Source organism: Marmota monax, unplaced genomic scaffold (genome assembly GCF_021218885.2).
Source record: "Marmota monax isolate L192 unplaced genomic scaffold, Marmota_monax_Labrador192_F-V1.1 WCK01_AAM20220418_F8-fsc00144, whole genome shotgun sequence".
In the NCBI taxonomy this organism is placed as follows: domain Eukaryota; kingdom Metazoa; phylum Chordata; class Mammalia; order Rodentia; family Sciuridae; genus Marmota; species Marmota monax.
In genome coordinates this window covers 3,334,472-3,478,650 of record NW_026694618.1, presented here as the reverse complement: position 1 = coordinate 3,478,650, position 144,179 = coordinate 3,334,472, and the positions used below count along the sequence as shown (strand labels likewise).

Sequence of the window (144,179 nt, the reverse complement as noted above, 5' to 3'; positions counted from 1 at the left end):
ATGTCTGTAATGCCAGCAGCTCAGAAGGCTGAGACAGGAGGATCGAGAGTTCAAAGCCAGCCTCAAAAGCGAGGTGCTAAGAAACTCAGTAAGACCCTGTTCTCTAAATAAAATACAAAAATGGGCTGGGGATGTGGCTCAGTGACCGAGTGCCCCTTAGTTCAATCCCCAGGAACCAAAAAAAAAAAAAAAAAGAAGAAGAAGGGAAAAGGGAAAGTGAGGAAGAGGAGGAAGAAGAAGAAGAAAAAAAGGAGGAGGAGGAAGAAGAAATACATTGCTGCACCTTGAGCCTCCCACCATAAAGAATATGCTACAACACCAGGTGGGTCTTCTTGGATTCTGAAAGCCAATAGGTACATGAACGCTGTTCTGACATCTCAGTAGCACTCAAGAACATACCTGAGAGAAAAGTGCACAAGTCATTCAAAAGGGTGATGATTCATAATTTTACGAATTTTAACTCATTTATAGGACCGATGATGACCACAAAAATTGCTGTATATGCCTTTGGTCGGTCAGCATTAACACATTTGTGAATAGCTAGCAGGATGAATTTAAACTATGTATACCTATGTGCCTGAGTCAGAGAGGGACAGAGAGACATAGAGACACTGAGATACACACACACACACACACACACACACACCGGATGAGAGAATGTATTTTAAGTAAATGATTCAAAACACTGAAACTTTCAGGAAATTGATTAGCCTTAGGCTATGCCAGCTTCCTTGAAGCTAAAGAGGTTGCCTACCCAGGCTTCCCCAACCTCAGATCCATCTTGACTGATCACCCTGAAGTGGGTCTTCCTTCCATACTTTGAGATGTTATTATTTGGAGCAGAGTCCTTGAACTACAACAATTAGCATCACTTGGAAACTTAAAGTGGGAACTCTCATGACCACACAGACCTGCTGAATTGAATCCATATTTTAGCAATGTTCCCAGGTGATTTTTCTGCACATTACTCTATAATATGTGATTATGTTAGAAGATACCTCTAAGGGTGGGGAAACCTGGGTGACAGCCTTATTAGCATCAAGAAACAGGTTTAACCTAAGAAATTTCCCATTACTCTGAGCAAAGCCTCGGATCTCCACCTGAGTGCTCTGCTTGGGAACCCTCGGGGCTTTTACAGGAAAGGTGAATGAGAACCTCCTCAGATTCATAATTTTATCATCTCTGCATTTTGTCTCCAAAGATTCTAGTTCCAAACAAAACTCCACATCCTGCATTGTCTAAAAACAAATATATATGGGGCTGAAAGTCTGCTCCAAAGTCTTTGCAGATCATGTGCCTCTGATCTCACTTATGGGTCATCTGCCTAAGGCAGTCTTTCATGCTCACCCTCACTAGCTAACTTCTACATGAGCCTGGCCCTGGTCCTAACAGTTCCTGGAGTAATTCCTCAACTCTACCCCTACCTTGTTTCACCCTCAGTGCTGTTAGGGCCTCCTCCTGAGATCCCCATGTCCTGCTGCACTTCTGCTATCCTGGAACCAAACATGTTGAAGTGAAATTGCCTGAAATTTCTGTGAGAGTGGCTGTGAGCTACTAACCTCTGTGTAACTATAACACATATGCAGAGCCTGCCACTTCCCAGGTACCTACAGCTACCGAATAAGTGAATGAACAAATAAATAAAGGGAATAACTTACCCAAGACCATGTAGCTGTGGTGGTAGCCCAGCTCTGACTCAACCTCCTACGACTTTGGGCTCCCCACTACCTCATGCTGCTTCTAGGTTCCCTGCTAAATAACCCTCAGTGGAAAGATTATAAAAACAGAGGTTGTGCCATGACTGCCAAGTATATATATATATATATATATTTTTTTTTTTTTGCAGAAAATGCAGCTTTTAAAAACATATTTTGCATGTAAATTTTTTCTTATGTATAATTTAGCATCACTGTGTAGAGAGTTCCAGGACCTTGGGGATAAAGAATAGGGAGAGATACATCAAAAAGAAAACATGTCCTTAAAATAAAATAGTCACAAAGAAATAGTAGTTCAACACAATCAGTATCTCATTCTTCCCTTGCTGTAAAATAGCATTAGTCTTCTTTCCACTTTCTTTAATCACTATGTTATATTCAAAGATTTGTGTTTAGAAATGAGTGCTCAGGTAGTTGAGAGTTACCACATGATCACTCTTGGTTCAGGTAAATATTTCTTCCATTTTATGTTTGAACTTGCTAATTGTGGTAGCCTGAAGGCTGAGGAACATAATAATTATTTCTTATATTCTGGCACACCTAATAACCTCATTTAATTACTTATATTTGTTTTTCTTCTTTTTCTGAAGCATAAATGAAATTCTAGCCTGGTTAATTTTTCTTGGTCTGATTGCCAGACTTTTCAGTAACCACATCTGAGTTTTTTTTGACATATGGGTAATTTTCATTATTTCAGTCCAGCAGTGACCTTTGAAATTCCAGGATCATTTTCCCTCCCCTTCCTGGTGCCCTCACAAGACCAGAAGCACATACATCTGAAGGACCTCTTGGCATCTTCACATCTGTTGGCATAGAAGATGAAGGCCACTGTGTGGTCAATTTTCAGCAACAGGTGTTGAACTTGAGAAAGGGTTTGCTGGTTTTGAGGGATGGGCAGAAGTGATGCTTAATTCTTACTTTCCAGGCTCTTTGGAAACACTTAGAAAACAAAGTTAATTTGTTTATACAAAGCTCATATTGAGAAACCACAGTAAGCAATTGCTAAGTAAAAGACAGGTTTTTGGTTTCAAAGTCTCATACATCTTATATCAATTTTCCATTCAGAGCAACTCAGTCTGAGGTTATGCCTCCTTGATGCATCTAGAATCCAGGAAATTCTACTCATTGAAGGGGTGGCTCACTTTTTTGTATGCCTAGTTTTCAACACCCCACACAGTTCTTAACCCTAGTACACAGAGTTGAAATTCTTTCCAAGACTAATTAGCCCAGTGGAGGTTACTCACCAGGAACAATGCACCAGTGTGAAATACCATCTGTGTGATCTGCCTTACAAAAATCTCTGAAATCATTGCTCCTCTTTGCTCACTGGTAGTAAAGACTCTAAATTACAGAAACAAAAGAAGCACTGTGTTTAACCCAAAATATCACTGAAATCCCATTTTAGGAAAATCTGTTTCTTTCAAATTTCTCAGAGAAGTACAAAGTGTTGCTTGGTGTGCAGTTATCTGCCGGTATAAATGGTATAAATGGATGATTACTTAAATACGGCTTCTTTTAGAAGAGAGTTAGAGGACTTTACAAAAGCTTCACGCTGTGCTTGCTATACAGGTGAGGTTCTTGCAAGTAAATAATTTGACTTAAAGGATTGTTAGAAACTTTCCTTATCTCTTTATCTGGGCAATAATTGCTATATTTCTAATCTGCTTTTTAAAAAAATCAGCTGGGGTTTGATTCCTTTCCAGCATCTTCAAAATCAGGAATATTTGATGGGAAGGGAAGAATAGATGAAAGGGTTAAAGAGAAATGGTCCTTTTCATCTAAGTTCCAAGAAATGTTATCTTTCTTACCCTTATAGCATGGAAGTGTACAATACCAAAACCTGCCTAGGAGGCCTTACAATCACCATACTTTAAATGTCCCATATATCTAGAATTTTGGAACAAATTCATCTCAGAAGATCACTTTCAGAAAGGCTTCAGTTTGCCAGTCCTACTAATCTTGAAGATGAGACTCCAACTCAAATGCCCTGTGGTATTAGGTAGTCGGTGGGCTGACTTTTTACCAGGCACCCAGGAAACCCTTTTGCAGAGATTGAGCTCTGGCTGTGAAACAATCTTTGTCCTCTTGGGCTCCTTTTTCCATGCGAAATCTCAATGCCTGTGAGCTAAAAACTCTGCTGCTTATACCATCCCATTTTCACTTCTGTTTTCAAGCATAGAGTGCAGATTCTTGCAGGTTATTGCAGAGTCGCAAAAATTTACATCAGATTTCCATAAGCATTTGTGTAAGAGATTTTGTAGACTTTATGATCCGACTTTTCTCACTTGCTTATAATTTGCTTTTAATGGGCCAAAGTACTACAAAAGTTAGTGCATTTTATTCCTCTATGTGGAGGTTAGGCTGCCCCTGCCCTGCCAGCCAGCCACCAAGAAAAGGTTTTTCTACTGTTGGAGAGGAGAACCTATAAGAATGTGGGAGAGTCGGCAGAAATACTTCCCCACTAGAGAGGAAAAGCATCACCACTTCTCAGTTCTCTTCACATACTAGATTTTCACAATCAAAAAAGAAACCTATCTTAACTAAAGAATTTCTTGCAGGCTGAAGAGATAACAAAGTCCTACTGATGATTTGGGAAATTACTAGAATTTCCATGAAGTGTAGTTATCAGTGACAAATAAGATATCTTATTTCAAGGAGTCAAGAGTCTACCATATTTCTTTTCTTATTTTATATTTTTACCGTGATATTTTATCCCAAGTCATCTATTAACAAAGTACTATTTTTACTCAAAATATCATTGCCAATTTGACAAAGATAACCATTTCAAGTAAGACACTGAGGCCACAGTTTTCAAAGATGACCATCTGCCAATATCTTGGGTTCGGCAAGATCTTCTAAACCTTGCCACTCACATTTTAAAAAGAGGAGTCTAATGCTCTTCTTTTCTTACAAGCAACAAAATGTGGTAGAAGTCCATGTAACTTAAGTCAACAAAAATGTCATATCTTCATATCTTCTATCTTGCTTGATGGATTATTCATGATGGAGTCCTGAGCAGCCATATAAGAAGTTAGACTTATTTGAGGCCATCTTGCTCTAAGAAGGCCCAGAGCTGTCCACCAGGAGAGATCATATGGCGAAGTCCTGAGACTATATGTAGATGACAGATCAGAGAAAAAGAAAGAAGGACCAGATCAGCCCTCAGCTGCCCCAGACAGACCACTGTTTCAGCAGCAGCTATTATTTAAATTACAATCATGTAAATGACTCCAAATGAGAGCTACCAAACTGAGTCTGTCCCGAATTCATGAGCCATAGAAACTATGAGATAATAGGATGATTATTGTTGTGTTAAGCCAGTAATTTGGGGGGTGATTTGTTTTGCTGCAATGTCCAGAACAGACAATATTCCACCATGACATAGAAGAAACAGTCTATGAGTTTGTTGGTCTGAGACTTCTGTGTTCAATGGGAACCAAGATACCTCCTTTCACTCCTTTACTTTGAATTTGCCTCATAGAAAGAATCAGAAAATAACATGGCTTACTAACCTCCACATGCATCTTACAGCACCATTTTTTTTTTTTGGCAATTTATTCTCACCTAACAGCATCATCTGCAGGGTATGAATTTCCTTTCAATGCTGGATCTATAACTTGTTTAAATTATACTATGTGTGTTCCTTCCAACCCTAGACATACTGTCACTTTTTGGATATAAGAACAAAGCAGAACCACATCATCTCCTTTTTAGTTAGCAATAAGCTTTGCAAAATATATTTTCCTTGTTTCCCAGGTCTAACTTATTTAGAAATGTATTTACTTTTGTGAGAAGCTGAATGTACTGACACATGCTGTACTTTTCCCTTAGGAAAAGCACATCCGTGGATATTCAGCCGACATGTTCTACCGGGGCACAATGGATCGTTCCAAACTTCACAGATCCTGCCTTCTTACTAGTTTGACAAAGGGGGTATTTAGTTGCTTTTGTTTTATTTTGTTTTGTTTGAGGGTTTTTCGTGTTTTTGTTCATTTGTTGTTTGTTTGCACTTTGGAAGGCTTGGGTATAGAGAGAAAGAATAAGCAACACAAAGTCAATTTTGAAGAAACAACAAATCTGCAAGGATTTCTTCAAAGAATCTGTTATTAGATATTTTGCTGTGCTGGAATGATGGTGCTTATTAAATATTGCATGGCGGCTACATCCAGGTTGGTAGCAACTAAAATCACAGTCAATAAATTTTACTTTTGTAGTTTCCATTAAGGTCATGAGAAATTACTCTACCATGTTCACAATCAGGAGTGTCCTTAACAAAGGGGGGTTGAGAGTGAGCGTTAGCTATTTGAATATCACATTCGTTTTTAAAATCAAGTAGGCAACACCAAGGTTAAGTCTAATGTTTTTATAACTCAAATGAAAACCCTCATTGTAACCAAAGAGCTCAGGGAGAAGGAAGAAATTTATTTTGCAATTGAAATTCTAAACACTGTTCACCTGCTTTAAAATCTGACAAGATTTTTTGGATATTTGGTCACTTGTTATTATGGGCTTTCTGTAGGTTTATTATTATTATTATTATTATTCACAGTTCTTAAATATATGTCCGTGGTTCCTGAGCTTTTCCCCATTTTTGTTGAGTTGTTTGTGTCCTTTCAAAGCGGCTCAGTAATTCGCGTGTACTTACTACTCTTTCTTGGGTAATGAATGCATAGCTTCTACATCTCGCAGGGCCTTATTCATTTCCTCTTTTGGAAACTCTATCAGTAAAAACTACCCACATTCAATCGCCTACGGTTTTGGCAGAGCTTGAAAATGTTATGATTCCAAGATACACCATTAGCTTAATATCTGATCTCATTAAGTTATGATGCTTTCTAAGCATAATGTAAACAAAGTAGAATTATTAGCAACTTCCCTGAGTCATACGGTATAATTTATTTTTATAGCAACTGGTTGTCAAATGAGGATGTCTGTCTTTACACACTGCCTCTATTTCACTGTGTCCTATGCTTTGCTATTTGTTATAAAACAATTCTGCTTTCAAGGATGTAAAACCTTACTTTTACTCTCACATTTTCAATGATATGAAAAGGTGTTTTTTTTTTTTTTTTTTGTTATGAACAGATTTTTTTTTCTTAAATCCATAGGGATGTTTTTTCAAAAGGTGCTATCCATTAATTGCTTTCTTATTTGGCATTAAACAGAAAAATGATTCAAAATTAGATTTAAACCATACAAAATATATTGTAACTATGTTATCTATTTATTGTAAACATTTATGTAGGTATTTAATATTTATATGATGTCATCATTAATAGCAATTGAGCTTACATTTTACATTAAATCTTTCTCCTTCCTTAACAAAACAAAATGAAAATCAACTTCTTTTCTGGATGTACCCAGTTTTGACTTGGATTTTCCATAGTCAGCTACTCCTAAGATTGCTTTTTACACTGGTCTTTTCTTAACTAAACCTCAACTGGAGCAGGGCAGGTGGGGGACAGGGAGCAGAATTCTGTGATATGCAAAATAAAATGAGGCTCATTATGGACAGACAATGTGCCCTGATCTATTTAGTTTTATTACTTTCATTTAGAGAGTGACTAAAAGTAAACAAAGTCTTTTTGAAAGACACATTAAAGTGCCCTTCATTTGGATACGATGCTTTGCTGGAGACCAAGAAAGGTTCTTTAAAATATGTTATATAATTTGATTAGGTTTATTTATAATATGTAGATGTCTAAAACTCTCTGCAGACTGATTTCAAACTACATATGGACTCTCAAATTACTAAACTTAGATTCCCTAGGATAGCTTCAGATAGGGAAAACCTGTTCAGACCCCAGTGTGAGAGCTAGCAAAGTTTACTCACATGGGGACCATGGAGCATTTCGTAAGGGACATGTGGCTCACTTTACATCATATAATAAAAAAGAAATGGAATATTCACAAAGCCAACAATTTTGCCACCACCCAGTAAAAACTCCACTGAATGCCTTCTCAATTTGCACATGGAAAGTCAGAGTCCTTAACAATCCAAACTTTCTATATTGTTGTAGGGCAGCTGCATTAATTTTGTTTCTGATATTATAACAAATGAGGCATGCTTCTCGTCTAACAAGATGAAAATCTCGAATCTCCACATGTTTCCATGAACATGTAACTAGCTTTGGTATTTTTCTAAAATAGGGAATAATTTATACTGAAATTTTATGCAAAATTCTTTCAGAAATTGTTTTTCCCCCATAAGAGTTTCCCTAAGTTGCTGCCTTCTGCCCATTTTAAATGCTGAGTTTGGCACAGAAAACATTTAAGAAAATGACAGAAAAATGAGCGTCATCAGCAACTTCAAAGTAAGGCCATACAATTCAGAATTTGTTACTAAAAGTCTTTCAGGACTAAACCACACATGGAGGTATTTTTCCCCTCATTTCTCAAAGCAGAAAAGGCTGCATTGAAGAACACCCCAGTTTATTAATTTTGCAATTGATTATACTGATTGCATGAAGATTTCCATTGCAAAAACAGACTTTTAAGGACTAAAAATATGACAATTATGCAGGTTACTCATTTAAGTGAATAAACAACTGCAGGTTTTTAAAGTAGCAGACACTTAAAAACGCAGGGAGTCATTTGCCCCCTTCTTTCACCTGCCTGAAATTTCTATTCATGTTTTAAAAATAAAAGAGGGGCAATGCATGTTAAATGATAGCAATCAAGACCCTTCATGCAACAGTTCAAAAATCTGAAATGAATGATCTGTAGGAGCATTACAGAAAATTAAAATACGACATTGTCTTGATAAAGTATCTCCATGCAATTAAATACAGCCTGATCCTCAGAAAAAGAATCAAGAAATCCTCTCCAGGGGCTGAACAGCCCTCAAGTGGTGGAGCTGAGGCTCAGCCTGAGTATCTTCCTACCTCCACATTCCAACTTCAGTCCTTCAGCCATTCTTAACAGGGAAAGGGCAAAGAGAGAGTAGCTGGGGCACTGTCATTTGTCACAACAAGGGTGATTGAGTGCTGATGACATTTAGTGCCAGGGACTGGGAATGCCAAACAAACCCACAAAATGAAAAATTTCCCACCTCGAAAGCCCTGGCTCCTTCTTAAAAGAGGACCTCTTGAAATTGTTTGCATCTGCCCATGATGCTTTTCCTTCTCATGACAAATTCAAGTAAAAGGGATGAATAAAATCACCCTGGGATCCTAATTTGAACTTAATAAAGAACTCAGAATCATCACAGTTTATTGCAGGGCTTCTCAAACTGGCCAGATATCTCAGTAACAAGAATTTTTGTCTGTTTTGTTTGCTGAGGGCAGATAACTGGGTTCAGCCTAGACCTGCTGAATGAGAAACTCCAGGGATCTGGAGGAGCCAAGGGACCTGTATTTCTAACAAAGACTTCAGGTGCCATCTTAGGATTGAGTCATTTATTTGGTTTAGAAGCCAAGTAAATCTGGGACGATGCCTAACTCTGCCCCTTAGTTGGGTGTGACCTTAAGTGAGACACAGCATCTGAGTCTGATTCATTCACTTAACATATAGTTTAGGATGCCTACTTTCTTTGTGCTACTGCTGAAGTTATATCACAAGCAAAACAATACAGGTTTTGCCTTCCTGGATCCTTAACTTTCAAATGAGAATAAGTAATGTCACTACCTAGGGTGGATGTGCAAGTCAAATGAGATAAAGATATAAATTCAAAATTTAATACCAAAGCCTTTGCATGCATGGAATTTGTTTCTTTAATGAGTCTCATGTAAGTGGCAGCAAGGGAGAATTGCTCCTACCCAACACACAGTAAAGCTTTCTGAAAACCATCTTTAACATCTGTCTCCCCGGTACCAGAGGCAGGGTAAATTTACATTCTAAAATGCCACTCAGCTCTCTTTTTGGTCAAGAAATCAGACCAAAAAGATTTTGTGTTCTAAAAGCTTTTGTCTTTTTCCCACTTAAAATTCCTATTACTTGAGACTCCACATTTCAACTCAAATGTGAAATTAGTAATTATCATTATCAATCTTAATCATGATGTTTTTTTTTTTTATTTCTAGAGTGCTCTCACACACATCTCATGTGATCTGAACAATGCATTTAAGAGAGGTGGAGTATAGATCGAGGAGAGGGATAGCTGGGTCAAATAGTGGTTCCAAATAGTGGTTCCGTTGCTTTCCATATGGGCTACACCAATTTACAGTCCCACCAACAGTGTATGAGCGTACCTTTTCCCCCACATCCTTGCCAACATTTATTGTTGTTTGTATGTATTTATTGTAGCTGCCATTCTGACTGGAGTGAGAGGAAATCTTAGAGTGGTTTTGACTTGCATTTCTCTAATTGCTAGTGATGATGAACATTTTTTCATGTATTTGTTAATTGATTGTACATCATCTTCTGAGAAGTGTCCCTTCAGGTCCTTGGCCCATTTACCCCTCACACATCAGATAGAGCACTAAGCTAAACACCATAAAAACAAATAACCCAATTTATTATTTGTTTTTATGGTGTTTAGATTTTTGAGTTCTTTATATACCCTAGAGATTAGTGTTCTATCTGATGTGTGAGGGGTAAAGATTTGCTCCCAAGATGTAGGCTTTCTATTCACCTCACAGATTATTCCTTTTGCTGAGAAGAAACTTTTTAGTTTGAGTCCACCCCATTTATTGATTCTTGATTTTAAAGGACTTAAAAACAGCATACTACAGGGACACAGCCACATCAATGTTTATAGAAGCACAATTCACAATAGCTAAACTGTGGAACCAACCTAGAAGCCCTTCAATAGATGAATGGATAAAAAAATTGTGGCATATATACACAATGGAATATTACTCAGCAATAAAAGAGAATAAAATCGTGGATTTGCAGGTAAATGGATAGAGTTAGAGAATATAATGCTAAGCGAAGTTAGCCAATCCCCCAAAAAAACAAATGCCGAATGTTTTTTCTGATATAAGGAGACTGATTCATATTGGGATAGGGAGAGGAAGCATGGGAGGAATAGATGAACTCTAGATAGGGCAGAAAGGTTGGAGGGGAAAGGAGGGCAGATGGGGTAGTTAATGATGGTGGAATGTGATGATCATTATTATCCAAAGTACAGGTATGAAGACACGAATTGGTGTGACTGTACTGTGTATACAACCAGAGATATGAAAAATTGTCCTCTATATGTGTAATAAGAATTGTAATGCATTCTGCTGTCATATATAAATTTAAAAAAAATAAGAGAGGTGGAGTTGGTATTATAATCCCACTTTAAAGATGCTCAAATGTTGAAACTTCTTTGCTCAAGACATTATCCTGGGAAGGAAGACCTAGACTGTGACAAGTCTTTCCATTAGATCTGACCTTTTAAGCAATCACTTAGAAAAAAACAAGATATTCTGAGGCCCTCTATCAAAGAAGTCTGGTTCAAGGACAAGCGGGATGAGTATCACCTGTGTTGTGGTTTGGAAATGAGATATGAGGTATCTTCCAAAAGGTCCTGTGTTAACGCCGAGATGTTCAGAGATAAAATGAGTGAATTATGAGAGCATTAACCTAATCAGTTCATCCTAGTTTGAGTGGACTCACTGTAGGCAGGTTGGGTATAGCTGGAGGAGATAGAATTCTTGGGGTGTGCCCTGGAAGGGTTTATTTTCCCTATGCCTCCCCCGCACTTCTTGGCTGCCATAAGGGAAACAGCTTCCTCCTCCCCACACCTTTCCCTAATGGAGTCAGACAATTATGGACTGAGACCTCTCAAACTATGAGCTCCAAATAAACTTTCCCTCCTCTAGTTGTTTGTGTCAAGTATTTAGGTTACAGCAATGTAAAATTGACTAAAACACCCTGGGAGTTTGTCAGACATAGATTCTGTTCTCATCTCAACAGAATTGGAATCTGCATTATAATGAGACCACCCAGATAATGTGTATGTAGGCATATTAAAATTCAAAAGTATCATTGTAAGAAAAAAAACTGGCACATGCAGCACAAGGTGAATCATTTAATTATTCATATTTCTTGTAAGTGCTAAACTAACAAACTGCATAATAAGCAACTATTTTTTCATGAGTGAATGAATGACTGCATATGTACCACAATAAATTTTATAGTATCTTGACTTTTTCTTGCAAAAATTCCAACAAAGCATCAGGGTTAATATTTATTTTCCTACAATCAGTCATCATCTTGAATCCTCCAAGATCATCCCTGATTGAAGAATTTGAAAATATAAAATTTCATTTCCATGGTATACATTTAAACACCTAATTATATCCTTAAAACCTTGAAGGAGGGGACTATCTTATTAAAGCCACAAGTAAGGCTTATGGATCACAGCTAAAGGCACTATGGGATATAAGCATCATTTACTGAGCAATTATTTTTTGCATTTCTAGTCACATGAGATACAGACTAGGCCTAGAGAAGAGTTGGAGAATTTTAGCTCCTTCTTTTGTAGGACTATGTATAAATCAAAGATTAAAAATTGTCATGAAGGAACTGAGATTCTGAAATGTAAGTGGTTATGATATAAAGTATTATGTGATGGAATCACCATTTGACTCAGCTATCCCACTCCTTGGTCTATACCCAAAGGACTTAAAAACAGCATCCTTCTGTGACACAGCCACATCAATGTTTATAGCGGCACAATTCACAATAGCTAAATTGTGGAACCAACCTATATGCCCTTCAATAAATGAATGGATAAAGAAACATTGGTATATATACACAATGGAATATTACTCTGCATTAAAAGAGAATAAAATCATAGAATTTGCAGGTAAAAGGACGGAGTTGGAGAATATCATGCTAAGTGAAGTAAGCCAATCCTCAAAAACCAAAGGCTGAATATTTTCTCTGTGGATGCTGATCCATAATCGGGGTGGGAGGGGGGAGCATGGGAGAAATGGAGGAACTTTGGACAGGGCAAAGGGGAGGGAAAGGAAGGGAGGGGATATGGGGGTAGGAAAGATGGTGGAATGAGATGGACATCATTATCCTAGGTACATGTATGAAGACATGAATGGTGTGACTCTACTTTGTGTACAACCAGAGAAATGAAAAATTGTGCTCCATATGTGTACTATGAATTGAAATGCATTCTGCTGTCATGTATAACAAATTAGAATAAATATTTTTTTTAAAAAAAGATTTAAAAAACTAAAGTATTATGTGATAAATTTCGTGAGAAAGGAAAAAACAAGTGTCCTGATTATTAAGAAAGGGGGAAGTTTCTCTGTGGTCAGGAGAACAGAAACATTTCAACAGGTGATATATTCTTGAGTAGTATATCTTCAAAATGAGATTGAATTTAGATGAGGCCCCAGGCCTAAGGGGACATCATCTACATCTAATCACCAAGAAGGAAGCTCATTGACCACAATCTGCATGAGTTTGGGGTTCAAGGGGGACAGGGAGCTTGGTTGATAACAAGTAAGTCTAAGTCTGAACCACAAGATCCTATGGCAACTGAATTTTACAAAACCTCTTTTCCCCCCCACTACAAAACTGCTGTGGCCATCCCTACCCTCAGTGAAGACTGGTTTAAAAACTGAAGGAGTGTGGGGACAATAGACACTGATGGGAATATGGTGGAGAAAGCAATGACAGAAGGAAGGAGAATTGGGCTGAAATTACATTCCTAGTGAATGTGCATTTTCTAGAATGTAAATTCTTAAACTCCCTTGCACCACACACACACACACTCACACACACACGTCTCTAGAAGATTGACTCTTCCAGAGTTACAGTAGAGACTGTACAAAAACCATTATCAATTGATGATGGTTGGCCATGTCAAATGATTGGCTCTCCTACACTCCTTCTCTGCCGAGGGAATAAAAATCCTTGTATAACAGACTAGAGGAACTTTCCTTTTGTGATGTGAGTCATCATTTCAGTTTGGCTGCAGGAGTCTCAGAAAAGATACTCCTCTTTGTAGTGGAAGCCAGCACAGGCACACAAGATAAATAAGAGAATCTGTAATTCCTATGGGTTCCCTGTGTAATTTACTTCTAATTTATTCTTTAGAATAGTTTTATGGGGTTTTCATGTTTGTTGTTTTAATACCATCAAGCTGGCTGACTTCTTGTTTCACATTATTTTCACATACATTAAAAATAATAATGAATACTTCAAACTGAATGTTTGTGTATATTATTTTGGGTTCAGTTAGGTTTTTCTGCTAAGCTCATCTCTCACTATTTCTATCCAAATGACTATTTCACAACACTCAAGAAGGATCAGAAGGATGTACCTAATAATTTCCCTGCACTTCCTTACCCCTCACCCAATTCCATGCTGAGCAACCGATAGTTGAGAAACTGATACATTTTATCAAAGGAATCAGTACTAAAAGGAGCATCTTTAAATTTGTTCTTCTCAGGTTTGATTTTTTGTTGTTGTTGTTGTTTTTTGAGAGAGAGAAAATGGAAAAGTTAACACTAAAGACCTCAGGTGACTGAGATATCTGGAGGCCACAGGAACAAATTCAATTACTCTCTGCTGTCTCTCCTGACCAAGACCTATTGCTACATTGCACCAGCTATTTTCCACAATTGCTTCATCTGAGCTTTGATGTTTTGGTGAAACCAGTGTCTGCAAAGATGAGCAGTGGGATTTCACAGAAATTATGTCCATGTCTCCCACCCACTTACATGGGAAGTTATTGTGTGTACTACAATAAACATGTAAAACATCATCAGGCATTCTGAGTCGTGGCTTTTATCACTTTATTCAAATCAGAGACATTGTCATGATACATATCTAGTCTAAGAGGATTCAAATACCCAAATTGCAAGTTTAAAATCCAACTCAAAGCTAGGCATGGCTGTACATGCCTATCATCTCAGCTACTCAGAAGACTGAAGCAGGAGGATCACAAGTTTTAGGCCATCCTATGCAACTTAGCAAGACCCTGTCTCAAAATTAAAAATGACTGGAGATGTAGTGCATCTGGGTAGAGCACCCTGGGTTCAATCCCAGTACCAGGGAAAAAAAATTGGAATTTAGATGATATGACATGTCATGCTCTGCTGGGAAAGCAACGTATTCCCAGTATAATCCTTGAAGGCTCTGAATACTTGGCATAATCCTAATTGTTATCAGTCCTGTACTACCGCTTCTATCTTCGCAAAGTCAGTATGTGGACTGTGGACATTTTATTCTAAATTGACTGTTTCCTCTTCAAGATATGGGACCTAAAAGATCACTATCAATCATATTTGTTTTCATTTGAATATTGTATTTTCTATAGATTGTCATTCATGGGTGGAAGGACGTAGAGGGGCCAGTCTACCCACATGGCCTCCAAACCCAGTTCAGTTCCCCATAGTAAAAAGAAGAGAGCCAACTGGATATTTCTGGGTTAATGTGGTTAACACTTTTGCCATAGTCAATTCAGAACCTTCCTAATGATATTTATCTATAACTTTCCACTGGAAAATATAATCTGCATCTCATTTATGAAAATATTTATTGGTTTAATAATTGTCCTGTCACCTGATAATCTATCTCAAATTGATTGCACAGATGACCTGGCTGTGCATTAGCTCTTGGCCCATTACTGAAGTTCCAATGTAGCGATTTCAACTTTTAAATTCATAAATGCCACCCAAAAAATCAATACATATCTCATGAAAAAAACTAAGATCAATTAATGTCAATGACTGTTGTTTCTATAGTTATCTCAAAAGAATTACATAAAGGTATTAGTTACTTCTATTTAAGTTTTTTGCTCACAGAGAAATGGAAAATACCCTGTCCTACTATAAAGATGTTTGGGATTTCCCCACCTCTGTGAAATTTCACTGACTCCTTGTCTATTACTTGACTATTGTGTTTAAAAGTAAACCTAAATTGTGTTCATCCACATGCACTCATAGAATCTGCATCTAAAATACCACTAACAATAATATGCTTTCAGTTCAAGTTACACCCATCTGAATGGGGAGATGAACAGATCAGTATTGTACATAAGCTGATGCTTAAGCCTCACCACACAGGTAATTAATCTTGAGTAGTACAAGAACTTTCGTGTTTCTTTCCTTGATTTTGCCTCAGGTATTAACCAACCAAAAAGTAACAGGCAGCATTAAACATCTCCAGCAAATAGCTGGATATCCTTTCACATGACATAACAAGAACTTTACTAGCATGACTTCCAAAAAAATTAAAAGCTAGTTTGGATTACTGTTGTTTGTTGGCTGCTTGAGGCCATTTGGAGTGGAAAGAATTCTGTAGCTAATTAGAAATACACAGGATTAAAAAGTGGAGTCTAGCCTTCTTACCCCTCAGGTGTTAGGTGGGAGCTTGTCCTAAAGAGAGACTACCTGACAGTTTATAAGAGACTACCTGACAGCTGGCCTCCTTAGTTTGACTATCTTAGCTTCAACAGAGAGAATTATAAATCTTCACTGAAATCAGACACAACCCCATGGAAACAAAGTGCTTTCAGCCTGTCTTTAAAATAATGCAAGTGTGCAAATCATAATCCTAATCTCAGTCCTGAATATGCACATCTAATATAATTAATGGAGGAGGCCATTGAAGTATTAATAACAACTGATTGGCATTCCTTAATGGCGCTGGAATAAAGTATCTTATAATAAAAGGTCTTTCATATTACTTTTCCCTTTGTGGGTACCCTTAGGTGACAGATGATCTGAAAGGGCTCTGCTCAGTAGAAAGATGGTAATTAGCTTAGTCAATTAATTTATATTAGCTTCTTTCTGAATGCTAAATAAACCTTATCGGAAGATACTATGGGCTGAATGTCTCTCCAAATTTAAATCCTTATTGAGGTGGCATCAAAATGTAGGGCCTTTGGAGAAGTAATTAGTCATAACAGCTCTTGTACATTGATGAATTTGTGCTTTCTAAATGGGGAGGGAACTATCTTAGGCTCTTTATGACCTCCAGTCCCCTCCATCATGTGAGGAACCAGCGTTTATCCCCTTTAGAGAATGCAGCAACCAAGTATCATCTTAGAACAGGAGACAGGACTCTCACCAGACACCAAACCTGATGGCACCTTAATCTGGAAATTCCATGCCACCAGAACTGAGAGCAATACATTTTTGTTCTTCATACATTACTCAGTCCTAGGGCATTTTGCTATGGTAAAATAAATGAACTGTCAGCCAGTCAGTAGTGACAAGAGCAGGGTACAGATGTGCAGACAGAACCAGAAACACCATAAAAGAGCCACTGAAAGAGGGTAGAAGAGTTAATTCCTAAAGCTGTCTCAGTACCTCATATTTAATGAGCTTTTGGTGTGTACCAGACCTTGGGTGAAATACTTTACATGCATCACTTTATTTAATCCTCAAAGTCACATGAGGATATTGATGTTTAGAGATTTGAAGTAGCCAGAACTCCACTCAAGCTCTTGCTGATTGCAGTACAAAGCCTGGGTTATGTCAGTGAAGAGCACAACCCAAAGGAGCTTCCGGTCACAGTCCTGAACATCATTTCCTTCTGGTCCCAAAGAAGTAGGACAGTGTTTTCAGAAGAAGCAAGCCTTCTGTGAACTAGTGTTGTCTCTACCTATCAGGGAATTTAGAGGTACCCTGCTAAGTATTCGTCATTAATAGAACTCACCTTTGATTTTCAGGACACCAAAGTGAGAAAATGAATACAAATACTCTGTGGCCCTTCTCCAGCATCCTGGAAATCACTAATTATTTCCTCCCTCCTTCAAGACCACCATGGTCCAACTAGTGTGACCACTAATAAGCTATTAGCAGTGGCTTGCACGTATTGAGACAGTAGGTATAAAGACAAAATCACATGAGACTTATGAACCCCTTTGCTTACTTGTCCCCAGATAACAGGACACTGGGACTCGTAGGCAGCATCATTCTCAAGAAGAAAAAAAGGGCAAGAGACAATGTGTTCCTCATTGCTCCTGATTTCCCCATTAGGATCATTCAATCCTTGTGACTCAGCAGCAAGGAAACTTGAGGTTGATGTTGAATCCCTCCAAGAAGTCTCCAGTGCTTGTGTTACATCTCCTAGAGATCTATAGATCTGCAGTGCATAAAGAAAAGGTCACCAAAGGGCAAGGCACATATTGCTGACTGCATGAAAATTACTTTATAATCTCAAATAGTGTGTATATGAGTTTATGTGTACATGTGTGTATGTATGTATATATACATGTGTGGATGTGTGTATGTGTATGTGTGTATATGTATGTGTGTGTATGTGTGTGTGTGTGTGTGTATATATTATAGAGAGAATTTCACAAAACACCCAAGTTTATAGTTCAATTCCCCACTCAGACTGTCAGTGTTCCCACCAGCATGACAGAAGAGATCTTTCTGCTTCTTTATCAATATGACAAGAAGAGAATTTGCTTGTATTGGTATCTTTACTTTGTAGTGAAGTGAAACCCCACCGCTTTTATTTTGTTGGTAAAAATCCTTAAGAACCCTCCTATCTTTGACCCCATATGGAGTCCTATAATCTAGTCTCACTTGGGGCACCAGAACCTTTTAGGCCATCACTGCTGAAATTGGTACTGGAAAGGAAAATAATATCTCTCAGAAAAGTCAGAGAGACTAACAGGAAATTTTGTGAGGAGAATATTAGAAAGAAAAATGCAGAGAGGGATTTTCATGTTTTGTTTTTTACACGCACTTTGAAAGTTAACTCTTTGCTGTTTACAATATTCTTGTTTGCTTCCCTTTAGCACACTCATTTTTGTGAATCAGCTTTAAGACTATTGCATTGAGAAAATAACTGTTTTGAGAAAGAGATTTTTTGGAGCTCTTATTTTATGTATAAGACACAACATTCAAGAAGTTTCTCATCCATGTCTATGAAATATAAAAATTAGAGATGTCAGAACATACATAAAGAACAGCACAGTCTAATAGCCGTTTTTGACACAAAGTGGGGAGGAAATGGCTCCATTTTCATTTCTATATTGTACACCTATACCTTATTTTAAAGTAAATTCTGTAGGCATTTCCTAATTAACATAATAATTAGAAATAAATTGTCAGAAACTTCATGGAAGATGCTACAATTAACTTCTAATTTGACATTAAACTTCTGAGGACCAGAACAAAAAGAGGGAAAGGAAATGTATTCTATTTTTCATATTATTGACATTACCAAGGCAAACTAATGTTTTTCTGACAATAAACACTAAATGGAACTGGTCACTTAGATTCTTATTTAAGGGTCATTTGAATGACCCTATGTAACTTTCAATAACTCCAGTTGAAAATACATTGCAGGACTAGAGCCTAAGTCATATAGAGGAAGAAGGAGTTGACATATCTTTCTCAGGTATCTATTTTGTTCATTGGCTTTTAATAGGTGCTAGAGAATATGCACCCATGTATTAACTTCCTAATGAGGACCTGACATGGCAGAATCGACAATTTGCTCTGTAAATTAATGGACTTGTACTTGTGACCAAAGAGAGAGCCACTCTAACCTACAGAGATGACTTTCAGGGTTATCTATACATAGGGTCAAATATATCTCTCTGTATTTAATAGAAGAAACAGCAACCACTCCAGGGATTTCCAGCAGAAAGAGATTTAATACAGTAAACTAGGTTGTTGCTCAATAACTGGAATGACTAGAAAGGTATAAGTCAGGGGATTGCCACAGGAGTTTTGGCTTCAAGGTATGCTGTGAACCAGATTTTAAGATAACACTGCTGCTATAAACACAGCCGTCTCCCAGTCATGAAGCTGCTGACTAAATAGAGAAATGGAGAGTCCAGAGCCTCATCGTCAGTTGCCACTGCTACAAAAAAAAAAAAAAAAAAAAAAAAACAAAAAAAAAAAACAGCTTCCACTTTCCAAATCCCTTCCACTTTCCAAATCTCTTCCAAGTGCATATCAAAAAACTGTCCAAGAGCTGGGGATGTAGCTCAGCAGTAGAGTGCTTGCTTAGCACAGTGTGAGGCTGGGTTTGATCCCCAGCACCATAGAAAGAAAGAAAGAAACAACAACAACAACAACAAAAACCCACAAAACACCAAGTATCCAGAATCCTAGCTGCAAAGGAATTTGAGAAATGCAACTGTCATCCTCCCAGTCTTTAGGATAGGAAAGGGAAACAGAAAGCAATGAACAGGTAGATTCCAAATGCCCACAGACAGTATATAGCATGCTTCTCCAAAGAGCTTCCATCTGCTCACATACTTGGGACAAATCTTCAATTGTGACTTTCAAGTTCTATGTTATAGAACCTGGAAAATGGTATTCTGTCTAGAAAATATTATGGGTACGTATTACCCCTTCTTCAGTTCCTAAATCAATCCTAAGTGAAGTTGAAGGTGCTTGACCTATTATAACCCTTCCCATCTTCTCAATTGAGAAGGAGAAATGTGGACCACAGTGGACTACACCCAGACACAATAGGCAAGGATGGCTCAGGGTAGGTAAGAATTCTAGGGAGTCCCTATGGTTCTTACAGGACTTCCCTGTCTCCTCAATCCAGAATTCAGGGTACCTGAATGGACCCAGTTCCAACCTCTCATCAATTCTGTGTTCCTGCAAAGCTGTTGCCAGACTTTGGGAGTAAACTGTAATATACAGAAGCAAGTACTTACATGAATTAATTTATTAGTTCAAAAGTAATATAGCTACTAAAGAAAAGTAATTTATTTTAATGGAGCAAATATTAAACTACTGTTTTCTAAAATAAAAGGTCAATAAGTTTCATGTCTTCTTAAAGCTATTTCTGAGATCCTGAGATGGCATAAATCTCTGTCTTATGTTTGTTGTGGTAGACAAGAATCAGTTCTTCTAAACTGAGTCAAGTTATTGAAAAATGCTTAAAGAAGTGACTTATAGACCAGACCATCTTTTCTACCACATTCAGTTGATATTTGATTAGTCAATGTGGCAAGGAAAGTTAATGTCTAGTAAGAAATTAGACCTGGCAATGAAAATAACCCTCTGGTGAGTAACAGGGATTAGTACACCTGGGGTGTGGTCAAGTTGGACATCTGTTGCTCAATAGTTTTTAACAGTCTAGTAGGTGAGATGTGGGGAGATTTTTGTTATTGTCATGGGTTTTCTTCATGTGAATGAAGGTACTTCTGCTAATTTCACTTTGTAAAAGATTTGTTTTCCAAATGTTCACTGTTAAAAATGCTGCTCAGAATAGATTGTCTTTTTGAAAAACAAGGGATGACCATATTTTATTAATTCTATTTATTTCCTTATTTAACAAGTTTAGATTTTAGGGAGATTTTCTTATCACATAAAATAATTGGTCATTTGGAAAAGTTATTACCACACTATGTCATTAATATAACGTAGCAAAAATTTTTCTCAAAATGGTCTCCAAAGTGGGATACTCCTCTGTAAAGGTGCTTTAGAGTTTTTTTCTTATACTTTTCCATTTTTTCTTATATGTGTGTTCATTTTATAATGCATATATAAATCAGATGGTATATGCATATAAGCAAATATGGATATGTTAGAAGTTAATGCTCAATTTTTAATAACAGAAGTACAAAGCAAGAATTTTGATAACTACGATTTTATACAAATATTTGCCTGAAAAACTTGAAGTAGTTTTTTCTAGTCTCAAATTTAAATAAATCAAGAGTTCATCTAGCATTTTATCTTCAGTTTTTAAATATTTTATTGGATATAGGAGTATAAATCTTAGAGTCAAAGAATCATAGAACTTTACTCCAGGAAGGAGATAAGAGATTATATCACGTATCCCCCTCATTCTTCTGATGAGGGGAAAAATAAGACCTGGAGAGGTTAAGTGACCATGTGACTTCCCTTTGCCTCTTAAGGAAGGGTACCTTTTTGTAGCCATCAATTTTTTGCCTATGTTCATTAGAATCAAAATATAAATGCATCTGATGTTGGTACCTAACATCAGACTTGCATATTACAGTGATATAGACTTCTTATCAACTGCTACTGTGTGAGGCTGCTTCAGTCCATGGCAGCTACAGATCACTGACAGTATTAGTATAGAAAAGGCCAAGAAATGCATCTCAGGCTAAGAGCACTTAGTTTTTGTTCATCATAAACATTTGTATTCACCATCCTTTCAAACTGAGATTGTCACACCTATTCTTTCTGGATCTGGATCCCCATCAATGTTGTTTAATTACTTTTGCTAAGTCTTATAAATGTGATATTAACTGGATAAAAATAAACGCTAAATTTACAACAATAAATGTGCATGGTTAACTTTATAATACAAAACACTGTAATTTCCCTTTTGACTTCCAAATATTGTGTTCTTTATCTTGTTTAGATACTAACCTCAGAATTGAAGGCTTTCCATTTCAAGGATGGCAATGTTTTGCTAACTCTCTTCACCTTCATTCTCCATGGCCATGCAAGTTAGTCTCCATATTAGTCTCCTGTAATAGCATTCCAAGATCTTATCCTCCCACTACCCCTTACAAGAGCAAATTCCTTCTCCAGGGTACCAATTAAACTAGGCAGGCCCTCTCCAAAGAGTGCTCTCCCTAGCTGATCAGCCCTTTCCTCATCAGTGGATACAATGGTTCCCCTCCAACTCAAGTTTTCAGCAGTTCTTGGCTCTTGAGTAGCTATCTACTTTGTCTTGACTTTTGATTGTCTTACAAAGCCCTCACTGGGTTCTCTTCTTTCATGTCTCACAAGTTTAGCTGTTTTCTTCATGGACTCCTGACCTTTTCTGTTCTGTGATGTGAACATAAGATTTGTGCTGCTCCATCATGACCAACAAGAGAGAATATAATATCTAAGCGCTTACTTGCTGCAGGATGGCGGAAGATGAACCTGACACAAGAGGAAGACCTGGGTCAGCTGCTTAAGGTCAATCATGAGATGACAAAACAGAGTCCCGGCAATCAAGGGGCCTTAATGAACCATGCCAGGGGAAATCAAAAGGACACTTCAATTCCAAACAGCCTAGAATGTCAAAGCCCTAAAAGAAAATTTGTGAGTGGAAGTCCAACCCAAAGCCACGTAAATTTATAGGAAGCAAGGTACAGTAATTAAAACCAAAGGACAAATGGCAAGTCAACGTGTACAGCTCTTGCCATGAAAGAAGACTTGTGAAGCTCAGAAGTCCTGGCCCATGTTCAAAAGATCTTCTGAAAGGCACATCTGACATTTTTCTCTTTTATCTCTAAGCATCATCTCAGAATGGCCTCTTAATTCTTTCTTCTGACTTAGTTCTCTCTTTCTATTTCTCCCAACTACCTTTTCTGGACAATCAAATATTTTAGGTGACTTCTTCTCTCTGTTAGAAGTTATTTTTGTCTCTTCAAGACATAGGCTTATTTCTAAACCCTCTTCCATTTGCTCTGGATTCTTAAACCTATAAACCTCCAAACCTGCTTTCCTAAAAAATTCTTCCTGTCCAAAATACAGTTGATTTCATTCTTCTGTAACTTAATTTAACATCTTTAAAAGCTACTTTGAGTAGTTATTACCAAAAAAATCATTAGATAATTATTAATTAATCATTAAACAATAAATAAATTGTGTAACTAGACAATTTATTTATTCTAGGTTTGTTAGTTTAAGTTGGTTTGAACAGGTTTTAGCAAAATCAAAATCGAAAGACACTGCTTTTAAGAAATATTTGTAAAATGTCAATGAGCTATATAGAATCAGCCAATTAATCAGGCCCAAGTATAGGAGTATCCACTTAAATAATTTTTAAGAAGTACAGAGTCAATAGTTACCTAACCTATGGGAAAATTATGAAAAAAAATATTATACGAAGTATTCCTAGTACACATCTCTTGAAAAACCTCTCAGGAACAAAGCAGGTGTTGCACTTTATTCCCAAGAATTATCAACTGACAGAATACTGAAGTATAATCTCTTTCACTCAAGAATAAGCTCTTGAGCCAGGTGCAAGGATGCATGCCTATAATCTCAGCGACTTGGGAGGACTGCAGGTTCAAGGTCAGCCTCAGCAATTTAGTGAGGTCCTAAACAACTTGTGAGACTCTGTATCAAATAAAAAGTAAAAAAACAAACAAACAAACAAACAAAAAAACTGGGGATGTGGCTCAATGGTAAAGTGCCTCTGGGATTCAACCCCCAGTACCAAAAAAAAAAAAAGACTAAGCAAAAAAGACTAAGCTTTTGGAGGTCGGTCAATGTGTTATTCATATCCTTAAATCTGTGCAGAAGATGCACGCGTACAGTCGATGGAACATATTCAAAACCGGCTGTCCCTGGGTTCAATCCACAACATCTAGAGAGAAATGGAGAGAGAGAGGGCAGGGGGTAGGAGAAGAAAAGAATAAAAAGCTTGGCTCCAGACTTCATTAGCTCTGTTATTTTAAGTGAGTTACTATCTTGATTTCTCCATCTGTAATATTAGGAAGATAATCACTATCCTCTAAAGTTACTGAGATTATTGAATAAGGTTCAGTGTGTGAAGTATCTGGCTTGGCATCTGGCCCATGATATATGTATTGACTTCATTCTCTCCATCAATCTCTGTGCCTGGTGCTGAGGTTACATCTATGAAGTAGACAGCCATGGGCACAGTATGCAGCCTGGGGGCATTTCTGCTTCTACGAACAAGGGACATAGTGTTGCTGGAAAACCAAGTGTTATCTGATGTGAACCTGAAAGCTGCAGGAATCCTCCAGAGACTGCAAAGATGGGAAAGAGTAGGCCACTTGAGGGAGGTGGTATGCATGTGTGCATGGTTATGATTTGAGTAATCTTCTCTAGTTGTGCATGTGCAATTGATACTGTTCACTAGGAAGTTTTAATTCCTCTGAGAATGATAAATGTTTTATAGCAACTTAAACATTCAAACGTGGCATAAACAAATAGCTCTTTCCCAAAATATTTGTCTAATCTAGCTCCTCCCACATTGTCCAGGGCTCCTCCTACTCAAAACAACTTGACAAACTGAGAATCAGCAGAAGTACCTTGTTTTATTAAAGAACATTTATTGATTCCTGAAGGAAATAAACATGTTTATTATTGATTGACATTTAACTCTGATAACCCCAAGCCTTTATTCCTATGAGGAAAAGCATGCTACTCCCCACCCCACACCAGTCTTGTCACATCCACAAAAACATTTGAAGTAATAGTAGCTGTTGCTGTTTTTAGGTTTGGAAATTTGCCTTAATGATAGATTTTGGTTATTATTTTATCATTATTTAATATGCTAATCAATAACCTTTTCATATTTGGTTAAACACAAAATATCTTAAAATGTCTAAATGCAAAGGCAAGTTGAAAATTAACCAGTCAAGTGTGCTGGGGTCTCCTGCTGTCTGCAGCCCCTGGTTCCCATCAGCACAGTTGGCTGGGTCCCTTCACTGAGACAGAAAAGAGTGAGCCCCGTCACCAGCCTGTCCTCTGGGGGTTTGTCAGAAGCCACTTTCCCACCCAGCGAGACTTTCTGACAGATCTTTCTTCTACCCATCACAGTGACCTTGACACCTCACAGGACAAAAACAATAAAAGGTTATTTCTTCTCATACATTTTCAGCTTCTCTTTTTAAAAATACTTAACAGAGGTATAATTGACATACAAAAAACTGAAGATATTTAATATACACTATTTGATGAGTTTGGAAACAAATATATGCCGATGAAACAATCTATAGCATAAACATATCCATTACCTCCATACGTTTCTTCTCATCTTCTTTTCTCATTATTGTCAATTTTTGTGATAACAACCCTTAACCTAATAAGACCCTTTTAGTAAAATTTGGGGAATTTAATATGGTATTGTTAACTGCAGGCTCTGTGCTGTACAGTAGATCTTTAGATATTTTTATCTTGTGTAACTGAAACTTTATACCCTCTGACTAATGCTTGCCTATTTCCCCGCTCCTCCCAGCCTTGGGCCACTGCTATCCTACTCTCTGCCTTTGTGAGTTTTACTATTTAAGATTCCTCACAGAACTTGTTCAATAACAGAATAAAGGATAAAAAGTCATATGATCATCTCAATAGACATAGAAACAAGTGCTTTACAAAATTCAACCCCCTTTCAAGACAAATTAGGTATAGATAGAACTTACTTCAAAACAATAAAGCCCATAAAAATAAATTTTAAAAAAATAAAGCCCACACCTAGCATTATACTCATTGGTAAAAAACTAAAAGCTTTTCCTTTAAAATCTAGAAAAAGACAAGGACACCCACTCTTATTACTTCTATTTAACATGATACTGTAAGTCCTGGCAATTGGCAGGGGGTGGGGAAAGGCATCCAAACCAGAAAAAAAAAAAGAAGTAAAATTACCTCTGAAGTTGACATTATCTTACCTGTAGCAACCCACCCCTGCACTTCCCCCACAAAAAGACCCTGTTAGAATTAATAAATGAATTCAGCAAAGTTACAGATACAAAAGCAACATATAAAAATCAGTTATGTTTCTGTACACTAACAACAGAATTAAGAAAACAATCTTGCTTACAATAACATTAAAAAGAATAAAGTACTTAGGAATAAACTTAATCCAAACAAATAAACTTAACCAACATTTATATACTGAAAACCATAAAATGCTGATGTGTAACTTTCAACTTCTTAAGTTTAAAGCTATACAAATAAAGGCCCTGGGAAGTTAGCAAAGCACAACTACAAGGAGTGGAACAATCAGGTCTACAATGCTTCTTGAATTCAGATCCCAGATGGCCTGTCATATCACTAGTCTTTTTTCCAGGCTGAGTCTGAAAGGGAACAGCCCTGGACAGCCCTGGAGAGGTCAGACTTGGATACCAATTGTATTTGAGAAAGTCTGTATAGTATTTCTTGGGAAATTATTGTGTTTTTCTAAATCCTAAGGAAAATCTGGCAAGAAATTTTAAAAAACTGGAAATTTTTTCTAATTCACCTTCAACAATTATAACATGGTAATCAATACAGAGATGTTGATGATTTGAAAGGCTCCGCCCACAACAGGTTGAAAGCAAGAGCAAGAAATACAAACACATGGAGTCAAAGTCAAAGTCAAAATCAGCATCTCTGGGACTAGGGAGAAAAGCACAGAAGAGAGAAGTGGTCACTATCTAAGAGGTCAGTCTTGCTTGTAGCTGTTGCTATTGAGTGTTCACAGATCTGAGTAGTGCTAACAGTGAGTCAGGTTTGCAAACATAATAAATATTAGTATGTTTATTATATAGAATACTTTAAACAAACATGTAAGTATTGTTCCAAGAAATAACAAGCTTGGCAAGCAATATAAATTTTTAAATTGGCAATTTTGACACATGAATCTGTGTAGTGCTGAGAGATCTGAATTTACATCATTGAATATTAACCAATAATGTTTGCTTGAGATATTAGAAAATTTAAATACTTGTTGTGGATAAAAAAAAATTACTTATAAATACTATTAATCATAATACTTATTTGTTGAACAAGATTTTTAGATGTCCATAAAATATATATAAAGAATATGAACAACATTGGAAGTATTTTGAAGACAAAAAACAACTTATGATTTCAGTAATTCCTGAGACTTCCTGGGGATTTTGATCTCTCATTCCCGAATACCAAAAATTATGAACTAATAGGTATTTAGGAACACTAGGTTTAAGTCATGGATGGGACATAAACCCAATCTGCATGAATTCATGTTCTAACTTTAAAAAACTTTATAAAGAGGAAAAAGGTAAAAGTCTCTGTATTACACTCACTATAACCCTACTAACTTGAAATTTTGTAATAATATTATTTAATAATAATAACAATGTTTATAGAAATAGTTTGAAGAATCAAAAGCAGACTTCATCAAGAATAACAAAACTTTTGCAGAAAAATAGCTAAGTATTATCCCTACACCCAGCCATTCCATAGTTACCTTTTTTACAAGATTTTATGGGCAGTCTATATCTAAACTGCAGTACATACACTACCAGCTCTTCTACCAAGCTGAAGAAACAAAACCACGTTTCCTTTGTGGATTTCTTTAGGACTTCAGGTGTTGCTCAGATACAGAAGAGCTTCCCCAAGCGTATTTCTACTCCAAAGGTGAATAATGGGCAAGTTTAGCTTTTCAGAACATGCAACACATACTTCTTAAAATTCTATCCCTATTGCATTTATGCTCAATATGTTAATAACTCGATTAAACTGAGAGATTATCCCTGTCTATGAAACTAAGAACTGGAAATGGAGGAGAATATTTATTAATTTAAACAAATTATTGAGATGAGAAGATAATATCCCATTTGGATTAAAAGTAATTTCAAAAATCCACTTATATTTTATGGCCTTTTAGGGGAAACCTTTGCTTCAGAGTCATCTCTCCTTCATGTGCAAAAGAATCCATTGATCTACCTAAACTATAGTACCACTTGGTTTCACATTCCTAGTCCAGAGCTACAAAGAAACCTTCCTTTACAAACCTATCAATTGTTTATCACCATGTCTTATTTCTTAAAAATACAACAACCTGTAGAACTGCAAGAATAGTCCCTTGGTGTATAGACACTTATTTTGATTAAAAAAAAAATCTTTATGTGTAAGGGAGAATATGCTGTATTTGTCTTGTGTGCCTGACTTATTTAACATAATGTCCTGTCATTTTATGCATTCTGCTGCAAATGATATGCTATCAATCAGAACCCTTCAGAAAGAAAGACAAATCAACATTACAAGCAAGATTATGACTTTCCCCTTCTAAATAAAAAATAAAAGAAGCCTGACACAGTGGCACACGCCTGTAATCCCAGTGGCTCGGGAGGATGAGGCAGGAGGATCACTGAGTTTAAAGCCAGTCTCAGCAAAAGCAAGGCACTAAGCAACTCAGTGAGACCCTGTCTCTAAATAAAATACAAAATAGGGTTGGGAATGTGGCTCAGTTGGTGAGCGCCCCTGAGCTCAATTCCTGATACCCCCTAATATAAATAAATAGATAGATAGATAAAAGAAGTAAAAATAGTATACAAAAGGAAAAGCAAATATCTTTGCTATATAGTGGGATCAATGTCTTTAATGTGATAGGAAATTTCTTAATTGCGCCAATTTTAAAATAGGGCATATATATATATATATATATATATATATATATATATATACACACATATATAGATATAGATAAATATATATATATATATATATATATATATATATATATATATATATATATATCCAGGCATTTCATGAAGAAACTCAAATGAACAACAAATATAGACATATTTGATATAACTTATAAGTCACTAATAAATAAAACAATATATCAAGTTTTACATATCAGATTAGCAAAAGTTCTAAAGAATGATGATAATCCAAATTGGTAAAGGTATAGGAAAATAGGTACTCTCCAGAGTGCTATGTTAGCTGAATACTCCAAGCCCTTTAAAAATGGCATGCTTTTTTTTTTTCAACCAAAATTCTTTCATTTAAAAATTTGCCTAAGGAAATAATTGGATGGCCACATAAAGAAATATTTAGATGTTCCTTGCAATCTTGTTTAATAATAGCAAAACATCACAGTTCCCCCAAAGCACTGGAAAATAGTGAATTGCTTAAATAAATTGTAGTAATTCATACAAATGAATAACCTACAGAGAAATAGTAAATAAAATGTAAATAAAAATGTATGAATGTGGGTATATAGATGCTATTTTAAAATCTCCCAAAACAGATTTATACACAAATATTTGTTGAATTAAATAGTTGATAAATAAGTTAGCAGTAATTATCTACAGGTATTGGTATTATAGGTGATTGCATGTGTATGTGTGTGTGTGTGTGTGTGTTTTATTTGCAGGAAACATGATAATTATATGGCTTTGCTTTGTTGTTTTTTTTAATTTTAAGGATATATCTTTAAAATGCAAGAGAAGCTAGATGAATTCAGAGTCCTAGTTTTCTTCTCTTGTACCTAAAAGACTACAGAGAGAGAAATGTGCCTGGAAACAAGAAAACTAGTGATTAGCTTAATAAATGGATTTTAAAAATCACACAAAAATACCCACCTTTGAAACTAAGGTCAGTCAAAACTCTGAATTCTGAATATAAACAGGTTATATAAATGAAACCTGCCTGAAGGCATCTTTGGTTCACACACCCAATTTTAAGAAACATAGTATTGCACAGAAGATAACAGTTTGATTCCATTCTTTATTTTTTTCAGACTACACTGGCTTTCTTGGTCTTCTCTGAACCCATCTAGCCCTTCACCTACATGGCAAAATGCCAGAAGTCTTTTTTTCTACTCAACTTTGAATACAACTTTTTTTTTTAAGCCATGTCTTTGCCTCCCTTAGATTATATGGAAACAGGAAAGATTGCATGGAAATGTTAAAATCAGATCTTATCATTAACAAACATCTTTGTAACTAATAAAGGAACAACTAAAAATTTTTTCCAGCCTATGGCTAGCAAAAAGGTAACTTTGTACTTATTAAGGTGCAGAATCTAAGGATCTGGAAATAAGAGAAATAGTCCCTACATAAGACAGTCACAAACCTATGAGGTAAGAAATAAGCCAGTGCTAGCTGGAATTTAAACAAATCCCCTCAGGAGCAACCAGCTCTGCCTGGGGCACAGAAAAAGTAGAGAAGACCTTTGAGATGGAATTTAGAAAGTGAATATGCATTTCCCAGGTGTGAAAAGACCAGAAGGGCAGGCTGAAAGGCAAAAAAGCAGAAAAGTGCTTGTCTTAGTAGGTGTGGCAAAGTTCTGGCTCAGAAGAAGAACTTTGAAATGATGGTAGGAAGGGCATTTGGCCTAAATAATAAATTAACAGTTACCTAGGTAATTCAGTCTATGCATGACTGAGTTTCACAGACCCAAAGACCCCTATATTCAAGTGATTCATTGGTATCTCAAACTAGCTCTTTGTTCAGCTATAGTGGTAATTGACTTCATTCTAAAATGGAATCTCTTTTTTTTTCTTGCCAGGAAAGGAGTGATTTCACTTTTGCTTCTCTTTTCCTTTTGGTGCTTTCCATTCATGTTTTTGCAGACACATAGACACACCCTTTAAGCCAAGGTTTCAATGAAAAAAACTAGCCAATCCAGTTTTAGCATTGTCATTGGTGATATTAATATAGAGACAGTTGCCTTCTTGTTGCTCAATAGGGTGAGACTTTGAAAAAGGCTTGGGCATGTGTGTGGAGCCAATGTGTCTGGCTTCAGCCACCTCCTTCTCTCACATTGCCAAAGAAGCCGAAGCCAAGGAACCATCTCCTTATTGTTCTCTTGCATAAACGGGCCTGCTGCCCATGGGGGGAGGGTAGTGCCTAGGCATTTTTCATGACCTCCTATGAAAGGGTGGGGTTACTGCCTCAAAGTCCTTGCTCTTGAAAACTGGGGTATGGAACCCTACTAGCTAACTAAAGGAAAAGGAAAAGAACTGACCTGCAAGCCTGCTGGATGCTGTTTGTAGGGAAGAATGCTAGAACACTTTCTAGCTGGCAAGAACAATTGTTGAAAATGCAGTGCAGACCACCATTGGAAACTTAAAGATTGTCAGCTTCTCACCATGTTGTCGAGCATCAAAAGGCCAACTCACTTTTCTTTTGACCAGATACACATAATTAGGCTCATTTGAATCTGGCATCATAGACCTTGAGACATTTCTGCAAAGCAGTTTATGATGACATTTATGAGCTATGCCTCATAGTAATCTCTCAAGGTGAGTGAAGGTGATCCAACAGATGGGGAAACTAAAGTGTTGGGAACCCTGGAGCAGGCCCCAGCAAGTCAAAGCCCATAGACTGAAGTGACAAACCAACAAACTGTTCAAACTAACAAATTCAGCTCCTGAATGGGTTTGGAATGTCACAAATGGACAATAGCCCAGTCCATGAGTGAGGAAGCTGCATCCACCACATCTGAGGCAAAAATAGGTTCAAAGTTGTTAGACACATGGACTGCATTCAATTTCAGCCAATGAAACAACAGAATCTCAAGGTCAGAGTCCACCATGAAACAGCCAAATGTGTACCGATGGCTGCAGGGGTGACCTATGTTGACCATGTAGGTTTGAGTAGTGAAATCTCTGCCCACAGTCTGAGATCATGAGATCAAAGGGTCTATATGACCCTTTGTCTTAGAGAGCTTAGATACTCAATGTACTCTCTTTTCTAGTCTCATGTCACATTGCTGCCATATACGATTCTGAGTAAAAGATCTATTTTTCCACTAAATCTTTAAAATTTTTATTAAACTACTCCAGACATGGGATTGTTATGAAAAAATTACTCCTGGAGGCAGTATAAACAAGTCTCTGAAACAAAGGTTAAGGCATTTCATTTTACTTTTTTTTTTTTTTGGTAAGGTCATTTTTAAGTCATTTTTCCCCTTCAAAAATCTTGGTTCAATCCTGCTTGCCACTGGTGAAATATAAAAAGGCTGCACAGCCCAGGAAAGAAACCACCAACTACCTTGTCAAAAAGGAGGTCATATCTCACCATGCTAACTGCAGTCAAGAATAAATTTCAAGTGCTGGGATTCTACTTTTCAGATCTTAGCTCATGTTGTTCCTATTGTAAATGTAGCCTACTCAGAGGCATATTCTTCCTCTTTAGACTTATTAGGTTTTGCATTTGCCTGGAGAATTGCCTGGAAGCACAGATCCAGACCTCAGGTTGACCTTCATTTGACCTTCATTTGGATCTCAGCTCCCAACTTACAAGCTGATGAGCCAATCCCACCAATCTCTTCCTCTCCACTCTCATGCCCACTGTTCTGTCTCAGGCCACCAGGCTCCCATTCCCCAACTCACCTCTTTCCTAAGGCATTCTCTATGCTGCCACCATATTTTGCTTTCTCAACTACACATGTGATCCTGTTGTTGCCTGCTATCACCACCCCCCAGTCCTCTGCTGCACCTGGGGAAATGTAAAGGCAACTCCTTACCAGGCTGCAGCATGCCTTCCTCTCTAGGCTCATCTCTGACTCTCTCTCTTCCTACTTCAATCCCTTGCATTCTCTTCCTGAACTTGCTCTGCCCCAACCATACTGCACTATTTGCTTTAGTAAATATTAGGATCAGAACTATTTCAAATTTAGGTTAAGTGCCAACACTTAGAAAATATTTAGAACCCTCCCAAAGTCTCCCAAGGCATCCCTCAACTAGCACATGTTTTTCAGGTAGTAATTATCTGAAGTTTCCCTAAGGACAAGGGTTGTCTTTTTTGCCTTTGTAACCCCAACAATCTAGCACAGTGCTTGACATGTAGGACGTGCTTCATTATTGTGAGTGGAGGAATGAATGAATGAATGAACCCATATACCTACCATAATGTCCTCAAATATATAGAAGGCAATTGATGGTTAGTTTTGTTTCCATTTCTTCTTTTTCAGGTCAAGTTCAGAATCAAGGGGTTCTTGAAGTGGTAATTGTTCTGTAGGAAATACTGTGATGTTTTATGTTTTATATCTCAAGATAATAACTATTTATTTTCCAACTGTCTTCCTCCCCACCTCTACACACACACACACACACACACACACACACACACACCACATCTCATGAAGTATCTCTAGCATCTCAGTGAGGTCTCTTGAACCCACCCGCCCTTCTGTTGACCCTCTAGATGTTTGGACCTTGAATTCCCCAAGAGTCACTTGGGGAGCTTGGTAAAATACAGATGTCTGTGTCCAATCTTCCCAGCAAGTCTGGGGTAGAACCCAATGATTATAGTTTTCCAAAGCCATCCCCAAAGTAATCCAGCAGATCTGCCAAGGTTGCAAGCTACTGCCCACAGGTTAAATTTATAGTTCCAAAGAACAAAAGGAAATACCATTCAGTCTGTGACTCCTTCCAGAGGGCACTCCGCTGTAAGCCAGGCATGCTGCTATTGCCAGGGAAGGAAACAAACAAACAACAAAACATATTTGTATTTTTATTTACATTCTTATTTATACCTCACATTGCTCCAGAGTAATTCAGGATGCCCTAGGACAGTAGCAATCTGCAAACAAATGGAAAAATATGGAAAATCACCAAGTCCATGTCTATCAGATGACCAGTACTTCCTAATTTTAAAAAATTATCTTCTGTGACTCTAAAGCAAGTCTTGTTGCAGCATCACATCTCGTCTCCCTGACACTCTGCAAGAAGTTGTCTGATTTTGGGAAGCATGAGGCTCCTGAGGAAACTCAGCAGTTTCTAGTACTGTCAGTTTGCATTTCTGAGATGTCACTTGCACTGATAGGATATTAGTCAGACAAAAGGATTGTGCCAGGAAGAGTGAAAAGTCCTAAAACCAATAAGGACTAGCAGGAATTGTTTTTAAATGTCAGATTTGGTCCTTGGTTGTCCTTTCATAATTATAGCAGCACAAAATAAAATGGTACTTGTTTTTTTAAAAAATAACTAGACTAGTTTGGGTTCTCTATCCATGGCCCAGAAGTCAATTTTAATTCGCTACACAAGCACTCAAGAAAGAGTTAAATTTCCAATGTGTTCCCCACTAGCCCCAGGGTCCTTCCTCAAGGGAATAAAGGGAAAGTGAAGTTTTACTTGTATTACTCTATGAAATCCCCAAAAGTTTTGATTGCTGTCTCATTACTTCCTTTTTTATTTTCTGCAGAGGTAACAAAAGCACCAAACTTAAAGGAAAAGATAAGGAATCCCAGAGAAATGGGTCTTCTTAGTTTCTTTCTCTTTCTTTTGGTGCCATCAGCCTTATTTGCAAATTACAATTTCCAAAGTTCAATAGGAAGGTCCCGACTACAGCACCTTGAACCCAGTGTAGATACAACTAGCCCAGGAAATCCAGTAGACCTAGCATGATCATGGACTTCATCCCTGATTCCTCCCCCAAATTCCCAAGTACTTTGGGATTTTGGATTATTGTTCTTGCAATGTGACCAGGAATTCTAGCCATACCCTCAGAGAGAGAGAGCTCATTTCCTTCACTGATATATAGGGAAGCTGGGACTATGCAGGGTAGTGCCTGGAAAAGGTTAGAAATTCTTTATTGAAAGTGACTCCAGGACTCTCATTTTCCCCCCATGCTGACAGTGACTACCAGCAATAAGAGTGACCTCCACCAGTCTTGGTGTAGCAAAGTGATAGCAATATAAATCACATACCAGTTCTGAGACTGTCCTCCAAATCTGCTACTTTAAGCAGTGGCCTCCTGACCCAGCAATATGGCACAGAGAAAAATCTTTATGCGATTGCACTAATCACCTGCAGTTCTCCATAAGATCCAGCTACCAGAAGATACTCTTGGAGAAACTGCTCTGCTATTTTTCTATGAGGCCATTTTTCCTTGACATACCAATAGTTCCCAACTGATGTGGGTGTGTAGAGAAATATCCTCCCTCCCGCAGCATCACACCCTACTATTAGGTCACAAAACAGAGCAGCCTTGTGACTTAGCTTTTTATTAGCCCCACTATTTTTCCAGTCCTATCTCCTAAGACTCTGGCTCTAATCCAAAAGGAGAGGGGTCAGAAGCAATTAAGAGTGCCAGCTTCCTTTGATGCACTTTTTTTGGAAACTTCTTCCCAGGATGAGTTACTTCCTTATTTAGAACACTGTAGCAGGTTTTGAGGTTTATCCTAACTTCCAGCAATCTAAGAATAGAGACTAAGGATCAATTGTGCAGCTCTGTTCAGCAGTTTTTCCTTCCAATAGGCCTTTTCTTGGTCCTTAGGAATACAGTTCATGGGATTATGTATCTGAATATGTATTGGACATACAGCTTAAGTCTTCATCCTGAGGTTTCTTTCATGACTTTCCCTTCAGCTCATCCACTGAATATTCACTGAGTGCCAAGTATGTGCCAAGCACATACTAGGTCATTGATCTATACCAGAGAGCAAAATAGATTGAAAATATTTGCCCCTGTGAAGCTCCATCTTAGTGAGACAAATAGTAAGCAAAAAAAATGCACAAATTATGTAGTAGTTTAGAGTCTGTGATGTAAAATGTATAGAACTGGGATCAGGAAGCAGGGATTAGAATTAGGGTTAGAAAACAGGGTGCAAATTCAAATACAGTGGTCAGGGTAGGACTCACTAATAGAGCAAAATTTGAATAAGACATAAAGTCAGTGAACTAGCCTTTTGGCATATCAGAGAAGAGGAAAAATACTTGAGCCAGTGCAAAATACTTAAGGAGGCATATCCTAGAAATAGCTATGAAACCAAAGTCAACAGTAAGGAAGTGTGAAAGGAAAGTCAGAGAGAGAATGAGAGCCAGATTACATGGATCCTTGCAGGCCATAACCTGGCCTAGGACATCTGTTATTTGCAAAATTCATTCTCATCATTCAATAATCTCAGTCTTATAAAATAAGAGCTGCAGTAGAAATAATACATTCATGGATAAACCCAACCCTCTTTTATGCTCAAAAAAAGTGATTTGACTTTCATCCCTTTTCATCACTTCCCAAACCTTCTTTTAGGGTCCTGGTAGAATGCACACCCCATGGATCTAGTGATTCATTTTAAATGTAGCGAATTGGCTTCAGCTTTGAAGCCATGCTAAAATGAAATTTCAAGGTAAAATTTATTGGTTGTTTTTTTGTAGTACAGGGATTGAACATGCTAAGTAAGTGTTCTACAACTGAGCTACATCCCCAGCCCCTTGGGAAAATTTGATCATTTAAAAAATATAGTTTTGTATCTGTCACCTTTAAGTTTGCTGCATAAGAATAATGCCTCCAGGAAAACAGGAGACTTAACCTAGGAGTACCCATTAACAACCCTTGTCAACTTGGAGAAGCTAAGGAGTTATAAAGCCAGAGCCTACAGCCAATCCATCACCAAGATCTGTCAGCGTTTTCCTTAAATACATCCCCAGTATAACCACTTTGCCCCTCCCAAATACTACCACTCAAGCCTTCTACTCTTTCTACATCAGCTACAGCAGCCCCTAACTGGCATCTTAACATGTTCATATCACTGCCTCCCATAAAGGAGTAACCTATCAGAGCATGGTAGCAAGGGCCAGAAAATACTGAGCGGCTCTTAAAAGGCATAGAGGATTCTGGACTTTTTCCTAGGTGAAATAGGAAAACACTATAGAGTTGTGATCTAAAAAAGAACACAATCTAGGTTTTTTTTTTTTTTTTTAAAGAACTCTGGTTGCTGTTTGGAGCAAGAGACAAAACAAAGAGATCAGTTAGGAGTCTGCCATAGTAATAAAGGTGAGCTCGGTGTGGTGGTGCAGTCCTATAATCCCAGCAGCTTGGGAGCCTGAGGCAGGAGGATCACAAGTTCAAAGCAAGTCTCAGCAACTTAGTGAGGTCCTCAGCAACTTGGAGAGATCCTATCTCAAAATAAAATATAAAAAGGTCAGGGGGAAATGGAGCTGTAGCTCATTGGTAAAGAGCTTGCCTTGAATGCATGAGGCACTGTGTTCAATCCTCAGCACCATATAAAAATAAAGATACTGTGTGTTCATCTACAACTAAAATATATATACATTTAAAACAATAATAAATAAAAAAGGCTTGGGGATGTGGCTCAGTGATTAAGCACCCCTGGGTTCACTCCCCAGTACAAAACAAACAAAACACACACACACTCAGCAAAAGAGGTAAACAAAGACCCTCTGATTCTCTTTGTTTTTACTTGAAACCCAAAGTCCCTTTCCACCTCAAGACTTTGCAGTTACTGTATCTTGGTCTTGAACACTTTTCTCAGGTCATCTGTTGCCTCATTTCCTCACTGATTCCAATCTTTACTTAAATGTCACCACCCTTACAGAGGCTTGCGTTACCCATCCAACCAGAAGCAACCCCCATCTCTACCAGTTAGTCTCTATCCTCTTATTTTTTCCCTCTGATCAATTGTTATTACCAGATATTTCACATATATTTATTGTTCAGTTTATCTCGTCTGCAATAGCATACACTGATAGGAGCAAAAATTTGGTCCAGCACCTTTGCTACTGTGGCTCCATCGCCTGGATCTGTACCTTGCACAAAATGAACATAATAGAGATTCAATAAATATTCATTGCCTGGATAGATGGATGAATATAGTTATCTGTTTATAGTGAAACAAGTTTAATATCTTAGAAAGCATCTATATTTAAAAAAAAAAAGAGGAGATGATGATAGAAAGTATCAAATTTCCCTGGTATATAATAATCACTTATTTTTATTGAGGTTTCACTATATTCAAGGCTGTATTATGGGTCTTACTCAGCTGAGTTACACCTTCAGCAACCTTAAGAAGCATTTATCATTACTGGGCAAGGTGGCACACACCTGTAATCCCAGCAGTTTAGGAGGCTGAGGCAGGAGGATCTTGAGTTCAAAGCTAGCCTCACCAATAGCGAGGTGCCAAGCAACTCAGTGAAACTCAGTCTCTAAATAAAATACAAAATAGAACTGGGGATGTGGCTTGGTGGTCAAGTGCCCTGGAGTTAAATCCCTGGAACTAAAAAAAAAAAAAAAAAAAAAAAAAAAAAGGAATAGATATTGTTATCCTGATTTTACAGACAAGGAAACTGAATCTTGGATTACCCACCCAATGTGGAGTTTTAGAAAAACTTGTGAGTTTGTTGCCTTCCAACTCTGAGAAGCCCTTGAAAAGAAGGATTTAGCCTTGAAAAAGGAAAAGTTGCTGATAGAGCTTGTTTAAAAGCCAAGACGTTGTTATAGTTTTAAAGTCTAAATTGGACCTGGTGTCAGCTGATCGGATGACCTTCCCTTTTTTTTATCTCAGGTAATCCGGTAATCTCCCAGTGATGAACAAAGCATGTATACACTATTAGATACTGGGTGCAGTTGAAGTGCCCGGCAGGGAGCCATAATTGACAATCCAGAGCTGAATGGGGCAGCCTGGTCACAGCCCCAGTCACCTTCCCCATCTGCCCCTCCTCATGGAGCTGCTGCACTGACTTCCTGCTCAGCTCCTCTCTGACCAAGGACTGGTGCCCTGATCTGGACCTTCCAATTCTGGTCTAATTCTGTCCCTAAAGCAGGTGATTGTTCAGGTGAGTCATAAACACTTCACTAAATCTCACCTGAGAAGTCAAACGGAATTCCCGCTCTATTCTTCACTCCAGGATGTGTAAAATATCCCCAAATATGTGAATTCCCTTAAAGGAAGGACATTCAAAGAATTATTGTGAGTTTCAAACTCAGAATTTAAAAAGGCACTGGGAGATATAAATACTTGTAGAGAACCTAACTAAATAATCACAGTACAATACATTTAATTTTCATCAAAAAGTATTTTATGTTTATAAGCAGAGAGGCATGAAATTCCATCTTCCTAAAAATGTTTGATCATTTTTAGGAAGATGGTAATTTATGTAATTTAGTTATATTTTTAAATTGCCCACAGTTGGAACTGGGTGTTTATAATTTATCATTTTGAGTATTTATGAGTGTGTATTTGTCTCAAGTATTTTGATAATATAGCCTGCATGACCTCCCTTGCAGGAATTGGAGAGATCAGATGATTCAATTTATCTCATCTTTAAGGCTTATTTTCTCAAGATTTTATTATCCTCAGTACCAAAAAAAATTATTATGAAGGAGTTACTTTTTATAAATATTTCTCATGTCTTTTATTTTATTTTTGCTCCTCTTTCATTAGGAAAAAGGAAAACAGCAGAAGGTTCTCTTCTGAGACATACAATGGCTTGCAGGAAGGCAGTCCACAAGCAATTTGTTCAACAGCAGATATTGTGGTCTGTGTGGTAAAAGGGACAAGCATCTCTTTGCAGGGTAAGTTGTGGAGGATACGTAGATCTCATGCTGCATAGTCTAACGGGTACAAACCCTGTATTTACTTCAGAGTCTGAGGCTGTTTACAAATAAACACAGACCAAAATGACATTTTGCCAAAGATAGTACTGTGAAGGGAATTCTGGAGTCTTTTGGTTAATGGTCTATCTGTAATAATATACCACCCTTCTTCCAGGGGCAGAATTTCCACTGATGCAGTGCCAAGTTGGGTGGCCAGTACTGAATGCTATGATGAAAGCCCTTCACAATGATTTCCAAAGAATGAGAGCCAGAAACAAAGTCATACTTTAATAGATCAGCAGAGAAAGCACTTCCAGTGGTGCATCCCCATGGAAAAAGTCGGCTCTGACTCCATGGCCCCAAGGATAGCCCTGGGAACCATCAGAAAGGGGCTCTAGCAGATCTCAACTGACATACAAGCAAGCAGGACAAGGCAAGGAAAGAAACTGGGGCTCAACCCAAGTCAGACTTCAGCGATACAAGAGTGTTATGTATATATGTGCATGCATCACACACACACACACACACACAGAGTAATTGTTATTAGAAATGTACATTTCATATATTAATGATATGCAAATATTGTAACAGCAAATTGCCTCCTTTTGCCTTAGAGATGGGATTACAGGTGTGCGCCACCTTCTAAAGAGATGAAATCTCATTAGAAGCAACAAGAGCAGAGACCCTGGATTCTCAAATGTGACAGTGGTCTATGAACGATCAGGTGATAGCCACAATCAGTTTTCTGTTTTACCTATTTGTTATGCTTTAGGAAGTTTTGAACATAATACGTAGCCTACCTCTGCAGGGAGGATACCAGTACCTTAAAATCACCCCCTCTCCATGAACCTCCTTCCAACCCCTAATCTCACTGCCATCCCCCCAGCATTAGTAATTCTGGGTCATCTCTCACAACATAGGTCAGGCTCAGTCATCTGTGGTTTCATCAGCCTACCCCTTCACACAGGTGGTTTGGCAGCCAGCAGTGTCCTTCTCTGAGATGCCCTTATGGATGGATCTTTCCTTTCATTCACTGGATATAAACTGTCACCTAGAAATAAAAACCCTCCTTGGAAACACTGTCTACGGTATTTCCTGCCTCTTTTTATTCTCTGTGAATTTTTTTTTTATTTCCCTCATTGCCTTTTTCTAATCTGCAATTCTTTTTCAGTTGTTTATTGCCTCTTTTCCCTGTTTGAACACAAGCTTGTTTAGATTAGAGACAATATCTTCTTTATCCCCATCTTCCACTTTGCTCAGTGACTGATACGTACAGGAGATATTCTATAAATATTTTTTTAATATATGAAAACTTTGCTGAAGTCCCACTATCTCCATTTCAGCCCATAGTGATTGTTACCTTTTCTGGCTTGCTAAAGCACTTAGAGGTCTACATTCACATTGTGCAGCACTTCATTGTGTGGCCCTGATGCTCTGTTGAATCATGTCCTCTTACCTCATTGGTATGCTACTGAGATTAAGGATACGATTTTCTACTTAATGCTTTACCTAAACTCCCAGAATAGATTTGGATTCACCTGTGCTAAAAGTAAGGCAACAAAAATGTTAGCTTTGGGGAAAGCAGCTCTTTTTCCTACAGTGGTCCTTTCCCCATAAGCCCTCCAGAGAGCTGTAGACCTACTGCCCAGACACTGCACTTCAAACATAATGTGAAACCCCAGGCCTTATTTTCTGAATGACAGGAGCAAGCCAGCACCTTCAGAAACACAGATTTGCTTGCAGAAGTCTTGAACTTCATATCAACATCACTCTTTTCAGTCACATTATGAAAAATCTAAACAGCTTTAAATTAAGAGCTGATTGTGAATTATCACAGATTTCCTCCTGCTGCTTTCATATTATTTGTTTTAAAGGATCTGGTAAATACCAGATCTTTACTATTATGACTAATGTTCTGACAAAAAAAAAAAAAAAAAAAGGAGAGGGGAAAAAAAAAAAAAAAAACCCTTTCAAAATTATTCTCCAGGGAAATGCAGATGGCTCTGTCCAGCAGTACAATCCCTCCCTACCACCCCCACCCCCAAGCAGACTGTCATTTCTAAGCCTTGGAAAGAGCTCTTTTAAGATTGGGACTTACTTTGAAAATTGCTTCATCTAAGAAGCCCAAGCCTCTCATCTTGCTAACATTTGCTCTATGTTGTCAATCTTTGGTGGTCAGCAAAATGACCCCCAAATGCCAGAATCAAATGAATAATTCAGGCATTGAACTTTAGAATAGATGCTTGATTCTTCAAGATAGAAACTCCTACCACCTGTCAGATGCTTGGAATGGGATGAGGCAGAAAGTAGATGGTAGTGCACAAAATGGAAAAAAAATGCACTTAGCTGAGCATTGACTTCAGATTTCCAATTCAGTCAAAATGGGCACTCACAGTCCTGGATTCATTTTAATTAGAGGGAAAATGGTGAAAGGAGAAGAAAGAAACATTAGTTTTTTCATAAAAGCCTAATCATGCAAGATGTCTCAATATTTTCATTCTAGTAAGCCAATATTCTCAAGACATAAGCCATTTCTATTTGCAGAGTACTCTCTGGATAGCATTTGCCCACCCAGCTAAACAGACCACCAACACCACCATATGTCTCCAGAGATCAAATTAATCTCTCCCACTACCAGTAACTGCATTCAATATCTAAATTACTTTTGTTGTGGAGATTCACTCAAGAAATATAATTTGAACTTAACTTTAAAAACACTTGTAAATTTCATATCCATGTAAGAAAAAACTGTATACTGAGAGGATAATTAATTTAAAATAATGGAAAAAATTATACTGTTTTTGAGCAGTAGTATGAACTGAATTGTGTCCCCACAAAACTCATGTGTTAAAGCCTAAACCACAATGAAACTTTATTTAGAGATAAGACCTGTAAGGAAATAATAAAGGTTAAGTGAGATCATAAACATAATCTACTAGGAATGGTGTTGGTTTTAGTCAGCTTTTTCATCCCTGTGACCAAAAGTCCCAACAAGAACAACATAGAGAAGCAAAAGTTAATTTTGGTTCATGATTACAGTGGTTCAGTTCTCAGTGGACTGACTCCAAAGCTCTGGGCCTGACGTGAGGCAGAACATCATGGCAGAAGGGCATGACAGAGGAAAACAGCTCAGAACATGGAAACCAGGAAGCAGAGAGAGCTCTGATCACCAGAGACAAAATATAAACCCCAAAGATATACTCCCAGGGACCTAACTTCTCCAGCCACACCCTACCTGTCTCCAGTTACTTCCCAGTTTGTTCATATCAATGCATTAATTCACTGATCAGACTACACCTTTATAATCTAATCATTTCACCTCTGAACATTCTTGCATTGTTTCATGCATGAGCTTTGGGGGGACACCACATATCCAAACCATGGCAGTGTCCTGTAAGAAAAAGAAGAGATATTAAAAACTAGAAACTCTCTCTTTCTCTAGACACACGTACACACACACGCGAAGAAAAACCATGTGAGAACACAGCAAGAAAACAACCACTTGTAAACCAGTAAGAGAGGCCTCACCAGAAGCTGACTGCACCTTGATCTTGGACTTCCAATTGCAGAACTGAGAAAATTAACGAAGCTAGATGGTATGTAATATTCTATATGGTAGCCCAAGCTGACTAATCCAAGCACTTACTGTTGCATGGTAAGCCACAAGTGCTTTATGTACACAATCTCATTTAATCCTCATGATTAGAGGTCTACATTCACATCGGGCAGCACTTCATTGTGATAACCCTGTGATGTAGGCATTATTATTATCCCCATTTTATGTATGAATAAGCTGAGGCTTAGAAGGGATATGCAACATGCCCAAAGTCATGCACAGTGTCAGTCCGCTCAAAATCCAGGTGGATATTATAATAAATCAGTGAGAATAAGCCAAAAATATCTTTAACATATATCAAGGCTTAAAATTTTATTATGGCTAGTATGTGTCACTTATTCTTCCCATTCAGATTTCAGCAGTACCAAATTAAACATAATTTGAGTTAACCATACCAATCAAAATTAACCAATGTAATGAAATCAAAATGTTCACATTTAATCAATATACACCAGGTAACAGTTACATTATGATTTTTATCATACTATTTTGCCTTTAAAGGATGCTGTAATCTGTTCTTGAGTATAAAGTTGTAGGTGGATTTAAATCTTTTTATTAAGCAATGCTGTCAAGTGCTGCAGTTGAAGCTCCAAATCTTGGCTCATCTGGTGGGAAATGTGCTGGATTCTAAGAAGCATGTTCCTTCCTCAGTGCATGTAATTTAATGGGAGGAACAAAACGATCAAGAAAAAATATCTTGAAATGTCTATTTTTATTTAGTGTACCATTTATTTGCCAAGAGTACTAATGGTATATGTAGATTTTATAATATGGAGGATCCATGGAAAACAAGAATTTGGGGAAGGCAATCCATGGGCAAGACTCTTAAATGGTAGGGATTTGGTGAGCATTTAATTGCTGTTACCAATATATCTGACAAAAAAAAAAAAAAAAAACCTAGAGTGGGGAAAAAGTCTATTTTGGTTCACAGTTTCAGAGGTTGTCCCTGGTTGGCTAACTCCATTGTTCTGGGCCCAAAGTGAGGGGGTCACATCATCACAAGGAGAGGGTGTAGCAGAGGAAAGCTGCTCCGTTCATGACAGCCAGGAAGCAGAAAGAGTTTCACTCACTAGGGACAAAAATATAAGTCCCAAAGGCATGCCCCCAGTGATCTGTCTCCTCCACCCACGATCTGCCTACCACAGTTACCAGCCAGTTAATCCATTCAAGTGGATTAATTCACTGATTAGATTACTCATGATCTGATCATCTTGCCTCTGAGCATTCTTGCATTGTTTCACACATGAGCTTTGGAGGGACATCACATATCCAAACCATAACAGGTGGCAAATACAGACCTGGAGTCACACAAATATTGGTTCCATTTATAGTACTACCATATTACTGGGGCAGCCTAGACCTGATACTTAACAATCTGTATCTCAATTTTACCATGTATAAAAACGGGAATAATATGGTCTGGAGGCATAGCTCAGTTGGTAGAGTGCTTGCCTCGTATGCACAAGGTCCTGGGTTCAATCCCCAGCACCACGCACACACACACACACACACACACACACGGAATAATATATTGACCTACAAAAGTGATCAATAGAAATTAAATGAAATGATGTCTGTAAGAAAGTTTGGCATTTTGTCTCATGTGTCAGGAATCACTAAAAATAAAACCAATAGGATATGCACATATGAAGAAAGACGGAAAAAGAAATATTGCGAGGAACTGGCTCATGTGATTATGGAGGCTGAGCAGTCCCATGATTTGCTGTCTGCAAGCTGGAGCCCCCAGCTTGTGGTGGTACAATTGAGTGAGGATTCAAAGGACTGGAAACCAAGGGAGCCAATCATGTGAGTCCCAGTGCATGAGACCAAGCAGTGGGGCAAAAACTATAGGGGGTGAATTTTTCCTTTCTCCAACTTTTGTTCCATTCAGGCCCTCAATGCCTTGGATGATGTACACATACATTGGGGGTGGGGGCAGTCAATCTACTTTACTAGGCCACAGATTCAAATGCTAATCTCATCCAGAAACAGACACACCCAGAAATAATGTTTAATCTGAGCACTTCAGAGGCCCAGTCAAATTGATAAATAAGATCAACCATCACCACTGGCAAGTACTAGATGTTCAGTATATGCTAACCATTTTTACTGACAACTAAATCAGAGCTTTTTCTTCATATATAAATATATATACACACATATATATGTGTGTATATATATGTATATAGTAGGAGAGAGGGATAAAGCCTAGCCAGAAGTAGGAAAAAAAAATCACTTTTCTAAATGAAGAACTGTTATTTTCCAGCTCCCAAAAGACTTTATAAAATAAACAGCAAGTAGGTGATTATACTTTACATAAAAGACAGCTGTTTATAAAAGAGTTTAAATGATGCACGGCACCATCCAGTCCAACACCACAATATAGACGGAAATGCAAGCCAGACTGGAGTTGATGGCGACACCTTAGGAATAACAGAGTCACCAGAGTCAACTTAACTCTTAACTATGTAACCCAGTTACATAGACCCAGGCATCAAATTAGCACCAGCTTAAATTGAGAAGCTCAGACTTAAATAATTGAAATTGATTCAGTAGCAAGCACATGCAGACCATGGTACTCAGTGTGTGCTGCTGCTGTTCTGACATCAAATCATCACCTTGATGACCCCAATAGGAGACAACAAGAAGGACAGGTAAAAAGCTTGTAAAAGATTAAAGCAGAAAAGTCTATCTAGGTCCTATGGCAATGACAGTCATCTATTCCCAAAGCTGTGTGCTTCACCTTCCTTGGTACAGACTTGTGGGAAAATAGGCTATTTACTTAAGAATATAATTCCTAAGCCTTCCTCTGCATTTCAGCACTGCTGTATACCTGGTCTGGTCAATGGAATAGAAGCAGAAGTGATGGGTGCCCAGCTTGTAAAACCTCCTAAACTTTCTTCACTACACTATCCTTCTCTAGCTACCAGACAGACAATCGCAGTGACCTTGGAATCTACATGCTGCAAATTGCAAGGCAAAACCAACTGGGAACATCCCTTCTTCTCACTCCACTTACCTTAAATGACTCAGGACATTTTACAGGCAAGAAATAGACTGTTGTATGTGAGCTCTTATACTTTTTATTTTCTTATGGTTACAGCAGTCAGCATTATCCTAATGAATATGAATAGCATTATCCTAACTTGTACAAGTTAAAAATATTTGATACATGAATATTGCTAAAGAAAGCACAGGCACTTTAAATACTTTTTTGTTTTCTTTTTCTACCTTTTTCTATTCTGATATTGACTGGGCACATATAAAATATGGTTTTTAAATACTAAATGAATTAAAGCCTGACTTGATTGACCTAGCAAAAGTAATCTAATTTATCTTCAACTTCAATTCTTAAAAATCCACAATATCACAACATTTGCTTCTTTATTTAAATATAACCATGATTAAAAAGATGTTATCTGACATGCCATTCTGAGCTTCTTGGGGTAAAAAATATATTAGGTACAGGATAAATACAATCAGATTTCATTAAACACAAATTTAGTAGAGGAAGACTCGCCTAAAATAGGTTACCACTGATGGGGTCTCTAGCTTTCCGTGCTGATTTTGAAAACCAAAAGTACATTTTTTAATACGTTTAACCAATCTGATTTTCTATTAATATCTGTTAAGAGTGACCTCACATTATACTTAATCCAGATTCCATAAAGGAAGACAAGCATGTAATATCTACCTGTCTGAAGGTTTAAGTTAGCCCAAACTAGCAGATAAATTAGTTTTCTCCTAATGATCTGGACCTAAGGAATTCCCCAACAATAGAATTGTGGTTAAGCTTAGCATCATGTCATTCAAGATATGTCCTTTAGTGTCTGCTATAATTCATTCATTCACAAAATATTTACTGAACCTGGCTAGAAACAAACTGAAAAATGACAGAGATACAGTCCTTGTTCTCATAGATAGCCTAATAAAGAACAGAGCCATATAAGTATGTGACCAAAGTAACACACACACACACACACACACACAATACAGAGTACAGCTGTGTACAACATCTAAATGCACACCAAGCTTCATCATTATGTCATAGAGTAATATGAGATAAGAACTAAGAAGAAATGTTCTGTTTCATCTTATCTGCCACAAATACAATCTAAGGCTCTAAAAGTTTTATTGGTTTACCTCAGCTGCTCATTTTCTACTTAAATCAGACCAGCCAGCATAACACCAGCAGTCTTTTTTAATAATGTAGGAATTTTGGATGTTCAAATTAATCATTTATCATCTTGGAGCTGAAGACGTAGTTCAGTGGTAGAGCACATGCTTAGCATGAATGAGGTTCTGCATTCAATTCCCAGCACACACACAAAAAAGAGAATCCGCCATCTTGAATTGTCCAAAACTTATGTCATTCTCATAAATGGAGAATCTGTCTAAATGGCTTTGGCCTTTGACCTGACCACCCTACCACAGTGATAAAAGCCCAATGTCCCCTTTTGTTTTTCTTTTACATATTTCTGCTTGATCCAGAAAATGTTAAAGGCAATGAAATAAGTGGTAGCCATTTGGCCAAACTTCTAGAAAAATAATTATGTAGAAAATAAGGCCTTTTTTTTGGATGACACCTGTGCCCCAGGGACACATTATTATGAGAAGGAAAAGAATGTCATCCTACCACATGGGAGTAATTGTTAGCAGGCAAGTGATCATGTAATACACAGCAATTGTGGATTTTAAGGGCAAGATTCCAGACCATGATATAAGCTCAGTTGTCTGCCCAAGGTTAATAGGGTAATATCCTTGCTTACTCCAGTTTGGAGTTAAATTAACTTCATAAACTTTGAGTGTAGGTTCTGTCTTTTGTCTGTAGGTGTCAAGATTTCATGTTCTGAAGGGGAACTGAGGATTTAATGTTTCATGGAGTATTTGTTCCTCTTTGTGTCCGACTGAAAACCCATCCTCCTTACCAAGACACCACTATGGGGGCAGTGTTTGTGTGTGTGTGTAGAGGGGACAGAGATGTAAGATTCTTGGCTGACAGCCTATTTTACTTTGTTTAGAGAAATTTGTGTAGGAGATGAGCTGGCCTGGCTGCAGCTCTGCTTCACCCAGGACCACAGCAGCACAACGTTTAAATCCAAAAGTGCTCCACTCCCCTCTCCACAGAGGCTGTCAACAAACTGCCAGAATGGCTGCCTGTTCTGTAGGAGAGACTATTCAAATGAGTTTGGTCTTATAGTGTGGGGATGAGGGTATCCATTGTATATCCAAAAAGTGAATTGATAAACTGCATTTTCACTCTTCAATAATTGTTTTGGCAGCCTAAAGGAGAGGGTCAGACCACCAGTCCCCAGTTAGAAGCTACTGTCATCAGAGAGATGCATACCAGCTTCAACAACTGCAATGCCATATTCAACATCTGGTTACTTGGAAGCACAATGATCATTGTGTGGGAGTAGCAATTTTGAACTACTGCTTTTATGTGATATTTACCTAGTATTCCTTGTTCTGTGAAGATACCACCCGAGCAAAAGTAGAGCTCCAGGGTAAGTCCCTGGACAGAAATGGCTAAGTAAGCAAAGTTAAGTGCAGCCCTTTTAAAATTTACATTTAACAAAAACACTTGTAACCGGGCACAGTGATGCACACCTGTAATCCCAGCAGCTTGGGCGGATGAGGCAGGAAGATCTTGAGTTCAAAGCTAGCCTCATCAAAATTGAGGCGCTGAGCAACTTAGTGAGACCCCATCTTTAAATAAAATGCAAAATAGGGCTGGGGATGTGACTCAGTTGTCAAGTGCCTAAGTTCAATACCAGGTACCCCCCACCAAAAAAAATGAATAAATAAAACAAAGAAAAGAAAACACTTGTAGTTTGTTACATGTTAAGATCAAAATAATGTAAAACAAAAGTTAAGAGAGCCTGAGGAACCAAACATTAAGACCGGCATTGGTACCTGATTCACCATTCACAGAGCAATATTCCCAAATTTCAATATTATCAGAAACATGTTAAAGCTTTTACTTTTGCCAGATACTCATCTCTGAACAGCTCAGGAATTAGTCAGGTAGACAGCCATATATATAAATTATTTCATCATGATATGATGAAAGTTAGTAAAGCAACCCAGGAATGATTAAACTCATTTGAGGACCCTTCCATTTTGGCTGCACATCCTGTAGGTTCTGTCCAAACAACCTAAAACTCAGGATCAATAATTGCTCAATGTGTTGTAGAACTGGATCTTGACAATAGTTGTACAACTCTACAAACTTACTTTGAAACAGTCAATTGTTAGTTTACAATGAGATAACTTATGATGTATAAGATATGCCTCAGTACACAATAATAACCTTTATAATAAGCAACAAATATTGTTAAATAAATAGCCATTGTGATTTTTTTACAACTTGTTGAATTATCTTCATGTCTAGCCCAATCTTTCGTGAAGAAATACTCGATTAATGGAGTTTCTAAACCCCAATTTGTTATAAGAAATGATTTGTCAAACTCTAATTTGTTTTATGTACAATTAACCATTTTAGATCAAAATAGACATCTGTTGGCTCACATCATCTTCAGCAACACACAGCATACAATGAATTATAAAAAAGTATGTTTCAAATCTAGACAGTATGTAAGATGAATATTATTTGGTAAAGAATGGAAATAAGAAAAATTTTATAATTACATAAAGAATGTCATAAGCATCCCTTTAATTGTCTAATATCCCAATAAAATTATACACATATATATTCTCTCATAAGAAGATAGAACTTACAATATGGCTATTTCTGTATGAAAGCTGGATGACTTACATGGGGCAGAGGACAGGTCTTCACTCATTTAGCATAACTACTAAACTTTTCATTGAAAGGGAAATATTCTTTCTCTAATGTAACTTCTATTTTCACAGATTTGAAATAATGACCATAAAATTAAACAGTGGGATACCTTACAAAAGCCAGTTATCATTCATTCAAGCTCTGTGAGCCTTGACAATTTATCTAAAACTAATTCAGACCCAAAAGTAACTTCCCATAGAAAATTGCTGTTTTCTTGTGGCCTAGGAAGTCAATCAGCTGTTAAGTACTGTTTAATCTGCAATGTAAGGAAACCATCCACCTCTAGGGAATTCAGACAAAGTAAATGGTGAACACTTAGAACCCTCCATTTATATCTAATTACCTTTTTTTATTATAATAAAAGTTTGAAAAAATGTTTTCAGCAGTTTGAGATTATGAAATTATTTATTCCTACTATTTGCCATTGCTCATTTATATAAAATTAATGTTATGCACAATGGTCCCATAGTTATTCTAAGGGGGAACATAACTGCTAATTTCCAATTATTAGTTGATGCATGCAATAATCCTTAGAGCTAAGTAATATTATTATACACTCTCAATAGATTAAGAAACTGAGTCTTTTTTTTAATATTCTTTAGTTGTCAGTGGGCCTTTATTTCGCTTATTTATATGTGGTGCTGAGAATCAAACCCAGTGCCTCTCCCATGCTAGGCAAGTGCTCTACCACTGAGCCAAACCCCAGTCCCAAGAAACTGACTCTTAATGAGCTTCAATGCCTTGGTCAAGTTTAGTAGGCTAATAACAAAATTCAAACCCAAGACTGATTCTAGAATCAGTCAATTGTTAATAAAGTAAGAAAAGCTAAAAACCAAGGAGTCTGATATGAAATTCTGACCTAGGGATATCTTTCTCAGGAGAAAAATCCGATCAAGGCCAAATTTGTACTGACTCCCAAAAAACTGATTTGCTCTCCAACCTACATACAAATGTTATGATACAAATTGTTGGCTCATGGACAAAGTTGTCCCCAGGGACTGATGTGAAGAAGGACTCTACAGGGAGAAGAGGTGAATTGTCTATATAGCTCAAAGGGAAGCAGCTCATCCAAGAGAAACAGGCTCTGGCTAACGAAGATTTGGGATCCCTCAATTAGGGTGGAAAAGTATAAATTGACCACAGCTTCCAGCTGCTTCAGCTAGGTTACCTTAATAAGAACATTAGGCTATCAATTGCCTGACCATTGAATCCAAATGCAAATAGTGTCTCCAACTGTTTAGAAGGGAAGGGGCAAGCTGAGCAGTACATTTTGACGGGGAACTCCCTACATATTTTCTTGGAGCTCTTTCTTCCTGTTGGCAGCTCTTTCTTCCTCTTTCTTCCACCAAAGAAAAACATGCTTTCCCAAGAAATCTGAAATTATAAGGTGCTCTTTTAGATGTTGCCACATAATTTACACTTCTGGCAAAGACTGTGTCAGCAGTCACTTGGGTTATGTTCTCATTCAGTGCACCGGCACGCACATGACTTGATAGAGGCCTTATTCACTGGGATGACCATGGATGACTGTGCTTCTGTTGTCCCAGTTGGACCATTTGTTCAGTGGCTTGATCTGCCGAGTGACTGGTTAACCATGTTATCCACAGAGCATGTGAGGTGGAGATGAAGCACAGGTGAGTATAATGAAGGGCTCTTTAAGCTCTGGTAAGGTTACAACTGGGTAGCTCTCCTTGCCTTGGCCAGGTCCTCTAAAGTTTTCCGCTTCTCCATGTTGAAACTTGGCCAATCTTGTCAGCCCAGTGACAATGAAAAAAAAGAAAAAAGAAACTCTGTTAATAGGATTATACGATTTGGGGAGTAGAATGTTGTTACAGATGATTTATTTTGAAAGCTGATTTCGTTTTAGTGAAAACAAGCTCAACCCCTTACACCAGAGACTGTGGTGCCAAACACAATCATTTCTAGTTTGAAAGATGTGATTGCTTTTTAATGTGGAAATTTCACAAGGTTACAAAGAGGAAAAAAATTAAAGTCCTTTCATATAACAAAGTCACTTTGGGATACGGGTTGCAATGCCCTGACAGTGTCCAGATACCCTGACCACATCACAAGTCAGAAAGGTGGATCAGTTTGATTTACACCATTTCTCAATTGTGTTTTTCTCATGGCTTTTCAATAGTCTAGTAGTTGTTTTTTTTTTTTAACCAAAATAAATAGAGTAAGATATTCTATATACTGGAAGTATTCAAGGTCGGGCAAGGACAGGGGACATAAGGGAAACAAATGCAGGTAAAAAAACTCAGTTTGTAACCCTGTGCATGCATTGCGAGTGTGTGTATATGCATGTGTGTGTGTGTGTGTGTACTTGTAATGTATTTGAATTATCCTTTACCAAAACCATCTGATTTGCTTTCTGTAGTTTAACAAGAACTGATATTTAAGTCTGTTCCAACTTAAACTGATGCTTTTTTTCCCACCAAGTCCTATGCTATCTTCTTCTCCCACTGATGTACCTTTGAGAAATTTTAAAGGAAATAAAAATTTAAAAATCAATTTTAAAAACATGATCATTAGATATGACTGAAGTTGTGATTCTGCCACATTTTATCAGACCTTACAACCCTTTGCTAATATGTAATTCAGAGTGAAATTCTTACAAAATAGTGGAATATGGAAAAGGTGTTTCGAGTACTAAAAAAAATCACTAAATTGAGAAAGATCAAAACTTAAGCATTATTAAAAGAATCCAAGGGGGGCTGGGGTTGTAGCTCAGTGTTAGAGCAGTTGCCTAGCATGTATGAGGCCCTGGGTTCCATCCCCAGCACCACATAAAACTAAATAAACAAAATAAAGCATTGTGTCCATCTACAACTAAAAATAAAAATAATAAAAAAAAGAATTCAAGGATCTTTGTGTGAAATGCATTTCCCCACCCTTAAGTTAGGCTTTCTTTTTTCTTTGTTTGACATTTTTATTTATTTATTTATATGTGGTGCTGAGGATGAACCTAGGGCCTCGCCTCACACTTGCTAGGAGAGAGCTCTACCACTGAGCCACAACCCTAGCCCCTTAAGTTAGGCTTTCATCCTGAGTTGTGGAGAACAGTGCTGGGGGTGGGACAACATAATGACAATATGGCAGCATTTTTCAGAACCTTGGGTAGAAATGTCACATACACTTTCTGTCCTTCCAGTAATTGGTTGTTGGGTTTTTTTGCTTCTGTATTTTGAATCCATGTCACCCTGTTCTTTTGTGATTGGCAGGACTCCTTGCAGAAGCTTGGGTGACAAGATTATTGCATTAGTTAGACTCAAAAGGGCCGGGAAACGTGATGGTCTTTGTTGAGGTGCAATTTGGGGGAATGAGTTGGGAGTCAAAAAAGTAAGCAAGTGAGATTAGAATGCCCAGTTTTCAGTTTAAGCAAAGGCTAGTTAGCATTTTATACTTCCACCATTCATTTAATATTCAGGCTAACCCAGAAATTCCAGATCAGCTAATTTTGTGTGTTGAGTATGAATTGCCTTCCGTTTTCCTTTTTGGATTTTTCCTTTTCTATTCATTATCACTCTAGTTCTTATATTGAAATATTGGCATATTAATTTACTATAGCATTAATTCGTAAGAGCCTTGGGCACTACAAAATAAAAATGAGGATCATTATGTGCCAGTGTCACTGGTGCCTAGAAAAAGAGCTACATTTCATATCTTTATCTCATTCAATATTAGCAAATGCTTGAGGTAGAAATTTTTACCCTATTTGCAGTGAGGAGGGGGTAGTTTAAAGACAAGGATTTTTTTAATTTTTATTTTTTTGTAGTTGTAGATGGACAGAATGCCTTTATTTTATTTGTTTATTTTTGTGTGGTGATCGAACCCAGTGCCTCACATGTGCAAGGCAAGCACTCTGCCACTGAGCCCCAGCCCCAGCCCCAAGACAAGGATTTTTAAAAAGTGGATCTATCTACTTCAAAGCCTCTGCTCATTCCATTAAGACAGTCTACCTCCCAACTTCAGTTAATCTAGCAAAAACTTATTATTCTAGTCATTGTTCACTTTAGGACATCAGTCCTTAATTATGAGGCCTTGAGGGAAAAAATGGAGATATTGAGATGATGAGAAAGTGAAAATATTGCTTTCTTTTATTAATTAGACAGATAAGTATAAATTACTACTGACTGCATAGGTTTGTCCAGCAAATAAGGCTCTTACATAATAGCATCTTATATTTATATTATGTGCACAGTTTTTTTTTTGCCCTTTCCTTTGTGTTTTCACATTTTATCCTTCCAAAAACACAATAAGCAATACAGACACAAAAGTGTTCCCATTTTACAGAGTAAGAAACTATGAGGATAAACAATTTGTCCATGAGTATATGGATAAGCAAGAAACAGGAATATAAAACCAGCTTTACTTTCTGGGGCTGGGGTTGTGGCTCAATGGCAGAACACTTGCCTGGCATGTGAGAGGCACTGGGTTCAATCCTTGGCACCACATAAAAATTAAAAAATAAAATAAAGGCATGCTGTCCATCTATAACTACAAAAAAATTTAAAAATTAAACCAGCTTTACTTTCTAAACTCCTAAGCTAGTTCTTATTCCTTCATGGTGGAATATGAGATTCATTTTCTGCGTAGCTCTAGATCCTAAGGGAACGGAGTCATCCTGAGTATCCCTCTACTAGGCTGCTTGTCACACATTATTTAAGTGATTGGGTCATTTATCTTCATATTCATCAAGTGCATGCTCCTTGAAATGAGGGACTCATTTTTTCTCTTTCTCATAGGAAAATAAAAAGATATCTTGTTTAAGTTTCTAAATTGAACAGAGTACCAACACTTAAGTCCCACTATTCCGAAGTGACAATTGTCAATACTTATTGATATGTTTATTTCTTTCATCTTTGTGTTCTGAGCACCTACCATAATGTCTGGCATATTGTGGGTACCTGATGAATATTGGTTTAATTTAACTATGGGAATTAATTAGGAAATGTGTTACCTAGTATAGAAATAGGGGTTGGGGTTTCTGTACTGCTAAAGCCGTCACATCTGCAGTAGTTCTAAAACATTCATCCATATTTTACTGTTTTTTGGTGATTCTAAGAAAGCTTTGGAAAGTGCGTTTTTTTTTTAAAGGTGAACTATAACTGCCCCTGAGACAATATTCCCACAATGAATGAGTCTTACCAGGTATTGATTGATGGTTTCTTCAGTCTAAGAAAAAAAAATGGCTCCTTCTTGAATTTCAGTGGTTGCTAAGACTGCACAGTCTACAGAGGAATAGAAAACTACATGAAACCAAACTCCAAGCTCAGAGGGCAAGCATGCACACTGTACCAGAAATCATGCTAGTCCAATCCAAATGTACTAAATCCTTCTGTAATATGTGGTCAAGGAGTTAAGTTCTAAAGGAAAATGCAAACAGCAGAAAGTGGAAACCACATATGTCTGTCTCTTTCAGTCTCTGTAAAGGAAGGTGGCAGCAAAGCATCTTATCGTGTCCTCATACTTCACCCAGCAAGGATCACCCCACCGAGTGCTTCGAAGGAGTTATACAATAAGGGCCAAAGTTTGGGTTTGGAAAAGGGGGAAGCACACTGACTCTGTGGCTTGTTATGAGATCCTGGGAGGAGCTTTGAGTGCTACAAAGAGTCTTTCCGCTTCTAACCTTTCCAGCCTCCTCCCACTCCCTCATGGGTCTCGTTCTTTTTTCATGGATGCTTGGCAGGCTGGTTGAAAAAGGCTAATAGGAGAAAAAGACCCTTCAACTCAGGTCTCCTTTGGTATGACCTGTGACTATGGTGCCAATGGTAGATAGTAAGACCTAAAAGCAGCCTTCTTTCATTGAATCTGTCTTACTGAGAGGAAAAACTGCTCTGTGTGATGGCTTTATGGCAAAGGCTGGCAAAAGCTTTGCCCTGCATACTGAAAGAGAGACATTTCTGACCGCAGCTCATGAACCACACTTATTTACTCTGGCACATGCCCACTATTTGTTCATAGGCTTTCTGTCTCTACTAAATGCGTTCCAATTTTGGAGGCTAAATCATTGCCAGTAGTTTCCAGGACATTCCGCTAGGCTAAGCAAAATTGCCCTAAGCGGTAGTCAGAAACCACTGGAGTAGTATTGTAAATACAGACCATTTGCAGAAAATGAAAGATACCAAACATCTTATCTTTTTTGTACTGTAGAACCATGGGTCCTATCTTACAGAAAGCCAGGCAAGGCACTGACAAGAAACAAGAGGGAGGTACAAGGGCTTTCATCCTCACTAGAGCTTAGAAATTGTGCTTGAAACCATTTTGACAGTTGGTCACAGCCTGAAACATCTATAAGTTCGAGGGAGGACTGTGCTCAGGAGGCAAGCTAGGGATTCCGCGCAGCTTAACTAGCAGTAGCCTTTTGCCTGCTATGGATTTCAACATGTACCTAAGATCTGAAAACAATAGATCAATGATGAGAAGAGAACGGTGGCCCTCATGGACTTCTCACTAACCAGCACTGCATTCAATAATAGTCATGTCATCCCAACCTGTCTCATCATCTTGGGCCTAAGGATGGCTTGGTGGGTTATGTGGAGCCATGCTGATTTAAGATCTGGAATAATTGGCTGAGTGGGGTGGCACATGCCTATAATCCTAGCTACTTGAGAGGCCGAGGCAGGAGGATCGCAAATTTGAGGCCACACTCAGTAACAGAGTGAGACCCTGTCTCAAAAAAAAAAAAAAAAACTGGGCTGATTGGGAAATTCTCCATTTGTAATTATACATCCAGACACTATTAAGCTGCCATACTCAGGCAGAGACTAAGGAAAGAATAGATGCATACATAGTTCTTTTTGCATGTTTCCTGTTAGATTTTTTTTGTAACCAGAGCAGAGGTTTTAATTAGACATGTACATGAAAATTGAATAAGTGTGTGCATTATAAAGTCAGCTCATCAATATGACCATGTTTGTGTTTAGAGAGAGGACATTCACTCCCAAAGCAAATAATCTGTCAAAAGCAATGATTTCTTTTGAGGTGGCTGAGTAGATTCTTGCAAGTACTCCTATGTTTTACAATACCTCTTGAGACTTACTGAAACAAGTTTCTTTCATCCTAAGGGTGAAGCAAAATTAAGTTGAAATAAGCCACAATTAAAACTCCATGTGTTGAGGGAGAAGGCCGGGCTTACATATCTCTATTCATGTGTATTCTGTTAACATTTCAGACATTTTAACTTTGGGTAGTGGACAGCATGAAGGGGGACTAGGTAGGAACAAGGCCACCACATCAAACTGATAGTGGGGTAGAGGAAACATTTGACACCTCCCGCCTTCTCTGGCCCCTGTCTGTTTTTAATTTTGCTAAATCATTCCCGTCTGGAGATTGTATATTTTAAGTTGCCTCTCCAAGCTACACAGAGGTACAGTGTCAGGGAGCCTGATCCCAGAGCCAGGCAAATAGATGCAAAAGCTGTAAAGGCCCCAAGCCACAAGAAAGACAGAAAAGGGGCAGGGTGGGGTGGAAGCCATAATGGCATTAGCTTTTATGACATCTAGGGAGATAGCACTGAGGCACAGAATTTCTTACATGGTAAATTTAAGACTTTATACATGTTTGTGTTTTAGGAATTTAATATCCCTTGAAAGTTCTAGAGGTGACTTCCTGGGAGATATGATATTCCATGAAATTTTACTGTAAAAGACATTCCCCAACAAGAGACATCAAAGTGGGTACATTTGTCCATTATAAAAATGAAAGAAATAGTAAAGTAAAGCCAAAAAAAAAAAGTGACACTCAAATGTGTGTTGCACACATACACAGGCATAGACACATCACAGTGCCACATAGCACATAAATAGTGAGCTTAAGAGAAAAAAACAATGACCTGCCTGTGTATCCTAACACAGTCCCTAAGCAAGTCAGATCTGTTTGAGGGGAATTTCAAATGTGCACATTCTAAGCATTGACTTTAACACATATGTGTTTCCAAAATAGATAAACATCTATGAGTTGGGCATGATGATAGTTTCTACCTAAAGAGTCATCAAGAGGCTCAAACAGAACAAAGCAAGTAGAGTTCTAAACATGGGACTTGAAACAGAATCAGCCCTCAAAAATTGTTCTATGCTGTTATCATCCCAAGACTTATGTGATATGGGCATTGTTTTAATGTGGTGCAAGAATGAAGACTGAGAGCTTCCTTTCTCGAGGGACTAGTCTTGACCCTATTTATAATTGCTTCAGTCTTTTATTTCTTTCTCATATGTGTTTTTCCTACTCAGGTTTAGTGGGAGCTCTATGAATTTAGCATCAGTGCAATATTGTGTTCCACCATAATAATCTCTTGGCAGCGTTGTTTCTGTGGCTTTCATGAAAGGAAACAGCAAGGATGGTGTCGGCTCACATGGCAACATTATCACCACTTACAGGAATGATTATTTTTAAAACTACTTATTTACTCTTTTACTAATAAACTAGATGCTGTTTATTACTGTTCTGAGACCATATCGTTTTCCCAGAGAAATCTCCCATTGGTGGCTTGCATCTAGCCTCAATAGAATTCTTTCTTACAACTGAACAATTATGACTCTAGGTTGTTTTAGTTAAAAATCCTTCTGTATGTATTATTATTTAATAGTTAGAGGAGGAGTGGAGAAGTTAATTCAAATGGGTGAACAACTAATAAATGAAGACCAGAGATTCACAGGGTGTGTGAATGTGTGTGCGTGTATACACCCTGATGTCCCGTGTGCATTTATGTGTGTGAAAGAGATGAATTTTCATGCAGAAACTCAAAAGAATGGGATCCTAATTAGAATAAGTTATACTCCATGTATGTATAATATGTCAAAATACACTGTGCTAAAAAAAATAAAAGTATGGCAATATGTAAATCAATGGATGTGTAACTGATGTGATTCTGCAATCTGTGTATGGGGTGAAGGTGGGAGTTCATAACCCACTTGAATCAAAGTGTGGAATATGATATGTCAAGAAATTTGTAATGTTTTGAACAACCCACAATAAAAAATTTAAAAAAAAAATACACTGTGCTGTCAAGTTCATCTAAAAAAACAATTTTTAAAAAAAATCAAAAAGAACGAGCAATGGTGCTCTTGATTCCCACTGGAAACCACTATAAGTCACATAAAAAATTTTTCTGAGGTTAAAGTTAAATTAGAGCCCTTCCTAGTCAACTTGGTGAATATGTTCTGGCTAGGCTCTGAAGATGCTCAGAAAATCTTGGATTAACAGAGCAAAATGAAATATAAACAGTATCAAATCAGAATTGCAGTGGGCTTTTTTTAAAAAAAAAAAAAAGAAAGTTCTTTGGTTTAATTCATTATGTATTCAGGAACAAAGCATTGCTGCTGTTTTCAAAGAGACAGTGGAGAATGGCGTGAAGATTTGGTCTGTGGCATATAAGCACTTAAAAGAAAACCGCGCGGATGGTAAGATGACATTCTAAGCAGGAACCAGCTGCAGACACTTGTGCATCAGTTGTCTCTGATCTTTTAAGAAACAGCCAGTAAGCAAACCATGGGGTGAGGCTGGGAGTGCCTCAGTGAGGATGCATGTGCACATGGGAGGGGTGCCGGTACCCTTTCTTGATGCCAACCCATGGGGAGAAGAAAGGGATGTAGGGTCCTTGGTCTTCCTGTTGACAGAGCAGTCAGGCATATTCTCCTGCTATCTATTTCTTGCCAGCACTTCCACCCTCAACTGCAAAGAGACCTGACTATGCAAAACAAATACTGGGTCTCTCCCTGGCTGCAGGGCTGGGCCTTTCTTACTCAGAACAGGTGGTTGTGTATGTGCATACCTCTAAAGGTACTAAAAAAACATGTCCTTGTCCCCAAAATATTGCTTCCACCAATTTGAAACAGGGCTCCTGAATTTCAGCACTGAAATTCGTTGAGTTAAAGTTCTGCTGCTTTGCAGTCACCCATGAAATGTAAGCCTCATACCTACCACCCCCTTATTAGGAAGGATAGTGTATTAAACTTCTTTTCCCTTTCTACTCTTATTCTAAACAGAATACCAGATCACTTCCTGACCCCTTGGAATGCAGAAGTAAACATCCAATGGTAATAGAGCATGAGTCAGGTCGATATAATAGGAAATTTGGTCAACATGAGCAGACAAGATCCAGAGCATATCAACTCGGATAAGGGCCACAGTGAAGGGAATTTGGGTGACCAGATTATGAAATTATACTTTGGGGCAGGGGGAAGTAGGAAAGAGGAAGAGTCCTTCCAAAATAGGTAAATGTTAGCCAAAGAACCATCCCCAACCTTTCTTGAGGTAAGCTCTCCTAGTGAGTAGATCATCCAGCAAAAATACATTGTAAAAAAAAAAAAAAAAGTCACCCCTCTCCCACAAATACATACTCCACCCCAATATGTCCCATTTGTGAGGCTTGTAGCTGCTATATTGCATCCTTGAAGCTTTACTGTGAAAAACTTATGACACAAAAATATTCAAAGAACCTAAAATTCTTTAACCAAATGATCATTTTCCGTATGTCTCAATTCTAACACCCAAGCCCTGGCTTTAGTACATTAATACAACCTTGTCATATTGTGGGCTGGAAGACAGTGAGTGAATCTTTTGAGAACTGCAGAGACATGCACAAGCTACTCACAGTAACTCTGCAAAAAAAAGCTACAATACATTTGAGGTAGTTCCCATTTCATGGTTAAAAACAGGTAATCATTTTTAAATCAATAAAAAAACAGATTTTTTTTTTCTCTTAGTCTCCTTTGTGTAAGTCTTTACTCTTTAAGAGAACTGTAGGCATTTTTAATATATAATATGACCTACTAAGAGGATCCCAGTGGAATTGGTTTCCCAGAAGACAAGAGACCTAATGTATCAGCTCACCCTCCCCAATCACCTGATGCCAAATCATGGAACTTCCCTATCCATTCAGGCACTGAAGAGCTCTTGGGGCAATTGCTGAGGCCATGTTCATAAATAGGCCCTAGAACTCTTAGAAAAGAAGCTGCCTTGATAAAAACAGGAGGATTCTCCTTAGAATTTGTTATGGGTTTTCTAGGAAGGGCTGGTGAAGTAGGGTGAAGAAGATAGAGTTGTCGCCTGAAATAGGAAAGGGGATAGATAATCATTACAAGTTTCCTTTGGCTATCCAACCCAGTTCCTGAGATTAAGAAGGAATTTAACAGCCTGGTCTTCCTGGTTCTTTCTTAATTTTGACAAAAGCATAGAATTTGTTTAAATCAATACCAGAAGAATACCATTGATATTTCAGGGTCCATCCGTATTCTATGATGAAGCTGACTCTGCAAGTAACCATATATTTAATGTACTTTCATTTTAAGTAGAGAACAGGAGAAAAACATTTTAGATTCTTTGTCTCATTTGATTTAATTTTTCAAGCAAGCTATATTCAGGAATGATAAAGTCATTCCACATCTATTATCCCAAAATGCTCACCATGTTTTACTAAGTATATTATTTATTCTCATAGCAACTGTTTCAGGAAGGCAAAAGACAGCAGCATTTTTCATAGTTTACAGATGGGTTACAAAACAGCAGAACAATTAGATAAAAGACAATTCAGTTTTGTGTTTCCTCACTAGTTGTTTTGTCTCCATGATCTGGCATTACAAAAGACTTGTTTTTCATTTTTGTTTGTTTGTTTGTTTTGTTTTGTTTTGTTTTAACATTGATTTTCCTACTTTCAGACTACAGGGACACAGTCATAGGTGAAAAAAGTTGTGATTGATTTTCCAAAATTAAATAATGAATCAATGGCAGTGCTGCTCCTGCCATCAGCCAAGAATATAGTTGTAGAAACATGCAATCCCAGAAATGTCATTCCACTCAGCCACTCAAGAAAATCTTTCCTTGTGAGTCAAAGAGATTAACTAGTTTTAACAGAGATTACCCTTGAGGAGGCCACCCAGATTCACCTTTCAATTACTTGTTCCCAAGTAGTAACTCTAGAGACATTAGGCATCTCAGTCCAGAAATGCATGTGTCTCACTGAAATTATGTATACCATAGTGGGTTTTCCATTCTCTGGGCTAAACTTAGCAATCTATTTCAGGCTTTTTCTACCAGATAATGTTTCCAAAGAGAAATGTCTCTTTAATATTCTTGTGGATTAGGTCGTCAGACAAAATTTTCCCTATACAAGGCTGGTACCTCTGAACAATTTTGATGCTGACCCAGCAAAAGCAATCTCTACATTTGGTCTCTGGAATCTGAGGAGGAAAACTAAAACAAGTGGTCACTACAGAAGGGGGTTTCAATAATTACTTTAATGGGAGAGAGAGATTTTATGTGAAGGCCTTTGTGACAACTCAGGAAGAAACAATCAAAAGGAAAACTGTTTTCACAGCTTGTGACAAAGTAATACCAATAAATAGGAATGGCGCCTCGATTGTTTATCCCAGAGACTCTCATACTTCAGTTGATCGTATAATTTATCACCCAAACCAGGATTCTTCAGAGAAAGGAACTACAGTTTGCAATTATGCTGGAACAACAGGTGTGAACCAGGACAGTTTAGATAAACAGGGCATAGGGTCAGTCTACTAATACTGAAATGAGACTGTTGGAGAATAGTTTCTAATCAATGTTTAATATGTAGAGGGGTTTTATAAGGAGTTTAATTTATGCTCACTTTAACTATAGAAGTTAGTGATGTCTTAGTTATGTCCTCTTTGTACTGATTATTAAATCAGTAAGCCTTATCATTTCAAATGACAGGTTATCTCATATATGTCAGACATGTTTGAAGGAATGTCTCTCTCTCTCTCTCTCTTTAACATTGGAGACCAGTTAGTTGACCATAATAATAATGTACTTGTCTCCTGAACATGAATGGCCAGTCCATGGAAGGTAAGTTTACCGGGAAGACAGGAGTTTTCCATCTTTCAATAAGGCAAAGGGGAGAGAAGGGAGAGGAGGGTTCATAGGGTAGGAAAGACGGTGGAATGAGATGTACATCATTACCCTAAGTACATGCACAAAGACAGGAACGGTGTGACTCTACTTTGTGTACAATCAGAGATATGAAAAATTGTGCTCTATATGTGCAATATTGATTGTAATGTATTCTGCTGTAATATATATATCAAATTAAAATTTTTTAAAAAGTGATGTTCATCCCAAATCAGCTTGGGGGATATGAAATCATTGTTAGCATGGAGGTTGGCATATAGTAGATACACATGAAATATTTTTTTAATAAATTAATGACAGAGATTCAGAAGAATAAATAATTTTTAAAAATAATTTTTAAAACAAAAAATAAAGAAGACCAGGAGTGTAAAACAAAGGGGACATGGAGAGGGAGGAGGGGAAGGAAAATGGAAGTACTGGGGATTGAAATGGAGCAAATTATAGTCCATAAATATATGAATAGGTCAAAATGAACCCCACTACTATGTATAACTATAATGCACTAATAAAAACATTTTAAAATACAAACACACACAGATTTTGATAAAAATCACAGATTTGTCTTTATTCCTCTCCTTTTAAACAGTTGCAAATGACAGATAAGATACACAGGAAAGTCAACAAATTGTCTTTAGAAATCACAACATAAGTTACTATACAGAACTAGTAGAAGAGTATCTGTATATAACTATAAGCTTAAAAGATGAAAATCTTTCTTTTCTTTTTGAATTACTTGTTAGTATGAAAAATTGGATTAAAGATATTTTCTCTCATTTAATCAAAGTATTCTAACTGGCTCTTTAGAAGCCATCATCTTGGAAAAGGAATTTGATGTTGGTGGTGAAGAAAGTTTGTCAACTGCTTGGCTATGAAATAAGAGAGAGAAGAGTCTTAAAATTCTTTATGGGAGAAAGAGGAAACTGGAGAAAGAAGAAACTGGAGTAAAGGAAAGAACTTAAAAGATAGTTAAAGGAGATATTACTTTTGGAGAAAGCTGGGTAAAGAATAATGGAAACTCTCTGATTTTTAAGGAAAGTTAAAACAATTTTTTTTTTAATTTTTAAGGCAGGATAAAATTAAGATGGAGAAATAAACCAATTTCATGTTACTTGAATACGCTGAAGAAGCAATAGCAAAACTCTCAACAATCTGTTCAACAGAGAACATTTTTAAAACTCCGTAATAATCATTCTTTAAAATGTTGAAGATACAGCAGTGAATAAGACAAAGTTTCTATTTTCATAGATTTTATATTCTAGTGCAGATATATAATAAGCAATTATTAATCAAAAACAAGTACAACACATCAAATACTGGCAAAAATAAAGCATGGTAAAGGTGCAGAGTAACACAGGCAAGTGCTGTTCCAGGTAGGACATTCATGAAAGGTAACATCTGGGCAGAATGAGAGAGGGAAGTGGGTCATGTGCATACCTAAGAACCTTCCAGACAGATGCTATAGCAACTGCAAAGGCTCTGAGGTGGGAGCACACCTGGCACATTCAAAAAACAGTGATGAGGTCAATGTGGCATGAGAACAGTGGGCACAAGTTTAGAAAGGTAGGGTGAATACCAGAGGTACTTGAGGCCTTAAGGTCTGTGGTAAGGTCTTTGAATTTTACTGAGTGTGGAGGGTTTTATACAAAACAATGACATAATCTGAATTATAATTTAAAAATTTTTAAAAAAAAATTTTTGGCTACTATTAGTGAACATAATTTAAGGGAAAAGAGGAAGCAAGGAAGCTGGTAAGAGTGTATTGTACTAATCCAGGCCAGTAATGCTAGAGACTCAGACTAAGGCTTCATTGTTGGACGTGATGGAAGTAATCAGAGTCAGGACACATTTTGAAAGTAGAGTTTCAATGTAGTTGTCATTTACCAACATGAAAAGGATGAAGGAGAAGGTGGGTCTGTTTTGAACTTGTTAAATTTAAGATGCCAGTTTAAAAGTTAAATAGTGGTTTCAAGAAGACATAGTCTGTAGTTTAGATATAGGATGGAATTTGGACAGACCTCAGCATGGAGATTGCTCTTCAAAGCTAAAGACTGGATGAGACCATCAAAGAAATGAATTAAAATAAAGAAGGCAGTTGGCCCAGGATCCCTGAGCAGTCCAACATTTCAAAGTGAAGAGGATAAAGAAGAAACTGAGAAGGAACAATCTGTCAGGTAGCAGGAAATCTGAGGGGATGAAGGGGTGTTCAGAAGCCCAGGAGAAAAATGAATTTCAAGAAGGAGAAAGTGATCAACTATGACCAAGGAGTTGAGAAGTAGAGAAAATGAAGACCAAAAATTGACCATTGGAATTGGCAAGTAAATTCCAAAGGTGACCTTGACAAGAGAATTTAGAGAGAGTGGTCAGGGATGAAAACCCAGAGGGTGGGTTTAAGAATGAATGGGAGAGGGGCTGGGATGTGGCTCAAGCGGTAGCGCGCTCGCCTGGCATGCGTTCCGCCAGGGTTTGATCCCCAGCACCACATACAAAAACAAGGATGTTGTGTCCGCCGAAAACTAAAAAATAAATATATAAAAAAAAAGAATGAATGGGAGAAGAGGAGTTATCTTTCCAAAAGCAATGGCAATTTTTTCAAGAAGAATTGCTGTAAAGGAGTTGGGGAAACGGGAGCAGAATTTGCAGGGCGTGTGGAATTGAGGGAGGTTTCTTGACTTTCGTTATTGTTTGAGATTGGGAATATAGCATATATGTGTGCTGATAGGAATAATCAAGAAAATCAAGACATTTTCATAAAATAAATAGGGAGCTTAACTTCCTAACTGAAGGGAGTTGAAGACTCTAAAGTAGAAATGAGGATTTTAGTTTCCTCATTCTGTATTAATTAGAAAGAAAATTGGTTGAGAGAGGAACTATCAGTACTATTACTAGGATTTCCTGGTCAATCACTTCAGCTGGGCCCTATTGATAATGGTGAGTAAAAGAGAGATAAGATAAAGGAATAGAAAATTCAGGAAGCTTCAGAGAAGTGGTCTAGGAGGAGATATGAAGTGAATCCATGAGATACATAAACATCAAAATAGGTTGACCAGAAGAGTCAATCTGGAAAGTTTGGTTAAAGTCCAATTTGGTTTAGGTTTTATGAATTATTTATCATGAACTTGTGTGTACTTTTTGTGGAAAAAAAAATCAGATAACATAGAAGTATATAGGATAAAAAAATGAAAGTATCCACACATACAAATAGACACACACACACACACACACACGCACACACCACTTTCTTTCTCCCTGAGGGAACCACTCTCAACAATATGGTGCATATCCTTACAGGTGTGTGTGTATGCATGTGTATGTGTGTATGCATGTGTGTGTATAAACATATATGTATATATGTACGATAACATTACAAAATTTGGATCATGTACTATTTACGCAATTCAGCAACTTGCTCTTTATACATAACAATATGTCTTTTGTATTTTCTACCTCAGTAAAAATAGCTCTCCTTTGCAAGAAATATGAATAGGTAATACACTAACATGATACACCATATAAAAGAAACAACAAGATGTATACGGAGTCTTCTTCCAATTTCCCTGCCAGTTTTCCCCCAGAGACAACCACTATTACGAGTTCCTTAAAAGTCTTTCCACAGTTTGGCAATGTATATAAACATATTAGACATAGGTATATATATACGAATGTATGTACTCAAATGGAGCATATACCTGCTTTTTAAATCTTAACTATATACCCTGGAGATTATTCCATACAGAGAGTTGCTTCATTCTTTTAAATGGCAACATAGTATTCTATTGTATTTTTATTTAATCAAATCCCACACCTGAATATTTCTTTTTTTAATATTTTATTTTTTAATTGTGGTTGGACGCAATACCTTTTACTTCTTTATTTTTATATGGTGCTGAGGATCAAACCCAGGGGCCTGCATGAGGTAGGTGAGCACTCTACTGCTGAGCCACAACTCCACCCCACACTTGGATATTTCTAACTTTTTACAATTAGCTGAATTATAACCATGCTGACTGTAATTCAGAATTTACTCATCAAAAGCAAAGAGAGTAAATCAAATAGAAAGAAGACCCTCCAAAAGGGATTTGAGATTGCAAAGAATTCTGCATTAAGACTAAGTCTAGGGCCTGTGGTTATGGCTCAGTGGTAGAGTGCTTGCCTTGCATATGTGAGCCACTGGGTTCAAGTCTCAGCACTACATATAAATAAATGAATAAAATAAAGGTCCATCAACAAATTTTTAAAAAGTCTAAGTCTAGGGCCTTGACTATGAGATATTAAAATTAATCTTTGAAAGGTAATTTGAAATTATAAGTGCTAATATTCTTATTTTCAAAAAGAAATGAATTGTTTTTATTAATTACTTTCAAAGATACAAAGAGGAAATCCTTTCTGTTTGGCATACCCAAACCCTCTTACTGACCTGGATGGAGCATTTTTTCTGAGACCAAACAATGAATGTCCAGACAATCATTTTTGTTCATAGAAATGACTGGTTAAGAAACCATGCTTCTCCATATGGCATTTCTCAATAGTTACTTTACAGAGAAGCTGGTTTCACAGATGTTACAAATTAATATCATAGAAGTGCATTTTCCAGGCATATTCTGGGGAAAAAAGTGATACTTTCCTTCTATATAAAATATATTATTAACTGAATTGGCTACAAAGACAATGTCTTGTGGTGGCTAGAGTCTTAAGGGGTAGAGGATTGTCAGTTCTATGACTGGTGGGTAGGGGAGTAAAGTTGTACCATTCAATTTTCTTTGATTCCATTCCCCATTTGGAAATCACGAGGAATACCTTGATTCATACCTCCCTCAGCATGCTGGAAGAAACAGAAATGTGAACCTGCACATGGCAGAAAGATTTCAACAAGATGCTTTTCATGTTATCATGTTAATATGACTGGCCAACTGATGGCTCCAAGGACCAGGTGGGTATAGAAGCAGAGAGAAGGGCAAATCAGAGTCAAATGAGATTTTTCTAACTGTTTGCCTGGTATCCTCCTTCTATTCCAGTTGAGAACTATTAGGACTGAAGAGAACTTCAGTGGCTGATACTACAAGTTATGGGATTCTAAGCAGTGAGAAATACATAAAGTGGTGACTGAGGTCAAGGGCTTCACATTGAGAGACTTGGGTTTGAACATTGGCTCCACTTCTCATTGACTATTGGTCTTATTGACTATATGGTCTTGAACAACTTTAGTCTTGAAAGCATCATCTCCTTACCTATGGAGCACCTACCTTTAAGGTTGGTGTTTGGCTATCAGACAGTTACTACTCAAGAAATAGTGCTGCTATTGGTTCTCTTCTAACTCTTGTACCTGTCTGTAGCTTGGATTTAAGGCAATATTTGTTACCATATAAATTTATCAATGACTTCTCTCATAAGGTTTAATAGCTATATAATTCCTACAAATATTTGTGTATAGGAGGATTTTAAAGCTGAACATGGCTTTAAATCCATAAAGTTATACTCAATAACCACTCATTTTATGAAGGGGGAAAGTGAGGCTCAGGATTGCAAGAGGTTTGCCCAAGGTTACCTGTCTGGCAGGTATGAAGGTCGGGATTACAGTCATATCTTTTTCTAATCCAACATTCATTTCTTGTCTCTCCAAAACTACACATTTAATAAAAAATAAAATATGCTTTAAAAGGTAATGGTGAGACTGTAATTTCTTTTCTATTATAGGGGTCAGTGACATTACCATGTAGGATAAGAAAAATTCTGTGAGATGTTAATAAAATTAATAGTACAAAAAGGTGCAGAAAAATATTCCCTTGTTGCCCAGGTGATATCAAAAGACCCAGAAAGAAGTGAGCAACAGCCTAGGCTCCAGGACCCTTCAGAGGCCCATGCTGTGAGAGGAAAGATGGGAAATAAGGAGATGAGCTGCACATTCTTACCAAGACCCATCACCTTCCCAGGCTAGTCCTGTATTTCAAGCTTCCATGCCCCCATTGAAAAGTCAAAAGATGTCCAAAAGCTCCATGTTTTTTTCCCATGGCTGCTCCTTCTTCACATTCTCTACTCCTGCCCACCTAACTAATGTGGACATTAGTGTATCTACAATTCTCCCTGTCCAGGGAAAACAGGAAATTAAGTGGAGGCAGTGGCTAAAACCAAAACATCCTTAAACCCAAGTCAACAAATAATGGCTAGATCTGGACCTCTGAAAGCAGAAGCAAAGGGATCCCCTGGGCTTCCTCTCCAGGGCAGGATGCTGACACTGGCTAGATCTCTGTCCTTTGTGTCTGACTCACCAGATCAAGTGGAGCAGAGGGGAAGGTCACAGAACTGGAGCACACCCAGTCCAGCTCTGGACACCAGCCTGTCTGCCCACGAATGACCACTGTTGAATCCCAATCAAGTAGACAGCCCCCAAAACTCGACCTGGAGTTTCACTCTGTACGTGGCCAGGCAACCACAGTGGTCTCCACTCCAGCCCTGGCCACCATCAGGAAGGCATCTATTACCTCCTGCAGTGGCTCCAGTTCTGTGGTCGCCAGTATAACCCAATGGCCATAAATTTCTAACTCGGCTAAATGTTGACCTACTTCTAACTCTGACTGCAACTGCCCCTTTGGGAAACAGCCACACTCTTGAGTACTCTCTGTTAAATGAGTGCCACCTTGTCTCTTTCCTCAGCATCATCATTGTAATTAATAAGCAACAATATCATCCCTCGTGGTTATATTCCTATTAGGTGTTAACTGGCCCTAGCATCATTATCTCATTAAGCTTTTCCAGTTAAATTACTTCATCAGCTTCCCTCCAAAGGGGGTCTGGTACTGTCAGGCTGAGAAGAAAGCCAAAAAGATCATCACAGGCACTTAGACCTGTTCCAAATACTAACATTTTTGAAAAAATAATGTTATTTTTACTACTAGGAGTACTTTATATTGCTATAAATCCTCTTGTCTAAGTATTTAAAGCAATATTCAGAAAATTTTTAACTTAATCTCACTCATTTTGATAGGGAAAAAAAATGTCGTGGAAGAATATATTATAAAATATTTACAATAGCTAAAACTTCCTCCCTTATCACTGCCCACATTTCTATTTGATAAATGATCTCCAGTCCTTTCATAAGATGCTGCATTTCAAATGTTATAAAAAAGGCTAGGAGGGGGGATAGTAGAGGATAGGAAAGGTAGCAGAACATGACAGTCACTAGTATGGCAATATGTAAATCAATGGATGTGTAATTGATGTGATTCTGCAATCTGTATATGGGCTAAAAATGGGAGTTCATAACCCACTTGAAGCAAAGTGTGAAAGATGATATATCAAGAACTATGCAATGTTTTGAACAACCAACAGTAAAAAAAAAAGGAAAAAAAAAAGGCTAGGAGCAGGCTTGCTTGCATACTGCCTACTTCAGTTTGTTCTAGATGCAATCTTTTTTTTTAACTTCCCTGATAATGCTTGCCTTTTCTTTCCTTTAATAGCATTCATTTTATAAATCAACCTTTTGTAAAGGTAGATGAAGACTATTCTACTCATAAATGAATGGAGAACATAGACTAATCCATTTCTCTAGAAATGCTTTCATTCTGAAGACTAATGACACTTATTGCTTCTTCTATTGTCCTCATGATTTCATGTTAACCATGAACTCTTTTCATCTTTTCCTCCTTTATTTCTAGGTTGTGCACATTCTCCAAAGGTTGGGGGATATGCCATCGAGAGTTCAAACTTGCCCTTTTACAGCCATTAATCACGTTTTGTTTCCCATCCCAATTATCTCTTCCCTTCTCTGCCTTCCAGAATCCCTTAATCATCTCCCTTATAATTCATCATTCATCCTCACTTTCCCAAGTAATTTCTGACTTTCAAATATCTTATTATCCCATGTTCTTTATTACATACTTATCCTTCAACCTCCATTGTTCTTTAATTTCCTCACAAATTGTGCGGTCCTACTTGGCTTGCAGCATTTCTCCCTTTTGGGTCATCTTCCCCCCTTGCCTTCCTACTTTCCAAGTTCCTCTTTGTTTCCATAGATGCAGGTCATGATTTGATATGACGGAAACGAATCTGAATCTCCTTCTGGTTATTTACATAACTTTTAAAATCCAATTATCATTCCAAGGGGGAAATCTAGGTTTACAATTCTCAAGCCTTCCCACAGAAGCAATCTAATACACTAGGTGTCTCTCTCTCTCTCTCTCTCTCTCTCTCTCTCTCTCTCTCTCTCTCTCTCCCTCCCTCCCTCCCTCCCTCCCTCTTATTTCATCAGGGATATGAAGGAAATGCATTCTCAGAGGAAATATGGCACAGTTGCTTGGTGTTAATCTGAGCTCTGTTGACCACCCTCTTTCTCATTTGGGAATGAAGCTTGGTATCATGTCCAAAAAATACATTAATGTCTTAGGATAATTCTGTCATACATAAACCTTTTGTCTCAGGGATTGAAAGTAAATCCCTAAATACAAATCTAGATGTCATCAAGCCTTCTCTTCCTGACCAGTGTCTTTTCCTAGAAGAGTGTACTTTTAGTTTCTAAAGTTTTCATGTGTTTTGTTTTGGAAACTTTTTTCTCTTTCTCCTTCCTCTCTTCCTCCTGAATTCTCGGGAGAATTATTTTTTTACAAATACTGAGACATTCTTTCTTGTCATTGTTTTTTCTGCCTCAGGATCCTTCCTCATCTCACCTTTTTCCAGTGGATGCTTTTCTATTTTATGTCAGGGACAAATTCTCACAGTCACACCTTCATGATCTCCCTCACTTCCCCTCTGTCACTTTATGTGACTCCATACACACACTTTTTGGACTCTATGTTTGCAGTTGGTGTGGGTGCTGAAGTTCTCCCAGCCTGTCTCCCGGATCAGGAAGATAGTCATCTCGTTCCCATAATGCCCTTGGATGCTGGTAAAGAAAAGGCATGGGGTCATTGACTTTATTAGTGATAACACTGGGGCAGTAGAAGTAAACATGCCTACTAAGGAACAGCTTCATTACATTATGCTTAAAGGAAGAATTGCAGCAATTTCCCAAACTCTAACTATCTCCCTATTGAACTTCACTGAAGAACAGAGCTCATTTTCCAAGGTTATTGATTTTTTCCTTTCCATCAAAGGCATATAAAGGCCTTATACAGGAATAGAGTTAGTAAATTGTTAGCACGGAATTGTAGCATGCATTTCCATGTAACAATGACTTTACTTTCATTCTAAACTGTCAGAAGGCATATTGCTTGGGCAGTGGGAAATCCTGCTCCTTGAATGATTGTGCATATGTTTCTTTGAAAAGAATTGAGTTTCCCTGAGTTAATTCTTAAAAAAAAATAATCCAAATTATCTACTTCTTTTTTTTCTAAAATGTGACCCCCTTCCCCCTCAGTATTCTCTCATAATTCGCACAGGATTTCTCTTGAGGGTACGATAAAGTCTAATTTTCCCCATTATTCAATTTGGATCCTGTTAAGCGAGACAGGCATTCACTGACAAGAAGAACATTTCAATTTTGGCAAATAAGTTCATTAGTATTCAGAAAGCTTTGCACCCCTCATATTTAATAAACCTTTCCATTACAGAGTAAGAAATCCTGCAAAATAGTCAAACAAATTAGCAATGGGGCCACCAAGAGAGTACATTCAACCCTAATTCAGAGATGTCTCAGTTTATCAGTTTTCTGTCAATCACTAAAACAAGAAAAATGAAACATGCAATTATATACAAGGAGACAGAACTCCTAATTCTTTCATCCCAGCTGAAGCAGAAGAGTTTTAATTGCTTGGAAAAATAAGATTTTTGTTTTCTCTCAAGAAGGACAGAGAAAACAAAAATAAATTGCCTCATAGTCAATGGTGGGAGCTATAAGACTCCAGATCATGCAGATTAGAAGTAGAAACACCAGTCTATCATTTGTATATTCTGCCTTCACAATGGCCAATAGCCAGATATTTGGGAATGGAAGATGATTGACAGGAAAAAAAATGTTTCCCTTTTCATTAGATTCACTGCTTCTGCTTCTGCTTAATGGGAGAAATAGTGGACTAAAATATTTGAATATGTTGTTGATTATTTCAGAGTCAATTTTTCATTTATCTGAGTTACTCAGTCCCTTTGTTTCTCTTTAAAGTCCTATTAGCCATTCTATGCCATGAACGTTAGATTGCTTTTAATAGATTTACCAGGAGGAATTATGAACAGGTCAAGGAAATAAAACTCTAATTAATCCAGGTATAATAATATACACCTTGCATAGAATAGGCAATAAAGAAAATTAAAGGTCTTGGTCATGTAGAAGTATAGACCTTACCTGTAGGTCTTTTCTATTCCTTGACCTCAACTGAGAAATAAAATGAGTCAAGAGTAATTAATTCTACCAGTTAAGCCATAACTTGAAATACCTAAAATTAGTTCCCATGATAAAATTTCGAAACCAAATAGTTTTTGTCCGCAATCTAAATATAAATTTCCATTGAATTATTTTTCCATAAAATATTTTCTGTACTCAGAGATTAATTTGCTAATGATGGAAGAAATAACGAGAAGAACAAGATGCTTAGATATGATTTCCAATGAGGTAGGAGTTCATAGCAATATTTTTTGTCTGATTATTATTTTTCCTTTCCTTTTTAAAGAGGTCATGATGGATATGGCTCAGTGGTGGAGTGCTGACTGGCTTGTGCAAGACCCTGGGTTTGATCCCTAGTGCTGAAATAAGTATACAATTAAAAGAAGTCACCAGACACAGGGAAAATGTGAAGCACAGTATATATGAAAGATGGCTATTTATTGAGAAGTTTTTTTTTTTAATTTAGATTTTCCCTACCTGGGCAAGGATGAGTTCCAGGTGTGTAGTAGTCTGTGGACCTCACTATATGGAGTATTGTCTCTCTACCAACTTTAAGACTGTTTGTTTCTTAAATTTGAAAAAAGTTCTTTCATGATGACCCTGGGTCTGAATGATTATCCTATATGTATCTTAGAGCACTACAAAATTGCTTGAGCAGGTTGAGGCACCTATCTGTTGTGGTTACCCTGGGGGTACCACGAGCACACTCCTCTGGGACATAGATGATTCCCTCCAAAGGTGAAGCCAACAGATGAAGGAAGGAGGGTTTCCTCCTCTTCTGGGAAAGCACATGGAATCTGGGAAAGCATTACCTTGTACCTCCAAACCTAGCACACAGCAGGTAGAGGGCACATAGCATGTGCTTAATAGAAATGTGAGGAACTAAAGGACTAGGAGAAAGGCAGATAAAGAAGGAATGAAGGAGAGAAGAATAACTTGTTAGTGTTAGAATGAAGACCAAAACCCAGGTCTCAAGGTTCCCAGCCCAACATTTCTCACACTCCTGTTTCCTACATAGAATAGAAGTGATAGTTGGCTCTGAATTCTATCCCTACCTATTTCCTGACCCCAACATTTCATATTTCCCTCCCCAGAAGCCCTACTAACCCCAAGCACATTGCCTGGCACCACAGGACTTTGCACAGTTTGCTGAAAGCAACCCATGCTTATAGAGCATTTATAGAATGTAGGCTTAGAAAGCAAAGTCACTGGACATGATTAAGGCAACAGGAATTACCTTATTGATTGGACTCCCATGTGTGTTGCTGGGATCAGAACCAGGACCCTGTGCATGCTAGTCAGTGCTCTACCACTGAACTACAAGCCCTACCATCTTGATCAGAAATCTGGGCCTGAGAATACCTTTGTGGCTACCAATTGATTATAAACACTGCTCTTCGCACTTAAGGGGAAGTTAGAATATAAGGTCCATGGGATAGGAACCATGTCTATTTTGCCTGTAAGACTCTACAAAGTCCTTCCCATACTTGACTGTTTGTTGAGTTATTAAATGCAACCATCAATTCCATATTTTATGATTCCAAGCATGTTCCATGATGTCCTCTTTTAAAAATAACTAGCAATATCACCCTTCAGCCAAATATATTTGAAGTTCCCAGCTCAATCTAGTATTTTCATTGATTAATTCATTCAATACGGTTGGGCGGGGGGTGGGGGCTCACCTATAGACAAAGAGTTCAAGCTTCATTTGACTTGAAATACTTTGTTAGCAATGACCCTCACCCTTAAGTTTAAAAGACACTTTAAGGGCTCACGTCATAGAACTAGATGGCCTATGACAATGTATTCATCTTCAAGCCCTAGAGTGCTGATGCTGGTGTAGGCTAATAAACTGGTGTCTCCTTCAAACTACTACTTGTTCAATCTTTACTAGAGGAAAAGAACTGAGCAGGAGGACCACTAAGACACTCAAGCTCTTCTCTGTGATGATGGGCAATTTAGTGGGAACACCCAATTTACATATCCCAGTAGGAAAAGCAGAAATCTCGCGATAAAACAGCTTCCTCTGACTACTCCCCGTTTTCCACCCCTGAGGAATTTATTAAGCCATTCCTTCCAATCCCATGCAGAATTCTCCCTGAGAGAAGAGCTTATAAATACATTTTCCTCTCCTTGTATTTCCATAGATATGTTAGTATGCTATTAACATTTTTAATGCCATTAGCAGCTAGTCCTCCAAAAAGTTGTCTCATTGGGTTATATTTAATCTGACCCTGGTGAGAATCATTATTTGAACAGAAAAAGGCAATCTAGAGAGAAACTGTAGTTGATATTCCTCTTCTTTAGGAGAGTGGCAGCCCATTCACAGTGTCTTCTTGATGATGGTTTCCAGGGGCCAGGGTGCAAGGATCGCCACAGCAGTGGGGAAGCAATGTAAGAAAAAACCATGTTCTTCCAAAGGAGTGGATTTTCCTTCTGTCTCAGCAACTGCAAAATTGTAAATGAAAGATTATAAAGTTAAGCCACTGCACAAGTGAGGATCTTTGTAAATACTGGGCTTAAACAAAGCTTGATGACAGATTCATTGACTTTTAAATGAATCCTGTGGTTTTTCCAAACAATGGGGCTGAGAAACTTCTAAACAGCAAAAGTATGCTTGAGGATTCTCTGATCCTTCATTAATTTTGCAGTACCAAAGAAAAGGGAAACTTTATAATTGCAATTAAATATAAGTGAATCTGCAAGCATAAAGCATATGGAATGAGTCGGCTAGGGTGGGACATATTAGAGAAAGAGGAAAGAGAATCCAAAGAATCCAGAAACAGTCATTTCTTTGAGTGTTGCACAGAGCTGAACTAAAAGAGTAGTGATCATAGGACCTGAGTGAGAGTTGAGTAAATCATATTTGGGGGCAAACTTGCATTTAAGATCTCATAAAAAATAAAATAAAATTGCTTGAATGTCGAAGAAAAAAAAAATAAAGAACAAATGTTATAAATTAGACTTCACCAACATTTACATCTGCTCCTCAAAAGACAACATGAATGAAGGAAAGAAGCAAATGACAAAGAAGAAGTATTTGAAATGTACATATCTAACAAAAGAATTTCTACAAATAAAAAATAAAAATATAATTACCCCACAAAAGAAAATATTTGAATTATCTGTAACTACATGAAAATCATTAATATGAGGAAAACAAACTTTAAAAGCAAAATGACATACCACTACAACTGTTTAAAGACTTAAAGCTGACAGACTAAGTGCTAGTAAGGTGTGAAGTATGGATATAACTCCATTCTTAAATGTTATTCATGGGAGTAAAAAACATTATAATTACTTAGAAAATCAGTTAGAAGTTTCTAATAAACTTAAAGTGAAACCAAAAAAAAAAAAAAAGTCAGAATTTTAGTAACCCAAGCCTTATCCAATTCCCAGGCAATCAATATGATTAGTTCTGAAAGTTTTTTTTTTTTTTTTTTTTTTTTTATCAAATTAGACAGAATGGTAAGAAATCCACCCAAAGATGGCTGAGATGAAGCATCAGTAGTTTTGGGCTTCTCTGTCAAAAACATCACAGGTGATTTAGTGCCACTGTCAGAGATCTGGGAAAAACTGGGCAAAAACACCAAATTAATGACTGTCTTCAGCTGCCATCCCCTCTCTTGCTGTGCCCTCTGTCCCCTTCCTTAGGCTCCAAGAACCCAGGAAATATGTACTATTTTTCACCCACTCTAATTTCTCTAACATGAGAGAGAGCAGCTAAACTCAAAGTCTTTCAATTCATACTAGAGCATTAACAATTGGTGACATTAACACTCCCATGAGATATTTGCAATTTATTAATGCAACATGTACACATGAACCTCTGAATCATTAGAAAATGGGGTGAAAAGGGGAGAGAGGGCGGGTGTTCACATGGCTGCTAATTTAATCTCATGTCTGTTCACATCAACCACCAAACCTACATACAGAAGGTTACAGCAACCACCAAACCTACATACAGAAGGTTACAGCAACTTTGTCACTGCTAACCCTAGTCTGAGAAAACAGTCCTATTCAGAGCACCCAGAGGTATCTCCTTTAGCACTGATGCCTAGGCCTATAGAGAAGCCTCCTAATAATATCAGTGGCACATCTATACTCCCAAAGCAAACTAAAAAGTAATTGAGTTACCCACCATTACACAGTGACTGACTTAAACTTAAGGCCAAGACTGAACCCAGGTCTCCCAAACCCCAGTCCACAGGCTGCACAATGCAGTGTTTTTTTTCTCTAGACCCAGGCAAGAAAATGACCTTCTACAAATTCTAGGGCAGTGTTTCAATAGTGTCTGGGTGTAATTTCCCCTTCCTGGACAATACTCTGACTCTGTGTCTGGAGCTAGACACAAGAATCTGCATGATAACAAGCTACTTGCAGGACTCTGAGCAGCTAGGGTTAAGAACCACCCCTACACTTGGTCTCCTATACCTAACAGCACCATGCAGAGGCAGGAAGGTCTCCCTGAAAGGGCTGCTTTAGGGGCATCCTCTTGAGCCCAAATATCAAAAGGCTGCTGACCATGGGTCACAAGTCAGAGACTGGAAAGAAAACTGGTTTAATGACTTTGTGACTGGCAACATCCCAGTGATACTCTCAAGATTTCTGTATAACCAGTCTTCCAACATGTGCTGAGCCCCTACTTTGTGTGAGATCATATGCAGGATGCCAAGATGGATGACGAAAAGTAAGCCCAAGCTGTAAATAGTCTGTTAAGAAGATCAGATGCGTACACTCACAAATTAAAAAAAAAAAAGACATGTACACTTAAAAAGAATATTAATGTTACAGAGCAATGTCATTGAGAAGGGGACATAACACAGATCAGTGTTGTATAGGCATGTCCCAAGTACTTGAGTGATCTCCAAACCCAGTGCCTGGCAGAATCATCTGTGTGAGGTCTGAAACCCCAACCCTAGGATTCTAATTCAATGAGCCTGAGGAGTTGTATCTTCAGCCAGTTCCCAGGCAAATCCTATGCAGCAAGTTTACGAAAGGACATTTGAGAGTCTTCTAGAGTGTTGAGAGCCAGGATGTGAAGAATTTAAGAGAACATAGCATTATACTAGTGGTTTGCAGCTCCTCTATATTAACCTACTCAAATTGCGCCCTCTGAATCCCTAGCTGTTTAGTTTTGCTCCTATGGACAGTCTTGGCCTATGCTGTCTTCCCACTTAGGGCCTACTCCATTTTCCCAGTAGAAATATATTCTCTAGGAATAGCTACAGCTTTATTCCTGAGGAAAATACATAGACAAAAGCCTACATCTCACATTCATTGTATGATTCCATTTATATAAAATGTCTAAAATAGGCAACTCCATAGAGACAGAAAGTAGATTACTGGTTGCCAAAGTCTGTTTTGTTGGTTTCATCTCAGAAAATATGTTAATCCTGTATATATACCTGTATATAATCCTGTATATAATATACCACCCAGCAGCAGAGGGTGGGAATTGAATGGTGGTGGTACCTTTTAATAAAGTGGGCTTTCTCTGCAATTTGCCTTGGTTTCTTCCACGTCCATTTGAGGGCAAATTTATTATTGCTCTTGTGTTTGGTCTTATTTTATTAAGAGAAATTGTGCCATGTCTCTAAAGGTAAATAAAAAAGTAGATTACTGGAACTCAAAGTCTTCCAATTCATACTAGAGCATTAACAATTAGTGACATTAACACTCCCATGAGATGTTTACAATTCATCAATGTAACATGTACACATGAACCTCTGAATCATTAGAATATGAGGGGAAAAGGGGAGAGAGGGAGGTTGTTCACATGGCTGCTAATATTAATCTCATGTCTGTTCACATCAACCACCAAAGCTACATACAGAAGGTTTCAGCAACTTTGCCTCCAACAACATTGCTAACTCTAGTCTGGAAAAATAGTCCTATTCAGAGCACCCAGAGGTATAGCCGTGCCACTGATATTATTAGGAGGCTTCTCTATAGGCCCAGGCATTAGTGCTAAAGGAGATACCTCTGGTTGTGATGATTATACAATACTTTGTGACTATTCTAAGAACCACTGGAATATTTCACTTTTTAAAAAAATGAAATTTAAGGTTTGTAAATTATATCTGAAATTTTGAAAAACCCATACACAGTGTGGATACACATTTCACATGCAGGTAACCTACCTGGCTCCCTGGTCCTCACAACTATTAGGTGACATCCTTTGGGCAAGAGGCAGAATAGCTGATGACAATAACAAGGTAGTTGTGACGTGGTGATACCCATTACACATGGTACACATTTGCCTGAATACATGGTTATCTGAGATGATAATCAAAACCAAAGATGTGGATAATATTATTATACTTTTATTGTTAAGATTTTTTGTGTATGGTACTAGGAATTGAACCTAGTCGTCCTATACCACTGAGCTACATACCCAACCCTTTTTATATTTTGTTTTGAGACAGAGTCTTGCTAAGTTTCCCAGGCTGCTTTGAACTTGTGATCCTCCTGCCTCAGCCTCCTGAGTAGGTAGGATCACAGGCATGCACCACCATGTTCAGCCTATTGCTAAGATTTTAAAGATGGTAAAATAAAGGCATAGTGAGGTTAAATAACTTGACCCTTCCCACAGCAAGGGAGATGTGGTTAAATAGGCAACAAAAAGCCCTCTGACTTAAAGGACGTCCCTCATGATCTACATTTTTACCATTAGATTTGGAGATAATAGAATAATAGTAATAGTGATAACAATATAACTTAAGATTTACTGAGCACTTTTATTTTTATAGTCCCTGCACTAAATTCTCTACATAGATTATCTCATGTAATTTTCACAAAAACTTCACACTATTGTCATCCCCAGTTTACAGATGTGGAAACTGAAGCAGATAATATTTAAGTAATTTGAACAAATCTACACAGTTAGGAAGGAAGGAAGCTAGAATTTGAACATAGCCACTTAGTCAAAGATCCAAACTCAGGTGCCTAAAAGGGTCATGACAATGCAAATTTGAAGTGGAACCCACGTATTTCTTTCTTTTTTTTTGAATATTTATTTTTTAGTTTTAGGTGGATACAATACCTTTATTTTATTTTTATGTGGTGCTGAGAATCAAACCCAGTGCCTCACGCATGCCAGGAAAGCTTGCTACCACTTGAGCCACATCCCCAGCCCCCACATATTTCTTGAAATACAAAATAGTGTCTGCCCATTTTTAATTTATCTTTAGAGGCATGGCACAATTTGTCTTAATAAAATAAAACCAATCACAAGAGCAATAATAAAAGTGCCCTCAAATGGACACAGAAGAAACCAGGGCAAATTGCAGAGAAAGCCCACTTTATCAAAAGGGGACACCACCATTCAATTCCCACCCTTTGCTGCTGGGTGGTATATGGTACAGGATTAACATATTTTCTGAGATGAAACCAACAAAACAGACTTTTACTTGAATTTTTTTGCTTTGTCTTTTTAAAATATGACAATTCTGCAGACCAGATTTTTCCCACAGCAGCCCACTCTTGACCTCTGCACATAGTTCTGTGTAGAACTTTGAAGCAATTAGTTCTGTGTAACTGCAATTTAGGATTTGGAGTGAAAAGCAACAGGGTGAACCTGGAACAGTGGGGTGGGGGTGGGGGTGGGAAATGTGTGAATATTTTTGATGCACAATTCAAGAAGATACATTTTCTTCTACAGGCCAAGAAAAGACAGAAATGTGTTGTTTCATTTTTGTTTGTTTGTTTTGTTTTGGTTTTTTTTTTTTTGGGGGGGGGGATGTATCAGTGATTGAACTCAGGGGCACTTGACCACTAGGCAACATCCCCAGCCCTATTTTGTATAGAGACAGGGTCTCATTGAATTGTTTAGCACCTTGCTGTTGCTGAGGCTGGCTTTGAACTCACTAACAATCCTCCTGCCTCAGCCTCCTGAGCCGATGGGATTACAGGCATTATAGGCGTGTACCACCGCACCTCGCTCTCGTTTTATTAAAGAAGGAAAAGGGACCAGATCAGAAAGACATTTTTGAGGTCTCTGTGCAAGCAAAATAGCTCAGAAAGATAGCTGAGGCAGGGAGCCAAGTGGGGAGATCATCGAAGTCATCAGCCCCAAACAAAGGTGACGACAATGGAGGCAAAAGAAGGAGCTCAAGTCAGTTAAGGGCAAAGATCTTCCCCAATAAATTTTGGATTTGTTTAGATCAGGATTTACACATACACTCTATTATATAACTAAAGCATCACTTGACTTAAAAAAAATACTATCATCATGAAGGGTGAGACATTAGCAAATGTGGGGAAGAGAAAAGAGGGGGTGTTGGGCTACAACTTGTTTGAGGCTGGGTTTGGCATCTAAAAAGGAAAGAAAATGTTCTTGGCTAGGGAGGAGACAGCCCTAAAACTGCCTAGAAAAACAAAAGTGAATGAGGGGAATAAAAAGAACACATAGAAGGAAGTCAGGTATTAAGAAATTAAGAAACATGGGAAACCAGCAGGGAAAAAAGTAATCAGGCAATGAACAGGGAAGGCCCCCAAAGTCCAGATTCCATGCCGATCAGAGACACCAGTGAAGGCATATTAAAAAGATGTCGTAATGAAGGCACCAAGGAGATTGCTTTAACAGAGACAGAAGTCAAGAACAGAGACCACCATGGAGGTGTTTTTAAGGAAGAGAAGACGAAGAGGGCCAAAATACAGGAAAGGATTTCAGTTATTAGAGACCAATGGGAAAAGATGAGTCTTAGAGATGTCAGAAAGGAAAATATGACAGGATTTTGGAATATTCTCAGAGCAAAAAAAATAAGGTCTGTCCTGTAAAAAAAAATACAAAGTTCTCTCTCCGCAAGTGCTTCAGAAGCAGGCCTGAGGACGGCCAAAGATAACAGCAAAGCTACATTCCGAAGGCATGAGGAAGAGAATGCAGTTGCCAGAAAGCCCCAGAAGGGAAGGAAGCAAAGAGTTTAGTCTCCATCAAGCTGGGTTTTCATTGGTTACAACATCACCCACACCTGAATAAAGTGCTCAACAGAACTGACTTTTGCTGAGATAATCATCTGATGGCCAGCACTTTCTGGGGGACCCACAGTAGGCAGAAAGAGAGAAGAAAATAGGAGCCTTCAACATCAACTAGTCCAAAGATTTTTTGAAAAAAGGATCTCTGCCAACAGTAACAAAATATCATACTTAATAACATAAAGCTGTACATTAAAGGGGGAAAACACAAAAAGATAGGTTGGGGGTATATCATGGACAGCAGCTATCACTCAAGTATACTGTGTAATGCCCGGTGTCTTATATACTCTATTCCATTGAAGTCCCACATCAGATAGGGAAAGGTACTCCATTTTGCAGAAACAAAAAATGTGGAGGCTATATCAAACTGGCTACTTGCTAATAGTCACACAGATACTAAGTTTTAGAGCCAAACCTTATTGGATTCTCAATGTGTATGTGTGTGTGTGTGTGTGTGTGTGTTTGCCTTATTTTTTAAGAGAAGCTCTCACTATGTTGCCCAAGCTGCTCTCAAACTCCTGGGCTCAAGTGACCCTCTCACCTTAGACGCCTAAGTTCTAGAACTACAGGTATGTACCCCATGTCCAACTTCATGGTTATATATTTTCCACTATGTCACACTGTTGCACTATGGGCTATCTTCCACCCAGATTACTGACAAAGCCTTTCAAACTCATCCTCTCTAAACCCCTCATCCAACATGTAGCCCAAGCAATCTTTCTAAAATGCAAATTTCATCATGGTTCTTCCCTGCTCAAATCCCTTGAATAAATTCCTTTTGATCTTAGATGGAGTCAAAATTACGTTCCCTACAAAACCCTCCTTCAGGATCTGGTCCTATTCATCTCTTCAACTTTATCTCAATCTCCTCTCACTGCAGGGGACAATTTGATGAGTCCCTAGAATGCATCATGTTTACTGTCACCTCCAGGCTTTGCACAGTAGTCCCTGAAGCCTGAAGCACTATTTCTCCTAACTTCCCAATTTCTTCCCTTGGTCAATCCAAACAGCAGTAGTCTTTCTTGCTCACAAAAAGTAGCACATTTTATTGAAATCCTCTACCTGTTCTGAGATTCATATACCCCACTCTACTGTGAGCTATATGAAGAAAGATCCTCTTCCTGTCTTGTTCACCTTTGAATCCCCTGCACCTAGTACATATACATTTTGAAATGGATGGTGCCTAGGAATGTGGCTCAGATACCTAGATGTGTGAGATCCTAGGTTCAATCCCCAGCACTGCAAAAAAGGAAGGGAGAGAGGAGGAGGGGAAGGGAAGGAAGGAAGGAATTTGTTATTGTCCATGACTCTTTTCTTAGATATTTCAAAAAATTTACTAACATTTTAAATATTCTATGTATTCCCTATGCCCAGAACTATGAATAATAATTCCAGGGATAAAACTCAGTTCTTGCTCTAAACAAGATCACAATCTAGTGGAGGAGCCTTCATTTTGCCAATGTTACAATTCACATTTTCCTTAAATCTTTTCAGGATTGAGCTGACAAAGTATCCTTGACAGTCTGTGGAACATTTGATAATTACCAACTGACTGATCACCAGCTCCTACAAGACTACAGTAGGCTTAAGATTTGAGACTGAATCTTGTTCACTGTCATCCCAGGGCCTAGCATAGTACCTGGTATATAACAACAGGCTTGAATGAATGAATGAAGAACTGAACGAGGAAATAACCTTGACTTGGATAAAGCTTTGGAATCTGGGTCAGAGTCTCAGCAGGAATTCTCTATCACTAAACAGATAGATGACTCAGTGACAAGTACCATAGGGAAAAATCAACCCGTTAGAGAAACACACACACACACACACACACACACACACACACACACACTAGATTGCAGAGCCAATAAAGTTTGCAGGCAGTGTAAAGTGGGGCAGAGCAGGATTTTCAAAAACGGCAGCCCCAGCCCGGGTTCTCTTCTGTATCCTCAGGTTCAGAGGAGACACTGTGGTGCAGGCATACCCACATAGAGACTGAGATGGCTTCACCTGGGCCCTACAGCCTCACTCTGCTCATTGAGGCAGAGTTTCCAGGTAGATCAATAGATAAACAGGCAGATGAGATCAATATAGTGTTCACCACACATTTTCAAAACATATTAAGAAAACTTTTTGGTGTCATAATATTTAAAGTGTATATTAATAACCACCAGTGTAAATAAATATCCAAATGAAACAAAGACATTTGGTTAGCAACTATACCTTTCAAAATTAGAACCAAAAATTTGAACAGAAATAGTGTCTAAATAGCATCCATTCATACACACACACACACACACACACACAGAGAGAGACTCACACACACTTTTGAATTTACCTGCTGCCAACTCATTAGTTATTTGAATAAACATTATTTCTACCACACTATCACCAAATAGTACCTGGTAGTCAGTTAAAAAACCTTTATCAAAGTTACAGTATGCTATTATTTTGACACCAGACAGTCCTTTGCTTTTGTGTGGAATCACTGTGTTGCCTGAACAGCGTATGATTTCACTTCTGTGCAGACAATCAGCGGGTCATTAGTGTACCATACAAATCGCCCTGGACTCAGGACGGAACCCTGGGGAACTGAAGCCGTAATAGACTGGAGAGAAGATATGGTGTTGCTGACAGTTACCTCTGATGGCAGTTAAAAGGTATGATTGCAACCACATGACAGCTTAATACAGCAGATCCCTGAGCTGTTCACAAGGCAAATTCTGATTAATGGTGTCAATAATCATGGTGAATTTTCAAGTTTTAGTGGAGCACTCCATTACATCCCACTACTACAGCAGAAAACTAACAAGGCCCTTTATTAAAAAAAACATGTTTTATCACTATTTTGCTACCACTGGCTTTATGTATTGGTGAGCATGAATTTATTCAGATATGGGAGGGGAAAGAGTCTCACTACATATTTAGAAGGTTCATAAAGAAATTCTTGCATAAGTAAATGAGTGTGAGATTTACTGAAATTTGGAGAGTCAGAATTGTTCATTTTTACATACACACATATACATGCTCTCTTCTCTCTCTCTTTCTCTCTCTCTCTTTCTCTCTCTCTCTTTCTCTCTCTCTCTCTCTCTCTCTCTCTCTCTCTCTCTCACACACACACACACACACACACACACACACGAGGATAAGGTCTATTTTATTCTATCCACATCTGGCAATGATGTGGACACAGTGAAAAGATTTCAGATTCCCTCCAGAAAGCCCTCAGGCTATAAGAAAAAGCATCCTACATCTAATAAACCCATCTTAGATAGATCTCCCATATGGCAAAGCCCTGTTTTGCTTTATTCCAACAAATTGGTCCTTGGATTCCTCTCATGGTTGCTGCTGCTATTGTTTATGATATACTGAGCCCTGACAATGTGTGAGACACCATGTACAACAGCCAGGATCCACCATTACTGGACAATGGGAACATGAATTGACATCACCTGTGAGGCATCCTGCATACCCAGGAAATTTAAGGGCCTGACATATAAAAGATATTCAGAAAACAGAGGCATGTTTTTTAATTACAATATTCTGAGCACTTAGTCTCAGGAGAAAAATCAGAGTAGGTTTCCAAACCAGACTATTGCCAAAGAATAAAGATGCTATAAGGAAAAAAATATAATTTTTTCCCTCTGAATTTCCTTGTCATTATTCTCCACCCCTAGTTTGTTTTGGCAAGAAAGATTCTGTATGTGCCCAACACTGTACCAATACTGTACTCACAAAGAGGACTGTGGCCAGGGACTGTCCTTCTGCTGAAGATATGAACCCTCTGGGAGTCTTTCAAAGACAGATTCTTTTATCACTGTAATACATTTATAAAGTTTATGAGGCAAATCCATATAAGTAGTATCATTCTGTAAAAGGAAAACAAGCTTTTTCAACAATTATGACTCAAATTATTCGACTTTTTCATATTTTGGGAGACTCCTCCTTAAATCATAGTTTCCATAAGTACAATAGTCATCTTTTTTATTGTGCTAAGACTTGTCAAGAATTAGTGGATGTTTCAACTATGCTAAAAATCAACTAAGTAAAATTAAACTAAATTAACACCAAATAAAAAATAAAGCTTATTATAGCAAGCCTATAATTGTAAAACTTATGTATAAAATAACTCATAGCTATCATCAAAATGAATTTAAAATTTAGAATTATCAAGATCAGAAAGATATCAGTAATTATTGCCAACATCAATTCTTTTCATCTAGCTGGATAAGCCATGTGCAGACATAGGACCAGAGTTCCTCAACACTTTGAGTTGTTTAATGTCATCACTAATATGTTAGGGATTTCCTTCGCTAGGATTTTCCTTCCCATTTTTGTCAATTTTTAGCAAATCCTTTTCTGAAATTTAAGTAGGACAAGAATCTTTGCCTGCTCTGTATTAACTTGAAACCATTTCTTGTTAACTTGGAATTTAGGGGCTAACCCTTCCTCATCTTCTGGTTCGCTATCATCTTTACTTTGTCATCTGGGTTTCCCTGTTTTACTTGCTTCTGAAAAAAAAATTATTTTTTCGTGTTTTCAGTACAAGAATCCTTTAAATTTAAGAGCACCCACTTTCTGTTCTCCTAGCAAAAAGGACGGTGGAAAAGAAAAGACAGACACACAGAAGGAAGGAAGATGGAGTTGGAGGGTGAGCAAAGATGAAAAAAACAAAAAACAAGAATTTTGAAGTTCCTGAGCCTATTATTCTCAGCTGCTTCTCTCTGTAATAGCCAGAAGTGGACAGACATCCTAGAAAAATTAAAAGGAAAAAGATGCTGGGAGGAGAGAGAATGTTGATGGGAGGAACTGATTTCAAGGTCTTCTTTCTTCTTTTCCAGTCTCCTCTTTCCACAACTTTTCTGCAGTGGCCTTTACCCTCCTAGTGGAATTGAATCCAGAGTAGGTAGAAGGGACAGTGGTATGAAGTAAAATTCCATTTGCACACATACACAGAACTTCCCCAGGGCCTCTACATTCATTGCTCAAGTGTTTTCCACCGCACCCCACCCACTCTCCCAGGCCAACACACACCAGGCAACCTCACACCTGAACTTCTGGTTGAGCCAGAAGAACACTTGAAGTTTGGGGGCAGGGCCAGAAACCCAGTGCAGCCTCAGGCAGTGGGCCCAGCCACCACATTGGCAGTACTGGGAATGCACAGCCCCCCAAACAACCCCAGGAAAGATGAGTAGGAGGAGCAGCAGCTGGGTAAGTCAAAGGTACTTTGGGTTGGCACCAAGGGAGACCTCACCCACCTTCCACCAGGCTCCAATCTTGGCTATGTTAGATAGTGCCAGAATGTCCTAACTCTGACTCCTAACTTCCAGTTAAACCAGAAGCTGGGCATTTCAGGGGAGGGGCCAGGAATGTGAACAGCCAGGTGCAGGGACATTACTGCCACAGTTCCTATCATGGCCCAAGAGCAAGACCCAAGCCACATAAGTTATGTCTCTTGAAGAAACTTTCTGAGATTCTGTTTAAAAAGTAAATCTTTTGTTGTAGAGTTTGATATGGACAATCAATATGACTGTTATTTGTTGAGTACTTACTATGTATGAGCTAGACTGTCTATGTAATAGGTCATTTAGTCCTAACAACCACACCATTCAGTAGGTAATATAATTATCTCTCCTTTACATACTAGAAAACTGAGACTTGGAATGCTAAAAGAACTTGGTTCCAATCCTTAAATACAGATCCAGAATTTCATTCCAGATAAATGTGAATCCAAAGCCCACATTTTTAACCATGTTGTATAGAAAACCAAAATTCTACACCTTCGAAAGCATTCTTCCTGGATAGGCCTCTAAGGTATTTTGGCCTTGTTTTGTTGAAGGAACAGATTCAGTATCAAGAGGGCACATAGTTTGTCTGTCAATGTGCCTGAGGTCAGGGTAGATTCAAGAATTCAGATAAACAAGAGATAATTCACTTACAAAACAGAATTTGAGGGAGCTGGTGGGAGAAAACACATTCTGGACTCAGTCTGGCTCAGAACTCAAGGTTTAAGCTTCTCCCTTGTCTTTCAGGAACAGCCAAAATATGAGATGTACTGAAAACATATCTACTATGGCTCTAAATTAACAGATAACATGCTAACATATGATGGGGTAACTTCACCACCAAATTCTTAATTTTGAGGGATACTGGCTGCCTCACATCAAGTCAAAACACAATAGAGCACCGGGAAGGTTCTGGGACCTTTGGAAAGAAAACAATAGATGTGATAAATGATGACAGAATCAACACTGCCTTTATATCCAATGGCCTTAGTACTTAAAGTAAGAGCACTCTTATAATTTTACAGCAGTTGCAATAATAAGTGCAATTGATAATTTCATATAATCATAAAATAAAATTTTGAGACAGTTTCCCCTTCCACAGAGGCCTTAAGAATCCTCAGGATGATGACTTTGGGGGCATATTAAGACTATTTATAAAAGATTCTATATGGTCCAAATTGTTATTATTACTTTCTCTCCTAGCACCAGTGAACTCCCAGGAGTCTCTTATTCATAGCTACCAAGGGAGCACCCACTTCTCTGTGGGTGAAGAATGACAGCAAGATATAACTGGTTAGCTTTTCCATTCGCTCAAACCCCACCAGTCCAATACCGGGATTGTTCTTCCCTTAGTAAACTAGGAGGCGACTGCAAGCATCCCTCCCTTAATGCTTTCTATCCTACAGGCTCCTCCAGGAAAAGATGCTTTTTTAGAACCACAGCCACACCAAAACACTGGGTGAAAAAAGTCAAAAAAACCATGACTACACCGAACTTCATAAAAGGTAAGACTCAGAGGCCTGAGGTCATATGAAATAAGTCCAGACCTACAGGGTAAGCCGGCTCCCTATGTTACAACATTTAGAGAGATTGAAAGATTTAAAGATATACATCCCCTAAAACTTTCATTTATTCATCTTCAACCTATATTTATTGAGTACCTGCTGTGTGGGGGTTACTAGGAGATGAAGGTACAATGAGCATAGGGTTGCCATATTTAGCAAATAAAAATTCTGTATTTTACTGGGAATTCTAAATTTTCATCAAGACATCATGCCTGACCACAAAGAACATGCTATCTAGTGCCCTATTAATTCCCTAAGAATTTTGAAACCCATTAATACCCTAGCAAAAACTGATCTATGTGATTATCCTTTAAGGGCAAAACCTAAGGAAATGATACATGGAAAAGGTAAGTTTTGGGCGTAAGAAAAGAAAAAAAAATACAAGGCAAGGCAAACTTGAGTAAAATGTCACAGAATAACAATGATTGACCAAGGACAACAGAATGGCTCCACATCCCAGGTTGGGAGGCAGGGGTAGGGTAACGGGATCAAAATGAAGAAACCATTGCTGAGAACTCACCTGTGTCACCTACATTCCAAGTTAGTGACAAGTTCACCAAAAATGTTGTCAAGGTGGTAAACATTTCAATCAGACCTGAGCAGAGGATCTAGAAAGATCTCATGCCAATTTATGGTTTGGGGTGGAAACCGTGCAAAATGTAGTGGTTTTACAGGGTTTGAACCTGAAAGAAAGCAAAATGTGGTGGTTTGGGCTGTATTTTTCTTGGAGTTTTTTTTTTAGGTACTCAGGCATAAAAATTCGCAGTCAGGCTTGGGAGGTCCAATCTGAAACAATAAAAGTTTTCACACCATACTTTCTGCAACCGCATGGAACATGTTGCCAAGAGAAGCTGTAGATCCTTGTTTGAATATCTTTTCAATAGTGTTCATAGGTGCACCAGTATCCCATATTTATGTGACAAAAACTGATTTTGATATTTGGAGAGAGCAAAGGAGGCTGTCTTTTTCTGAACCAATATTATCTACATAGGAAAAAGAAAGTAAGGGTTTTTGTGCATGTCATTGTGTTAATAATAAAACTAGTTAATGAATAGTTCCATTGGCAGAAATTTCTGGGTCAGCCTGCTGTGAGTAACTGCATAGCTTGAATCTGAAGTGAGAGTGGGCAGAGTGAAGTATTTGTTTTGTCTTACATGTCAGTTATTAAAGCCACTTCAAATCCTTCATGGAAAGATGTGGGGAATAAATAAATAAGAAGTGCCACAAAAGAAGTGGCAGAAATGGAAAGATCCACTGGAATGGCAAACCTTACCATTTTTCTTACTAGCTATTTACCATTTCCTGATCTTAGAGTTCCATATCATAGTTCCTAATGCCCTGTGCAAAATACAATTCCTGTCTTTCCATTCCCTTGCTTTCTTTGATTGCCTTTGTCTGAGCAGGCGACAGAAATGCCTCATGGTAATGTGTGAGTGTGATGTGTAGTCCTGTCTGGAGTATCAAGCAATATGGAACTAGGATGGCTTAGCAGTGCCTTGGCACAGTGCAAGAAAATAGATGGCATGACCCCTCCCAAGCCCTTTTGGCAGCTTTCTGTGAAGCTGGTTCTCTGGACCTGCAACCCAATCAAAATATTTATTTCATTCTTTTATCTGAGGACCTTAATATCCTGTCATCATCAATGGAATTTCTATTGTATTCTCACAATGAAGTGGAATTTCCTTTTTTTGTTGTTGTTCTTTTGTTATTTTTGCATTGCTTTATTTTATTTTTGAGGGGGTGAGGATAAAGGTGATAAACATTAATTATAGTTTACAGGAGCAAAACAGCAGGAATCATTGTTATTATCATTAACTCATATATTATTTAAGTTTTTCCAGGGAAATATAGTTAATTTGGACCTTGTGCTTTCGAAACATTTGGTAATTCCAAGATACGGAATTGGCTTAAATTTTCCTCCAGTGGAAGAAAGAGAGTTTACAATCTAATTACATTGGCTTTGCAGGGGGTGATTAATCTTCTTAAGAAAACAAACTGCTTTCAAACACTCCAGTAACAACTGTTTCTGATGATTAATTAAATAATTACAAAGAATCTGGCCTACTTATTAAGCAGATCCAGTTATTACTCTCAGCCACAGAGTATTGGTCCCTGGCTATGTAAATATTTTCTATATAGTAGATTACAATATTCTACAATTCTGAAATACCATCGTTTTCTATTGGTCTTTCTTCAAATTAGCCTGCCACACTGAAGGTTTCCTGGCATTTCTGTTCAAGAGTTGTATAAACCCAAGATACCGGTAAAGTAAACTTAAATGGTCTATTGAAATGTTTATATCCCTCCATCCCTATTAACTACTTTTACATATACACATGACCTTTAAATTCATGACACAATAGGATTCATTGGAAGTCTACTTGAACTGGGCATTGAGGAGTTGAAATCTATTAACATTTATATAGATAATTCAAATCACCACTCAAGGAATATGCAGGAGCCATATATTGACTACTGTTGTCAAATATATAAGGACTAGACAGGTAATCCAACTTGTCTATGAGTTCTTCAATTAAAAAAGGAAATTTCACCAAAGATAGTTTGTTCTAAAAATTCCAACAAATCATTGCAGAACCACAATCAAAACTCTTCATAAAGTTACTTATGGATGTAATAGTTAGGTTTCTTTTAGCACTCTTAAGAAATACAAGTAGAGAAAACTGAGTGTAGAAGAATTTATCCAAGTATAACTTACTCATAAGCTAAGCAAAACAAAAAAGCAAAAAAAAAAATATTTATTCATTCAATATACATATATTGCTTATCAGGTTATCCGGTTCAGTTGTGAACTCTAGGTGGGACTACAACTTATAGTCCAAATAAGACAAAAAAAGTAAAGCAATAATTACAATAAAACCTTCAAAATGCTATTTAAGAAAAAAGCAATGGGTACTATGGAGACATCAAGACAGGCACCCAATTTCAAACATCAGAGAAGATTTCCCAGGGGTGGTGTCACCTGAGCTGAATTAGAGAGGGCTTTCTAGAATAGGGAAATAGCATACACAAAAGCAGAAACCAAAATATCTTGTTAAGGTAAATGTTAATGTTAAGCATTGCACATTAACTTTTCACAAAATACCTTGCTACATTTTATAAGCATTTCTCTCTTTAATTCTATCATTATCATATAAGTTGGTTCTATTATTATAATCGTACCAAAAGGAAACTATGGCTCAGAAAAGTAAAACAACTTGTTCAGGACTGACCAGCCATCAGACTCCAGAGCCCACTCTCACCACTAAGCTCTATGCCTCCCCAAGTGGGCCTCCACAAGAGGCTTGTCTTTGTTCCATAGGCAATGGGGAGCCACTAAGAATTTTAGATGAATCTCCTAAAAGTAATCATAACATTTTTGTGAGAAAATTACTTCCATTCTTTGTCATTTTTTTCAAACCTTGATTCAAAACTTTGGTTACACCCTAGTTAAGTTTGGTTGTACCTTATTTAGAAAAGAAAAAGTGTGACTTAACAAGGCTGTTTTGTGCATGTGAATCACAACCCCAGAATGAGGACAGAAAGAACCATGATGCTGTTTCCAACAAGCAGGGATGGGAACTGTCCTGTATCACTCCAGTATGCCACACAAAGGCCAATGTGGGTTGTCACACCAGATATATTTCTAAATCTCAATACTTTAAATTCAGAATTACTTTTCCAGCAACTTTTGCTCCATAATGGATGGTTTTTAAAGGGCAAGATCTGCTTAGAACCATGTTAAAAGCAGAGGAGTGGAACTGTAGTGATCTAAAATGATTTAATTTTCTAGAAAATTACTACTTTCTACAAGCTGTATAAACTTTAATTAAATAGACAAGGAGATCTATTCTCTGTCCTTACATGTGACCTGCTAGACTCTTGGGATAGTGGTAAAGGAAAAGAATAGACTGAAAAGATTACAATTTTTAACAAAACTCTAAATATAATTAAGATGGAATGGCTATTGTCATCTTTAAGAATCAATCAGTAACCAACATGGTTGCTTTTCCAGAGAGAAAATAGTTTTGAGTTCAAAATATGTGTAAAGTCAGCTTATAAAATGAACTGTAGAATCAGGTTTAGTCACAAATAAGATGACACACAAATCAGCTCATATGTACAGTGCAGTTTCCAGTTAAATATCACCAAAATGAGCATACCTATAATGGTTAATGTAATGCTTTATGTGTCTGTATCTAATAAAAAGTACCCAACACCCTATCAAGGAACTTTTTTGTAGTTTCCACTACTTATTCTCTAGAACCAGATTTAGAGGAATGGGTCCAGGAAAAGGGAGGTTACTAACATGAGAGCAAACACTGAATCCGAAAATAATCTCAACAATTCATCCAACACAATCTATGGCCACAAAATATTTCTTTGCCTAAATCATCATTCATGTGGTTCTCCTTCTTTTACCTACTTTCTCTCTTGCTTTTTTCCTCCCTGAACTCTTTCTTTCCACTTTATTCTTCTTTCCAAGTTGTGTTCCCAAACCAATGGGCTAAAATTACTTTAAAAGGACACATTTGATGCAAAGTGATTTAATGTACTTTGCCCTGCTTGTAAAAGCATTTGGGTAGCATTGGTGTCACTGTGATTTGGACTGTCAACAAGACTGACCACTGAGGTTAAATGGAAACCAACTCTAATAGGGATGACTTGAAGCAGAACAGCATTTTTAACAATTCAGTTATTTGCATATGTGCCTCCCAGTCCACAAATTCTAAAGAAAGCTGTGTGGCAACTATACCCTTCATAAGCAGCCTCTTGTAAGACAATGTTGAAACTATGATAGAAAAATGGGAAATGAGAGGAAGAAGAGATATATAGTACAAATGCTTATGACTACACATACATCACTTGAATATGTAGCTGAGCTATATTAACTACACCAACTGATTAACTATATTTATATGTATATATGGGAGGTGGGTTGAAAAGCAATATAAAATGTATCTGTGTATATGCAAGCAGAGTAAAATATTGCATTGTATGTATAAATATCAGGTAGTAGAAAATAAAATATCCCTGTAGTTATTTGTTTATGGACACATTTGGATTGAATGAGCTTTATAACAATCATTTCTTTCAAAGCACAAACATCACACTTTTTAGTTTTAATAAAGTCTAGTTTTTTTGGCAGTTCTTTTATCACATCTGTCATCTCCTAAGCTTTGCTTAGCCAAAGCACTCAGACTTGAATTTTGAAATTGTCAATATAGGCCTTCTAATCTTTAAGTTTTAAATTATTTAAGCAGATTAACTACCATTATTCTATGCTTACAGGACTTGGGGTAAAAAAAAAGGAAAGGAAATACAATACTTTTAGATAATTAAGTTGTTGTATTGGGGGCATTTTTTGGAACGTGGTCCAATGTATTTATGTAAATAACCTCATAGACAGAGTGAATACATTAACTCTAGTATCTACATCTGTAAGATTTAAAAAAAAATGATTCCACCTAAGAAGATTAATTGGCCTGCTTTCAAATCACAAGTTATTCATACTTCATATTGACACTTTTAGTTTGTCAGTGGATATTCTGAAACCAAGTCATATATCTTGAAGGAACAAAAAAGAAAAAAGAAAAGTGGAGCTGATTTTCACAGCAGCACCTATCTGTGTGATGACCTGAATTCTGTTATGATCTCCCTTCTGAGATCAAAGCAGGATTAATGTGATTCTTTAGTGTTTGCATTGCACATCTCAAAGCTCTGGAGACTTAAGAAATAAGTATAAATGCAACCCTGGAACACAGGAGAAATGGAGCTTGAATGGGGTGGGCTAACAGCACAAGGGCTAGCTAACTATGAAAAGTTATTTGGGATTGGAGAGGCAATAGAGAATTTACAGTACTTTGTACTTGTAAGCACAGTTGCTTTCTCTTTTCTCATTTTCTGGGGCAAGGCTTTTGGCTACTGGATGAGGCCAGCACTGAATGTCATCTTATTAATAGTCTCCATAATGACCTTCTAGCTCATTTGGAATGTTTTGCAGCTGCTAGTACACATGAAAAGGGAAGGGAACCCTGCTGCATGTTTTCACACGAAAGTACTTTCACGTTGCTACAACCAGGCATTTACAAGGAGGATTTTAAAAGAGGAGAAAATCTTTTAAAATATCAAAATGTTGAGCTTTTGTGTTTCCACTGCATGTGACATTCCTGGATACTGGAACCCCTAAAGGGTGAGTGTTTCTGCAGCCTTTTAGAATTGCTTGTTCTTTTGTTGAAGAAAAAGGCAAGTCCATATTCCTGGGATCTCAGAAGGTGAAGAAAAAATCGCTTTCATGTGTAATGCTTAGTGTACACACCTCTTGGGGTTGGTGGGGGTAGAGCTCTGCTCCTCCAAACTTGACTGTGATTTTAGCTGCATTACCTGGAAGAAGGAGTGCCACAGTATGTAGCTCCATGTACAGTTTTTTATGGATTCAGTACTCCCTGAGAAAATAAGATGGTGAGATGGGGGTGGAGGGTACCTCAGTCTTAGCCTGTGATGTGATTCAGGGTCTCCACTCTTAGGTTATACAGTTCCACCCAAAGCTCAACTTTCCTGCAAGTCTACACACCCAGCCCCACAATGACAAGTCCCAACACCTACAGCCCTTCAGCCAGATGAGCCCTGCTTTTTTGCAGGGTATATCCTCCTTGCATACAACTTCATCATATCCTCTCTTACAAGTTCCTTTAGGTAAGCACTCAAAGGCCATATCTTTCCTTTCACCACCCGTCTCCCACTTCACCCACATGTCTCCTCCCACCCCTGGCTTGAAGCCCCACTCCAAAACGGCCCACATTGCATGGCCAAAGTCCAGGAAGTGACCTCAGATGAGGCCGCAAGATAGTTCAGAAAGAGAAATCTCAACGCGACCCAACGCCTAGAAGAGACCCGGGTCCTTCCAGCGAATACCCCTACCGGGTCTTGGAACCAAGGGAGGTTATACCTCCCTTGTGTAACGTCCCTCGTGCTGGTCTTTCACGGAGCAGGAGGGTGAAGGGGATTTTGGAGTCAGGTTTTTTCCCCCCAGGGAAAGAGTTTCAGGGTTTGGAAAGGGGCTCCCAGGGGCTGGAGCCTTAGCCGAGCGTCCTGTTGGCGCCGGACTCCCGCAGCCTGCCCCAAGCTCGTACCTGGAGGGGAAATTCACCCGAAGAACCTTGTGAGTAGCCTCCACTGGGAAAACAGCCTGCTCTGTGAAGCTTTTTGTCCACAACACAATTCCCAGGGCCAAGAAAAAGGGACTGGGAACCTCAATACCTAAACTCTAAGCTCACCTCCAGTTGTTTTTACCACAATAAACACAATCAATTTGTACTTTCTAGGGGTGTTTCTTGGCTTTGTTAATTTTATCTGATGGTGTGGTTTTTCTCACTATTATGCTAATGTTAAGAGAGAAAATTTTAGCTGAATAAGGGTTGTTCTTAATCTGGTTACTAGGCATCCCAGTTGAGTGGAAGGAGTCACCAGAAAATTTTATTGGAAAGTTTGGGATATCCGTATCAACTTTTTTCTCTTTCTGATTGTATACTTTTACTCAGTGCAGCCCTGATTTGCCCAGTGTTGGCCTATCATTCCCATACAGCCATGTAGCTAAATGCACTGTAGCTAAAGAGACCTATGACTCTTTTTAAAAATGTGAAGTTTAAAAATGTTGTCAGGCACTTTTTTCTTTCAAGTTAAAAGTACTAGCTGAAATCTAGAACATAATTACTTGCTATATTATCAAGGCCTTTATTTTGCTGGAAATTTTCTGACTGCCTGTATGACTGAAACAAAGCATTAGAGTTAGAATTGAATAAAAGTTTTTTATTATTCAACACCGTGGGGTCCCTAAAGGGGGGGGGGGTCTTAGGGGTTGCATTTTTTTAAGGTTTCATTTTTTAGATGTCATATTTTGGTCATGATTCCTTGAATTTCAATACATACCTTCTAAGCTAGCAAATAATCTAATTTTTAAACAAGGGAAATTGTGAGCTGTTTTTATTTCACATCTTTTATAGACAAATATGCCAATTCTTTTAACTTGCATTTCCTATCATAGGAAAAAAAAAACTTTAAAGATAAATTTGGAAAATTAATGTGAAGTGAACACATAACAGATAGTGACATTTATTTTTGTTTTATTGCCAGGAGGGTGTTTAAGTTAGTTAAGACTAAGGAACAATTAAACTGCATAGTGTGCTGAAATACATAACACAAGCAGGGAGGGCTTTAAAAATTATCCCACCTAGCAATACTTTCATATTCACAAGTAGTGAGAAGTCCATATCTATCAACAGCTGGCATTGCTTACAAATTATATTCAATTGAACCACTGCTTAGTTTATCTTTCATTGTAGTTTGGAATTGTGTGATGGGAGGAATGTACATGATCTATGTGCATATAATTCTTATACTTTATATATATTTATATGTATACTTCTTTTTAAATATGTATATGGTTAGTCACTACAAGAGTATCAAAATAAATCGTGCGTTGGCTTCCATGATCTCCCAGGTATTCCCAAACACTGATGAACAAAAAGATCTTTATATGGGAAATGGAGAGCTACCCATTTAAAGCAAAGAATGGAAAGGGGAACTCGATTTATTCTCATTTGTTTATCGGTAGATTTTTCCCCCCTCTCGGCAAATTCATTTGAATAGCTTTCAAGCCGGAAAATGGAAATGTGGCTCCTGCCCTCTATTTCAGCGGCGGCAGCAGCGTCCTGGCAACAGCGCAATTTTCTATCATCAAGGATAAATGGCATCGAACAGAACATTCTGATAAAAAAAAAAAAAGAAAAAGAAAAAGAAAGAAAGAAAGAAAAAGGAGAAAAAAAAAAGGAAGGAAGGGGGAAAAAAAGCAGTCCATGATTGCTGGCCTTCCTGTCTGTCATCCCTTTAAAAATCCTCTCCGCAAACCTGAGCGGCATGCTGTCAGAGCTAATAACGTCTTCTAAACGGGGTAGAGGGGGGAGCACAGTCTTTCCTGTACAATGTTCCCATTTATTAAATCGAGTGCTTATTTTAAAATTGCAAATATCTCTGTTTGGTTCACTGAAAATTAAAACCAAGATGTAGGAAGTTACATGATGCAACAATTATTCGTGTCATATCAGAGACTCAAACCCCTATCTCGCCCTTCTCAGGTCAAGGTTGGATGAGGGGGGAAGGGGGAATCTGGGGCAGGAGGTTTCTGGTGGAAAAATACAAATCCGTTCGCCCTGCAGGTAAGCTGAGAGTAATTGAAAGCCAGAAGAGCGATACCTGTTTCTACCCGGGAGAACGAGCTGTGATTCTGCCAAGTGCGGGTGGGCGCGGTCCTAGCCGCGACGGCGCTAGCAGGTGGGGCAGGACTCAGAGCAGAGCCACGGAGCTCTCCCGCGGGAAGCTTTGAAGGTAATGGTGGCTATTTCTCGCCTACTGAGATGACTTTCTGCAAAAGGCCATTCTCCTGCTCCAGGAGATGGATCCCTGAGGTCCCCATGCCCGCATAGGGGGGGTCCTGGAGGGGCTTAGAGGACACCCTGGAGGCATTCCCCGAGTAGTGCGCCTCTACCAAGAGCAGAAGAGCAGCCCCCCACACACACCCAGAGAAAACTACACATGCCTGGCTTGGGTTTCCTAACAGCCTGGGTTATGCCTGGGGGTGGTGGGGATTGGATTTGGCCAGTGTCTAGCTCTAGTGACCGTCGAGTTCTTGGATGGGCACATCCAGCGCTTTGGACTGAAATACCCAGGGCCAGGAAGGGTGAAGGAATCAAAGTACTGTGGAATGGGGTGCGGTGGTGTTGACACCCTATCTTCCTCGATTGATGGGTAGGGAATTGTTTTTAGTTTAGTTTTTTGTTTTGTTTTGTTTTGTTTAATCTCGTTAGGAGACATGAAAGAGGGGACCTACAACGAAGAGAACACTAGCTTTTAATATCCTTGAAAGTCAATCAAAAGAAAATAAATGATGGAATGGTATACAAAGGACCCTAAAATTCGAGGACCCTATGAAATAGGAGAGGTGGCCCGAAGTCTGGATAGTTAGAAACTGGGAGGTAGAAAGGGGAAGGGCGATGGAAATGGATGAGCAGCTTGGTTTGGTGAGGAGCTCCGGTGGCTGAGAACCATGGGAGGAGGGGAATGACGGGGAAACCTTTGTTTAATGAGGAAACCTAATTATTGCGCATCTGGGAGTCTTGGTCCCAACTACAAGACGAAGGCGGGTATTCAAGGGAAGCAGTGCGCATGCCTGAGTCTTCAGATTTGCATGATAAGGCACACACGTGAGCCAACTCTGGCTCATCCCCAGCCCGCCCCGGCCAATAGAATCAGGCTCTTACTGTGCCTCTAGGTCACATTGACATCTCGGTTCCTCCACAATAGGCCTTTAAAACCCACTTTAAAAATAAAGAGTGTTTTAGTATTGATTCTCACCTAGGCACTGAAGATTTCTGTAGGAAATAGACACATTTCAGAAGTACAAATAAATTTACCACAAGCAAGGGTTAAAGAATTCAGAATTTAAGAAAAAGTTAGAAGGCTGGAGAGAGGAGGCTGTTGAAAGAGCAGCGGCAGGAAGTCAAGGAATCCTGGGAGTGCTGCCTTCCGAGCCCCCAGTCTTGGAAGAATGCTGAATCTGAGTCTCATTGTCACAAGAAAATCACACTTTCTTCACTGACCAAATGAGCCTCAAAAACAGAACATCACCTGTATGGTCTAACCTCAAAGCCAGTTTCCTTCACTCACCCCAGCCACACATGGTTGCCAGGGAGACAGGCTGGAACACCTGTGTTCCATCCTTCTCTTTTCCCAGACACCAAAGGGGTCTATGGGGTGAGGTCCATGTTTTAGGTCAGTCCACTGGTAGTATCCACATCTGCAAAATGGGGCTAATAATAGAAAGGCAGAGGAAACTAGAAAGGTAGAGAAATGGCATGATCTCCACGCTGTCTGGGCCTCTTGCCTCTACCCAAGCTCAGAGGCTGGAAACAATGAGATTTATTCTCTGGGGCTATAGAACAGGTGGGCCAGCTGGGAAATATTACTCATCCTGCCCCTTCTGCACAAGACTGCTGCCTGTCCTAGGTATCATACTGGCCTGACCTTTATCAACCAACTTGTACTCTTCCCATCATATATCACTGCTAGAAATGCTGCCCACAACTGGGATTCCATCAACCCTAAGAGATTTCACACAGTATGACAAGAAAGTGCTTGTTCTTATCACTGAAATAAAATAGTTGAAAATTATTGTTTGCAATCCTTCTGTCTTCTGTAATTCACAAATTTCCAACATAGGTTTAAGCTTCAGGTACATATTTTTAGTGCTCAGCTCATACAATACCATGCTTAAAACCACCCCATCAGTGTCTTTGTCTTTCTCACCCTTCAGGCCCACAATTATACAACAGCTTATTGAGAGAGAGAGAGAGAGAGAGAGAGAGAGAGAGAGAGAGAGAGAGAGAACACCAAAATCCCACCCCAGCCCTCTATGTAAGAAAATATAGAGCAATCTCAAGGTCTTACCTGTTCATCTAAAATCATTATTTGAGCAATGAGTATTAAGGTGGCATATTGTTTAAGCACATGGCTTCTAAGGAGACATACTGAACCTTCAAAAATGCCAGCTGGTACTCTATGTATAGAGCAACAAACTTACTCACAATCATGTTTTGGAACTGCCTTTGCAAAAGTTAAAGATTTTTTTTTTGTCTGTTTTTCATGATCCTGGGGGTTAGATCCAAGGCATGTACTCTATCATACAGCTAAACTCCCAGCCTAAAATATTTCTTGAGCACATTGAATTTTAGACTTTTTTCTTGTAACTGACTTATCTTTGTGCTTTAAGAAATAGGGAAATAAGCCAGGCATGGTGGTGCATGCCTGTAGTCCCCATGGCTCAGGAGGCTGAGGCAGGAGTATTGAAAGTTCAAAGCCTGCCTTAGCAAATTAGTGAGGCCCTAGGTAACCTGGTGAGACACTGTCTCTAAATAAAAATTTAAAAAACAAACAAAAACAAACAAACAAACAAACAAAAAACAACCAGCTGGGGACGTAGCTCAGTGGTTAAGTGCCCTGGGTTCTTTCCCCAGTACAAAAAAAAGAAAAGAAAGAAAGAAAGAAAAGTAAAGAAATAGAAAATAGAATAATAATGTCTTGGAAAAGAAACACAGATGGGGGGGGGGGTCCATCAACCAATCAATTTTCTCTGCCACCAGTTGAAGCAAAATCTTTTTTCCCATCTGGGATAAGTGAAAAGGTTTCTCTTAAGTCTTGTGGGGAAAACTGAACCAACATAAGTTGCAAATTCACATCCTGGCCTCTTTTTAAGGCAAGTTTCAGATCATCCATGAGGCTAACTTTGATGACAACTCACTGTCATCCCTGGGAGAAGACCAGAAAGCTGAGGGACTGAATAGGGACACTGAGGTGTGGGCTCAGGACCATGAGATGGAACCCAGCATTGGCTACAGCTTCAGCCTCTGGAGCTGCTGTTTACAATCACTCAACTCAACCCAGGGAGGTATGCAAAATTTCTTTGTCTCATATTTGTGCAAGCCTCAGGGTACCTATTAGCTCCTTCCCATCCATAGCAGGCATGGCAGGCCATTAGTACCCTGTATCAACAAGACTAGTTGGTTTAAAAATAAAATCTGAGCTGAAAGCATTTCCTTCTTCTGGGAGTGGGGCTAACCTCCTCAAATTTAAGTTGAAACTAGTCAAGTTAGAAGGAAACAGCAAAAGAGGTTACAGAGGGGAACTATTGAGGATGATAACTACAAAAATGCAGTAGAGGCTTCTGAACCAACACTTGCTCTTCTGTGAGTACTTTGCAGGTTGGGCCCATTAATCATCTGCGGGATACAAACCTCCCCCACCTCATGTTTGGGTCATCAGGAATCAGTATAGTGTGAGAGATTCCCTTTCTCTAGCATAGGTCAGCCAGGGGGCAACTAGGAAGACAGGGGGCCTGGGACTTTCATCTGTCCCTCTGTGATTCCAGAAGGTGCCTTGTCACCCCTCTGCCTCTGACTGCTCTCCCTGGGGTCCTGGGCACCTAGAGCCCCTCTAACTGAGGGGCTAGAGGTAATGAGCTTTCTCTCCCCACCCCGACGTCACATACCCCCACCACGCAGTGTACTCAAGCCACTTGCTGAAGAGCCGCTGAGCAGGTTGGGGGGGGGGGCGGGGGACCAATGCTCTGGTCTAAGTGGGGAATCTGGAGTCCTGAAGCCCTTGGGCAGGTAACTAGCCAGGCGAGCAACGCGTTGCCCTGGCCGGCGTTTTCAAACAACTTGAATTACAGGCTACATCTTGAATATGAATTAGCCTTCTGCGCTGGTGTGACTTCACTTTGAAACTCAACTTGTCAAAGTATGGTTTTAATTAAACGTCTTCCGGCCTTGAAAGATTACATGTTTTGTAAAATATATCCTAGCATGAAATTTACTTCCACAATCTGAAATTAGGTTCCTTGTAAATGTTTTCATAAAGAAAGAAGGAAGGAAAGAAATAGGAGGGGAGTGTATGTGAGAATGGAGTAGTTGATACTAGCTTGGTTCCTTTAAAATGTCCAACCAACGGGCCTCGGCGCCGGACAGGTCTCAAGCGTGTCCTCCAGCCTCACAAGGGCGATTCCGCTTGCCCAGGACAAGCAAGTAACCCGAACCCGCCCTGGCAGGCGCGGCCCGCGTTGCTTTAGCAGTTGGAGACAATTCAGCAGACAGACAAGTTAATCCCGCGCTGATTTGTTTCGGATCCATCTGCAGGACGCCGTATACCACCCCCACCCCTCCACCCCTCTCACCCCCGACTGTTGCTGCAGACACCTGCCTCCCTCGGATCCCAGACTGCTGTGTTTGTCCCAAGACAGAGGAAGAGATACAAGGTGCAGAATGGACGTTTGCAATATTTAAAACAGCACACCTCTTTTAAGAATTCCTAGCTAATATTTAGAATAACAATCTCGATCAAAAGCGGTCCTAACAGACTGTCCGAACTGCTCCAAACCAATCTAAAAACTTGCTTTAACTTAGAAGGGGTCTCTGGAGGTTCACTGTCTCCTGCCTGGGGACATCTATCCCCCAGGTAGGTAGCCCTCGAAGAAAAAGGACCCTATTTCCCAGCATGGGGACAGGGAAGGTACTAGCGCACCTTCTATTTAAGAATTAAGGGCTGAGTCCTTGTGGAAATCTTTTTTCTTAACTACTCTCTGAGGAACTCACCAATTCTGATGGGATTTGCTGAATTCGGAGTAAAACTTAGTGCACATGGGGTGGGGTCTGATGGGGAGCACAGGGAGAGGTGCACATCTCCTTTCTTCCAGATAATTGGTACCCAAGAAATGAGGGCGGGGGTGGCGCAGTAGGAAGAATTATTTACCGCTCTCCACCTGAAAAAAGCAAGACCAATAACGCGTCTGGCTTTTCGCCCTGTTTACTCCATTCCTACTCAGTGATTGGCAAAGCAGGCCCTGAAGGCAAAGGCAATAATTGCTCCGTGCTCTTCTTACCAGGGAAGTGTGTAGGCATTTGAAGTGTACTAAAAATAAACGAAGGAGCGAGAAAACGAAAAGGGGACAGAGTGACAATTTGCGGCAATTAAAGCGTCTGCACGCTGTTGCCGGAGGAACAAGGACCCACAGCGGTTTTTGTTTTCCCAGGCCTGAGGATGTGACTAACTTGTTAGGGAATTTTCGTGCTAGGTTTTTGCGTGTGCGTGTGTGTGTGTGTGTGTGTATTCGGCAAACAAGAAGCCTGTGCAATGTCGGGATCCGAGGGGAAGGGGGAGCCTAGGACGGCTTCTGAGCCCTAAAAAGCCCGTTAGCATCGAGAAACCCCATTCCTGATCTCCACCCTACCCCTCAGGCCCGTCTCAAGTGAGCACCTATCCATTAGCTCTCAGTCGACACTCCTTGCAGGAACTTTTGAAAGCAAGTTTTCAGATCCAAGGTGTCTAACTTTAAAGGGGGAAAACAATAATACAAGCTTCTATTTCACAATCACGCGAAATGCAAAGGATTCAGGGTGGAGCAGGGAGGGGGAGGGAAAAGAGGGGCGGCCCGTCAAATCAAAGGTTGGGAGACATTTTGACAGCGTGCTTGAAGTATTACCCTTAACTTTTGGAAGATTTTCAAGAAAAGAAGGACGGGGGGGGGGGGGGGTTGTGAGAGAATCACAACTTTCTCCCGGCTGTCACTCAAGCGGCCAGAGAGGGCTCCAACCCCCAGCTCACGAGGAAATACACAGTGAGAAATTGCTTCAAGATACAGTAGGGCTCAGTTCTTTCTTACCCTACCCCCTACCCTAGCCCCAACTTTCCTAAGCCAAGAACTTCACTGAGAGTTTGGTAAGGAAGGGGGTGTCCTGGGTGTCAAAAATCTGGCACAGTCCCCCAAGATCAGAAGAGTTAAGCCCAGGAGGTGCGCTCTACCTAGGGCAGCCTAGCGCCTGACCTGGCACCCCACGTTGATTAGCACCATCCCAGTCCCCACCTCCACCTCTCCCCAGTGCAGTCACCGCCTAAATCCACCGAGCTGGCTTCAATGAAAGCTGGCAAATCCGGCGAGTCTCGCAGAAATTTTCTTCGACCCTAATTCAATTTTAAAGCGGATTTTTACTATTAAAAACGCTGCCGAGCAACACATTGAATTAATCTGACTGTACGGTTTTAATTACAGTGAGGGTTTCTCTACAAATCTGTACAAGACAGTGGCTGGCTCTCGGAGGATCCCTGCCTGCTGAATTCCATTATCGAGTCCCTGTTCCCCGCAGACGTCGGCGCGTGGGAGCCAGCTGTGGGCCCGAGAATTCCTGTCGCTTTCTGTTCGCCTTCCTGGCTCCTGTCCCTCGCCCCTTCCTTCATCCTAGACCCATGGACACCCCTGAATGCCTGCCTATCTGTTTGAGACTGCTGGAGATTTATCCTTCTACCTTGCTTTTCTGGGGGGTCCAAAGCTTTGGAGCTTCTGGAGCCTTGTTCTTAAATTGGCTTTTGTCAGGGTGACCTATTTTGTAGGTTTTTTTTTTTTTTTTAAGGTTCTCCTACTACCACTTTGCAGTTGGAGTGAGCAACTTGATGCCCTGGGTATTTGAGGGAAAATCAGGTTAAGGAGTGGGGAGGAGCATTAAGGGGAGGAGATAGTAGAAGACTAGCTAAGGAGCACAGTTTGCTTGATCTAGCCCACCCCACCCCCGCCACCACCCGCCAGCCTCAACCCCCCCAGGTCTCCAAACAAATATATACTGTGGCAGATTCTGCAGGCAAACAGGGCCCCATTTATCAGCTTTAGTTTTGTTTACTCATGCTACTAACATTGTGGGGGCAATGGTACTTGAACAGGATGGGAAGAAAACTTGAAGACTAGGCACTCCCAATACAAGCAGATTCACACTCATTCTCTTTTGCCCACACTCTAATATTCTTTTTCTAACCCCCTTTCCCCCCTATGCTTCTTTTCCACTTTCATCTTCCCAAAGATGATGAATTCAGATATGAGTTTATCAATAATAAACATATCCTCTCAGTGTATATTTAAGAATCAAGGGCTTTGCACTCTGTGAGGGGAAGGGGCCCAGTTTACTTTACCCTAGCAAAACGGATAAAGAACATCTTCCTGAACAAAATTAGTAAAACCTACAAGTGGGGGGCAGGCCACCATTCCATTCTCAGGGTGGAATGGAAAGGGCTTCCTACCCTAGATTTGTGTAAAAGATCGTTTTCTATACAAATGAAAAAGCTCACAGTTGTTTTTTTCTTTTTCTTTCTTTTCTTTTTTAATCTTAGTTTCTTCTAAGCACTCTCAAATCTGTTGCCCTCCAAGGAAAGTTTTACTTAAAAATTAATAAATTGTCTTCCTATTTATTTGGAATGTTACAAAATAAAGGTGATAAGAAGTGTCAATGAGGGTTGGGATTGTGGCTTAGTTGCAGAGTGCATGCCTAGCATGTTTGAGGCACTGGGTTCGATTCTCAGCACCACTTATCAATAAATAAAATAAAGGTCCATTGACAACTATAAAAAAATGTCTATGAACAGGTAAAAATACAAAAATTACCACTGCATTTATATTACAAGTATAGTCAGAAACAGAACACCTCTCCCCCCTCCCCACTGAAAAATGGTTTTCATTTATTTTTCTGTAGCAACAAGAGAACCAAGAGCTCACATGATATAGCAAGAGGATGTTTTTCATCCCAGGTTTTCCTGAAGAGCTGTCCCAGCCCTGGTTCTTCTTTAATGTTGAAGCGTTTGCTGTGACGTTGTTATTGTTACTACTGATGAAGGGATGAAAGAATTAAACAGAGGATGCTTCAAGGCATTTCGGAAGACGCTTGGGCAGCTATATTAACTCCTTATTATGCCTAAAAATAGTCTGTCGTTTCCTGTTGATGCTTGTTCCCTGCCACTCTAGGGCTGCATTTATCCTCCAATGGTCAGGGGGTCCTGCTTTCCAAAGACTGACTTGATGAAAGCTGACTTCTAACATCCCTTCCCTCCTCCCTTTGCCCTGCTACATTTCCCAGCAGGGATAATGGGGGTGGGGGGGGGACTTAGCATTGGTTTAGCCTGCATACTGAAAAGACAAACATCTGCACTTTTCCTGTTTAAACTCAGTGTTTAAACATTATGAAATTCTCTCCCACCCCAGGCTAAGAGAAAGAAGGGTGTTTTGGGGAGTAGTGTGCTATACTTGCTAAGAGACAAGAGACAGAATGAGAGAGAGTGACAGAAGAAAGGAAGGAAAAGAAGGACAATCATAAAACCCTCTATATACAATTCCAAATTTAGGGGAGTAAGAACATGTGCTGTTCTCAACTCTCTCTATTGTCTCTCAGCTCTCTGAAGTAAGAAAGCTTTGGGGTCCTGGCATAACCTGAAATTGGAGTCAGAGCGGAGGCAAACAGGGTTAAATTTGAGGACCGAGTTGACTTCATTTTCATTAACTCCACTATATTCCAGGTTTAAAAATGCCCTGAACAGGAACCTCTAGATTGGGACATGCTTTGTTGATATTCTCCAAGTAGGACACTTAAAAAACTCGGTGAAGCCCCCTGGTGGGTCAGTGCCATGTTGGGGTTTCCCACTAGTCTGTTCTTGGAATGCAGGACTGAAGAGATGAAGGGAATGCCCCCAAAGTTCAGTGAGGTGCTTTCTGGATATGAGGAAAACAACATCCACTTGTAAGTTGGATTTTGAGAAACCTGGGAGGGGACTTTGTTAGCACAAGCATTAAAGTTTTATCACCAGAGAAAATGTCACCAAAATCTCAAGAGGTTTTTCTTTTCTTTCTTTTTTTTTTTTTTTTTTTGCCTCAATTAATGCTTTTGGTTACCCCTGAAAATATCATAACTAGCCTGGGTTAAGAAAGGCAGCTCTCTTGTGTCCTGAGGCTTTTGCAGGTGTGTGTCAGGGGACAGAAGAAGGGTGCCTGAGTTTCCAGGATATCAGGCACCCTTTCCTTACATACAAAAACAGAATTTTACATTGAATGAGGAAAAGACTAGCAGGAATTTTTTTTCCACCAATGTCTCCTGTTGAGAAGGGGGTTCTTAGCAAGGGTATGTAAATCAATACCGAGTTATTTCTTTGAATTCAAAGGCTATTTATCCAGGTCTAATTTCTTTAGAATTAACGTGATAACTGAGCCCAACTTAGCAACCAAACCCAGCCAAGTCCTGGCCGGCTTGAATGTACTTCCACTTCCCCCCACCGAGGCTACAAACCCACCTCGGGCATCCAGGCATTCCCAGGCCTACAAGTGTGTGCAAATACCAGTTTAGAACTCGATAGCGGGGTTTCTCAGACCCAGTGAGGGCATTCCTCTAACAGTGGCCTTTGGCAGACAGATCAAGCGGTCTTGTGTTGGCAATACACAAGTATTTTTCTCCCAGTGACACTGACAGCCACAATACAAACCCCAACACCTCCACACCTTAAAGAGCAAAATGCAATTGAGGCCTTAAATTCTGCTTCTTAAAACTTTATGGAATTTGACCCTCATCTGGGCCCTAAAAGAGCCCTTAGGTCTGGACTCCACAATGTTGGATTTCCTTCTATTTTGAATGATAAAGGTTTCGCTCGCCTGAGCTGCCCTCCTCCTCCCCAGGGTTGGCTAGGGCTCCGGGCGGGCAAGACAAAGAAGAGTCCGACTTCCCTGGCGGCGAACCCGGCGCTGGGGCCCGGGAGTCCCTGAGGTGTGTGCCTTTTTGCCAGGCTCTGGGGAGGGGGAGGCGGGGAGAGAAAAAGAAGAAGGGGGGGGGGACAAAACGACGACGACGACGACGACAACAACAACAACAACAACAACAACAACACCTTTTAGTTTCTTATAGGAGGGCTGAAGGTGCGGGCTGGACAGGGCAAACCAGAGGTAATTCCAACTGCCTCGCTTCGCCTCATTACCGCTGCCCATGACACAGGGCTAAGAACTGGGAAGCAAGCGGCCGGCTTCGATGGAACAGAAATGACCGCCGGGAGCGATTTCTCAGTCTCTGCCTGCTGAACTCTGCGCGGTCGCCGGTGGCAGAGGCCATGTGTGGCAGCCTTACAGAGCGCGCCAAGGCTGCTTGGGGACACACCAGTTCTCCCTCTCTTATGCCCAAGACTGGCGGGAAAATCGGACGGTCAAGTCTGAAATTTGGATTCTATCCCGCCAGCGCACACTGAGACAGCTATGAAGCCTGGAGGGATCCCTTGTTCCCCCGTAACTGCCTCTGCGCCTGACTCTCTCAGAGCCTAGCCAGGGCCCCCTAGCAGGTTTCAGCAGGACCTTTATCACACACAACTATTACCCAGGTGCAGCTACACACTTGTATCTCTGCTACCGAGTGAAGGGATTTTATCCATACCTCGTGGAAGAGGGATAAAAGTTCTTAAGCTACAACCCAGAAGGACAATTCCAGCCTGCCCGGGTTTTCTCAGGCATTAAATAAACCAGAAAGGGGGAGGGGGTATCCTTTTGCAAATAGACAGCTGCAGTGCTCTAGGTCTGGTGCTCAAGTGCGGGGACCTGGGCCCCGCCAAGATCCATCCCGCTCGGGATGCCGTCAGAGTTGTGCACCTGCGAGCATAAAGGGAGAGACCTAGACAAGCTCTTGGGAAAAAACGCCTTCACCGCATTCACAGCAAGATGTAGGGTATAAAGCAATAAAACTGCCACATCGACCTGCGGGCTTTGAGGATATTACAAACTAGCTCGGCTTTTAGCCCGGGTGCCCCAAGAGCGCACCAGGAGTAGGTGGAGAGAACCCTTTCTTTCCCTGACCTCTCTTTCTGTCCCCCCACCACTATCCAGGCATTTCCCCCTTACCCAACCCACCTTTCATTTTTCTTCAAGATTTTTGATGTTGTTGTTTTAATTCAATGCCGACTTGTAAATGCATGGATCGGGTTACTGGTTCGTGTGTTAAAGTGCACCTCTTGTTAAGAGGAAAGGGACAAGGGACACCACTTAAAAATGAATTCAGAGTTACTGAACCGGCTCCGGAGACTCAAGAAGTTAAGCACAGCGGCTGGGGAAAGATGGGAGGGAGGAGAGCAGACGTCGCTGTCCTGGGAACTCTGGTGGAAACCCGCGGACAGCAAGTTTCAGGTCTTCGGATAAATTAAAGGAAAGAAAGAAAAAAGAAAGGGGGGTGGAGGGAGGAAAACGCGCCTGGCAAAGCCTGCAGACCCGGGACTGGAAGCGGGAAAATCAATTAGCATAAGCCGCTGACAGGGACCTTTGCAAAACGCGTAAATAGAGTCCAAGCAGCTCCATCTGCAGCGACCCTTTTTCTGGAGTTGCAGAGGCAAGCGGCACCACTAAATTCTCCATTTCTCTGGTTGCTTGGGACCCATAACATATGGGGTATAGGCGAAGTCGGATGCAACGAAGTTTCCACAAAGGCAGATTCGTCCTCACAACCTCCAGACACGACGACACAGAGGGTTGTTAGATTGCGTATTTCTCCGGGAGTTCAACGGCTTAGGTATTGGCTCAGACCAGACCGAAAACCAACACCGAGGCCTGCGGGGGTCTGTAGGTCTGGCCCACCCAGTCTGGATCTTCTGGTAGTACCGGCACCTAGAGCCTACCAGCAGTCCTGGGACCAGGACTCTGAAACGGACGGCTAGCCCTCCTTGGCGCCTAGGGCCATGTTCGGTTCTCTTACCTGGTAGCTGGGCCTGAGCTGCGCGTCTGTGTTCCGCTGTCTGTGCCTGGCTGCCTGGGCCCAAGTGGGTCTGGAGACCGGAGGGGAAAAGGCTAGATCCGAAGCCCTGGGCTGCTCCAAACTTAATGTCTTTCCCCAGTCCATCTTTGAAAGAGAAGTGGTTCTACCACCTGGATGTGCGGATATAAATCCCCTTGCAAATAATAAATGGATTAATAATAACAAGGTATGAAGTTCTTTTTATAGAAAAAAAGGAGAGAATTGAAACTAAATGCGGCAGTTAGACAACCATTTTGATAAGAGGATAATTGAGGCGACACTGGTGTATAATTAGAGGATAATTTATGCTATATCCACTTTTATTCCACCTCCCAAAATAAACCCAGTCCATAATCATTACAGGCAAATTGTTCTGAATTTTATAGCAGCAATTTGAACAAAGTACTGCAGTTAATCATGGGAGATTTTTGTGTATTCCTGATTAGAACTCTAATTGCCTCCTTCCAGAAAGTAAAAATAACTGTAAAACGACTCTATTTTTATCATTAACAATGTTGACAATAAAATAAAATCAATTGGAATTGTAATCGAGAGACAAATTTAGGACGAAGGCACTTTTACTTGGGTAGTTTATATTGTAATCAAGATTTGCCAAACCACTAACCACATGTATCATTTGCATATATTTGAAAGCATTACAGTAGCTTCTGTTTTCAATAGGAAAAAATGCATTACTGTCAGTCCTCCAACGATTCGCTTTCAAAACAGGCTGCTGCGTTCTGGGGGGAAAAACCGCCCCCCACTTTTTTTGTCCAATATATGGGAAATACGGCCTGAAACGACAGGAACCTCGCCAGAATAGGGTTTGATTTTTCTTTTTCTTTGCCACCACCCCCAACGGGGTGGGGCCCAGGTGTGGGGGTTCTTCTTCCCTCTGTGGTTTCGATAAAGTACGTCTAGAAAAATCCACGGTGACAGGGCGCTCCCGCGGGAGTGTAGTCTGGCTGAGGTTGGGTGGGGGAGGTCAAGGGAGGGGGTCTGGCTTTAAATGTAAGGGGCACTGCTTCTGAACACTTGCAAGCCCTCAAGGGTGCAAGGGAATTGAGAGAGAGCAGTCTCTAGGCAGGCTGTTCAAAGGCTGCGATACTCAAAACTGGGGCTCCAGGATTTGGGGCACGCGCTTCGGAGGGAAGCGGCGGCGGCGGCGGCGGCGGGCCGGGAGGAGGCACCTCCCTCCCCGGCGGCCCCGGGTGCCGCGCAGCGCGGCCCCCGGCTGCAGCTCCGGGTTGGGATTGGAGTTGCAGAAGGTAGGCGAAGAACTCGGCGAGCAGCGCACACGCCAGTAGAAGCCGTGCGCCTGTGACGTCAGGGAGCTACTGACCAATGGGGAGGCGCTGCCCTTTGGAGACAAACCATTCGACTCGTGGCGTCTGCATCAAGTCTGAAAGCAGACGCGCAACTTTCGCAGAATCCACCTTAAAATCTCTGCCTTAAACTGCACCAGCCCCCAAAAAATCCAAGGGGGGAAAGCAGGGGGGGAGAGCAGATTCCCCCCTCCCCCTCTCCTTCCATCCCTCCCCCTTCCTCCTCCCTTTGGGTTAACAAGGCCCGCTCACTATATCTCTTTATATTAAAAATATATATATATTAGAGAAGAGCGAGGGAGAAGGAGAACCACCTCCGCCCCCTCTCTAAAATTTATTTTATTTTATTTTATTTTTTTATTTTTATTTTTTTGCAAGGATCCCAAGAGCTAAGGTGGCTGCAGAGGGGAGAGCGGAGCGAGCCAAGTGGGGGAGGGTGGAGGAAACCCGGGAGAAGGCTTTCTCCAGCCCCCAAAGTTTTGATGATGACCATGACTACGATGGCTGACGGTTTGGAAGGCCAGGACTCGTCCAAATCCGCCTTCATGGAGTTCGGGCAGCAGCAGCAACAGCAACAGCAGCAGCAGCAGCAGCAGCAACAGCAGCAGCAGCAGCCGCCGCCGCCGCCGCCGCAGCCGCACTCGCAGCAGAGCTCCCCGGCCATGGCAGGCGCGCACTACCCTCTGCACTGCCTGCACTCGGCGGCAGCGGCGGCGGCGGCGGCCGGCTCACACCACCACCACCACCAGCACCACCACCACGGCTCGCCCTACGCATCGGGCGGAGGCAACTCCTACAACCACCGCTCGCTCGCCGCCTACCCCTACATGAGCCACTCGCAGCACAGCCCTTACCTCCAGTCCTACCACAACAGCAGCGCGGCCGCCCAGACGCGAGGGGACGACACAGGTGAGAGGCCGCTTGGACAGCTCGCTTCTCCCGCCTCCCAACTGCCCCCACCCCGCCCGCCCCGTTTACTTCCTCAACGCCCGGGCCTCCGCCGGCCCCCTCCCCCAGGCGGCCCGGCGCGCCCCCAGTCGGGCCCCGTGCGCGCCCGCTAGCCTGGCGCCTGCCTGCCGGCCTCTCCCTGCCCGGCCCCTTTCCATCGCCGAGGACCCCCGGCTTCTTCGCGATGCGGCCCGCCTAGATCCCCAGCCTCCGGCGAACGATGCGGGCTGCGCCCCTGGCTCAGCTTAGGCTTTGCTTTACCTACAAGTCGATCCGCACTGCGCTCTCCCTCTGAGTCCGTGCGCCCTTTGCCTTGCTCCTTCCCTCTCGGCTGTAACCCGCGTTTGCCCGGACTGAGAACCTTTCCGGGCCACGACAGGGAGCGTGTTTTGTTTCCCAGTCCACACTGGGCAAACAGTGGCCTACTTTGCCTGGGTACGTCTTGGCGGCTTGCAGGGAAGCTGGTGTGGCCTATGGCTCTGGTTAAACTAATGATTATTGGGATTTTTTTCCTGTGGGGTTTGAGGCGTCTCCCACCCCTAGCACTGTCTGGGCCCCTTTCCTCTGGCTTTTCGATGCAATATCGGCCGCTCCTTTGTTCCTGGAGGCAAAGCAGACGGCCTCGGGTTGGCGGTTCTCAACACCCGAGGGGCCAAAGTTGTCTTGAGATTCGCAGGACTGGCCTAAGCACCTGGTTGTGTTTTGTTTGGAGGTTTGGTCCCTCTCAGCAGAATCATTTCGAACACGCCAAAGGAGCTTGGTACACCAGGCGTGAAGCTGGTGACATCAATTCAATTGACTAGGCAAATACCCGGGTGGCTCAAGCAACCCTCTGGTACTGTAAAGCCAGACCAATGAGTCCGGTTTGTCCCAGAGAGCAGACGCCTTGCAACGCCGCGCCGCGCGCCCTAGAAAGCGGCTGGCGCCTCTTCTGCAGCGGCGAGCGAGGCTGTTTGCCAAAGACCCTCGGGCGCTTATCGCGCTCACTCTTAGGGCCAGAGACAGAGCCGCTGGGTACACACCGGCAACGGACCGGGAGCGGTTAAGGCGTGGAAGGGCTACTTCGAGGAAACCCTTATTAGGCAGGGGAGGGGGAGAAACCTGACATAGATCTTGCCACGCGCAGGGAGACGGCAGCAGTGGCCTCACGGGTGACCGCATCTTTGTATCATTTGCTTACAGATCAACAAAAAACTACAGTGATTGAAAACGGGGAAATCAGGTTCAATGGAAAAGGGAAAAAGATTCGGAAGCCTCGGACCATTTATTCCAGCCTGCAGCTGCAGGCTTTAAACCATCGCTTTCAGCAGACTCAGTACCTGGCCCTTCCCGAGAGAGCCGAACTGGCAGCTTCCTTAGGACTGACACAAACACAGGTAATCCCCGAGAAGCCCAAGTAACCCTGAAATGCTGGCCCCACTGGCATATGGGGCAGGGAGCACATCAGGAAGAATTCTTGGCCTAGTCTACCAAGGATGGAAGGAGCTTAATGACAAATGCGTGCTTTCCTGGGATCACACAATTTGGAATAAATGACCTGGTATTGAATACTGGATTGGATTTGAACATCCACTCAAACCTCAGCGACCCCACCCCAGCCTAGCATCATTTGGTAACCAAACTCATAATTCAAGCAAATCCTATTCCAGAGCAGAACAACATGAAAGAGAACAATCATGTAGGAGAAAAATGTGTTAAGGCCAGAAGGGGCAAAACAAGGCCCACCTTTCTTGAGAATTCTTTTGTGGGCCCTGAGAGCTAATGAGAATTTCAACTCATTGACATAGAAAGAAATTGTGAAGTGAAATGGGGTAGGGAAAGTCAGGTAGGCATAAGCTCCAGTGGCTCTCAGTGAGGGCACTAGTTTAGGAACTATTTATCCTAGGATAGGTGAGGTGGATTTTTCTGAAGATTACCCTCAGTTCATAGGTTAAATCATCCTGGGTGGCAAGCTAATGGTGGGTGATCCTGGACATGGAGGCAATAGCAGAGTTGAAGATCAACAAGAAATACACTCCAAATGATAGCAGTCGAAGCCACAGTTGCTGAAGTTCCCCACTTCTACTAATTTGAAAAACACATGGGATATTTCAGACTTTACAGGAAGGGGCTTGGGTGGGTATATTAGGATACTGGTCATAAAGTCAGACTGCAATCACCTGCAGTTTTTCCTGCCAACTAATTTAGTTGCATGGGGTGGTAGACCTCATCTGAGATGGGTGGCCTTTATTTAGCAAAGGAACTTCAGGTTATATGAGACAATTGCTGGGGGGTGCTAATAGTGTGGTACCTTAAGACAGATGCTCTTTAAACTCTTCTTTTTAGTTTAGCTTGCTTTCTCTTGCCCTGTTACCACTGAAAATATTTGATGTTTAAAATGAGAGGATCCCAGCTACTCAGTGACTTGTATTATTCTTGGGAAAGCAAATTCCATGAATTTTAAAGGTAAAGGAAGCTACACTATAGAATTTCCTTCTTCAAATAAGGTAGATCTGGAATATGGGATTAACAGTGCTTCCATTCCAGATTCCTGATTCACATTTAGTTTTGAGAAGCCTTTTACTTTTAGTAATTACAGTAACAATCATGTAATGATTGTTGACCACAGTTTCACTAAGCATCCCTCAAAGTAGGGAATAAGGGGGAGGTGCCATCTTTAATGCTGCAGGATTGTGAGTGTGTGTGTGTATGTATATATATATATAATGCTTAAAACAGTCTATGGCATGTGTACTATATGCACAGGTATATATTTATTTGATTATAAAAGTATAGGCTTTAATGTGTTCATAGCCATTTGCTCACTGTACATGCATAGAGATGTTAGCTTTGGGGAGTGGTAAATATAAAATCAGAGAACTCCTTTTTAAAATCCTTCTTCATCAAACTTTGAATCTAGTTATCTCATTTATGTTCTTATTTTATTCTTATTTATGCCGTTGTTTTAAAACCAGGCTAGTACTCAACTCAAGAATCACAAGGAGTTTAGGTATATAGATATCTAGTAGGTTGAAGGGAGGAGGGATGGAGGAGGCTAGAAAGAGGTGGAAGGAGGCGGGGACTTGGCTTCTCCGTGTAATGGTGGGTGTTTTTGTTTTGTTTTGTTTTTAATATTGCTTTTGAGTCTGAAGTGAGGCTAGAGACTTCAGTTCAATGGTCTCCGGCCTAATGATTGCTGCATTTCTTCCAGGTGAAGATATGGTTTCAGAACAAGCGCTCTAAGTTTAAGAAACTGCTGAAGCAGGGCAGTAACCCTCACGAAAGCGATCCCCTCCCAGGCTCGGCAGCCCTGTCACCACGCTCACCAGCTCTGCCTCCAGTGTGGGACGTTTCAGCCTCAGCTAAGGGTGTCAGTATGCCTCCCAACAGCTACATGCCTGGCTATTCGCACTGGTACTCCTCACCACACCAGGACACGATGCAGAGACCACAGATGATGTGAGTTGTCTGAGGGGACATCCTAGGGGAACGTCTGAAAAAGGCAAGGAGGATCCAGGACCTGCTTGCATCTGCCAAACCAAGTCGAGGAAGCAGGCTCCAGATGGGGATGGCCAGAAGCTGTCTGGGCGCTCACTCATGTCTCTGTGTATGTGTGTCTCTCTCCCCCTCTTCCTCTCCTTTTCTCACTCTTTCCTTGTTTATCGTCCCCCTTTTACCTTTTCTTCATTCTTTACCTCCCACCTTTTTTCCTTTTCCATTGCTGTCTTTTCCTTATCTACCTTGTAATCAATCTTACGAGAGAGAGAGAGAGAGAGAGAGAGAGAGAGAGAGAGAGAGAGAGAGAGAGAGAGAGAGACCCTGAGGACGCTGGAGACTGGTTTCTATGCCAGCATTCTGGAAAACCCTCACTATAAGGATATTTTCCCTTATCCCTTGGGACCCAGGCTCTGAGCCTCCTCTACATTTTGGAGTATCCATCAAAATGACTTTTTAAAAAACAGACATTACCCCCCACCAGAAGAATCTGCGTAAACATGGCAGCATTTTTACTTGTTTAATGAGCTTAAGACATTACATGATGAAAGAAAAGCATTTTGGACTCCTGAATTTTTATTTACCAATACCAGACTGACAAAAAAGAAAAAGAAAAAGGAGAGAGAAAAACCCTCACATGACAGCCCTTCTCTAAAGAAAAAGGAAGAATTGGCTGTAAGATTAGAACATTGCCACAAAGGGAATGCTGCATGTTTTATCAAAATGCAATGACCAGGAATGATGATTCATTTAAAATACAAACAAACAACAACAAGAAAAATGCTCTTTTCCTACCCCACTCCCAAATCCTGAACTGGAATCAGGAAAGAGAGGAAACAACCAAAATCACCATTCTATTGCTTTGACACCTTTGCTAGGTGAATTGGTGGCATTCACTAAGCTAATAGGGACGTTTATATCAAGAAACATTTCTGTATATATTGTTGAATTTTAGTTGTATATATACTTTGTATGTTTTTGTCTTCTTTCATATATGGAGTAAAAGCCACAAAATGCCGGAGTGTCCTGTATATTTCTCTGTGCGCCTCTGTCTCTCTCCCCCTCCCTCCTTCCTCCTCCCATTATATTTTCTATCACTCTTAAAAGAATTTCTGTTTCCTAATATGGGAAGCCTTCTATATAATTGGCAAGTGCCTACAAAGATGTCAGTTTCCACCACTAGCCTTTGTCTTAAGTACTTTAACATTAACCATGGATATTTTTTTTCAGCTTCCTTTACATATTTTTGTTATGATTTCTACACATTTATCTATTTTTTCTAAACATTAGAATAATATATCTCCAGGTTAACTTCTAGGCAGCCACTCATTTCTAATGCTGGAACTGAGTATTTTCTTTTCCCTTTTCCCAGCAAAATAATACAGCTGAATTTACTTTTGTTTGGAAGCATTTTTTTTTCCACCAAAAGAAGAAAGAATAAAAGAAAAAAAAACAGAGAGTAAAGTGCACAATTATACCTGCTTAATGTTTAAAACCCAGTGAAAGCTAGGTAGGTAGGAAAATGTACCATCTTGGATGAAACACATCCTTCCGATCTTGTGGAAAGCAAAGAAATAATGAAAATGAAAAGTCCTTTCGTCATACAAGCAGGAAGCCCCATACTGCGAGAATTAATGGCTACAGACCTGGGCATCCTTCAAATTATGAACCTTGAAACCACTGAGCCATTTATCAGAAGTCAATAGAGATACTCAGAGTGCTCCATATAATGACAGCGACATACAGTCGTGCAAAAGGACAGTCACTATAATTAGACACAAAGCAAAGACTACTTACCAATATACCCGTTCCTTTTTTTGTTGAGCAACTTCCACGCTCAGTCAGTCTTCAGAATGGTTTAAAACCGATCAGTCTTGTCATTTTCTAGCATTCGCATTGTTACATTAGGAAAAATGTTTTCTTTTCTTTTTTCCCCCTTCCTACTGTGAAACTTTGGGTTCGTAGCTCCCCAGGATCAATTCTGAACAAAGCCTCCAGCTGCAGTGCCATCCAATTTGAAGCAGACATTGGGGACAATTTAAGGTTTTTATCCACAAGAAGGTTTTTTTCCATTCTCTTAAATGCAGCCATAATTAGAGTAATTTTTCATGTAGCCCGCTGATTACAGCGTTTTTACCGTCAAAGATAATTACCTGTAATTTTCTTCCACTTTTAATACTAAAAAGCCATCTTTATTTAGATTCAGGAACAGGAAAGGCGAAACAAAAGAGGGAAATTATTCTGTTATTCATACACAAATTGCAGAGACGTAGGACCTAAAATTGAAAATTAACCAAAATTATAATGCTGAAAAGAATGGAAGAGGCTGCAGAAGTACAGCTGGTAGTAGGGCTTTGCTGAATTATTCAAATTATGTTAGAGGGAAAGCTACCATACATCGAAACCAACACTAATTTTTCTTAAAAAAAAAAAAAAAAGATTCACCAGATATATGCCAAACCACTGTGAGTGCATGGAATTCTGAAATCCAGCAAATGTATGTTAACATATTGGAGGTGTTGTCAGTGATGCCTCACTATGAATCTCTTTATCTCTTAACATGAGTTTAATTAAACTTCCTAGCAGTTCCCCTAGAACTGTCCTTGGAACTGGGCTTTCTCTGGGTCCTCTGAACCTCAAGGGTTAATATTTTTGCTCTTTGAAATGTATTGACCCCATAGTAAACTGATTCCTGAGGGAGGGACTGGTAGGAGGGGCATGGGCAAAAGGCTTCACCCAGTCTCTGATGCCTACTACACACCTCTCCAGGTTCAAACTTCCTGTGAGGTTGCAGAGTTCGGGTTCTAAGACCAAGTTCTGACCTTATTTCCCATTTGAGAAAGAGAAAGAGAACAATAGCTGCAGGGGGTAAGGGTGAAGGAGACTATTTCTCCTGAGCACCAATAAGCATCTCATTATCTTTTGTCACAACTTAGTCAAAAGGTTCTTGCCACAGGAGAAAGGCTTTTCTGCACTGGGGTAGGGAAGCCAAAGATTTCTCAGACTTCTGCACTTTTCTAGCTGCTTATAATGAACACAGGGTCAGGAAACAGCGTCATCTATAGATAGAACAGCAATGCTTCTTTCCTGAATCTTGATGTCTTCCTAAATCAGACTAGTTCCCTGGCTCTGAGCTTGATTCTGCATCTCAGCCAGTTAACCCCCTCTAGCTCCAAGGTCACAGCTTTTGGGTTAGGTGGGCAATAAGCTCCAAGATCCTGGTATCCTCACCAACACCCCCCCCCCCGCAGCCCACCCACTACACATACACACACACACACACACACACACACACCAGCTTGAGGCAAAGGCCCTGAAAAGCAGCCTTGAAGGGTTTCAGAGGCCAGTTATCACAGAAACTTTCCCCAACTGGAAGAAAGATGTCATACAGGCTAAACGTCTGGAGATTCAGGCTACACCTGCCTTTGCAAACGACCGCATACCTGTGATTCTAAAGGAGTCCTGCCTGGAGCTCCGTTTGATCTCCTGATGCCTCAAAACCTTAAATCGTGGCCACATGTACATGGATTCACCTAGGATTATGCTTTAACAGTTTTCAAATAGATCTTAGCTTGGAATCTCAGCCTCCTTCCAAACCTTAGAGAAACCTGGTCCTTTTCTCAGTCTCCAGTCACACACTGGCACCAAACGCATCAACAGCACAGAAAGCAAGACAACTCAGGTTCTTAAGGTTCTCATTCACACCCGAATCCGTTTACTCACCAGAACAACACTTTCACTGTTAAAGGGGCTAAAAGGTCAGAATTTAAAAATCTATAAAGCAAAGTTGTAGTCCATGAGAAATTACAACAACACATACAGCTTGGAAAGTGTGAGAAGAGAAATATGAACTGTGCCTTGAAGTATGCAAGAAATAAAAACTTACCCTCAGTGAATATCTCTTAAGCAATGATCAAGGTCTAGAAATCTATACTGAACCGAAGCAGAGGAGAATATTTTTCTGAGTCTCAGGGCAGAAGCTCTTTCTCTATATTCTTGGTTGAGTGAGCACATCCAGGTGTGAAATTGTTTGCACACCCCGGCACCTCTTATATTGCCAGCAAAATTAGCTGTTATTACTGTCACTGTTTAGTGATGGTTAGCGTGATACAAAAAAAAAAAAAAAAAAAAAAAAACTGCTGTAATCAAGACCTGGCGCATCTTTGCAAATTACAGATAATTGTAAACGTCCAGATTATGATAATAGCATCCTAATCCAGCCTGCAATATAATTATTACAGAGTGTTACATCTGAAACTGTCCAGTAGGGCTAATTCAGCCATTATTTAGACCCTATTTTTGCACTGCAAATGGGTTGCTGAGCTGAAAATGTACGATTGTAATTTCACGGGGCACTCAATGAGTAATGGTATAGGAAGAGGAAAATACAAAAGTGAAATGTGAACAGTAGCGATCAAATCAAACCCTGAAGGACAAAAGACTGTTTGATTCATATGGAAAAAGAAGAGCGGGAATTAAGAAAATAGCAAATCAGTGGTCTGAAGAATTACATGTCCAAATCTTCAATAGTGTAGGGCTGATGTGTTTGTAAGGGCTACAGTGTCTGCTGCTGCCTGGAGTCTGAAATAATTTTTCTTTTCCTTTTCTTTACCTTTTTAAAGCTCTTGTCTTTTTTCTCTTTCCCAAAGCATTTCTCTACTATAAAAAGTGCCCTTCCCTCAAAGCAAAGAACATTTGTCAGTTTCACTATTGTTTCCACCAAAGCCACCTCAGTGTGCCTGTCACATGTTTATGAACATTTTCTTAAGTGAATTTGCAATCTCTCTTGTCATCAGAGCAAAATGCCCTGGGTGCTTGTAAGTGTTCCTGTGCTCCATCTCCACTTTCTTTCATAGTGAAAAAGTCATGGAGAGTCCTAGAGAATATTAGCAGAAAATATATTAATTGCTGCTAATTGAATTTAGCGGGCTGGGAAGCTGTCTTCTCCAATTGGCTTGACTGGCTATTGGTTTTAATTCCATCATTAACGTTTATTAACATATAAGCCAATCCAGCTGCTTCTTTCAATTTAAGTCATCATATTGCCTAAAAGAACAAGGTCAGTATCCTTAATATTGTAAGGACCAAAGAGACACGGGGTTGGAAAGTTAGAATAAGAGAGACTGGGAGACTATGTTGGTGCCAGAGTTCAAGCTCTCTAGGGATTCTAGCTATTGCTTCTAGGAGGATGAACTTGCCTTGGTGGAGACTTCCCCAGTCTTCATTTTGGTTCCTGGTGGGGACCTCCTGGTCAAGTATACCTAAAGTCCTTACATCCCCGGGAGCTCAATTTTTCCCACAGTGAGCACAGAGAATTTCCTGGGCATCTTTTCCAGCATCTAGGCCAGTGCATGTTGATTTTCCCTCCTCCCACCACCTCACCAACCAGGGAGCTGCCCAGCCAGGGCCACCCTGCAGGGTGGCAAGCAGGCTTCTTAGCTCCTGTGAATTTAAGGGCAATAATGAAATGTCCCCTGTTTAGTGACCCCTGTTTATGGATGAAAGTTGAGTCCATATCCTGCCTCTTCCCCCGCCCCTCTTCCCCCACCTTGCAAATGGCAAGTGGCAGAAATAGTTCTTGGATGACAATAAGCTTCCAGTGGCAGTTTCTGTCTCCGACCCTTTTGAAAAAAAAAATGCTTTAAAATAAATCATAGCTTAGGAACTGTTTACTGTCCTTTACCCCACCCACTTAAAAAATACACTGGACTGTATATAGTTGAGATTTCACAGAGAATTCTTACTGAAACCAGGATGATGATGATGATGATGATGATGATGATGATGATTTGTGTAGAATGGTGTTATGAGCCATTTTTTTCTTTCCTCTGGTGAAAGGTCATAATGTGTGATATTTCACAGTTTTATATAAATCTTGGTTTAGGGTGTGGAACAGACTCAATAATACATGTGCTTTTGGCAAAGAGACTCCTTCAGATCCCCATAAATCAGAAGTAAGTAAGAAATCCAAGGGAACAAAAGAGCAGAAACATTTAATTGCTACAAACAGGACTCTCATCTCCTTTAAAGAGAGATTCATGTAAATTCTCTCAGATCCTATCTTCACGGTTAGAGCCTGACCTATAAAACAGGTTATTACATTACAGCCGGCAGCCCTAGATGATTGAAAGGGAAGGTTTCCCCCCTCCCCTTACCCCCTCCCACCCCCGGCAGTAGATGCAAGGTATACTTTCTGCCCGGCACCACTGAGGAATCTTAAGGCTGTCAGTGGGAAAGAGAAAACGACAGGGATGGGGGAAAGAAAGACAGGACTACGCAGAAAAGATTTAAACAGTCCCACATGTGCCACCGATATTTGGACTATTTTCGAGGCCCAAAGTTTGCTGTGACCAGGATGGGATTGAAAATACCAAGTACCATGTGCAAGGTCCGTGGGCAACACGGGAACGCGAGCCCAGGGTTAGGGCAAGCTGAAGTGCCCCCTCCCCAAACTCCAGGCGGTGGGAGCCTCCACCCAGCCTCCGTGGGAGGGGGTGCTTAAGGGTGGAGGAGAGGGGTGACCGCAGGCGGTTCCGCTGGCGTGGCGCTCTTCCCAGAGGTGCCCGAGGGCTTCTGCCCTCAGGGTGTGCCTCTTAGGAGGGCTGGAGAGCTTTAGGCTGGCGAAATCCCAGTGGCCAGTGGGAGGCGCGCGATCCAAGGGGTTGCGGGGATGGGGCGTGGAGGGGGTGGTTGGGTGGTCCTAAAGGTCCCTCTTTCGGAATACAGGGAATTGCTGAGGACAGTGGGAATGCAGGGACAGTGTTTCAGCGGGCATCCGTTGCGCTTCGTGCTTTGGGGAGCTCCAGAGACTGAGCGGTGCCCTATAAGTGAGCTATAGGGCGGGCTGGGAGGCGAGAGCTGCCTGGCCTTGGCTCGCTGTGGGTGACTCCCAGGACAGTTCCGCAGGGACGCCGCGAGCCGTGGGGCGTCGGGGGGGATCAAAGGAGTCAGAGGAGGCCAGCCGGCGCGTCTGGGATTGTGGGATAAGGGGCGGGAGAAAGAGGATTGGCATGGGCGGGGAGATGCTGGCCTTGCCTGTGTCACTGGGAGGGGGTTCGTGTGCATCTTTGTGTGGGTCAATGCTCTCCTGCCTGAGGCCGAGCCCTGGGTGGATCCGAGTGTGGGTGGACGGGCTCCCGGGTGGGTGCCCCGACGGGAAGGAGAGAGAGTGAGATCAAGGGCAGCGAGGTCTGCGGGTTCCTCTGAGTGTGTGTGTCTCAGGCCCTGTGGCTCAGCACTGGAGCCGCCTGGCACCCACAGGAATGCGGCTTCTCTCGGATCCCCAGGCCGCCTCTTGTCCCACAAGGAGGTGGCCGCCAGGAAAAAGGGGGGAAAAAGGGCAGAAATCTGTCTAGCTCAACCCGAGCCTCAAACAAAGGCCAATTTATCGGTTCTCTTACGGGAGGCCCCAGGAGGTGGGCAGGGCACTGAGGAATCGCTTGCCCTGGGTCTTCTGGGCTTTGGTAGGAGGTCTGAAGACCGAGGTGGAGGGTTGGAAGTATTCGAGGTGAAGAAACCCACTGGGGGAAAAAAAATAATCTTGGAGTGGATTTGTTTCATTTTGGAAGCACAAGGCTGAGAGTTAGGCAAGTGGGAACCGGAAGGGTCAGGCAGAGGGATGACCCGCGCAAAGTCCGGAAGAGTGGGGTTCGCCAGTCTGGGAATATTCTAGGGAGCGGTACGCGTAGATATTAGAAGGAACAATGGAGGGAAAGAGGAAAGGTGGGAGGGAGGGCGCGCGAGAGCAACATCACAGATATTTTTAGACTTTGCTGAGGATCTGTTATTTTTACATCCTTGGGCGCGGGACTGCAGGGAGTTAAATTCCCCGGGGAGAAACCCCGTGGTGCCAGGGAAAGCCCGCTAAAGACTGACTTTCCAGAATATTTTTGTTCGCGGCTCCCGTACCAAGGGGAAAAAAAATAACAAAACAAAAAAAAAAAAAAAAAAAAAAAAAAAGCTGGGGGAGAGAAGAGGACACCGGACACCGAGAGTGGAACAAGTGATGTTAGCACAGGGAAGGAATCCTGAAACCAAGTTTGGGTCGGCGGATGGTTGGGTCTGGACGCCCTGCAACCAGGCTTTAGAGTCTTTAACAACAAGCAACATTAAAGTTAGGGGCGAGGGTGGTCATTATCAGCTGGGCTGCGCCTGGTGATTGGAGGTGGTGGAGGAATCCCTCCTTTTCCTCCAAGAAAGAGGGTAATGTCGGGGACAGCTGGGGGGAGGGCAGCTATCCTCTCCATGTGCAGAAAGGAAAGCATAATCCAAGCATTCTTGACACTTTTGGGTAACCAGTGGGTGGAAAATGTTAGAGGTGTCCAGTGGATGCGCCCCCATCAGTCCTCCCAAACACGCAGGGAGAGAAGCCAGGGCAGCGCAAAGCCAGGCTCTCACAAACCACAATCGATCGCGGGGATTTCTCCCAGCCGGAGTCGCCAGAAATAAAAGCGCCGGCTTTGGTGTAATGGAAACTACCGAAATCCTTGCAAGCAAAGAAAGAAAAGCAGGAAGTGGATACCTTCGATTCTTCCCCCATCGTATTCTCTGCCAACGTTGGGGGGGGGGGCGGGGGTAAGGAGCACCGTCCTCCCTCTACCGTCCCCTTGGCCTCCTCAGTGTGCCTAGCCACCCCTTACTTCTTCGAGAAAAAAACGATTGGGCCGGAATGGGGAGAGGGAAAAACTGGGAGACGCGGTTGCTCTGGCATTGTGGTATGAAACGAGAGGTCCACACCCCAGGCCGCTGCTGCCTTGGAGTCAGGCAGGGTACAACCCCCTGAGGCCCAAGCTGTCCCAAACTGATGGATTTGCTGTCTCTTCTGGAAAGAAAGGGAAAGGAAAAAGAAGAAAGAGAGGAGATAGAAGGGCGGTGGGGAGAGAACAGAAGAGGGAGGCAGGGAGAGAGAGAACACACAGGTAAATTCCCCTCCAGGTTGCAGCATGCCTTTTCAGGTCTAGTCTCCCAACCCTGGAAGAGCCTTCTCAGAAATCCTCAGATGACAGGATGTAATTTTTTTATATTCCACCCCCTTTAAGAAGTCTCTTTTTTGTCATACTTATTGCTGCTGACTTCCTAGCTATAAAATATTTCACATGCATGAGGCAATTTTCAGCACAAGATTTCCCCTGGTATTCCAAGGAAATAGAGTCAGGTGGACTAAGGGACAGTCAGCCAGAAAAATGTCTACAATTCAGGCCTGGCAGTACAGTTCTGGACCTGGCCTGTAGCTCTGTCACATTGTGAATAGCCACATAAAGGGATAAGAGAAGAAAGACTGGACATAGGCCTTGGAGGTTGCAAGTCCTCAGTGTCTACCCCAAAGAAAGCTTCACAAAGAAGAAATCCCAGCAAATAGATTCCATTTCCCATGGTTTAAAACCTGTAGTGCATTGTATTACAAGCAAAAGCAAAGTAGAGGCAGCTCTTTCCTGAAAAAAAAAAAAAAAAGAAGAAGAAGAAGAAGAGTGGTAAAGAGAATGTAGGGGAAGATTATATTAAGAACATTATCTGAAATGAAATGAAACCTATACAGGGCCACAATGCTTTTATTCCTTTCTCTCAGCCGGAAGTTCCCTGTCTTGGCAATACCCTTTATTGGAGGATGAAGAAATGAGCCCCCCTTCCATATTCCATGCTTGGCCTGGTGGTTTAGGTTCATCATTGTTCCCAGTGCCCGTGGTCTTTTCCTTTTTCTGAAGGAGCTTGAACAAACTTATAATCATACACACAAGAAGTCCAAGGCTCTACCTTTTGCTATGCCCCAAACACTTCAGATTAAAAAAAAAAAAAAAAGCAATAGGAATTATAGGAAATTTCTTTTCTTTTTCATCCCCCCTGCCTTTTCTCCCTTTTTCTTTTCTTATCTTTGGAAGCTCCCTTTTGAAGAGAGTGTAATTTGTCTAATTGCTCTGGAAATACAGAGGCTGGGTGGGGGGGGGAATGCAGTTCTCCAAGATAATTGCATTGAGTTTAGAATTCAGAGGGGTTATTGAGGGATTTCTGTTGCCTTCTTACACCCAGGGTGGGAGAGATGTGTTTAGATTCTAGCATTACTTTCTACCTTAAATAATTTGGGGTTCAACTTAACATTATCTAAATGGTTTTTGTGGTTAGGCCAAAAATACCTAAACATATATTATATGACAGTACTAGAAACAGCCCACACATGTAATATAGACAAAGTACAACATCCAACATATACACATTGTCTTCTGTGTCCATGAAACCCCTGACTTCTGTTTTCTTTTTTGCCTTGTTGAATCTCTGCAGAGCTTGTCTTTCTTTAATTGCCTGCATAAAGCTACACTAGCTCATTATCAAGAGAGCAAAAGGTGTGCTTTTCAGAAACATTCTGCTTCGTGGTCGAAATAATTTTATTTATCCAGAATATACAGTTTAATTCCTCTATCTACACTTATTTACATGGTTAAAATAACATTGGAAAAAGTCTTTCGAAAAGTTGAGGTCATAGATTTCAAGGCACCATTGATAGTGTCCACAGTTGCGCAAAAAAGTTCGTTTGTAAAAAAAAGGGGGGGGGGGTCCTTTGAAATGCAATAACTTACATGCAAAAAAAAAAAAAAAGGCTTTACACATGAATCTTTTTTTGTTTCCGTTTTCCAAACTTCCCCATATGAATTCCTTTCTTTATGATTTTCTAAAACAGCAAAATACAGTAGTCCCAAAAAAGAGCAAGAAAGAGAACAGCTCATCTAATAGAGCGTCCCGGAGGCCAGCGCCAGCGGGTGCTGTAAAGAGCCAGGCGGCGGCAGGTGGGAATTGATTGAGGTGGCTGCGCTTGGGTACCAGGAAGCTGAGTTCTCCAGGTAGCTGGATGCAGGGGACTGGTTGGAGGTCGGAGGGTGGGCATGAGGGTGGTGGCTGAGAGATCGGGACGAGCCCTGGGGCTCCCACACCGCAGGAGACTGTGGCGAGTTACACGCCATAGGGTCGCTGGAGCTGGGACTGTGCTCCGGGGGCATCTCCCCGTTTTTCATGATCTTCTTGATCTTGGATCTTTTGTTCTGAAACCAGATTTTCACCTGGGTGGGGGAACAAAGGCACACGTTACCGGGACACTCAGAGGTCGCCCGCGCCTTCCCCGGGGCAGCGACTGGAGGCATCTTCGGGCCCCTAAGCAGCACGGCCTTGGCGTCTCCCAGCGGCTCGCAGCCTACTGCCCAGGGCTGGACCTGAGGCAAAGCGTGGAGCGCGGGCCCCAGGGGGCGCCCTGGCCGGCTGGACCCGCACGCACCGGCGACTGCAAGGGAACGACCCCAAGGCTTTTGTCTTTTGTGTGGACTTGGGGAGGAGAGTGCGTGTGCCCGAGGTCCGCAGCGGCGTGCGCGCACTTGTAGGCCTGCGCGGCGCCCAGATGGCCTCGCCGTGGAAGGTTTCACCAACAATGGCCTGAGCCCGGCGGGGAAGGGGCGTGGGCCCGGCTAAATGCGCGCTGACGTTGAGGAAAAGGAACGATTTCCCAACCTTCAGCACAACTCCCTTCACTCTCCTCAGCTCCGTGAGGCTAGAATCCTCCTGTAGCTCTGGTGACGACTTGAACATTCTTTATGCTTCTATAGGCCCAAGGCGGTTGGAGTGGGAGTGAAGGGAAGGGGACGATCCAGGAATATTTCCCCATACAACAGCGCCCCCCACCTCGCGACCCTTAGGTTGCTACAGCCTAAAGCTCCCGCAAGAATGGGGCTGGGGGGCATGACTCTCTAAGTTTCTCCCGCCCGAGGCGATGCTCTTGGCTTTTGCTAGGCCTGAGACCACCGCGAGGCCCCAGTCCCTGCTCACCCCGGGAAGGCTTCACATCGCGAAGAGAATCAATTTCTCAAGGTTGCAAGACCGTCCTAGAAATACCCCCCCCCCCCCGTTTGCTTCCTAGGAAATTAACCCCCACTTCTGGAGGCCTGATGCATGGGGGCATCTTGGGACAAACGACGAATCCCGTCCCCACCGTTACATATTGACAACAGCCAACCTGACTCTTGGAGGGAAGGGCGCGGGGGCTGGTGTCTCTCTGACTTTCCCGCGAGTACCGTCGAATCGGTTCCAGCCGGTCGGGACCGAACCCTGCGGCCCAGCCAGGCCTGCAGGCGAGGCGACCGCAGCGGGATTTACCTGTGTTTGCGTCAGTCCCAGCGAGGCAGCCAGCTCGGCGCGTTCTGGCAGGGCGAGGTACTGAGTCTTCTGAAACCTTCTCTGTAACGCGGCCAGCTGAAAGCTGGAATAAATAGTCCTGGGTTTACGAACTTTCTTTGGTTTGCCATTCACCATCCTCACCTCGGGCTCCGCCACTTCTTTCTCTGAATAATCAAAACAGACTAGGTTAGCGCTTTGGGGCAGACAATAGCCCTTCGCAGAAGGGCCTCAGGCACAGTCCTTGAGGCTTTTTTTTTAATCAAGTGATCTTTACTCTCCTTCCCCTTATCATCCGTCCGTCCCCCACGCTGTGTAAGGACCCATGCTAGGCAAGCACTATACCAAGGAGCTACATCCCCAGCCCACCACCTTTGCTTTCCAAAACCCAGAGAAATACGGCCCTCCCTCGAATCTTGGAAGACCTGGGTAGTCTCTGACTAATTCCCACTCTGCCCACTCCGGTTTTTCGATGCGCTTCTTATTGGCATCCAGAATTCTGCCCTTTCGGCGATTCCTATTTCTCCTGAGTTTCTTTTTATGCCCATCCTGTGCTCCCCGAGTTTCTGGGGCAAAAACTGACAATCCCTCCTGGGTTTTAAAGCCAGGAGGCCTTGGGCCGTGACCCGGCTTCTGCCGGCGTCTGTTGGGGCGCCCGCAGAGGCCAGACGCTTGGGCAGGGGAAGACGCTAACCGAGGTCTCCAAAGTTCAAAGACCCACAAGCAAACTATGCTCCTTCACTTCAGCTGCAAGCGGTCGGGGCCTCCGCAGACAGAGGGCCGATTATGCAGCCCCCATAATCTCACTACAGATCTGCGAAGGCACAGATGTGTCTGGTTTCTTTTACAAATAGACTTAATATGTTCTTGGCAAAAAAAAAAAAAATATCTTCCACTTGTGCCCGAAATAGAAATAGGGAGACAGTGAAAGGAACGATCTCTTTAAAAAGTTTAGCAAGAGTCACAGTGAAAAGAAATCTGTGGTGCGACATTTTCGCAGCAAAGGGGAGGCAGGTCAGAATGAATTTCTCATGTCATGAATGTAGATCCCGGTGTGGGTAGAGGGAAGACTTTTCCAACGCTTTTTTTTTTTTTTTTATACAAACATTCCCTGAAGCCTCAAGTCCCTTCCCCCAAAGTATTACCTATCTGAAACCAGTGGAGAACCTCTTCAGGGTGGGTGTGTGTGTGTGTGTGTGTGTGTGTGTGTCTGTCTTGGGAGATGAAGGGTGGAGAATGAGGGCTGTGGTCTCCATTCTGCCAAAGTAGGGGATTCTAATATTAGCAGGATTATTAACGTGCTAGTGGGGAGAGATCACCCTCGACCAGTAAAATCTATCCAACGAGACCTAATACCCCTCTCTTACCGCGGGGTTCACAAACCCTCTTGAACTCTCTGAGTAAGTTTCAAGGTGGACAAAAAATGAGGAGATGGCAAATTTAGGCTCAGAGAGAGTGAGAGAGCGAGAGGAATCCCTCCAACAACGTGACCTCTCAGCAACCCTCCTCCACCTTTAAAAGGCTTTTTGTTTTTGGAAATGCCTTGGATAAGCCGCAAAGCTTATGCTTCGCTCCTCTCTGGCGAGCCACAGTTCCCCAACCCCCCACCCCAATATCGCGCTCGCGGGCACCCGCACCACGCTGGCTCCTGGCGGTTCCCAGACTAATCCCGACAGTTTGAGGCAGCCTTCCATTCCTACTCGCACCAACCCAGCACACTTACCAAGAATTCCAACAACTAACCTTCCCTTTTTATTACGCAAACGCCACTAGGCTGCTTGTTTCTTCTCTCCACCCCTACTCTTTTTCCAGCCTAGCTGGCTTTCTGGCCAGGCGAGTTAGGAATACAGCGACTGAGGGATCCCGGAAGGTGCCGGAGGGAAGAGGCGCTAGTCTAAACCTCCGCAGGGTTCTTCCACTAAGGGGGAAACTTCAGCGCCTAAAGTGCTGGCCCGAGAACCTCTCTTGTTTGCAGAGTCAGGGTCCCCACTCCCTTCTGCCGATTGTGCCTTCCATTGCTGTGGACTCGTGGCCCCCAATCTACCACTCTACTCCTCATCTCCGGAGTCCTGGTCCCGGGTATCTGCCTCCCGCCCCCGCCCCCATACCTGGCTGGCTGGTGGTGCTCGGGACGCGATTGTAGGCACCGCCGTACTGGTGGTAGGGGCTGGCGTAGCTGTAGTCGGCGTAAGCTTTGGCTGGGTAGTTCCCGGCGGAGCCGTTCACGCCGTGGTACTGATACTGGTAAGGGTTGAGCGCTTTGCCATAGGAAGCTGAGGTAGGAGAGCAGTAGCCATGCGGGGCTCCCCCCGTGGGACTGTAGTAGTCGGAATCTGTGGCCGACGACTCCGGCAAAGTTGGCGATTCCTGAGACGGATGGTGCATGGCTGCAGACGTCTGGAATGGAGCTTGGAAGTCACCGGATCGGATGCTCGGGACCCTTCTGTCAAACACTCCTGTCATCGCTCACAGGCGGCGGCGGCTGTCCTTGCTGCTGTGGCGGCGACTGCTGCCCGAGTTGGTTGTGGGGCTGCTCTGGTCTAAGCAGACATGGCTGTGGGCGCGAGGGAGGAGGAGGAAGAGGAGGAGGAGGAGAGTAGGAGGAGGCGGTGGCGGCGGCGAAGAGGAGGAGGCTGGGAGTCCTGGAGGCTCTGTCTCCGGCAAGCTGACTGCTGGCTGAGGCGCAGCACTGCCTTGGTTAAATCCTTAATTGCGCGCTTACGCACAGCGGGGTGGATCAGGTTCCATTGGCCAGGGCCTCGGGAGCAGCAGCAACACCCTAACTCGTTCAACTAGTTTTAGCACAACAAAGCATTGCTTAAAAAGAGAAGGGTGGCGGGGGAATGAAGGGGAAGTGCGCGCACGCGCGAGTGTGTGCACGCGTATGTGTTTTGTTGCTGGTTGGGGGAGGGGGGTCCCCGTCAATCTGTTTTTAGTGAATACCAGAGACAAGGCAGAGGCCCAACACCCAGCTCTGTGATGTCTGGATACACTGTGTTCCAATCTGCAGCCTCAAAAGCGCACGTTTCGAGGATGAGGTCGGTGATGGTTTCTCCTTGCTCTCCACCTTCCTGCCCCTGTGAGCTCCACCAAGGGCTCAAGAGTATAGAATTGAACACATTACTGAAATGGAAAATCAAGGAAAATAAATTTAGACCAAGGAGAGAAAGAACGTGGAGCAGTTTTTTCTTTTCTTTCTTTCTTTTTTAAAGTGTAGTGTTGGGAAGCAAGTTGTAACTTACTTGTATTGAAAGTTGGGAAGGAGACAAATATGTAGCAAGCACTTCCTTTGCACGAATTGAGTATCTTTTAGATACAGCTGCACAGAGAGAATCCCTGCTGCCCATAAAACTGTTAAAGGCAGAAGAGTTCCTGTAACCTAAGTCTTTACATGATCTTAAAAAAAAAATCATTGTTTTACTCATAAATAACTTAATAACGCCCAAATCCTCCTTGCTGGCTTCCAAGAAGAGCGGGAAACCCAACTTTTGTTCAATATTCTTATCTCTTTGGAATTCATTGAACTAGAGAATTTTAACTCTGTTCAGTAACCACAGACTCTTGCAAAAGTGAGTGAGTCCACGTGTAACCTGTTATGCCTGCCGACCAAATGGGAACTCACTTGGAGAAGATGGGATAGTAGAGATCAAAGCCCTTTTGGGAATTCAGATGTCCCCCTCCTGGCTTCTTGGACCCTGCACTCTAGGCCCCACCTCTCCATTCTTCAGGTCCAGGTTCCTTGTACCCTCTCCCTTTATTTTCCCAGAGGGAGAAGACAGCTTAGTTCAAATACAAAAGGAGAAAGAGATCAAGAATCATATACTTGGTACACACAAGGCAAAGTTTATTTTTTATTATGTGCTACTTTTGCTTTAGTAGTGATCCAGTGGGGGGTTAGAAGTTTAACATAAGTCTCCCCGACTCTCCACTTCCTCTCCCTTCAAATAGGAAACTTCAGGAGCTGGATTCTGATTTGGGACTTTTCTGCATCTTCCCCTTTGGTGCCCAAGGCCGGGAACCTGGGAGCTCTACTGGGTGTTTAGGATGGGAACATTAGGCCTTTCCTCCTCTTCTCTCCCAACTGAAGATGCAAGCATCTGCACCAGTTTTGCCTATGTTAGTTAGCTTTATTTAGGCCATGGAGCTACCCAACCCAGAACAAGAAGAGTGTGTCTGGAACTTGGAGCAAGATGCTCCAACTCTGAGCATCACAGCACATGCATCAGCTCCTTGCTACTGATGTCTGGGCACTACAAAAGCACAGCTGTTGTCCTACTTCCTAGGGTATGTGTGTAGGGGGGAGACTTTAGTTTGGGGTGCACACAAGGAAGCAGGAATTTCACAGCACCAATCTGCTCCCCCTCCCCCCCAGCCAGGATCGCTTTCTTGCTGCGTTGTGGCCCTGGGTTTCTCTTCTGAGACAGTCATCCAGGCAAACAGCCCCTCTTGGAGCCAGCCTTGAACCTGTGCTATTCATTTCTGCGCTGGTGTTCACCCTCTGGCTTCAGGTTGTGAGGAGCATCAAGGCAGCAAGGAAACAGTGTCGACCCTACTGAGCTGCGAACGTGGGCTCTCTGTTCCCATCGAGTCACCTCATACACAACCTGCCTAATTGCACAAATTGCTTCCCCCAAATAAATGCCAGAGACAGGTCAAAGCACCTTCCAGCAAAGTCAAGTGGCCCAAGGAGCTGGGCTGTCCTTCCATTGGTCCTCCCACCCCAACATCTCCCTTAATAGAGGTTTAAGCTTAGCAACATGGAGGGAAATATGGTTAATAAGGTTATACTAATCAGTATGTTCCTTGCAGGGCCCCTTGAACCTTACTGAGAAGGCAGAACCCATTGGAAACTGATAGAATGGGGGCAAAATTTTAAAGTTTAGGATCTAGTTGAACAATTTCTAGGTCTTGTTTAATTTCACCTCTTACCTCCCCTCCTCTGTGGTCAAAAGACATTTTCGCCCACATTGTATAAAAAAGTGAGGCAGGAGGGAAGAACTTAACTTCTTTCTTTGGATTCCTAAAGCGTTATGTTAACCCTCTTGGAGATTCGAGTCACTTGTGCCAAGTTTGTTTCTGGATGAGACCAAATCTGGGTGTGTCTCTGAAGGTCCAGATTCTCAACTTTTTTGACAGCTTCTTTTTCAGGCTCCCCAGGCGTGCACACGCCTGCACATACACGCGCTTGTGCGCGCACGCACACACACACACACACACACACACACACCCCTTCCTTAAACGAAACGGGAGGGAGAGCAGGCGCCAAGTTAAAAGCAGCAGGAGTTTGTTAAAAATATATGCATCATCACTTTGTTTTTACAATATAGTCACTGTGGCTCTGTGCACTGCTGGTCCTGCTGCAGGGCTGGCAGTGGCTTCAGACCCACACTTGGGCCGCACACACACTGGGTACTGGGGCTCTCAAGGCTGCAGTTTTTACTGGTATTGTGGGGTAATTTTTAACACCAAGGCCTGGAGCTTTGTCCAGAAGGCCAGCGGGTGGTACTGCTACTCTCAGATCCCATCAATGGACCCGGCCATGGAGGAACAACTTCACAGCATCAGATTCTTCCAGCAGTGCGCTCCCCACTGAGACATGTAGGAAAAATGTAAGTAATTTATCTTTTAGTAGCCGAAATTTGCAAAGGGTGTGTGTGTGTGAATAGGGGACACCCTAAGAGAAGACCTAAGAGAAGTGCAACTCTTTACCACGAGCGCCACCCAGTGTCCTTCAGAAACAGAGTACAAATGGCAAATTTTGTAAGAGCTCTGAGCTGGCTGGACAACTCTGGGTGGTCCTCCAGGTTTGAGCCCAGGATCAGGTGGGGTTCTTTCTCTCATCTTTCAGTAGATCTTTCTTCCCAGCCCTTCACTCTTTCTTTCCATTTTTTTTACTTCTTTACATATTCATGCATTCCATTTTTGAGTGATCCTCTCTTGCACCCCATTTCAATTCTTATGTGCTTTGGTCAGTTTTCTCAACTGGGGTGACTGGAAGACATTGAATGTGACCCTCTTTTCCTAGACTGTTATGAAGAAATAGGTCTTGTCTATATGAGGAGCTGGGTAGGCTTCACTCTCACGGGTCATTCACTTCTGTCTTTGTCTCTGCCCCCACCCCCCCTTATCTGGGGATAGTGTGTGTGTGTGTGTGTGTGTGTGTGTGTGTGTGTCTGAGTTTACAAGGAGAATACAATACGGAAGGAGGAGGGGTGGGGGCGGGTGGGGAGATTTCTTTCTTTCTTTTCAGTACTGGGGTAGTGAGCTATGTCCCTAGCCCCTTTTACTTTTTATTGTGGAGCAGGGTCTTGCTAAATCTCTGAGGCTGTCCTACAAATTTTGATCCTTATACCTCAGCCCCCTGAATTTGGGGGGTTACAGATGAGTGCTACACAGGGCAACTGGGGGATAACAGCAGCAATAACTCCATTTTTTTCTGGCCCTTCTGGAAATCTATTTGTTTGTAGATGTGGTTCCAAAGGTATAGTATTCCTTCCTTTGGACTTGTAGTTCAGACAACAAAATGTACTTGAAAAATATTTAATTTATGAACTTAATATCTTTTAAATGTGGAAACTTTCATTTATTTAAGACATTTACACACCATTCAAATAATTCATGTAAATAAACAACTGCATAATATGATGCTAATATTATTTACATGCACACTTGATGTAAACTATGCTTTTCAGGTTTAGAATTTCTATCAGTGGCATAACTGTCTTTTTAAACTTCTGTTCTTGGGCATAGGTGTACTTTAATTTTTATTTGTAATGGTTTATCTATTGCTTTTCTTTATTTGTCCAGTGAAAGATGCTGTCAGAGCAGTTTACTCTTATTATGTTTTTATTGATCATGATCCATCTAGCATGATTTTCAACCCAGAAATCTCAAACACAAACAAAACTGGTTAAGTCATACATTCTATGGAGGTAGGTCTAAGTAATCATTATATTTACAATGGAGTCACATTTATCTTTGAGTTAGGGCACTAAGGCCATTTAATAACCTAAGGTAATAGTCCTGAAATATTCAATATGATAGTTATACAGAAAAGACAAATGTGTCTTTCTTTTTATATCACCCATGAATTGGGGTGATATAAAAATTTTGGAGTGAAGATTGTAAAACTAGTGAAGGCTTTCAAAACTCTGACAAGTTGTTGGTCATTGGTTTGAGCAATGTAGGTGAATGGCCTATGTCTCCCCGTACAGGGCTTAGCACTCTGGTTTGGAAGTGACATAGACAGGTGGTTTATTTTCTGGGTTAGCAAAACTCTTTACTTCCTCACCTAGATTCAAAGATCTTCCTTTGAATGCTCTTATGAGGCTTAACGAACCAGGCCTAAGCCAAAATGCTTAGAAACCCATATGAATCAACAATAAGCAAACTCATGGAGGGAGAAGAGGAAAAACCATACAGAGGCAATGGAAAGGATAAATGTAAAGGATTTTTCCCACATCAAAGTTAATTACAATACCCCCTTGCCTGCAAGAAAAATGTGTTTGGAGTTAAATAGTATCTCCAACAAAGTAATCTCAAAGGATTCACTCTTAGGCAATTATATAAATATTCTGAATAAATTAAAAATCCCCAGAGGGAAAAACTATTTTCCACTTAATTCTATCTAATAGAATTTTTCACTTTGTTCCAAATGATGATGCAGATCATAGATTTCTACACATTTTGTTTTTATAATTAAGAGCATTAAAATATGTTTATTCACTTAAGTTAAACATTGCTAGCTAGGAAAAGGCTTTAAGTATCCACTCAAATCTATTCTCTATGAGATGATTTTAATATATCACAGCTGAAAACACTTCAAGTTCATCTAAGTAGGAAGTAAATGGGATTATATTATTATATGTCTTTGCAAACTGAAATCCAGGCATATTCGTCATCCTAACTCAGATTTCACCTTCCTGTAAGGAAAGTTTGGCTGTGATCCTATTTATAAAATCTTTATTCTTCCTAAACATATATAAATATTCCAATTAAAAATGCCCCTTTTAGAATTAAAAGAAAAGTAATCAGCAGACAGGAATTCAAAGCAATGATCCAGCTCTGGCAAGGAAATAACAGGAGTAAAGCTCAAGTCATCTTTAATAACATCCTAATTCCAAGATCAATTTAGAATTTTAAAGTTCACTGATCTTAGGCCTCTGTATTTTATGACCTGACAATATTGTGCAAAAAAAAATGTAGAAAACTACTTCTAAAGTAAAACACATCCAGATTATTCAAACACCAAGAGCCAGGTAAAACTTGGCCCAGAACATATATGCACAAGGGCACATAATACAATTTTATGGGTATTTTTGCACTCTGCCTTAATTATATCATTTTAATAGATTAACAAACAGCAAGAAAACACAAAACCTTTTCCACAGCTGTGTTTACTACCTTATACCTTTTATAAAGAAAAAAATTCTTAAACAGGCAACCCCAGTTTGAGATAAGAGGTTCCCCTGCTGTGATACACAGCATAATCAGTCGAAGGCACAGTGCCCACCTGGACTTGCATCCCTCTGTGCTCCTGTAGAAGAAAAATTAAGGCAAAGAAAGGAAAAGTCAATAGCTTTCCAAGTAAAGTGCAGCTGACACTGCAATGGAGTCACTTTAAAAAATCATGGGCAGAAAATATACTTTGCTGGCAGCCAGATCTTAGTAATATTCAATTTATAGAGTCAGCTCTCTGTATCCACGTGTTCCACATCCTCAGATTCAACCAACCTTAGATGATGTATTTTGGGGGGAAATTACATTTGTGCTGAACATAATACTTTTTTCCCTTGTGTTATTCCCTAAACAATATAGGAACTGTTTACATAGTATTTCATTGTACTATGTAATGAATCATCTAGAGATGATTCAAAGTATAGAGAGAATGTGGGTAGTTATATGGGAACACTGTACCATCTTATAGGGACTTGAGGGTGTATAGATTTTAGTATTATGGATGGGGGCAGTGGTTCCTGGAATACAGAGGAATGAGTATATAGCCTATGGGGAGTTAAGCAAAATTTTAATTTTTCAACATTTAGTCTTCAGTTTTATTTTATTTTATTTCATTGTCTCAGTATAGCAGGCTCTCTGCCAGTGCATGTAGTAATGTACGTGTAAACATATACATTTATATAATTTATCACTGCATCTAAGTGTGTGTCCCTCTACCTCTTACTAGGCCTAGGAATAGCCAATCTTAGAACATTTGGCATCCTAGTGTATAATTTTGGACATGTAATTGCAGGTACCCAATTCTGTGTGCATTTTTTAAGCCCCCAGCCCGACTAATGTATGCATTTTCAATTGGTTACCTATGAAATCAAGGAACACTTTGGTTGCTGCTACAACTTTTCAACAAACCTCACTTCACCGGTAACCTACTATGTGTCTGCATTCACTATTGTTAGTTTAAAATGGGATTTAAATCCTTAAATCCAGAATTTTTCCAGGAATCCTTGGAGCTATAAAGTGGAGAGATACTTCATATGAAACTGAACTTCAGCGAGGCATAGAATATATACAGACATTGCATTAAATACTTTCCTAGAAAAAGAAGTGAGGGTGGAACTCAACAAATCAAATAAACATATGAGAGATACAGGCAAGGATAATCATTTCCATACATGGGGAGATTCTGTACATTCTATGGGATGGATGCACTGTTTTCCCTACACTTTCCCATTCCCTTCTTGGTTATTTGAGTCTCTCACTGCTTCAGGGTATAGTGTTTTTTATAGCTTTTTCACACTTGCCATTTAAGAGTTTCAGACACTTTCAGGGTCACATTATAGAGTAACTGTGCTAGGTTGTTGGTAGTTAACATGCATAATAAACTTGGAGAGGATGGGAGAATTTTGTATAATTGAAGAATAGATGAATCAAAGAGATCATCTTTGCTACAATGAAAATATTTCTAATAGAATTACTCTTGAAGCCTGTCAAATAGGCATAAAACTGATATCTAATAATTATAATTGCCTGGTAAATTTTCATGACTTTTAAGAACCATGGAAAAGATTAGAAGAGAAATAAGCAGAAAAAAAAGGCAAAAAGATAATGGAATCATTTTGCTCTCTCCTAACTAGAATAATCATTGGGTTAACAGTTAAGAAAAAGCATTGTGCACTCAATGATTTTGCACTCTGCCTTAATTATATCATTTTATTTTATTGTTTAAATTATATCATTTTAATAGATTAACAAACAGCAAGAAAACATAAAAACCTTTTTTTGGGGGGGAATACCTCTTAAAGAAGTTGGAGTGAATGGAGTAGCAGATTCTAAGGATTGTTCTCTTCTTCATGACTTTCTTTTATAAGGGTCATTCAACTCCAGTCTGGCTCTAAATGCCACAGATTAAGAAAAATATTCTTTAAATTCTTCTGTTACATTATTGGGCCCCATTCCTCTTCGCAGTCTTATGGTGAACATTTGACATGTCTTTTGCAGATTTTATAGACCATTAAATGGTATTTTCCAAAGGGATTTCACATATAACTCACTTCTACTTTCACAGTAGCCTTGTGAAGTAGCTATGTCAGGCTGTTATGGGTGGTCCTCAAGTTTTATATATTTGCCTTTCATTTACTTGAACTTGCTCATGTTCCGTATTGGCACTCCTACCCCACCCTTTATTGGTGGTTTTGAGCAGTGATGTGGTGGCACTGCTGCCAGCCACTGCTGTTGGGAGTAAAGAGCCTGTTCTTTGAGGACTTGTACGAATGGTGCCAAGTGTGTGTCCCTCTACCTCTCACTAGGCCTAGGAATAGCCAACCTTAGACTTGCTGGCTTCATGTAGGGCTGCAGTGTCCTCCCACCTTGCCAGTCTCTTTTCCTCCCTATGGCCATCTTTGGGATCCTTATGCTTTCTAGGGATATGGAGGCTAGACCCAACCTTTAACTCTCGTCTCTGAGGGCAAATGTGCTCCTGAGAAAGGGATGTGTCTGCTCCGCTCTCTCACATCCATGAAAGACAAGCTACCTCACTTGGTTTCCAGGTGGTTGGAGCAAAGGGAGGTAGCATTGACAGGAACCACAGTTAGGGATTATATATTAATTTAGCTCTGTGGGAATGGATATCTACATTCAATACATTCATTTTGAATAAAAGGTTCTCCTGAAATACTTATTTGTCAAGATTAATACACCGAGGCCCCAAAAGTCCACTTTAATAATAAAAATCATAATTTGCCTAGAGTATTAAACACTTTTTTAAAACCTCAGGACATTCTTATATTTAATAATTAATATTTAAGAATATTTACCTTTTATTATTAAAGGATAAAAATAATGCAGGGAGAAACCTGATTTCCTAACTTCTTATTTGACATACACTGTGTGAAACTGTGTTGTTACTTAAGAAGAGTCAAAATTTCCCATAATCAAAAGGTGATCTGTCTATACACACATAAGAGTTGGCCATAGACTGAAGCAAACTTGCTATTCTTTTTTTTTTAGAATTTTCTTTAGTGTTTATTTTTCAGTTTTCAGTGGACACAACATCTTTATTTTTATTTTATGTGGTGCTGAGGATTGAACCCAGGGCCCTGCGCATGCCAGGCGAGAGCGTTACCGCTTGAGCCACATCCCCAGCCCCTTGCTATTCTTTTAATATAAAAAAATAACCACCCTCAGTAGGCATTTTCTGTGTGCTAAATGTCTTTCATGCATTATTTCATTTACTCTTTACAACAACCTGTAAGGAGGTGCTGTTATTATACCATTCTATACAGAGAGATCAGGAAATTTAATGATGATCTTATGACTAATTCAGAATAATATTTCCATTGCTCATCTTCTTTTCTTTGTATTTGTATATCTAAAGACATATGCAATAGTGTCTCCTTCAGTTGTAATGATTATCAATAGTTTCCTTTTCCTTTAATGAATATCATTTTTCTTTGGAATCCAATTGTTAGATATAAGCATCCACATCTTAGCAAATTGATTTGAAATATGCTGTGTATCTGGGATAGGGAGTCTCTAACACTGGAACACGGAAATTCAGGGGCAAGTTTTTCAACAGGAAGTTTAATTCTACTAACTTGGGCACATAAAGAAAACGCATGTTCTCACTTAAGCATGGAAGCTAAAATTGATCTAAAAGGGAGTGAGAATAGAATAGTGGCTACTAGAGTCTGGGAAGGATGAGTGGAGAGACAATGGTTAAGAAGTACAGAAGTGCAACTGGGCAAGAGGAATAACTTCTAATGTTGTATTGCACAATAGGATAATTATGGTACACAACAATCAAACATATATTTTAAGATACCTAGTAGCGGGAATGCTTAATGACCTTAATACAAAGAAATGATAAGTGTCTGAGGTATGGATATTCCAATTATCCTGATCTGATCATTACACATTCTGTACATGTATCAAAATGTCACACTGTATCCCATATCCCATAAATAAGTATAATGACTATGTGTCACTCAAGAACAAAAATATATTTAAAAAAAGAAGGCTTAATTTATAACTGATATTACACATCAGTGAGCAACTGGTCCCTGGAACTGAGGACAAATCCACAGGGAGCTTAGCAGGACATCCTGTCTCTCAATGTGCCTCCATTATTTCCTTACCCTTCCTCTTCACACTCATTCACATATCACACGGCTATCTGCATACTATTCTGGCAAATTTTCACATTGTTTCTTATCCAAGTTGTGTTGATGACATGTAATTTAACATCCAAACCTGGTTAGGCTGAGGCAGGAGGATCTCAAGTTCAAAGTCAGCTTCAGCAAAAAGTGAGGTGCTAAGCAACTCAGTGAGACCCTGACTCTAAATAAAATACAAAAAAGGGCTGGGGAGGTGGCTCAGTGGTTGAGTGACCCTGAGTTCAATCCCTGGTACCAAAAAAAAAAAAAAAAAGGAGATGGTAATAATTGTACCACAGAATAATAATAATAATAATAATAATAATAATAATAATAATAATAATTGACAGCAGAAGTAAACTGGAATGGTCCTGACCAAATCTTGATTTTGTGGTATTTTTATAACACTCCAAAGTCCTTTAGGAGGCTGTCTCCTGTCCAGTAGCCTGGAATCATGGAAATTTGGTTGGAAGAGCAGAAATTTTCTAGATGCCTGAGGGCTGATCTACTTAGCAGATTAGGAATGGCCAGGACCACCCCCTGTGGTTGAGCAGGTTGTACACTGCAAAAGCATACCACAGTGAAGAGGTAATGGGAGTTGAAATCTACCATATGCCCAGATAAGGGACTGCATCTGATCTGAGAAAGGGGCATCTGTTTCTAACTCACACAAAGGTACCACAGAGGCTGATGGAATCCCTGAGTATAAAAAAGTTCAGTCCCTTGTCTAACTTTTCCTAAGTGTTGTCTCTATATCCCTTCCTTCATTTCCATTATTATCTTTTTAATAGTCTTGGCAGAAATCATGCCTTTATATATTTCTTAGATTGCTTAATTTAAATCCCCCACATAATAGAAAACTTCAGAGGATTGAAACCTGAGGTTTTGAAATGCTCAAAATTATACTGAAAGGTTTTATTTTCTTTTCAAGTTTCAACTTTCCTAAGGCTTTTCAAAATCCAGTATATATAGAGAGGATAAATGTGCCTAAACTGACCATGAATTAAAGGGGTGCATTTCTTTTCTTCTGTGAGGTGCGCCCTGTACAACAAAGATCTCTCTTACTGCCAAGGCTTCTTCAAAGAATGAAACTTTGAGGACTATTACCTTTCACAGAACTTTTAAAATGTACTCCCTGCCCTTGCAAGAGAAATGATTATCTGGTATAATTAACATTGGACCATAGACCCAAAGAACAATGAATATTTCGAACAAAAATTGCTTTTGAGAATCACAGTCCTATTCTGGGCTTGAAGACATTCATGTAGAAAATTAACAGAATTTTAATAAAATTCTTTGGATAGAGAAAATTAGATGAGGAATGCCAGTTTGTCTTATAAGTTGCTTGAGCAGATCTGTCATAACAGACATTGCCCCAGATTGTGGAACCCTTTCCTTCCAACATCTTTTAATGGTAGTAGAACTTACAATGCCATAATTTCCTTTCACTTTTGACAGTGTTATACTATCTTTATAGACTTACACTGACAGCAATTCATCTAGGCATCATTAGATCATCTCACCTGACTTTTGCGTGGCGCACATCATTACATTATGATGGCGCTATACAATTACCAGTGAAATGAATAGGGTATTAACACGATCACTGAAGAAGTTAGCACATACAGATATAGCATCCTGCATTTGAAAGCATTTTATGGCTATTAATTAGTCTGCCCAAGCTTCTGGGATCCAGTGAAACTTACTTCTCTTTTTTCACCAAGTAGGATAATGAAAGGGAGTGACTTAGACAACATCACAGGAATGGGCAGTGGCTGAACTTTTCATAACTTCTTTGACTTCTTTAAGCCTAAGAAAATTAGGTGTAAGGATTTATAGTGACTAATCACTATCTTAAAAGGCCCTACATGTGAGAAAACTCCACTTAATTTTGGAAGTCTCCTTTTCCTATTTTCCTTTTACGTGATTGTCACAGCAACGGGTGAGAGTCAATTCTAGGTTTTGGTAGATAGAAAATCTGGAATTATTTAAAGGATCTATCATAACAAAATGGAATTGATTTGGTTTGAGGGGAAAAAAATCAACATCAGGATAGCTCTTCAGGAAATGGGGCAATCCAAGGATGATATATAAACAACTTTAGGACTTCACAATTGAACCTCAATACTTCCTTCACATTTCTTTCTAAAACGTTTCACAAAGATTATGCCCTACCAATGACATCCCAGACTTGGGAGACATGGTGTTTGAATAGGATGGGATGGACTAATTAATTTTTTTTCCAAACTCTATCATTCGTCTGCTTTCTAATTTTAAGATGATAAAATTAAGTAGTTGTATGAATTGGTTAGAATTTTATAAATTTTCTGAGTCTCAGTTTTTTTTTTCATTTATACACTTACAAAGCAAACATTTATCATAGAATTATCATTCGAGTAAAATGAGATGACAGATATAAACTCTTAGCTTTGGACTTGGGCATAGAAGACACTCAAAAAGAAGGAACAATTTGTATAATTCAGGAGACCTTGAGTGGTCTGGCAACTAGAACAGAAATTGGTGGCTTGTGAGTGGCACTTGATGGAGACATTTCCTCACTCTTGGCAATTCTTCTGCTGGATGGGACAATATTCCAGAGTCTCTGAGGCTTTCCCTTGGATAGCCTCTGCACTGATTCAGCAGTGAAATTTTGTTGTGCCACTGTATAGAACCTATGGATGGATCCAACCCAGTTTATCTACAGTGCACACCTGTACTCCCTGTTACTCAGAAGGCTGAGGCAGGAGGATCACAAGTTGAAGGCTAGCCTCAGCAACTCAGAGAGACCCTGTCTCAAAATAAAAGAAACAAAAAGGGCTGGGGATATAGTACTGTGGTAGAGTGCCCCTGGGTTCAATCCCTACTACTAAAAATTTAAAAAAGAAAGAATCAGTTTACCTAACTTTGAGTAATATTATTACCAAATCTCCTCTCCACACTTGCAAAAGGTTGAAACCAAATAAGAAGAATACTATTTTCATTTTAACTGGATAATGTTATAACACCTGGAATTTCCCATATATCCATATATATTGGCCCACTTACAGCCATACTAATTTTGTGACAAACAAGTATTTTTAATCAAATGAGACTTTGAGGTGAGGAATATTGCATCTTTGACATCTTAGGCACAGCCTTCAGTCTTTCCTTATACCTTGGAATTTCCTCTTTTCCCTTTACTCCCAACCTGAGTGCCTCATTCTCAGGCCATCTCATGCCTGGTGATTGCAATGGCCTGCAATTGGTCCTCTGACTTTAGGTCTCTCTGTGCTCTACTCCAGCCACCTCACCGATGATAGCTACTTCCTCTGAGACCAGGTCTGAGCTCCACATCATGGCACCAGAGTCTTCCAGAATCTGTCCAAGCCTGTCAAACCAGCATATCTCCATGCCCTTTGAGCTCCCCAGTCTCATTTGTTCTGTCTGGTTGATTTCCTCCTTGTTTGCTGATCATATTTTCCACCTCTACATCTTTGGCTATTCTACCCCTACCTATATCAGAAATTGGTGTCAGAGGGACATGCTATTCTAATTTTAGGCAGAAGGGGATTTTATACAGTGTATTGGGTGCTTAAAATTGTCAGAAGGACTGGAGGAAGAGCCCAGTTTGGGCTTCCAGTTACAACTCCTGGAGCACTGGGAAAGCTGGTGCCAGGAAGATTGACTTTGTAACATGCTGCTAGACTCAAGGATCAGGAACTGCTGCCTCTCAACCAAAGCAGCTGGAGAAAAAAACACTAGAATACATTTGGGTGAACCCTTCCTTTTATATTTATAAAAAGTA

At 40.3% G+C, this 144,179-nt stretch overlaps 2 protein-coding genes and 1 long non-coding RNA gene across 3 annotated transcripts; 1 reads left to right on the top strand and 2 right to left on the bottom strand.

Moving 5' to 3' along the window:
• Nucleotides 1–51,076: 51,076 nt before the first annotated feature.
• Nucleotides 51,077–117,758, bottom strand: LOC131423325 (uncharacterized). Its single transcript, XR_009224722.1, has 4 exons — nt 117,438–117,758; nt 74,138–75,348; nt 54,861–54,943; nt 51,077–51,457 (listed from the first exon to the last, which is right to left on the bottom strand). It is a non-coding gene; the product is annotated as an uncharacterized LOC131423325 (long non-coding RNA).
• Dlx6 (distal-less homeobox 6) lies at nt 111,423–116,938 on the top strand. The gene is made up of 3 exons (XM_046422559.2): nt 111,423–112,127; nt 113,349–113,542; nt 115,357–116,938. Exons 1-3 carry the CDS (start codon nt 111,701–111,703, stop codon nt 115,606–115,608), a joined length of 873 nt encoding a protein of 290 aa, XP_046278515.1. The 5' UTR covers nt 111,423–111,700; the 3' UTR covers nt 115,609–116,938.
• Nucleotides 117,759–125,998: 8,240 nt separating the features above from the next.
• On the bottom strand, nt 125,999–130,349 carry Dlx5 (distal-less homeobox 5). The gene is made up of 3 exons (XM_046422595.2): nt 129,896–130,349; nt 127,770–127,954; nt 125,999–126,685 (listed from the first exon to the last, which is right to left on the bottom strand). The coding sequence occupies exons 1-3, from the start codon at nt 130,248–130,250 to the stop codon at nt 126,356–126,358; spliced, it is 870 nt and encodes a 289-aa protein (XP_046278551.1). The 5' UTR covers nt 130,251–130,349; the 3' UTR covers nt 125,999–126,355.
• Between the last annotated feature and the right edge of the window lie 13,830 nt (nt 130,350–144,179).

What these genes read in the sequence shown, in the direction of transcription:
- Dlx5 (XM_046422595.2), bottom strand. Translation starts at nt 130,250, where the DNA reads ATGACAGGAGTGTTTGACAGAAGGGTCCCGAGCATCCGATCCGGTGAC. An exon ending in GAGCACCACCAGCCAGCCAG is followed by an intron (nt 127,955 to 129,895) that starts GTATGGGGGCGG and finishes TTGATTATTCAG; the next exon opens with AGAAAGAAGTGGCGGAGCCC. An exon ending in TGGGACTGACGCAAACACAG is followed by an intron (nt 126,686 to 127,769) that starts GTAAATCCCGCT and finishes TCCCCCACCCAG; the next exon opens with GTGAAAATCTGGTTTCAGAA.
- Dlx6 (XM_046422559.2), top strand. Translation starts at nt 111,701, where the DNA reads ATGATGACCATGACTACGATGGCTGACGGTTTGGAAGGCCAGGACTCG. An exon ending in GACGCGAGGGGACGACACAG is followed by an intron (nt 112,128 to 113,348) that starts GTGAGAGGCCGC and finishes ATTTGCTTACAG; the next exon opens with ATCAACAAAAAACTACAGTG. An exon ending in TAGGACTGACACAAACACAG is followed by an intron (nt 113,543 to 115,356) that starts GTAATCCCCGAG and finishes CATTTCTTCCAG; the next exon opens with GTGAAGATATGGTTTCAGAA.